Consider the following 111,237-nt stretch of genomic DNA (forward strand, 5'->3'; position numbering starts at 1 on the left):
AATGGGTGGATCTATTAATGTTTTAATTATGAACTATGTGAGTGAAGACCTACAGAGCAGCTTTACGCTTGTTACATATAAATACATAATTCATAATTGCTGTAAGATGTTTTTTTTTTCTTATATATGGAACATTAAATTTTCCACAGTCAAAGTACCAGAGTAAAACAGTTACAGGAATGAGTTAAGAAGTCCAAAAGCTGACTAAGGTTGGTTTCCCTCAACATGCCAAGATTTTGTCTAAATTTAAACAAAAATCAATTAAAACAGAGGACTTTTCCTTTAATTACCCCCCTGAAAATGATGTTCATGTTGTCTTCTAAAGTGAAAGGTACCAGTAGAATTAAATAAACTCTTTTTCAACATATCAGAGTTTCCTCACTGAAACAGACATCTATCCGAGATCCCGTTCAAAACAGCAAGTTTTCCTTCAAACAAACAAAAAAAAGGTATCTAACATAAACATATATTTCCTTTTTGTCACGTGTTATAATTTTTTCTGTTTGATGTGAAAAAAAAATGACATTTTTAACTGAATGGACATAATAAGACTGTTACTTGCCTGTACACCACTTCACAGTCCAGACACAGTGACACTGTGTGGGGGAAAGAGGGATAGCAGTAAGGAATAAAACAACCACATACAAATGTTCAGTGCTCGAAAGAACCTGGAGCATCTTCAAGCCTTTGTTTTGCCAAAATTCCCTGAACATAATTATGTGTTAGACCTGAGAGGATTCAAATAGATGATTTAGACTGTTTGCATGATAAACATCAGGTAGCTGCTTTTGAGTCGTAACATAACACCACTTTCTGAAACTGACGAGTTGAAAGCAGAATGTCGTAAATAAAAATGGTGGATGGTAACAAAACCAGTGGAATTTAATCTTAAAGTGATACTCCGGGATGGAACAAGTTGGGTCCTATCACAAGGTTTAGGGCAGAAATTACCCCTACAGCAGTGTTTTTGTGCAGCAGAAGCCCAGAGCGCTCGCACCAAACACCCCCTCCCTGCTCGTCAGCCAGTTTCCTCTGCACTCAGACGGGGCCATATTTTACTTGACCAAAAACCCAAATAAACGGACTCCCACCAAAAAAATCTGATATTGGTCTGCATTCACTCTTTATTTAGAGAATTTTCAGTGCGCTACTTTCACACAAAAACACTAAATAAGGCACTAATTCTCATCTTGTCGTAAAACGGCGCTACCTCCGCTGCAGACCCAACTTGTTCCATCCTGGAGCATCACTTTAAGCTCCTTGCACGCCATTGTCCGTCATCACCAATTGCTTCAAGTGCATCTTTTTAGGTGAGGCCTTCTTCATCGAAACGGGATGATGGGTCTCTTTCAGTTTAAGGCAGAGTGACATCCTGAAAATTTAACTGTAACTAATTGTTGTAAACTTACAAGGAAATTTGAAAGGTAAAATGTTCAAAAACAGCAGTGTAAAAATTGCCCCTTAAGACAAAACAAAACAAAACAAAACAAAACAAAACAAAACAAAACAAAACAAAACAAACAAACAAAAAGAAACGATAATGTACTGGCAATCCTGCTGCCAGATTTATTTCTGGAGGTTTTTAGTGTCTTATGCCGCGGCCACACCAAACGCAAACACGCGAATTTACTCGCGCGAATGGCCTGTCACGCGCCGCGTGAACGCCCGAGTCTCGCCGCTGGACTTTTTTGACAAGCTGAGGCGCGAACATGCGAATGCGCGGTACTGCGCATGCGGAGTAGAGAGCTCGTTCATTTAAAGACCGAAAGTCCAAAAGAGCATCTGAAAAACAATGAGCTGTGGTTTCCAAAGCATGACAGGAGAGTGTGTGAAAGCTTTGGAGATCACAATCAATGCCTGCTGCCTCTCCCTGGTAATCCACCAGCCCTGCTTGGCTGTTCCCTGCGATCTCATCCCCGATCCCCCGAACCTCCGACACCCCGTACCCCCGACCACCCGAACCCCCGACCCATGTTCCCGGAGGTCTCCCTGGGGATAATGAAGGGGTGGAGGAAAGAGAGGAGCACAGAGAACTTCCATCTTTTCCCTGGCTCTGCCCCTGCTCCACTCTTTCCTCCTCTCTATCAGGCTTAAAACTCCGCTGAGGAAAACGAAGTCGGACTCAGTGATGACCTGTGCAGGCAGATCCAGCTGGGAACGAATGTTTTCAGAACTTACATTCAAAACCTGTCTCCTCAGAGACTTTCACCCAAGCCTGCTACTGTTTTTCCGGTCTCTGTAGAGTACACACGTCGTATCGTATAACTCTGGATGATGACACACCGCACAGATTGTTTTCTCCTCCATCCTCCGGCGGAGTTGGAGCTGGAGCAGGCGGCAGTTGCCCCCCAACTTCGTCAAAACAATGACGTCGTGGGGGGATATTTTGAACTCGAGCGAATTCGCGTCTACCGCCCAAACGCGTGAACGCTCCAAACGCGCCGCGCCAAACGCGCGAATCGCGCCGCCCGAGGCGAATCGGCGGCTAAACGCGTCTTTGCATTGACTTTGTATGTAATCGCGCCGCAAATTCGCGTTTGGTGTGGCCGCACCATTATAAACTTTTGGCAATCTCCCCTTTCTGTTTCTTGGCACAGACTGGCTGTCTGTGCTTCACATGGCACACATCATCTACCCAGTGATCTTGACAGAGTGTTTGTTTTGTTTGTTTGTCTTTATTTCATCATGTTTCCATAACAATATATGTACAATATAAAAATAAAATAACTATCAGTTGAATGAAAAGGAGCAGCACAGAGAAAAAAATAAATAAAATTGAGAAAAATAAACAGTTGTTGTTTAGTTTTCTTTGTTTTTTTTTCCGGTTAACTTTGAAATACCACTACTGTAGCAGTATTTTGATTGGAGCACAGAGTCACATATCCACTGCTTTCCTTCCTTACTCACAGTTACAAAATGTTATCACAACAAATTTTACTCAAGTTTAAAAAAACAGTAAAATATTTGCTGCTAGGTTGCCAGTATGTAAGTGTTATCCAACATTCATGATCTGTAATCCAAAATACAGTATTATCCTGTTGTAATAAATTACAGTACATGCAATGTAAAATAACTGGGAATTACTACTAAGTATATTACTGTCATTATACAGTTTTTTTTTTTTACAGTGTACTATCTTAGGCCACGGTTCAATGTAGTGTTTATGTCATTTTGGAGTGTTTATGGAAGGCAAATGTTTGTTTAAATCTAAACCGGGGTTAATTATTGCATGAGTGATTCTCCAAATAGCTTGAGGGAGACAAACATATTTCATCTACTTAAATCATTTCAATGGGGAAATATTTCAAACCCACAAAGATGATGCCTTTGAAGAAAGCTTAAGCACAATAAATGTCCAGTTGACTTTTTATGTTTTCTGACCCACGGCTCATTCCTCGTTATAGTCTGAGGTTCAGTCCAAGACAATCAATGTCCAAACCCTTTGGCACCCAGGTATGCAGAGCTCTTGCTGCTGTAATTGCTATGTGTTAAACTATATAGGCTGTAGAGATATGCTGTTGGCTTGAGCTCTCACTGACTGTCAAAGTCTCGTTTACCTTCTGGGCATCAGAGGGATTTTTTAGCCTGTTGTTTTAAATGAGTCTTTGTGACATAATGATCATTTTTGTAGTTTGAAGAGAACAGTCTTTGAGATGAGATAAAGTGACTGTTTTTGCTGCCAAGTTGAGATGTAACCCCCGCAAGTGGCACAACAGTTCAGTGTTTTCTTTTGGATTTGGTGACCAGGTGTCACTTCACTTTGTACAAAATTGAAGTTGTGCTCTTTCAACACATACTTCTCACAGTGCAGGGTGATTTTGTGTGGAATGAAAGGACAACACAGAGAGATGAATGAAGCTTTGAATATAGTCTGTTTCCCCCCCCCCCCCCCCCCCCCCCCCCCTTTTTTTCACTGAGTTACCTTTCACAGGCTATGTGGCTGTTCAATCAGGTGGAAGTCCTTTGGGTGGTGGGTGTGCTACAGACAGATCAGAAAGTAATGTGACCCTAGAACACTTCTGATGAAAGAAAAAAATATGTGTGATCCCCTGTGACCATGAATACTGCTAAATTGCTGACTACTTCTGCAAAAGGTTAGGAGAGTTGACACAGCTTCACCGCTAATTATCATGATCAAAGTCGTGGAGGATCATCACGTTGCTAAAGAAAGAATCCATCTCCATACATAACATTTTGTAAAGTAAAATGCAAGTTAGATGTTATTCTGTGATCATACCTTTATGTGAAAGATTAAACTCAACCCGAAGATAAATATCCTGAAAATGAAAGAAACAAACAACTCAGATGCTTCACCTTGCAGCCCTGTACAGCTTATCTAACCCAGCCTGATATATTTATATCATGCTTTTCATCTTACACTTCACTGCCTGCTGCACTGTACATGCTGCATTCACATCCTGACCATCTGCCGATAAAACGGAACTAGGTTTGCGTAGTAAAAGCATGCATGATTCTGTTTGTTTTGATGAAGGCCAATAGTTTGTGGGCATGCAATCAAAGTGTGAGCCCTGCAGTGGAAAATCCCCACAATCCCTTTTGGCTAGGTCTCTCATCTTGTCCTCATTCAGGCTTGACGGCTGAAGTCCTGGTCTGTGGTTATCTCTAGATATGCACATGGCGCTCGCAGGCATTGAACTGGATGCACAAAGTGTCTGGTCAGTTTGATTTCTAAGTTCATAAATCTCCAAATTTTACAGACAGTTTAATGTTCAACAATAACATCCTGACAACGAGGGCTCAGAGTGCAGATACAGTTTATATAAAAATTACTTTTGTGAGTGTTGAAACAAGGAGCAAACACAAGAAAATTGCGGAGTTCACGACCTGAATGCTCTGCACTTAACACTGTGCCATTTTCACTCTGTGATGATGGATATGGAATATGAATGCTCAGTGACATGATGACCCAGCAAAATGGTTTCATCAGCGTATGACCTCCTCCCACCCACTGGTGTTCACACACACACAAACACACGCAACTATCATCTACAAAGTATCAACCTACTCTGTTAACCCTTTAATCTCTAAGTTCCCCCAATTAGGGGGCTTTAAGGTCGCTCTGCAACAACAGGCTTAAAAGAATGTGTCATTACTCTGAGCCAGTTCTATGAATACAGATGCTGACACCCCTGAATAAATTTCACACATGTTCTATTTATTAGGAATGATTTAAATAAACTTTTACAATGCATAGATATACTCTTTTCATTTTTTGTATGTCATTTCTCTAGCAGAGACCCAAAAAAGAGGCCCGCGCTTAAAGGGTTAAATTTAAACGCATCTATGAAGATGTAAGAAGCTAAAGGGTGTTGTGTTTTGAGACATGCTGGAACACTAGTCTTAAAACAAGGCATTGCTAGAAATAGATGGCTTCTTTTTATTATTATTTTTGTTATTATTATTATTATTATTATTATTATTATTGTATCTGGACCAACAAAGTTTGAAGAATGATGCGAAATGATCAAAGCAAAACTTCACAGACTGATAACAATTTTTTACCTTTTTATTGAAAAGCAAACAAACTAACAAAAAAACAAAATAAAAAAAAAAAATAATAAAAATTGATCATACTGATAAAAAATGGTAACTTCTGCCTTCAGCCTCTAAGAAACTAGCGTGCAAGTGATTAAGTTGAAAGCTTCCACTGAATTAAAAGTGATTTAGGATAAGCTCAAAGTCATAAAATGTCTCTGGTGGTGCTAAAGCTTATTCTTCAGAACTCATTAATGTTGTCAGTGTTGCCAGGCGCCGCCCTGTTGGCTGTGGCTGCCTTTTGCAGCAGCTCTCTCTTCTTTGTCCATTTCTTGTAATTTTTTTCGCCTCATTTTTGTGATCTTTGTATTTGAAGTGTGTCATTACTTTGTTTTGCTCATTTGTTGGTCGTGGACACTAAACTGTTTGTGGCTTCAGTGATATTTTTACTACTTTTTTGCTCCTGTGTTTGTCTGGAGATCCTACATGTAACCATGGCTGCATTGTTTACTTTCGAACTCAGCTGTTAGCAGTCTGTAGCATGTCAATGCTAACTGGTGTAAGGCCTGATGTCTTCTCACAAGGTGAGGAGAAGGAGGTGAGGACGACATGCTGGTTCTCAGGTGTGCGCGAAGTGATGACATCGACCTGTCCTTCCATCCATCATTACTGGGAACCTGAGATCTATCTCCAATAAGACCGGAGAGCTATAGCTCTTCGGTCTTATTGGAGATAAGACTGAAGAGCTAGCCGTGCTAACCCTGCAACAGAGAGAATACCAGAGGGCAGAGTAGCATCATGCTATTCCCAGACATGGCTAACAGAGCTAACATCAGACACCAACGCCACATTGGAAGAGCTTCACCTGCTGTGAGCAGACAGGATCCAGGAGACAGAGATGGAGCATGACTGAAGAAGCTCAGTCCTGGACCCTGTGGAGGTGGAGGCTGGCTGAACTGGACAATGATGGACAAGCTGTCATCATCTATTTTCTTGTGGACCTTTTTGCTCTTTCTGTACACTTTCTTACTTTAGTTTTCTTGATTGTTGCTGTAACTTCAGTTTTGTTGTACTTGTTACAATGACAATAAAGTTCTATTCTATTTTTCTTTTCAAAGGCTTGACCAATCAGACTTTAGTTTCAAATACAGCCTGGTGGTTATAACTTGAAAAGGCTGTTTTAAATGCTTGTACAGGACTTGCAGTTGCTTAAAACCAGACTTCCAGACATTAAAACTGTAGTAGTTGATAGCGGTACAAATTTGGTGTCTTTTTACTATCTGGATGAGCTAGTGTTTTTCCAAGGATAAAGACTGTATTTCCCATGAGCAATACACTCCTGAGAGGACATGACTTTCTCTCAGGCATGAGTTTGGTTTAAAGCACAGATTGGAGACCCAATCTTTTTTTTTTTTACTCTAGTTTTCTTTGTTCAAGTCAACTTTATATTGGATACAACAGGACGAGGTAAAGTATTTATCAACAGTTAAGCAGTACTATGGTTTGAAACATCAGGCAAACTTTGTAAACTCAGTTGGTACCAAAGTTTAGTAGCTGGCTATATTTAGCTCCACTCAGGGTACAGTGCTCTCAGATCTCTCTGCATCTTAAGCTGTTAGTGAGTCCTGGTTATGTCCTGCCAGTCATCTACCAATCAGAGCTAACATAACCTCACTCTTCATTTTATTGATAGACTCTCAAGTTTGAACAGACCACTGCAGAATAACTGCTGACTGTGGGTTGGAATGAACATTAGCACAAACAGATTAGCCCCTGTGTTAGCCTTTAGCCCAGACTCCATCACTCTTCTGTTTGCCTTCCTTTTCCTCTTCTGTCCTTTTTTCTTTTTCTTTTTCCTCTCTAGTGTCCATCATCACTACAAAATCATTCCAAGAATTGTTTTTAGCAGAGAAAAATGTAGATTGTTCTCCTCCCTGCGAACTTTTACCAGCCGGAGTGATGTTATCAGTGGGACTTTACGTGCCCTAAATCAATCTGCTCCTGTTTGAACTGATCAGGAAATTAAGAAAAAACATTTATGAATAACCTTTATTAGTGCTGATAATCTCCCTTTAAATTGTGGATTATGATCAGGCATGAATCCTAGAAGGGAGACTTGTTTGAGACCACTCAGTCCCCACAGTCTCTTATTGAAGGCACAATATAAGACAAAATGTATATTTTCTTGTTGATTTTTTCACAGTTTCAGGAATATTTTAACTTACTGTTTACAGGTCCCATCCTATGCTCCACGTAGAAGTTCTCTGACCCAGAAGAGATGAGGTTGAGTAGATCAGACAGGTTTGACTGTCATTTGCATTTGAAGGCATGGTGCAGCATAACAATGTCTGCCTAAAGGCTACGAAAATACTTCCTAATAAGCTGCTCTGCCTTTGAGTACTTTTCCAGTAAAAAGTGAGCGCTTGTTAACTCTTAGTTTATGAGTCATCAAACTCACTGGTGGTTAATACTTTGCTGATAATAAAGGAATCCAGAAATAACAGGTCGGAAACGGCTTAAATTACATTGAATTATTTATAACCATCCCCCTCATTACACATAATGTTGGAATATTTAATAGTACATGTTATGTTTCAAAAGGACTACCTGGGATGTTCTGTATTTATTATTTATAAATAATGATTTGTTCATGAATGCCTGTATATAATACACAGTCCACTTTCCTTGGAAGCAGCTCTACATTGAAACAGAATGAACAGCACAAACCTGAAACATCTGAATCATTACTAATCACATGAGAATAATAAGATGAGATACACCTTTATTCATCCCACAACAGGGACATTTACAGAGTTAAAAGACCAAATTAGAAATTGTATAGTGCAAAACATCATAATGAAGGCCTATTTATGTTCAACGTTGCATGTGATTACAAGACGTAGCCTTCTGTCCCTGCTCTGAGCTGATTTTGTCCATGTTTCTTCACGGAATGAAATGAAGCTTACGGATCAAACGGAGCAGTACCACTGGAAACAATGGGGGCAGTGTTGCTGTTACTACCCAATACAAAGCTTGTAGTGAGACAGGAAGAAAAAATGACAACGGTGGAACTTTGGAATGGTCACCTGCTGCAACGCTGCCTCCGCTTTTGTCTTCTATGAAAGGTGTTAGCTGTTAATACCTCCTCTACAGTCACCATACTTGTTTTTGAGTTTTGTTGTCATAAACTTTTGACTCTGGGCTGCTCCTCCTGGTGGATGTCTTGGTTAACTGCAATGCCAACATAAAGGACGTGTGGAAGTATGTGAGCAGTATGGGTAACATCATTTGAAAGGGACGGCTACATTTCCGTATGTACAGGGAGGAGAAATGCCTTATGAACACATCAAATAGACCTTTAAAAAAATGAATAGAATAGAATAGAATAGAATAGAATAGAATGGAACTTTTTTTGTCATTGTAACAAGTACAATGAAATTGAAGTCACAGCAACAATCAAGAAAACAAAAGTAAGAAAAGTGGTCAGAAAGTGCGAAAAGCTCCACAAGAAAATAGATGCTGACAGCTTGTCAATCATTGTCCAGTTCAGCCAGTCTCCACCTCCACAGGGTCCAGGACTGAGCTTCTTCAGTCATGCTCCATCTCTGTCTCCTGGATCCTGTCTGCTCACAGCAGGTGAAGCTCTTCCAACATGGCGTTGGTGTCTGATGTTAGCTCCGTTAGCCATGTCTGGGAATAGCATGATGCTACTCTGCCCTCTGGTACTCCCTCTGTTGCTGGGTTATCACAGCTAGCTCTTCAGTCTTATTGGAGATAGATCTCATGTTCCCAATAACAATGGATGGAAGGACAGGTCCACGTCATCACCTCCCAGCTCACACCCGAGAACCAGCACGTTGTCTTCACCTCCTTCTCCTCACTTTGTGGGAAGACATCAGGCCTTACACTAGTTAGCATTGACATGCTACAGGCTGCTAACAGCTGAGTTCACATGTAAACAATGCAGCCATGGTTACATGTAGAATCTCCAGACAAACACAGGAGAAAAAGTAGTAAAAAAAAAAATTCTGAAGCCACAAAAAGTTTAGTGTCCATGACCAACAAATGAGCCATATGAAGTAATGATCCACTCCAAATACAAAGATTACAAAAAAGAGACGAAAAAATTACAAGAAACGGACAAAGAAGACAGAGCTGTTGCAACAGGCAGCTACTTGGGCAGCGCCTAGCAATGAAAGACTGAGTCAATCAGAGGCGCAGTTTAGGTGACTCAAGATCTCATGATCTGGGTGCACAAATTACCAAGACCATATGCGGAATCCTTCCTCACTTGTTTCTCTAACTGAGCATTAACAACTCCACAGGCCACTGTTCCCTCCAAATGTGTAATTGTAGCTTATTTAGAATTAAAGGCTTTATAAAACTAAGTACTTAATGTCTCATTTGTTCCCTGGCACCTGCTTGAATTGTGTCTCTCTTCTGCAAAGTGCTTACCAGAGCTTACCAGAGCTGTACCATAATGGGAAGAAAACAAAACAAAATGAAATAAAAACTTTTAAAAAACAAAAACAAGACAAGTGCTCTCTCCGATCTAACCCTGGGTGTGCAGGGGTGCAAGTAACATTTCTAAAACAGGAAAAGAATAACATCCTGGTGAGAGCCTTAGATGAGGATAGATTTGTGGATGTGTGTTGAGGAAAATGCCCTGTTGGCTGTGGCTGCCGTTTGCAGCAGCTCTCTCTTTTTTGTCCGTTTCTTATAATTTTTCCGTCTCTTTTTCATCATCTTTGTATTTGGAGTGGATCATTACTTTGTATGGTTCATTGTTGGTCATGGACACCAAACTTTTTGTGGCTTCAGTGATATTTTTACAACTTTTTTCTCCTGTGTTTGTCTGGAGATCCTACATGTAACCATGGCCACATTGTTCACATGTGAACTCAGCTGTTAACAGCCTGTAGCATGTCAATGCTAACTGGTGCAAGGCCTGATGTCTTCCCGCAAGGTAAGGAAAAAATAGGTTTGGACAACGTGCTGGTTCTCAGGTGTGAGCTAAGATATGACGACATGGACCTGCCCTTCCATCCATCGTTATTGGGAACATGAGATCTATCTCCAATAAGATGGACGAGCTAGCTGTGCTAACCCAGCAACAGAGGGAGTACCAGAGGGCAGAGTAGCATAATGCTATTCACAGACATGACTAACGGAGCTAACATCAGACACCAACGCCATGTTTGAAGAGCTTCACCTGCTGTGAGCAGACAGGATCCAGGAGACAGAGATGGAGCATGACTGAAGAAGCTCAGTCCTGGACCCTGTGGAGGTGGAGACTGGCTGAATTGGAGAATGATTGACAAGCTGTCATCATCTATTTTCTTGTGGACCTTTTTGCACTTTCTATACACTTTCTTACTTTTGTTTTCTTGATTGCTGCTGTGACTTTAATTTTGTTGTACTTGTTACAATGACAAAGTTATATCCTACTCTATCTGGCAAAAACCCGATGGCTAAGTATTAACTGCAACTTACTGGACCAGCCATGCAGCCGGACTGCAACGGAACAAATCCAGTTGGCACATCGACCTGACTGGAAACCTATCTGAACCAGCACTGTGTACGCATCTGGTGTATTATTGCATTAGGCTATGTCCATACATCACCGGGTATTTGGAAAACAGTTTTTTTTATTTTTTTTTATAAGTTCAGGCCTATAACCACAGTTTTACCTCACTAAATGAGATGTTTTCTAAAATATTCAGCCAAAGTGAAGATTTTGGAAAACTCCAGTTTCATGGTTTCATGTACACACTGGAAAACAATTTATGGTTCTGAAAGGTCTCAGCTGAATGACAGGGGCTCATTCTAATGGGCTAGCACAGGTTTCATATCTGAAAAACACTGCCATGTGTTGGTTTAACATGCTTCCAGCTGCAGTTGTCGGCAGATGTGTCAGTTACGTGTGGATGAGGGGGATATTTGTTTTTGCTGTGTACAAGGCCTCACAGACCCTTTGTTTTGACCTCTGACCCAGACTCTGACCTAACTTTGAACAAAGAGATAAGAAAACATGGACTCAGTACAATAAAATGAACTTCCTTCAGTTTGAAATCCCTGATTAAAAAACATTGTGCCAAAATTTGTGACCAGAGGTATACATCAACAGTGACAGCAATAGTTACACTGAGCCAGTGACAAACATATTGACTTTTTCATCTAACCACTCACTGGCTCTGCAAGAGCACATCTTCAAAAACAATGGTCCTGTTACAGGAGCTACACAGCATGTTTACAGTGCTCACTCAGGAAACAAGGATTCATCAAACACAAATATATACAGTTCTAATCTTAGTTTACTTCTGCTGTACACCTCGTCACCTCACATCATGAACAAATGGCTCATCTTACTGTTACTGTTTTTCTTCCTCCATTTTTTCTCCTGTTTTTTTTTATTGTCCTGCTAGGGATAAATTAATTTTGACAAAATACATCTTGATATCCCCACTAACAGGAGTGAGGTTAAGTTGTTATAGGTTGAAATCACAGACTCTATAGTTCATGAACCAAGTGTCACCTGTCTGTTTCTAAAACAGGTCTTTGAAGCAAATCTGAGGCCATATTGGAAGTGATGGGCCACGTGACCTGAGCTGTGCCTCAGACTGGGCGAGGTGGAGATCTTAATATTCTCTAAACTATCGAGTTAGAAAAAAATTTACTCCCCGTACAGTGTGTGCTGATAGTGAAATTAGTGATTCAGACAGGAGACAGTTTTTTAACCAGGCTGTAAATAGGTTAATTTCTGCTGTGAAAACAGATTTTTTGGCTTGGTGTGTATGTGACTGCTGGTACTTCCAGAGCCAGCCTGAAGCAGACACTGGAGAAACAGTAGATTTTAGCACTTCAGCACTGTCTCATATTCTTAGACTGGGGGTTGTCCCTTGGTTGATATGAATCATACCCATCACACCTGTCCATGATCCACATGTCACTCACTGTACGATGATGGTGACTTAGTTTATGCCACAAAAAAACCCCTAGCCACACGTTATCATTGCATCTAATTTCATTTGTATCCTACATTTACTTAATTACGGCTCTTCAGATGAGGCTGAACATGCAGCTTTGAGCACCCTTAAAGGGCAACTCAGGTTTTTTGACACCTGGACCTTATTTATAGGTGTGTGCATGCTCATATACTCACTCAGACAAACATCGTGCAGCTCGGAGTCCTTCAGAAGTTATTTAGATCCAACCGATTTTAGCCGCACTTAGTGGGGGCCACGGCAAAAGAGCTTCAGCGCAGGATATAATCTCTGCAAAATCGCTCATTTCAGCTATATTTTTTCATCCATCGCCAGTGTTATCACAAACACACTCCTCTTCTGTTGCCATAGGCGGACACTGTTCACAAATGCACCACCAGTTCGCATTGAGTCGTGGACGTGCTCCTGTTTGTTGTTCTCGAGCCAGCTCTTCATCTCTCTCCCTCTGCATCCTTCTTTCATGGAGCCCCTCGTCCGTGTACTCAGGCTCAAACCAGTAAGGACAACCGATAAACTCGAAGTCGTAGTCTGACTCTTCGACATCAGAAAAGTTTGTTTACCAGGTCAGCTCTGGGTCAGCTGACCCACCTGAAAACGGTAGACAAGCTGACTTTATGATAACACTGGCGATGGATGAAAAAATATAGCCGAAATTAGCGATTTTGCAGAGATTATGTCCCGCGCTGAAGCTCCCTTTTCGTGGCACTCGCTAAGTGCAGCTAAAATCGGTTGGATCTAAATAACTTCTGCAGGACTCCGAGCTGCACGATGTTTGTCTGAGTGAGTATATGAGCATGCACACACCTATAAATAAGGTCCAGGTGTCAAAAAAACGGAGTTGCCCTTTAAGCCCTGTTTCCACCAAGTGGTTCACAGTTCAGTTTGTCTCAGTACGGCACGCATTTTGTTGCATTGCCTTTGACGGAAACCGGGACAGGTCCCCAAATTACCGACCTGTACAGTCCCACTTTTTGGTACCCGTCTGTTGAGGTGCCGAGCATACAGATTCAACCCCAGAAGATGGAGCTAGAAACACTGCAGTCCATTGGTTGGTTGAAAGAGCCGTCACTTACCGTGTGACAGCAGCTGCTGTATTTCTTCTGGTGGCACACAGTCTTCTCTGTGACAAAGCTTGACTGTTCTTTGAAAGAAACAGTCATGTTGCATCATAAAGAAAACAAATTGCTAGATGTCGTGTTTTTCTTCTTCTTTGGGTTCATTGGTGGGGTACACTGTGTCATGCTACTGTGGTGTCATGCTATTACCTAACTGACATGGCATGGCATCCGGCTTACACGCCACCCACCAAAATGGGCAGGGTTGGCTGTAGAAATGCAAAAGGGATCAGGCTTAACTAAACCGACCCGTACCAACTGTACTGATCCATACCGGACCACTTGGTGGCTTTATTGGCTTGGAGGCCCTGTGCATTTGTGTAGTTTTTATATAGCAAGAAATAGCTCTGGTGTCGGCGATTTCCTCCAATTAATTCATGGATTGACTGGAGCTGTGGCTCAGTGATCAAGTTTTAGATGTCGAACATGTTAGTTTAGCTCCTCTGGATGAGATCTGCAAGCAGCACTTTGCTAAAGTCAGACAGCACATGGGGACAGTTTGTTCTGTCCAGGGACTGTGACAAAGACTCCCCAGTGGGTGTGGGGACTCTCTTGGGCTTTTCAGTTCACAACACAATTTTGTTTGCCTTTTAGACAGCATGCCTCTCTCAGCATGTGATTGTATTTCTCCTCTTTTTTCTTTTCTTGCTCCAAACTTGACAAAACTGAAATTTCACATTTTCCTCAGTTCATACCTTTTATACATTATCTTCTTTGGGTGTTTTTTCATTGAAAGAAATTGGACTCAAAAAGAGACTTAAACATTTTCTAATTTTGTTTAAGTCATTTTTGTGGGCTCACTTTTCTACAAAAGAGTATTGCAAGGCTCTGTCCAAGTTTAAAGTGATACAGATGTTTTCCTGGTGTTAAAAAATGTCTGCTTGAAATTCTCTATCATGTACATTTTATTTCTTCTTTTGAAAAAGTTGAAATGGATTCCTGAAGGTCACTAGTGAGCTGGGTCCATTCCTTTATGACTATGTTAAGTACAGCTTGAAATCTGCCTGCCTGAAGAAGTACATTACTTATTCGGAGACAGGACCTAAAAAGAGACAGAACCGTCGGAGTCAATGTCCCATGACTCTGGAACGACCTGTTTGAGGAGATCATGTGTTCTAGTTCAGTGTCTTATCAGCCCGTTCTTCTCCCTGAGGTGTCAAATACCAACACCTACCAATACCCTTAGCATATCGTACTGTCACACAATGGTAACTTTAAGCGACTGTATTGGCTGCACTGTGCTTTCAGTGACCTGGACTGTATCTCCAGTAGCTTTTCATGCACACTGACTTCACTTAGCCGTGACTATTTTTGTTTTCAGAAAATGACACGACACCTCCTAAACAGATGTGATCATTTGAGTGATAAAACACAAAAAATATGCCTGGGTGGCATGATCTAATTGAAACTTCTGGTCTTAAAATATGAAGCTGTTTGATATGATGTGTTAAAAACTGCAGTTCATTGAGCGTCCACTTGAGGCTGACTGCAAAACAACTGGAAACCACATACACACCTATTCAAAAAGATGCTGTCTTTAAATCAAACTAAATATGGTGATTGCCTGGCTCACAAAATCATTTGGTCTGAAACGCTAACTTCTCACACTGCATGGGTCAGGTGACTTGACCGACAGCTGGGAACACTGCGGCTGTCGGCAAGGACTCCTCAACTGCCCATCTGTGCTTTTTTCTAGGTTGACCAAAGTAAAGCTGTGTCTCAAATTATTTTTCTTCTTCTTCTTCTTATTATTATTATTATTGTTTTTTTTATTTACATGAAGTACACTGCATGCACTATGTACGTAGAGCTGTGCTCGAAATCTTGTAGGGTATTGTTGTCTCAAATCAAACACTGCCCCTTCGCACCTACTGGAAACGATGATCACATTCTTCAACCGTTCACAGGTGTTGATCTGCTATTTACCACATTTTCCACACTACAAGGCGCTTCAGAGTATAGGGCGCACCTTCAATGATTGGCCTGTATGAAAACTGTTTTTCATATATAGGGCGCACCACATTATAAGGCGCATAGAGGAGAAGCTATAGTAGTGGCTGGGGTTACGTTATGCATCCACTAGATAGAGCCGGGCTGAAGGGAATGTCAACAAAACAGTCAGTAAGTCAGTCAAACTCAGGCTTCATCCACGCTGAGCCACACATTTTCCTATCCGACTATTTTCTGTGCCACTTAAAGAAAAAAGTGCACTGTAAAGACAAAGCCGTTTCTGCTGTCCACAAAAGCCGTTTCCAGAGATCAGTTCAAATGCCAGACCTTTGGGGGGCGCTGTATTGCTCTAACAATAAACATGAGAAGAAGCCCGGGCCAACCTGTGGGCTAATGTTAACACTTAGCAGAATTCCTCTTTACAGGTTCTTACTGCTTACCGCTGTTACTCCGGCGACACCCCCTGATTACAGTAGCCATGATTAATCAATATTGATTCATATATAAGGCACATCGGATTATAAGGCGCACTGTCTGCTTTTGACAAAACTGAAGGCTTTTAGGTGCGCCTTGTAGTGCGGAAAATACGGTATTAACTGTGACCATTAACCATCGTTAGATCTTTTCTCACCCCTCCCGCAACGTAGCCAAGATGACGGCTCATGAATGTAAGTGCCAAAAGTCCCACACTCAACTTTTTGTTTTGACTGCAGCACTTGTGAAAACAAAGTGCACTGTTTTCATACTGTCAATGTAAAGCATTAACACTCAACTAGTAAGTTTAAGTACAGAAACATGTGATTTGAGACATGCAAAAAGTTGTTTTCACACCTCTTATATAGCAACAGCTGACAATAGGCTTCAAGAGGGTTTAAGCTCCTCTATTTTCTGAAAAATTGTTGTCTTTTCTGTATATTTTGTTTTTGCTGTACTCTTTAGTAATGTTGAACTTGCTTGCCTTCCTTCAATGTTTCTTTGTCTATGTGAAACATTTGAACCCAACTTTTTCTATGAGCTTTTATAGTCGAAACCATCACAATACAAATGTTTTAACCCTTGCAGGGCACCCATTGAAATACTTTGAAAATTTAAAATTAAACATAGAATGTTATTAGAGGCTATAACAAGACATTAAAACTATTTTGTCACTATTTTTTCAAATTTTACCCCTTTTTTGGAAATAGATTAAAATAGTCCCTTGCCCCATACTTGATTAAATTAGTTTATTGTTAATATAATTAACATACAAACTTGGTTGCGATTATTTTAGCTCTTACAAATATGTGAACTTTATATCTGTATCAAATCAGCTCTGTCTTTAGGTGCTTTTCTTATTAGCACATTCTTGGTGAGGGTAAGCAGGTGTTGCAGAAGTTTAGCTCGAAACCAAACCTCTCCACACTGATTGACAGAAACTCACATGGACACAAGCGCTATTCATTTGAATAACGATGGAACTGACAAGGCGAGATACTCCCTTTGTTTACTATCACCGCTAGACATCTAATTATCAAAGGCTCTACAGTAATCCCTCACACGTGTCTTATCAGCGACAGTGAGTGTTGTTTTTGCATTGATCTGCATAGAATGGGGTCAACAAAAGATAACATGAGCAGTGGAAAATAACTAAGCATGTGAAGAACACTTGAAAACACATTTGAGTTACTTAAAATTTACTTGATTACTTTAACTACACATTAACTCAGAGGGAAACATCCCACTACATTTATCTGACAGCACTCGCTACATTGAGAAAAATAATTGAGAGAAAAATACAAACAAGAACAGGATCATTAACAAACAGTGAAGTGTGCTACAGATTAAACTGTTTAATAGTTAAAGCTCCAAAACTGAGCCAAAAACCCTTTCATGATTTATAACTGAAGCATAACAAATGTTTGTCCAAGAATGCTGGTAGAATACTGAATAACCTGTTTATCATATAGCAGATTTCACTTTATGAACTATTCTTTTCTCAGGTTTCATCTATGGGAGATTGAGGCCACACAAAAGAAAACAAACAAACAAACTAACTAACTAACAAAGAAAAAAAGAGGGATTCAACATTAAAATTATCACAATGTAAAAATTGAGAAAATGAAAAATGTTGTAGTTGTGTGCTGGCATTGTCTTAGGAAGTAAACTTAGGAAAGCAAATGTATAAGAGAGGTGTAATTTTACACAGATACGAATCCATGAAATTAAGATCTAAACACACAAGCTTTAAAGAAGAGAAACAGCAGAAGAAGTGAACTTTTCTCATAACTGCATCTCAACTGCCTTTATTTTACTGCCCGTGTTTCATTGTCTGTGAATATACTGCAAAAAAAAAAGAAAAAAAAGGAAAAATTATCAAGTATTTTGTCTTATTTTCAGTACAAAATTTCTTTTTTAGACCTTATATGAGCCACATTCACCTGACTAGTCCAGACAAAAAAGTCTTAATTCAGTCTTTTTCAACCTTGGGGGCGCGACCCCACCTGGAATTCAAATGGGGTCGCCTGGAATTTCCAGCAATTTATTAAAAAAAAAAAAGATTAAAAAATACTAATATGTATATATATATATATATATATATATATATATATATATATATATATATATATATATATATATATATATATATATATATATAAATATAACATGAACAAAAACAATTTTTTAGCAAAAATTTGTTTGTCTGGGGTCGCCAGAAACTTGTGATGTAAGAATGGTGTCACAGCCCAAAAAAGGTTCAGAACCACTGTCTTTATTCATGGTATTTGAAAAAAATAAATAAATAAGGTCTTAATGGCTAATAACAAGTAAAAATAAAATGCCAATGGGAAAGAAAAAAATATTTTGCATTGAGGCATAATTTCTTATTTCAATAATTGTGACAAACACATTTTTTCACTCCACTGGCAAATAAGATATTTTCACTTGCTACAAGTAACTCAGACCTCATTTTGTCTCTTAATATCTTGAAATAAGACATATTCCCAGACTGTTTTCTTAACAGTGAGCAATGAAGGCCTATGTGGCTGAAACATGTTGGCATGTTTTTCATGATCCTGCAGCCCTGATGGAATAAAGGCTTTTTAATTTGTACCTCTGAGTGCCTCAGCTTTCCTTAAAGCTTGATATTTCCAGATTGTCCTGGTGAATGTGGCTCAAATTGAGTATAATATGTCAAAAACATTTGCTTAGATTCCGGTTTTTGCAGTGTACTGACTGATGTGACATCATTATTAAATCTGAAGGACTAATCCCTGATTGATGCTCAATCATTCTTTGTAAGCAGTTGTTCCAGATTGCATTATCAATCAAATGTAGCCTACACTGTTCTTAGTTGCTAAACCTGCCCAACAATCAGTGGAGCTATGTGGTCTGGTTGCTATCCACCGGCCCTTTGTCAGACACAAAAGGGATTAAAAAGAGGGAGTTGTTAAAAAACAGGCAAATCACTTGTTGAATAGAAAAAGCTAATACAGAAAAGCTTGTCATCCCATTACAATCGCCTGAACAGGCAAGGCTAATCCTGTTGTGTGTCAACAGTAATGTATTGTGGTCGTCAATAGAATACACGTATATGTAGCTTGTAAGGTAATACAGCGGCTTTTTCCATCACTTTTACTGGCAACAATGGAGCTGAAAAAACCACTCCCCCTAAGATTGACGTCCTAGCTCCCCTGAGCGTTCACAACACCTACAGCTCATGAAGTGATTTGGTTCCTGGCTGACCCCAGAGAGCGATCTTTCTGTATTCAGTGTCCTCTTTTTCATCTCTGCACCCTCTCTTCTCTCACTGAGTCACATATTTCTACATTTAAGAAATGCTTTCAAAAAGAAGTTTCATTATTGTTGTAAAATACTGTTTGTTTCATTCTAAAATTACAGCCAACATGTACCAGATATAATCTTATTGGATTTACTGACCCCTGGGATTGATGTTTCCAAGTGGGAGTTGTATTTTTCCTATAATTAGATCATATGATGATGAAAAACCTCTGTCAGGTGAGGAGAGAATGTGGAAGTTGTAACATCTTCCCAGATCATCCTCATTCCCTGCCCTTATCTGTTGACTTTTACTGCTTTTCTTGACAAAACAATGCAACAACTGGAAATGAAAGATTTCCTTGAAACAGGCTCATAAAAGCCAGAGTGCGTGTGTCTACTGCAAATAATTACCAACACAGACTGTACTTCATTGAGACGCAGAGAACCTGAACCACATAGAGACAGTACATACAGGTTTGGCTGCTTCATTGTAAACATGCAATGGCTTTTGTTTGATGTTATTGAGGGCAAGGAGCTTCAAAAATCTTTGATATAAGTGTTGTAAAATGAGGAAGAACAAAATTCTGCACAGCTTCACTGCTGAGCTGTAGTGGACTGGGAGTGTGGCAGATACAGGTCAGTTTGGCCCTTGGTGCCAGGCATCTGTGGGGTAAACAACTTATTAGAGCCAGGGGGAGTGTGTGTGTGAGTGTGTGTGTGTGAGTGTGAGTTTGTTTGGGGGCGGAGGGGCACTTGATGTGTGGGCGTAAACATCACCTGGCTGATTCCAGCACACTCCAACAGGACAGTATAAATCCACACAGGTATTGGTGAGTGGGGATCAGAAGAGGACACACCTAACCTGTCTCAGTGAGTAGTGAACAAGTTGCAGAGGGAGAAGGCCAAGCTGGAATTAATCATTCATTTGCATCTGGACCTGCAAACAAAATCTGACTTCAAACCATAGAGGTGAGTGTGGATACGAATAACGTGTTTGTTTCTGTTGAACAGTTTGTGCCTTCCAGCCCCAGCTCATTAGTGTGAGGATGGACATGATGTTAAATCTGAGTGTACCAGTACAGCCTTTGCAGAGAAAATCAAACAAACTGGTTGAGTTGAGTTTGTTCTCACTCTGTTTAATTAGTGTTTTTCTTTCATCACATTGACTGAAGAAATAATTTGCAACAAATGCAAAAAAAAAAAAAAAGATAAATAAAAAATGCGGGCATATGTGTATGTGTGCAAGAACACCTATGTGTATAAATGGGCATACATATGTATTTATTTTTATGTTTATCTAAATTAGTAAAAGCTAACAAGCTATGCTTCTGTTCACTCCTTTTCAAATATGCATTTCCCTTTTTTTTTTCCCCTTTGTTTCATCAGTATTTGGCTTCCTTAAATTTTTCTTTATATACTACGTTGTGCAAAAAAAAAAAAAGTTGTAACTGGGAAATTCTGTACTATTGCATAGTTTATAAATAAATAAATAAATAAAACATTATTATTCAAATAATAAATCCTATCATTTCAAGTCATTTAAAACTCTGATGTTCCTTAAAGAAGTAACGGTTGCTGGGGGTCGATATCAATTGTGGAGAATTGAAGAATTCTGAATGAATGTCCAGAATGCACAGCCAAAGACCAGCACTCCGACATATTTAAGAGACAAGCTTACACATACAAAAAGAAAAGAGAGATTAAAACAAGAGCCCTTGTAAAAGTTGAAACTGCTTACCACAGAAGTTTTGTAATAAATATACAGTGTATAATAGTATCTTTTAAGTGCTTATCACTTATTTTGGTACTTACTGCTGCTTTATCAATTATTCTATTTTACAACCCTTTTTACACCTTTTTTACCAACTGCTGTGCTAAATGAAGAGCAATGGTAATACCAAATTTTCCTGATGTGATTCTGTTTCTGATTAATACTCAGGTTGCTTTGACTAAGAAACAGCAGCTCATTCAGCCTCTTCATATTTAAAGCTTAGTGTCCACTTTGTTTCACCTTCTCCTTAAGAGATAACTTGTATCCTGATGGTCGTTTACTTGGAGGTAGCAGTTTTGTAATGCAAAGCAACAATTTAGAGTAACATGTAAGACATACAATTAGCATACCAAGCACCTGAAATCATTCTTGCACAAATCTCTTTCACCATATGGAAAAATGCTGACCTAATGATTGGCTATGGAATTACTTGGATTACTTACAAAATGGTTTGAGCCTGCAAACCAGCCACAGAGTGTTATTATCAGATTTCTCAGAGCAGAATGACTGGATGTACGCTTTGAGGGATGAAAACAAAAACAAAAACTCACTGCACCAAGCGTTTTGTACGACTTCACTCTCACTAACAAGCACGCAACGAGCCAAATGGGTAGTTTGCATGACTTGGCAAGCACAGAGGCGATACTTATTTGGAAACCTCTGTATGGCCAATATTGCCAGTTACCATCCATCAAGTGCCAGACTTATGAAAACCCAGGCATTGAATAAAGTCAAAGACTGTTATGTCCATGAGTCTTTTGGCCAGGGTTTGTGCAAATTATTTTAATACCATGTTTATTTTTGCAGCATTGATGCCAAGAAAACAGAGCTGATCCTTGTGCAGAGACACTCGCACAGGATCAAAATTCAGCTCGATTTATTTGGTTTATTCTGAGCGCTTATGTGTTGCACTTTAGTGGAAACTTTGTTCCTCATTAACTTCAGGTCTTTACTGCAGTGCTTCTCCTACCCACGGTTATAGGCTTTCAGTGAGGATTAAATCTGCAGTGAGGGAGTGAGAGCAGCTTCTTACATGGGAGACAACATAAGCACTACAAAGTGAGATTTGGCTACAGGGAAAAAGAATTTGAAAGAAAGTGAAAAGATACCCACTCCTTACAAAAACAGAACAGGTGTTTTCTAGACTTGGTGACAGAATGTGGTTTTTCCTGACACCCAGAACTCTAGTATTAGACTTATCTCTGAGTAGTTTTAAGCCTTGCAGTACATTGTATGGCACTCTTTACTCTGCAGTGCATCACATTCATTCATGCACGAAGTGACTTTCATTTCAGTTTTAGTTCATTTATCCATTCTTTTATTCATTTAATTATTTACAAATGTCCTATCAGCATCTGATAAGCAGTGTGGAGTTGAAATCTTGCTATTTCAATTTCCCAGATAACTGTTTTTTTGACTGATGACTCTTTGAAAAGTCCCTGTTGAGAGCTTCGTCAAATAACTGTTTGCATTTTTACATTTCTATTCTGAATTAATTTACTTTATTGCGCATCAGAGAGAAAATGGCATCTCTAGAATTCTGCACATACTTAATTTTGTTCTAAACTAGTATAGAAAACAGCTGAACTATGAGAGGTAAAGTTGCAAAGTATTTTCCACACAATCACTGAATAAATGTTTTGGATTTTATGGATAGTTTTTAATGAGACATTTTTCTCCTTTTACCATCCCATAGGTTGTTGAAAATGTTTGGATCTCTACAAAAAGGCATCCAGGACTGTCTGGCGGAGCGTAAAAGCCGCAGAACCAGGCTCGTGACCAAAGATGGCCGCTGCAACATTGAATACGGAAACTTCAAGTACAGCAAACACTTTGCCTTCCTGGCTGACTTCTGGACCACCTTCGTGGAGATCCGGTGGCGTTTTGTTATCTTCCTCTTCATCGCCTCCTTCACCCTCAGCTGGTTCATCTTTGGCCTGCTGTGGTACTGGATTGCTCGCAGTAATGGAGACCTGACATGGCAAAACCCATCAAATGACCACACTCCATGTGTTGAAAATGTTGTAGGACTCACCACAGCATTCCTCTACTCCCTTGAGACCCAAACAACCATTGGGTATGGTGGTCGAGCGCTGACACCTCTGTGCCCGGGTGCTGTGGCCCTGATAATCATCCAGTCTCTCCTTGGAGCCATTATCAACTGTTTTATGTGTGGAGTCATCCTGTCCAAAATCTCCTCACCAAAGAAGAGGGCGAAGACCATCACGTTTAGTGACATGGCAGTCATCAGCCCCAAAAATGGCACTCTGTGTTTGTCAATCAGAGTCGCGAACCTGCGCAAGACCCTTATGATTGGAAGCCAGATCTACGGCAAGCTGTTGAGGACAACAAACACGCCAGATGGGGAGACGATCATCATGGATCAGGTGAACATTGACTTCATGGTAGACGCTGGGAAGGACAACCTCTTCTTCATATGCCCGCTCACACTCTACCACATCATCGACAAGAGCAGCCCCTTCTTTGAGATGGCAGTTGACACGCTCAACAAACAAGAATTTGAGCTGGTTGTCTTCCTGGACGGCACCGCAGAGTCCACCAGCTCCTCCTGCCAAGTCCGGACCTCCTTTATTCCTCAGGAGATCATGTGGGGCTACAACTTCCTGCCCATCATATCCAGAAGCAAGGAGGGCAAATACCGAGTAGATTTCTCCAACTTCTCCAAGGTGGTGCCGGTGGCCACAGCACACTGTGCTTACTGCTTCCACAATATCAAGGGTCATCATCACCACTCCAGGAACGGACACGACAACCAGGGCTTTGAGGTGATTGATATCAATGATCCCCCAAATGTCACCAAGATGTGAGGAGATAGAAAGAAAATCAACAAACTGAGACTGGCAGAGGCCTTTACCTCTTATCGAAGAACTCCTCAAAAACCAGCAGCTGATGGGAGCAGCTGAGGTCACCTAATGGCAGGCAGTGCATTGTGTAGCATTTAAATACCTAAAACCTCCTTATTTGTCATTCTATTGTGTTCAACACAGATAAGAAAGACGTCTGTGGGGCAGGACAGTTATTGTGGACTATTTGTATGTCAAACCACACCTATCACTGTCTGCTGACCAAAAACCTGTTTTCAAAAGGGGAGGCCAGATCATGCCTGCTGGATAACCTACTGATCAAAATCACAAAAACAAAGTGTCCTCGATCACGTACCATGAGCTTGTGATGCAAATAAGTTTTAGTTGTTCTAATTTACCTCCGTCCTTGCACATTGACCAACTGAGTATGCAGAAAAACAAATGTATTAAACTGTGTGTATATCTTTGAGCAGAGATGAGCAGATGTCACAGTTAGAACAGGTGCTGTGCAGAAGAAGACTTTTGGGCTTGAAGCATTCAATTATACTTGATGTTCAGACACTGAGATACGAGCAAAGGGTTGGACTCAGGGCTCATACATTGAAAGAGAAGTTAATGTAGTTTTTGTTGTTTGTATGTTAATGTTTTTCTTAAATAAGGACATTGCCTAAGAACAAATATCCCAGGAAACACTTAATTTATGACTGCATAGAGTACTGTCTATTGTTTGAAAATCAGTAATGTTTGTAAAGACTCTTTTTGTATTTGATCTCAGGGCTAACTTTCACTGAAATAAAGGCTATTTTTGAAAGAAAAAGAAATATTTGTTGTCATTTTATCCTGTGTCATGCTACAACCAAAGTGTTAAATACAGGCTGTGATCAGAAAGGTCAAAACAACGTAATGCTGGGTACTTACCCCTATCAGGCTTTTTATCTATAAACAGAGTAAAGTTGTGGCAGCAAACAAGGATCCAAACACAGCTGAGAGAAAGTATCAGGGAGATGAGAGCAGCAACCGCTCAGCGTGCTGCATGCTGGTTTTGAACATGAAACCAGAACTTTAAAGGAATGACACAACAGAGGCTACTTTATGCTAACATGCTGCTACACCAGGTTTCTAATTTTTCTTCCACTATGACCCGTCTAAGGCTTAAAAATATGCCTCCATCAGAGCTCAAAATAACTGACATAAAACACTTGTTAAAAAAATGATACATTACTTTGCTCAGCTACTCGCTGCTCAAACTAACACTGCTACTTAGCTGTTTGGTGTTAGCATCACTCTCTTATCTTTAGCATCTTCAGCGCAACAATATCAAAGGATTCTGATGCACTCAGCTATTTTTTTTTTCTCAGTGAACTATCCAAAGTCACAGACAACGTGATCAAGGTCAGAGAGTCTTTTAAAGCATTACCTCCAGCAGTGGTCTGCACACAGGGATGCTCCTGTAGTGGAGGACTGAGAAGTACAAGGACAAAGTGTGAAATATTTTGATCATACAGTGAATGAAGTAAACACACAGCAGACAGAAAAATGTGCGACACAACCCCAACTATCTGCTGTCTTTTTCTCTCTTTACTTGTCTGTTATCCACACAGCTCATACACACTAATACAGCGATTTGCAAAACTAAAGCCGTCACCTGACACCAACTGTACAAACCAGTTGTTAAATTACAGACACCCATCATTTAAAGATGTGTTCATAGAGAGCATTACATGACACAAGACTAAACGGAGACCAAGAGGAGACATTAAAATAGATTCACACTTTTAAACCATGCTCTTGCTGCCAGTGTGTGGCTCTGAATAATTCAGTGATAGTAAAGTTAATAGAACTTGAACAAGAGTAGAAAAAGTTGAGCAAAACTTATGGTCATAATAAAAAAGGCTTTACCTCCAGCAGAGGGGGTATGAGGGATGTGGGTGCTGTAGCCTTCCTCTGTTTGTATCAGACACAAATCAGACACAGTGGTTTATGAGTTGTTAGCAAGAGCTAACATAACCACGGCTATCCTACAATTAATTGGTGTTCATTTAATATCTAAAATACCGTTAAGTGTAAAGCATTACATATTATTATAACCCCATTTAACCTCCTATAACCTGTGTACACACATGTGGACATTACAGTTCAGCCTCTCCGACCCATGATACTCCATTTTTTTAAACTTTGACCCATTAGCCCGTTTAGGGACATTGCTTATGCCATTTTTTGGTGACAATATGGCATTAAACCCATTTCAGTGATTTTAAAACAAACAGTGTATTTAAGTACAATACACTAATAACAAATAACTAATACGGAACTCATAACACAGATAATTAAATTTTCTGTACAATGACCAAGTCGGGGTGTTATGCTTAATATAGATCTTACTCATCCCAAATAACAAAGAGAGATAAAATGTAGACCAGACAAAAGCTGGAGTTTCAGGAGGTTTAAAAACCCCATTATGTTCTGTTTTCATGAGGACAACTCAAAGGACAATATATATAAATATATATGTTATATGTAAATATATATATATATATATATATATATATATATATATATATATATAATGTTACTCTCGTTGCTAGGCGCTGCCTACATGTGAAATTAGCTGTTAGCAGCCTGTAGCATGTCAATGCTAACTAGTGTAAGGCTTGATGATTTCCCTTAAGGTGAGGAGGAGGAGGTGAGGATGTCGTGCTGGTTCTCAGGTGTGAGCTGGGAGGTGACGACGTGGACCTGTCCTTCCATCCATCGTTGTTGGGAACGTAAGATCTATCTCCGGTGGGATGGACGAGCTAGCCATGCTAGCCCAGCAACAGAGGGGCTGCCAGAGGGCAGAGTGGCATCGTGATGTTCACGGACGTGGCTGACGGAGCTGACATCAGACGCCGGCGCCACTTTGGAAGTGTTTCGCCTGCTTTGGGCAGACAGGATCCAGGAGACAGAGACTGAACACACTGCTGGGGAGGCTCAGTCCTGGACCCTGTGGAGGTGGAGACTGGCTGAACTGGAGAGTGGTGGACGGGCTGTCGTCATCTATTTTCTTACGGACCTTTTTGCACTTTCTATACTCTTTCTTACTTTTGTTTTGCTGCTGTGACTCCTGAATTTCCCCCGGGGATAAATAAAGTATTTTCTATTATATATATATATATATATATATATATATATATATATATATATATATATATATATATATATATATATATATATATATATATATGGTGGGATACTGTTAGTGTCTTGTCATGGAAAAATTTAATTACATCAAGGCCAGATAGCAAGCCTGTCTTGGATCAAGATTACATCTTTGCCTGTAGTACTCTACAAACTGTAACAGTCACTTTAACTTTCAATCAAAGGAAAAGGAAACATCTCAGAGCAAGAAAACTGTCAAGTACTGTTTTCTTTTTTTCAATTACTGCCTTTGTGTGTTTTGATGAAGATATAAAGCAAATAGAATTTAAACAGAGGAATTTCATCTGTAGATACTGTGATAGCAGACTCTGCTCCTGGGTATTAAATATTCACAGGTCAGTCAACCAGATTTGTAAATCAACATGTATATATCTGATAGAAATGTTAAGTAAATACTGACTAATTTGTCCCAAACGATGAATCAAGTGTTTCATTTATCTAGGAGCTCCAACGAAGCCATGAGCCAGCATTAAAACAAGACTTGAGAGGTAAAAACATTTATTTTGTCACATTTTCCTATACAAAAGCCCTTTTCCAAAGGTAATACTTCTTACATTGCAGAAATGACAATAAAAATAATACATTGGTTAATTGTAAAATTATACACATATATTTATATATACTTTTTGATATCCAAAATACATTGCATATACGAAGTAGCACGAATCCCCTTCATTTGATAATGATTGTGAAAGATGAAAGCTTCGGGTTCATTAGAATAATTTCTTTATGCTACAAACAACATTTCCCTTTTCTTTGTTCTCTTAAAGTCATGGAATTCTCTGGAGGAGCTGGTTGTGAGTAGCATTAATGTTTGTATTATTTGCATAGAATACCTGATATTTTTGAATAAGCAGGAGAAGCCACCCAGGGCTATTTGGCATAAAAAATGGATTCATAATGGAAAAGATCCATCATGAATACACATTGAATACAGAGTAAAGGAACTCCTGGCTATAGGATACTGAGTTAAACAGGCTATTGTGTGGTTGGAAATACAAGAAAACACCCACAGTGCATATAGCCACTGAGGAAGTCAGAACTAAATTTCAGAACAATTACAAAAACAAAATTGGTAACATGTATTGCCCAAATGTACAGATATAAAAACGCTTACAATGCTGAACACACTACTTAGCAGAAATGGACTTTAAAGGTTTGCATTTTTGACCGAGGTCAACTCGTATTAATTCTCTTGACTTTTTATACTGTGTCACATATGAAAATAACTCTGCATAATTTATACAGTAAGTTGCTTTAATGCCTAGTTGTCTGATGCTTATAAAATAGTAAAAAATAGGTCTGACAAACGCACAGCGTTTGCGAATCTGAGGATTTTTTTCATTCTTTGTTTAATCTTGTCATACTTTGATGGTTTTGTCCGATAAACTACTTAGTCCTAAGTAATTCATTGATAAAAAGAAAACATTTGCAGCCAAGAACACCTGAAGATGGATATGTTGTGACATGATAAAATCCTGACTTGAGATTCATGTGCATTTGGCTGGGCTTTAGATCAGTGAGACACTAACATTCAAACACATATGCTTCTTGCAAACTAGGATCCAGCCCTGGTAAAATGCGACTTAACCATCCATCGACATGATTTACTGCCAAGCCTCTTCTTCTGCACTGACCTACGGTCCCGACTGGCCAAAAGAGGAAAGAGACAGTGTGGCAGCCAATACTTTCAGGATGCACTTCAAAATCAAAAAATGTCAGATTTCCTAGCAAGACAAGAAGAAGATGATAGTTTAATTATGGATTTTAGACTTGATAAGGCTGTGTCTTAAGAGTAGAAAGCATACAATACAAAACAGCAGTTAAGGCACTGTGATAGATATGTTTGTCATTATATCACATAATAAAACATGATGTGTTCTTTGCACTGTAAGGCACTTAAGATAAGAAAACATCCAAACAGCACATCGCCTTATTCTTTAGATAACATCTACATGATCACATCTGTAAAAAAAGCCCTTTATCGTTTCAGATTACGATGTGTACAGCAATCAGGGCTGTGGAAATCAAGACTTTTTACTATCAAACAAAATGAAAACATCTGACAAATTTTGATTTTGCTGCAGGGTATCCCTTTTACATGTGTTTCACAAACCAGAGACATTCACATTAATACTGACATGGTCGAGCAACAACACATCTGGAAATAGCATGGCTAAAAGGCAACAACATGGCAAACATTTAATAGCCTAGTGTGTGGCCCCCTGAAAACATCTGACCTGGGTTGAATTATTGTTGCAAATTACTTCAATTACATCTTCCTTCAGCTTCCCCTGCACAGTGGAGTCAACTGTGCGCCTCAGCCAATCTCGAACTGCACACAACACACAGAGAGCATTTTTCACGTTGACCCAGGTCAGCAAAACATACAGCGCTTCCTTCACTGGCGTTTCACTCTTCTCTAGCCTTCCAGTTTGGAGGATAAATTAAATGTGAATGGCATATTCCAGTTGCCAAATTTCATTCAGTGCTGAGAAAAGTCCATCTTTTCGAGAGCTTCTTCTTGTCCAGCGCATTGCAGAAGACTCTCGACACACACATAAAGAGATGCAGATGGACAGACAAGCAGACAGAGACAGTGGAAACAGGAGGATGGAAGTGGTGGGAATAAGAAATCCCTACAAGGCTGTTGAAGAGTGGAAAAGACAGATGCTTTAAAGCATAATGTACATAATGTAATGAGGATGTAGATTGAGACCCATTAACATTAGGTCCATGTCTGGTACTGTAGGAATGCAAGGAGGCAGACAGACTTCAGTTGTTCACTCTGACCATAGGCTTTGGTTGGACAGGTTTTGGATATGAGCACCTAAAGGTGCATTTCTCTGGTGAACATGGAGAAGAAGGCACAGGAAACTCAAATGCATATTTAAAAAATATATAAACAAACAGTCACTAGTCTTGTAAAAGTAAGTAGTATTCCATTTTGGACCATAGCATCCAGTTGTTCAAAGATCTTTACAAAAAAAAAAATCTCCTTCATTTTAACCATTCTTCATTCAGGAGCAAAATGTCAGAGGACCAATGCCTCTTTCAACAAAGTCTTCACTGGTTCAGCATCACGGGGAGTGCAGGTCAGCAAATGTGGACTTTGTTGGAGGAAAAGAAAGGTTAACAAAGGTGGTGAGGGTCAGACCGGGAAGTTTAGTAGTAACTACCCAGGTGGGACGGAACATGGGTGTTGGGGTGGCGCGGCACGTTGGGGTTGGGGTAGATGCCAGCAGTGGGCGAGCTCCAGTAAGGAGCAGTGGGTCCAAAGAAGTTGGAGGAAGTGACGGGCATGGATGGAGGGTGTGGGGATACAAAGTTGACCTTCTGCTGGTGGGCGTGGTAGGAAGGCACATAAGCTAGGTCCGAGGGGTACTTGTACATGGAGGACTCAGTTGGGTGCGGCTGCAGTGCTTGAGCGATGCCGTGGAAATCAAACTTGTAGGCGTATCGCTTGCCGTGCACCTTGGTCATGATATTTTTGTCGTAGTAGTAGCGCAGCGCGCGGCTCAGCTTGTCGTAGTTCATGTTGGGCTTGCTCTTACGCTCACCCCAGCGCCTCGCCACCTCATCTGGGTCCGTCATCTTAAACTCGCCGTTGGTTCCCTCCCAGGTGATGCAGCCAGCATTGGCGCTGTCTGACAGGAGCTCCAGGAGAAACTGCCACAGCTGGATCTGACCTGAGCCTGAGGGTGGACACAGACACAAAGAATCATCACCATGGAGCACAAAAACCTACAGGCATTTACCATTTACAGCTCCACATCCCATTATTTCTTTAAGACATGAAAGAAAGCACTTCTACAGCAACTACAAAGACTTCATCCTGCCCTGAATCTTACCTGGATTGGCGAGGCGGCTACTGGTTGGACCCAGAATCTGGTAAGGATCTGTGAACAAAAGGAGAGCCTGTTAGCTCACAGACCGGTTTCTACTGTGACAGAATGGAATGCTGAGAATACTTGACGGTATGAAGGCCTGACAATATGAACTGTGTCCAAGCAACAGCTGACGTGTTATCAAAATTTACCTTTGAGGTCATATTTCAAAGACTCAGAAGGGAAATGCTCAGTAAGAAAAAAATCCATCACATACTCCACCCTTGGAGACAGATGTCCAAAAGGCTGTTATAAATTCAGTTTCACACTTCTAGAAGATATATTTTTTGCCATCCAATGTTTGCTTTGCTTTTTACTTTAAATCACAAACCACTGACAGTAAAAACGTTCAACTAAAAAGAGATGAAAATATTAATTGTTGATGAGCTGTTGCCACTCCATTGATAAGTCTCTCTTCATTCATGTTGGGCTGTAAAACTCAAACCTGTTGATTCCTGGTCTGGCTCAGCTCATCATGCCCATTCATAGTTGTAGTTACATATGAACTGGTTTTGACACAGTTTGTTTTATTTTGAAAATCAATGGGTGTTTTTGGGTAGTTTCTGGTCACAACTTCCTGTTCTGCTCAATCTCCCCCACCATGAATTTGTCAGTCACAGCTCTGGCAAAAACAGGATGGCTGTGTATTACCTGCGACCTGCTGGACCGCAACAGAGAGGATCCAGCGCAAGTTGACACATGGGGCTCTAATTTCGTAGACCAGGGGCAAGCGCAGGCACACCTGAAGGCGCAGAGAGGCGCAGAGAGGCGCAGAGAGGCGCCGAGAGGCGCGCGTCCACGCCTCCCTCCGCGCAAATGGCAGAGAGGGAGGAGAAAAGCCGTGAGTGGGTTTAACACAGCCGAGCGCTGTTTTCACCAATCAAATGAGCGCCTCTCCTCGCCTTTAAATGCGCTGCGGCCGAGGCACGGTGTCTGATTGGTCTGTCTGATCACACAGCTGGCTTATCCATTCAGAATATATTTGATCCACCTGCACTCCTGGTTTGTCATTGCCAAATAGCAGAACCTTTGGTGATACACTGTATACTCTCCCGGTGTCTCCACCTCATCCTCCTTACAATAATGTACTCCATCTTTTTAGATCACGTTAAAAATAAAGACTCAAACAGAGAAATATGGGAAATCACAGGTAAATCCTGAGTGACATACATTCATTTTGTCTCTTTTTTCTTTGTCTTTTCTCTCCCTCTTTTCTTTGAATGAAATGAAATGAGAGAAGCCAGATATATACTCAGTATCAGATGTTAAGGCTGTTTATTGTTTAATTGTAAGATGTGCATCAAACTTCCAGCTGCCGTCAGGTTAACTTTCCATTATGACAAACGGCTTTAATCTGACATCAGATGTGACGGGACAGTTAATATAGATATAAATGTATATGCTGGTTCAGACAGTTTCATTAAATAGCGATTGCTGTGTTTGTTTATTGCATTAAAATGTGCCTGACACTCTGGAAACCTGCTTCTGAGGCTTTGTTGACATGTGCGCACATGTGTGCCCGTCACCAAATTCCAGCTGCGGAGGGTGCACTTTGCTTTGCGCCGAGAATAGACCAGGTTGGAGCTGGTGAGCTTTCAGCGCACTTTCTGCACTGTTTTTGGCACGAAATTGTCAATGCGCCAACATGAATCTCCCGACACTTCCCCCTAGCGCGCCGTCACACCCATCTCTGCGCAGACGGTCTTCCAATTTGTCAAATTGGCAGCGCACGGCGATGTGCCGCACAAAATTAGCACTGTGCAGGGTCCCCCTGTGCTGCGCCACGAAATTAGAGCCCATTGAGTTGAATGGAAACCTATTTGATCAGGTGTTGTGACAGGGAGGAGACGGTGTGGAGACACATGTGGTGTATTTTAGCTGAAAGATTAGCTTTGTTTGGTACCCAGGGACCATGTGAAAAGTTAATCAATAAAGTCTCTCTGTGGTTCTGTACCTGGCTGAGCTCTGGGCTGCTCTGCGGTCTTAGTCACATTCTGGGTAACCACTGGTGAGCCTGCAAGACAGACAGAGAGAGAGAGAGAGAGATAAAAGGGAGTGTCAACATCAGTAGGGTGGCCACAGATAACCACCCTTCACAGCATGAATACACGTCCAAAGCAAACAAGGCGGTAGTTGGTGGCTGGACTGACTTCTTTGGACTGTCTGTTAACGTCCTGACAACACAGGCTGTAATCTCCTGAGTCTTAAGCACATGTCTAGACTCTGTTAATGTAGGAAATGCCTCTGGTGTGATGCAGACTGTAGATGTTGATCAGCTTATACAAATGATATGGCTGCTGCACAGAATGCACAATCAGTCAAATGCTGCTTGCCTCACCTTTGCCACTGTGCATGTTGTTTGACCACCCTGTCCGCCGTACAGCATCATACGAAGGGTCTGACAAAGAAAGAGAACAGAAGACTTTCTTAAACAGTTTCTTTAGGTAATTCAGGCATCGCAATATCACATTTCAGAATGTTTCATTTTTTGCTGTGCTGACCTATAAGTGGCCGCAACTGCCACAGCAAAAACCTTGGAGACCAGTGCCAAATGGCATCGATAAATCTATCCGAAAATGGTACAAGGTGCTCTTCACAGGATATCTGGGCATTGTGACATGGTTTTTGTTTGGCACACTGTGATGGTTCAAGTGCTGATGGCACAATCATTGACAGAGTACAGTTGGTTAAGCAGCTTGCAACACTCTGACCGCAAATGAAAGGACTTGTGCAAATTAACGTCCAACCGGGACACACATATACACAACGCATGCATGTGCTATTCTCCCTCATCTCCCCTCATCCCTCTCCACGCACAAGCTGCTTTCATAAAACCTTGACGAGCAGCCAGACTGGCCCAGTTTGCATGAGCGCTACCTGCTGTGTGTCTGTGGTTCAGACCTGGCTGAGTGTGAAGCTGGAGCGCTTCCAGTGACAATCAATCACTCTGACACAAGTAGATAAAACAGAGGATGTACCGTTCCCCTGGCTCAGTCTCAAAAACACCCTGGTATACTGACTGTGCACCTGGCCAGTGCCCTTGATGGTTTCTATTATTACAGGCTAAAACAGTATTAACTGTCGCCAGAATACAGGGAAACATGATGCGCACTGTGGCCAGATATGCTTCATTCTCTGTGTTGTGTGCAACATGTTATTCACAGGGTTATCATGATCTGGAAATCTTTTTGTCAGCGGTGTGTCTCCCACGGGGCAGCAAATAGAGACGATGTAATGGTGATGACAGAGGCTGTTGCTGAGATAAGCAAGCTGTTAGAAGGTCAAGAGGCAATCCTGGTTCCCATCAGTGTAGGCAGGGCTTTGGAGAGGCAGGCTTACTGACAATCAAAGTTGACAGTTTCAATACCAAGGTTTGAAAATATCAACAAAGAAAGCCTCACAATTTCTGTAACAAAGCAGACATTGACGCGTTTCATTTTAATCATGTAACTGGTGTGTGTAAGGTGTTAAATGACATATGAAGCAGCACATCAGGTCAAACATCAAGTCATGAACAAGCCTTGACAATCAGAAAATCATACAGTTTTGCTTTTTTGTTCTTTTCTCCAAATAAATTACCTTCATAAATCATTTGAATGATGTCTTTTTGCTGTTTCAGAATGTTTCAGATCCTATAGAACAGATGTAATGTGTGTGTAGGTGTTAGTTCTTCCAGACATGACTATTCATCTGTTTTTAAATTATTCCAAACTTTGTTTTAACAGATGTATTTATGTAAACTGCAAGCAAATAATCATTGAACCAGAAAATTGACGGTAAATTTCTTGTCTCAACCCTGTGGCTGTATCTCATGTTGATTAATGGAATAGTTTATCCTAAAAAGAGCTTCAGAGTGAAAGGATTTTCAGCCAGAACAAGTAAAGTCACAAGTCCTCGAAAATTTATTTCAGCTGTGTTGACTGGATCTGGTCTAACAGAGCTCAGAGTGAGGGTGAGTCCATACATTTAGTATTCATATATAGAAAAAATGTGAGTAAAGGTAACCATCTAAACACACAGGTTTCAAACTTTGATATTCATTCTATCATTCAGTTTTCATAGTGCCATTGGAATTAGCTATAGTCAGGTCTTCTTTGATGTAAATAATCTGTTGAAACACTATAAAACTTAAAGGGGACATATCATGCTTGTTTCTCCTTTTCACTATGCCAGACTAGGATGCCTGTAAAGCATTTCTGCCCTCAGTACAAGTCATTTAGTTCCTTCATTGCCCCACAATAGTTCTCAATATCCTCAGTTTAGGCCATTCTGAAGATCTCGTTAAAACGCTCCATTTGGAGAATGACCTCCAGTAACCTCGCAACGTCACAGCCCTTTGTGCTCTGATTGGTCAGTTCTATCAGAGGGGTGGAGGGGGTAGAGCCAGGGGGCAGTTTTTGCAGCCTGGCAGTATTTACAAAATCACCACATTGGGTGGGGCAGACCGAGCGAGTTTGCTGTTTGCCAAAACTTCACCGTGAGGTATTGATAGAACTAATCAAATGGCAGAGTGTAGGATACGTCCTTTTGTATTGGACCCCGAGTCAGACCTGGACGGTTCTGCAGCTCTTCAGGACGCTTCAGTGTGGTGAGTCAGACCGGTACTGTAACATGTATAGTTTATACTTTTATACTCGGCTCTTGGTGGGTGTATCCCTCGGTGGCGGTTGTGTGACTAACTGACATCACAGAGGAGGAGCTGCTTTATCAGATTACTCCAATAAAAAGAAAGGATCCTTGTGTCTTCACGACGGTCGAAATCTCGCAGCCAACTGGCAATGACCTATTTTCAGAGGCATCAAATCTCGTTCTAGGATATCAGAAAAAATACAATATCTCATTTTTTGAAAAGTCAGGGGGTGTAAGGTCTTGTTTTCAAGTTTATTATATTATATGTAAGTATTAAATCAGGGATCAGCATGATATGTCCCCTTCAAAATCCAACCAAGTGTTTATGTCTTCTTCTTGACAAAAAAAAAAAAAAGTCCGCTGGACTCAATATGATCCACATTCATTGACAAGTCCAGAAAAAAAAAGTCTTATTCCAAAATGTTATGAGAAAAATATGCTGCCCGAGTTGCCTGGAAAGTGAAAAAAAAGCCAATAAGGTAAGAAAAAAAAAATGCTTGTTCAAGGTGCTGTGATGAGTTTCTAATTGGTCCTGAAAAAGTCTCCTCTCTAGATACATGCCTGATAGTAATCCACACATTAAAATGAGATTATCAGCACCAATGTAGGTTATTCCTAAATGTTACTTCTTAGTTACATAATTTTGTAGTGATGGGGAACACAGGAGCCTGACTGTCAGACAGAGAAAGGACAGAAGAGCAGAAGAAAGATAAACAGGAGAGAGATAGAGCACCAGCTAAAGGCTAAAACCTAAGCTAAAAGGCTAAAGGGGCTGAACTGTTTGTGCTAATGTTCATTCCAACCCCCAGTCAGCAGTTATTCTGCAGTGGTCTGTTCAAACTTGAGTCTATCAATAAAATGAAGAGTGAGGTTACGTTAGCTCTGATTCGTAGATGACTGGCAGGACATAACCAGGATTTACTAATGTTACACAGACATGTCTTAAAGCACCAGGCTGCCAGCTGCGCTAACTATAGGCAGCAACTTAACTGCGGAACGAACCGACAAAGTTAGCCTGTTTTCAGTCACGTTTCAAATCATAGTGCTGCATTCTCCTGGCGTTGTATATGGTAAGAAATTGTCTTGTACAAAGAAAAGAAGTGTTTAAAAGAAGATCTGATCTCTATTCATTTCTGCCTTGTTGAGAGTCACCTCTTCATGACAGTTTGCATGAGACTCTGGGCCTAAAGGAGGTTTTCGTTTTGTGATATCTCGCAATAAGACTTTTTTCTGGGCTCTTTTTCTAAAAACGAATCATAAACACTTGCTTTCATCCCAGATTTCCTCTGTGTATGGATCATAGCATTTCTATGACTACATGTGACCAAAACATAGACGACTGTTTTGAGTTTCAGTCCTCAGCTCAGAGTATCAGGGGACATGTGGAGGACTTTGAAGGGAACTCCGGGTACTTTGGGATTTTAATTAATAACTAGATGAATTTTTACACTGTGCATAATTTGTTGCGCCTGCAGAAACAGTTTCCGTCTTATGTTGACAGGTCCCTCTGGATTTTCTTGGACTGAGTCTGTTTTAACTTCAGCTTTAATCTGCTGTTTTGGGAATCCTTTCATCAAGGCCAAAAAATGCCCAAGCAGAGAAAACTGGCAGCAAACTATCAAGGGTAAGTCAGAGGATGCTGTCTGACTTATTTCACACAGGTGTATGGATGATGGCTGAAGTTATTCTGTTATTCATGTCCCACCACGAGCACTCACAGTTTTAGAGTTTGTTTGACACAGATTCCCCTGCCTGCTAAGACTGACGGCAACAACACTCTTAAGTATTTGTTTTGATTTTCATATTATTTTCCTCATGCTCAGGGAGCAGTTTTAAAGCCATATGGCTGCTTAAATGAGTGATTTGCACAGGTGAGGTTAGGAGGTGGCAACTTGAGCTTAAGCTTCTTCTTTTTTTCAGAAAAGCCCCAAATACGGATTTACTTTTGCAGAGAGGAAAACAAACCTGGAAGTGACGTGCAATGCTAGCCTGCATACTGCGTCTGCCTGAGCCGCTAGCATGGGTATGATGTAAACGTAGATATTAATTTTTTTTTTTTTTTTTTGACAAAAAGTACCGTGAAAAAATGACAACACCTGCTGTGATGAAACGGCGGATGATTCAGGTTTGTGAATCTTATTTGAAAAGTGTTTGAGGTTAACTCTGCTGGTTTGCTAAATGTTAGCTATGTTAGCTTACTACCAGTAAAGTTATAGGAAAAAGTAAGTGAAGAATAGCAAGAAAATGTAATGTACGTGTTTACATGGGTAGTAGGGTAGCTGGTAAACGTTATACAGTCCAAGTTAGAAGCGCCCTTCTTTTTTTTTTTATTATTATTTTTTGCTGTTAGTGGATGTGAGGTGTAGTCATAGACTGTATAAAACATGGACGTAGTCTCGCCGTCGTCACCCGTCTGTTTCTGAAATGGAAAATGAGGCACATCGGCTATAGCAGCCATATTGGTAGTGGCAAGGGCTTCACCTGCAGCCATAGGGCGCCGGCTGTCACGTGACCCTCAGGTGTGCCTCTCATTGGTGGAGCTTGTGATCTTAATAATTTCCGAATGGCCGTGTTAGAAAAAAATTCACCCCCTGTACAGTGGGTGCTGGTAGTAAAATTAGCGACTTAGTCAGGAGACGTTTTTTGAACCAGGCTGTAAATACGTTAATTTCTGCTTTGAGAGTGGCCAGAGCCAGCCTCAAGCGAACACTCGAGAAACAGCAGATTTTAGCACTTCCGCATTGTCTCATATTCCCAGACCGGTGGTTGCCGCTTGGGTGTATTCCCCAGAACAGTGATCTGAGGTGACTTCAATCAGCAGCTGGCTATGAGTGACATTGTTAATTGATGGTGTTATTTTGCTTAATTGAAGCACATAATGTAAACCATGCTGTTTGTCTGCTTTAAGGTAGTCAGAATTTGGAAGATGAAAGCATCATTAAAAAAAAACATCTTTTTTTGTCATAGGCTTAAAAATCCATCACTCGAGGCTAAGTCCCAGATCTTCTTCAATTCTAAATCCACCCCTGGTGATTTATAGAGTTTTCAAACATCTACAGCTGGCAGCGGTCTGAATTACAGTATCAACATTTCTGAAGTCACAGGATGGGATCACTATGCAATATACCTCTTTTCCATCACCTTTCCTTAAAATCTCCCTCACTAATATGAAATGCAAATGCTGCAAATGCTGCAAATGCTACAGACAGTTAGACACCAGTGACCCTAGTGACTGAGCTATAAAGCTAAAAGTTGCAGCGTTGACCTATTAACCTCCAACAACCACTACAGAGGAGAATTCAGTGCTCTCAGCTTCCACTGCACACACAGCCTCCTTCAATCACTGTACAATACTGCCCTCCTGTGGATCACAACATGTTGACATCCTGATTTTTCTGCAATGCAGTTAGTAAGTCTACCAAAGTAAGCTGTGCCTCCCTGTGGAGAAACTTAACTCTGGATCAAACTGTTAACAGACACACAAACAGAGACTGTGTGATAATTCAACAAACAAAACCTACATTGTTTTATCCATTTCTGAATTTGCAGATGGAAAAGTCAAAAATATTCAAATCAAGTTATGAGTCTTGAGCTACGATCAAAGACTGTTTTGTTGCTTGTTTTCTCATTTTAAAGAACTTCATCCATGAATGCAAACACTTCCTGCTGCTCAGAGACCTCCTGATCTCTGCTTTCATCTCCAGCTTCTCAACTTTTCACCCCTGACTTTCTAGCAAAGCACTGGTAGCTTTAGAGGGGAAAAGCAAGATGGTGAACGTGAAAGTGCAAAAAACACACCGTAAAAGTTGTGAAAGGGGTAAGACTGCAGAAAAGAATCAGGGGAATGTTTGTGAATGTGATCAAACAAATGAAAGAAGGACACAGCGATAAGAAGCGGGACAAAAAGAGGAAGAAAGGGGACAAATAACAAGCGGGTTGCCGTGGCTCAGCAGTGCTGTCAGGTTCAATCTGGAGTGGGCCGGCAGGATAGCCAAGGAGCAGCGACTGGGGGAGAGTCCTGGGAGACTCGCGTTTCCTGCCTGCCTCGCTTGCAGACAACCTCTCTTTGTTTTACTGGCCCTTTTTTCCCCTCTTCTCACCGCCAGCCCAACCTCCCCCTCATTCACTCCACACCACCCCAAAAAACACATCAGGGCTACCTCCATTTTTTCTAAAGTGGGGGTTAACAAACAGGAGAGGAGCGGGGATGATGGAGGAGAATCAAAGAGGAGTGACAGAATGTGAAGGAGGCACAGTCAGAGAAAGGGATTTTTATTGAGGAGGGAAAAAGATGGAGGCAGAGTGACTGGATGTGTTAAAAGGACTGAAAAAGGGAGAGAAGAAGAAGAAAGGGGGAAGGAAAAAAAAGCAGTCAGACGAAACACAACATTGGAATGTGAAAAGAAAATAATGGCATCAAACTCTGCTACCGTCTGGTATGGGCTGGATGAGATGCCCAGTAAAACAGACTTCTCTACCTTTTAAGATACCTGTGGTGTAGTTATGAGCAGTATACGCCTGTTACTGCAGACACAACAGCATGCAAGCAAAAAAAGACACAATAAAAATCTTTTTACCAATGTCATCGCTCAGTTTGAGGCTCAGCGCAGAAAGAGAAATTGCAGGAAAGTTTTTGAGAAGGTGCAGGGTGAAGAAGAAGCAGCAGAGGTAAAATGTACAAAGCCCAAGTGGTCGGGGGCTCTTGGGGCAAACCAGTCACACAAACACAGACACAGACCCGAATGTGCACACACACACACACATACACACAGAGCTGCCTCTTCCCCACCTCCCCCCCTCCTTCATTTTTCCAGGCCTCGCTCTGACTGCGACTTGAGCCAGTTTCCACTCTGGTCTGGGGTGTGGTGCATGCTCCTGGGAGACTTTGACTGCAGGACCAGTTAGTCAAAACAAGGCCTGAGCGCTAGACAGAGAGGGAAAGAGAGGCAGAGAGACACAGGCAGTGAAAGAGAGCGCTAGATAGAGTGGGAGAGAAAGAACAACTGAGCGCAGAGGGTGGCTGGAGAGAGGGGAGGCGATTATCGAGTCATGTACTGTTTTTAACCTGGAGTCTGAGCCAAGCAGAGAGACCCAGACAGAGCAAACTTTTTAATACCCGTAATGCAGGTGCCTTAAGAGCCATCTGTGTGAGGAAGTAGCCAGAGGAGAAGAAGAAACACAGTGAAAAAAAACAAAACAGCTTGTCTAAAAATGGGGGTGCACCTGAATAACCCCTGCAGGACAAGTGGACACAAGGACAAAGCTGCACGTGCCCATTGATTTATTCCTTCATACATTCCTTCAAGCTATGGGAAGTGAAATCAAACATTGTTTTTATCATAAAGAGAATATTCCAGCTTTTCTTATCATTATATTTTACTATGTAAAATATCTAAATATCTCAATGTGACGCCGCTTTAACGAATCACACCAGAAAAAATAAACTCTTATCAAGTGTTTTTGTCCTGTTTTCAGTGGGAAATTCCTTGTTAGACTCAATATAAGCCACATTCACCCAACTAGTCTAGAAAAAATGTAGTATTTCTAGTCATTTAGAGAAAAAAAAAAAGGTCTGAATTGCTTGCAACAAGTAAAAAAAGACCTGCCACTGGAACAAGAGAAAAGTTACTTGTATTGTGACATTACCTCAGTTCCAAGTAAATTGCTTTTGTTCCATTGGCAGATTTTTTTTTACTTGTTATAAGAAATTCAGACCTAATTTTTGTCTTTAAACAACTTAAAACGTCAAAGATATATATATATATATATATATATATATATATATATATATATATATATATATATATATATATATATATATATATATATATATATATATATAATCATTATTTTTATACGAATATCATTATTATGTATTATTATTGTGATATACTCAGGGGCATATTTAGTCATTTGGGGGCCCAAGGCAAACCCAGTCAATGGGGCCCTCCATGTCCTTGTAACTCATCTTCCTCAGAGCTAGACTGGCCTTCCCTGGGTCCACTGTCTCTTTCCCAGAATCAAGGCATGAGACAGTGCTTATTTTTTACATGGTAACTTAACACAACTAAATGCATTTCCTCAAGTTCTGTACTTTAGTTTGATTTTGAAAAAGTGAACACATAATTTAGTCCACTTTGTCCTGGATTTGAAATCTTTTATGGTCAATTGACAGCTTATTTGTCCCACAGTGGGGAATTTACAGAGTAACAGTAACAAACAAGAAAGTATGAAGTGAAAAACATTACAATAGGTAAATATTAAAAAAATAATTTAGTAAAGAAAAAAATATGTAAATATCAAGCACAACATAAAACTGGAAAAAAAAATCTACTGAAAGAGGTGATATTAACAGTTACTATTCTTTTTAGTACTTTTATTTTAAAAGTTAATGTATTTTTATTTGACCCCCTGTCCAGTGAGTTATGTATCCAAAAAAGAGATTTTGTACAATAATGTTTATCACCAACTCAAAAAGCTTGATTTTGATAAAATGATCCTGTTTCCTGGGCTAGATAAAGTCCTTAAAATCCTGAAAGTCTTATATGTTTATCTCAGATCTCAGAGCAACATTGTTTTTATTTCCAACTTGGTTGAAAATAAGAAAAAATGGGAAAGAAGTGTTTTTTACCACTTTCTTCCTGAATCAAATTTTCAGATGTGTTGTAACATGGAATAGCCCATTAAATAAGAAGGGAGGGGGAGTACCCACGATCATTAAAGATTAAGCCTTTTGATGTATTTTGAAGCATGTGAAGTAAGATTTAGAAGAAGAAATGCTTTCAATTGAAGAGAACTTCATAAATCAGTTTTTAAGAGATGCTTTGGGGGCCCCTGGGAATCTTTGGGCCCCGGGCAACTGCCTGTGTTTGCCTAATTGTAGCTACGCCCCTGGATATACTCTGTTTAATGATACATAAAAGATGGAAATACACGTTTTGAACGTAAACCCAATTTAAGGATGTATATGGACAGTTGTTGCCAAGTATGTACAATGAATTTGGAATTACATTATTAATCCATCATTGTGATATTATGATCCTATGAGTATCAGATGGTATGGTATGTATCTGTCTGGGTGGTGGGCACAAAAAAGGAGGGGGAAAATGTGTCAATATTGTCTGAAACATTAAGACATGTATCATTGTGTTAATGACACCTACTGACAGAATAAAGTATCAAAAAAAAGAAAAACAAAAACAACTTAAAACACGACAATTTTCTGGACTGACCAGTTGAATGAAGCTCATATAAAGTAAAACAAGACAATTTCTACTTAAAATAAGACGAAAACACTTGAAGATTTCAGGTTTCTGCGTTGCAGGCTGAGTTTGATGGGGCAGTTAAATAAATAAATAAATTTAGAGGTGAATCATCGTCATCGTCTTTCTCATTCAAAGAGAGAGAGAAAAAAACAGCAGCGGAGAATATGAGTGTCTTCGCTTCGAATTAAAAAGAAAAAAAATCTAAAATGTCATAGCAGGAACACCAACAGAAGCTTGGACTCGAGGAAGGTACAGAAAAAAATTACCAAGGAAAAAATCGGGTGATAAACAAACATCCACACCTAACACAGAAAAACAAACTCTACACGCAGCTTACTCTCAAAATTTAAATTCAAAGGGTAACAGATGCTACGCTGTGGTATTCAGGATTCCACCTACACACATGCCTATCCACAGGCATAACAGACTTTAGACACACACAGAGGCACACACACACACACACACACACACACACACACACACACACACACTGCCTTTCATAGCTGCTGCATTCCGTGTTTTATATGCTCTCTTTTATTCATAACATTGCATTTTACACCACCGAGTCTGGAGCAGATTAAGGGTTGTCTCCTGCTGCATGCTCGTGCTTACTCTACCCCAAAGAGCCTGAATGGTATTTGACTGTTCTCTAAAGGCAATAAGAAGTTGAACATCTGGCAATGTTGCTCTGGGAAAAGGTCGATAAAGGATTCTCCTGCAGCAAGACTTCTTTTATTGTTGAACTAAAAACCCAGACTGACCAAAAGCTCCGGTCAAACTCTGAAAAACATATTTGTTGCAAAATCTGGTTAAAAAAGCATCATAGTTTAAAGTAATGAACTCAGGGTCAAAGGTCAATTTAACAATCTATTTTTCATCAATCAAATAACTTTGAAGTCAAAATTGAGAGTCTGTCAGAAACTCAGGGCGCTCTGAACCAGAGGCTGCAGATCAGCTGGGCTCACTGGACGCTCAGTGTGACCGAAGCCCATAATAGAAGTCACCTCTTGTGAAAGGGAAATGCTGTTGAAGGGAGTGACCCTCTGTTCCTGCCAGTCTAAATACCTGGTTCTGAGAACCAGGAAGACCGGGGTCGAGGGTGACTGAGCAGAGTCTTATCTGGCCTGCCCATTACTCAATTGGTATTGAAGCGGGGCGAGAACAAGTACACAGCCTGCTAATGCTCACCACTGGGGCCGATAGTGAGAGGCAGAGGGCATTCTTGGACACTTATCAGACCTAGTGTTTCCTCTCAGCCTGCCTTGATAGGGCCCCTCATCCTGTGAGCTAGGCTATCACTGTTTTTGCAGTCCTCTGGCTCGTCTCTGGTGGTGACACCTTATAGCCGATGTAAAGGATGTGTAGCTTTTAATCAAGATACGCCGAGCAGCATTCAGCGAGTCGAGGTTGTGTCAGCAAAAACAATGTTTGTAGAGTGAAAAGGTATCCAGAGGAAAAAGACAATCATCCTGAGCTGCTGTGGGCGTTGTTCTTAGAAACTCAGCTCAGTGCTTCCAACAAAACAGCAGTCCTCATTTGACTGTTGCATCTCTTTCACTTCAGATTTCTCAGTATGAAAACTTTCAAGAGAAGAAGCTTTTGTTCAGCAAAAACACCCAGCTGCTCACATTAATGAGTGAGATAATCATAACTTTTACTCTAATATTCAACAAAAAAAGTACTTGGCATTAAGTTTGATGATTACTGAACTTTTCTTCCACTATACAGCTATGAAAATTCAACTAAACAGTATATGCTTGTATTACAACTGAAATGTGTCTCATGTAAATGGGATTATCAACATTAATAAAATAATAAGCCTTCTTTTTGGGTAAAGACAAAAAATTAAAGCTGTATTTAAAATGTTTAATGCCTTGATGTTAGGCTTTTCTCCCAATTCCATTCTTTTTATGATTTTTGGTGCGCTGCTTCCGTTCAAACTGTGATTTTGCATTATTTGATTTTTGCAATTTTAAGGTTGTTTTTTTTTTATCAGCAGACAACATGAAAAAGATAAATGATGATGACCATGATGTCTACAGGCTATATCAGGAGACGCATTTTCTAGGGGTGGAAGAAAAAATTCAATGTACCGAAGTATCAAGATATTTGTTGACAAATCTTATTTTTCCAAATTTCAACCCTTTATTTAAGTTTTTGTTTATAAGCTGGGTTGGAAAAAAAGTTGACATCAGATCCCCTGAATAAATCCTGAAGACTGACTTTGTAGACATCATCATCAATCAACTTTTTCACTTGTTCCAGTGTTAAAAAAGCAAACTAAAAATCACAAAAAAACAGAACTATATAAGGATCACGATTTAAACTGAATAAGCCCCCCAAAAATCATAGAAGAATGAGATTGTGAGAAAAGCATTTTGTCATGGTTTTAATATTTTCCTGACATCACATTACTACATAGTCAAAGAAAAACATTTTATTCTCTGTTGGAGAAAAGCTGTCACTTTAAAAAAAAATCTTGCTTACAAAGGTTAGAATGAAGGACTTAAATTTTGAACCAAACTAAAAAGAAAAAGAAAAGACTTTTGGACAAAAAATTCTCTGTTTTAAAGTTATAAAAATGTTCCCAACCTCACGTAAACATTTTTTTTTCAGGAATAATTCTGCTCAATTGTGAGGCTTGGCAGGCTTCTATGTGTGTAAGTGTCAGTGTCTGCCTCAACCCCCTGCTCTGCCTGTATGTTGACGTTTTGGTTGTATTGGGACATTTCTGGGCAGAGAGTAGGCATGGTTACATCAGCCAATCACAGCATGCCCAGAGGGCACATGACTGTGTGTGTTGATTAACAAGTGGAAGAAGCTGTCCTGAGTGGCTAGGATAGTGGATGTAGCATGGAGGAAGAAAAACACAACCAAAGTGAAGCAAAACACTAAACAGATAAAAGTTTTTACTAAATGAGGGTGAAGCTTGGCTCCACTTTCATTGCCTTTTGGGAAATTGGAGAGCAGCACTGGACGAAAAGCGACATAAGTTAGTTTTCTGGCAACCAGGTATGTGTCAAATATCTGTGATTAGCTTGTGCTAACATGCCAAGTCAGATGCATGGCTCTCAAGTCTCTCCCACGCAGAAACGTGGTGCTTCAGGTGGTTGCTGGGCTAGTGAGTGTGTTCATGTAGTCACGCTCTGAGGCTGTATGTGTGCGCTGCCGCTGGCACTGATCCAAGGGGGAGGAGCCCAGTCTGAATGTTGTGTATACCAACAAGTAACAAAAACTCCTAAGAGTAAATCTTTCAAACCAGCCAAACACTTTTTGCAAAATGTATAAAAGTGCCACATGCATACACTCTTTTAAACTCCAGTCTGGCCTGAAAAATGTCACTCCACACCTTCTGCCATATTTGCCGTGCACAATGTGTCTTCAGCACCTGTCTACCATGTTTCTCTTTCTAACAAACAAACCCATTCACAGGTCCTACGCCCTGCTTCCCTTCCACATCACCACATTAACCGTCTGCTCTTGCTCCTGCTGCTGCTGAAAGATCTGATCAACACACTGCTTTTGTCTTCTTGTTAATATGTTTTTGCTCTAAGAACACTTTGGGGCTTTTATGTACGCTCACAGGCAGCAGATCTGAGAACAAAAAACCCTGCATGGCTCATATTGTTTTTGGAATCATAAAAGGTGCACCTGCACTGAGCGTTGTCAGGGGCATCAGTGCTTGTGGTTTGGATTTGGGTGTGTGTGTGTGTGTGTTTGCAGGTTGTGTGTCTGTCTGTATCTGCCTGTTGCTTGAAAGTGCAGCGAATTAGACTGAACATTTTTATGGTTTATCACAAATTCATACTCTTTTTCTCTGTTTGTCTTTCATTCTCCACTTTATCTTATGAGGCCTAAAACCTCACCTCACCTCTTTATATAAAAACAGTTACAACAGCGCAAAACATACACACACAGATTACAGGATATCACTCAAAACATTTCAATACAACGTGTCCTTACCTTCTTTGGCGGCCAGGCGTGGGGATGGGTCTGTGTGAGATGGTGTGTTGTAGGATAATGATGAGCTACCTGTAAACAACAAGACAAAAGAAAGCATGGTGAGAAAAACACAACACAATCCTAAATACATTCAACATGTGGCTGATCCTAAACAAGAAACTGGTTCAGAAATGTGCCTTTTACATAAACCTGAAAACTGTACCAACAGTAAGTTTGATGCTTTTAATGAAGGGTGGCATGTGTGATTGTTTTTAAATTTCCTGTAAAGCACTTTGGGTTACATATTTTGTATGGAAAGTGCTTTATAAATAAAGTTTGATTGATTGATTGATAATGTGGGCTGGAATGAGACAGATAACTGTTCACTATTGTTCATTTACTGCAAACGCAAGAGTAATACTGTGTCTACAAAAAAAAAAAAAAAAAAAAATTCATAGGAGCAAAATATCCAGCAGGTGGCAGTAGAAGGTTCAGCTCATTCAGGATCATGCAGTGGCCTACCATAGTGCTCTTTTCATTGAATTCTTGAATTGTGCTCCTGCTTTTACCCAAAAATATAGTCTCAGCACTAAAATAACTCATGTCACACAGATTTAGTTCCAAATAAAGTAAATCCAGAGCACAGTTAGTCTTTCAAATGCAGGAAAAACCTTGGAGCCTGTCAGTGTTTTAACTGCAATCCTTCCTCCTGAATAATAAAGCCGGGGAGGCAAGAGTCTGCATATGGTTGCCTATTCATTTCACCTTATGGAGCAGAACTCGGCACTGCATTCCTGCACTTACACAGGCACCCTGGGCGGCACCAAAATGCTCTCTTAATTTTAGCTGCCCCCAGGCATAAATCAGCGAGTGGAAAAACAGAGCCAAAAATGCACAGAGAAAACACAAGAGCAGCTACTACGTGGGGAGTGTGAAGATTTAGCACTGCGATGGCCACGGAAAGTTGCTGAGTCGGGCAGATATATTTTCTGAATGGGATCATATGAAAAAAGGATAAAAAATGTCAAAAGCAGAGTTATATTTGTGAAGTGCTTTGCTCTGGATTGGACTGTGCTGCTGTAAGGACAGGGGGTAAGGGGCCCATGGTGGCAGACTAGGGGTCTGTTTTTTTAGGGGCTGGCGGGAGAGGGGGGAAAAGAGGTGCTCCACAAATGTATTCTAACCTCCCAACACCCCACCCCTTCCAGTCCTACCTACTCCACGGCACCCCCAAGGCTCTGGGTCTAGTTTAGAAACCTGGGGGCCTCTGAACAGGGGAGCCATTGTATGAAGTCGGGTCCCTGCGCAGCAATCAAACGCAGCTCCCCGTACAAAAATAATTCCACACGCAGAGTGTAAGCGCACGGGGGCAAACGAGCCACCAAAGCGCCATCTTTGGAATGAAGCAGAAAGTGTAAGAGAAAGATGAACAGACAGGAGGAGGGGAGGGAGAGAAGGGAGGAGGAGGAGGAGGAGGAAGGGGCCATTAACCCTTTTCCTACTGTGTGCCACATATGTGGGCTGACCCAGACAGGCAAACAGGCAGCATTGCTGAGAAAACCTCAAACCACCCCGCAGAGAAATTCAGGACTGCTGTACGGGAGGGAAGGAGTCTGAGACGGAGACGGAGAGACACAGCTGACTGTTTGGTGGAGGGGGTCCCGGTCGTGCTGCCGATTTATTTGGACGGCTTCTTCCTTCACTCAGAAAACAAACATGTCCCAGTAATCTGACAGCACGGTGGGAGCACTGGCCAGTGTTCTGCCTCCAAGACCCTCACTCTCTCTTTCCCTCCACAGTCACATCTGCTCACAGTCTGCTTGATTACATAACATTCACAAACAATTTTCTTTTCTCTCTCTCTTATGACTGATGGGTCTTTCAGAAAAAGCCCTGTCCTTCACTTTGGCACCCCCATAATATTGACAGAGATCCCGGACAGCTTGTTCAGCATTGTGATTGACCTCCATCAGGCCTCTCTTGTTTATTCTGTAAAGCTATGTGATACTGTTGCCTCAAACATGTGGTCTGAGCTTTGTCAACAAACTGAGGGTTCCAGTCACCCTGTTTTTGGGCATCTTGCCACCTGGAGAAAGCCAGATGGGCTCCAGCCAACAGTAAGCCATCATTCCAGCTCTATAGGATAACGCAGGAATGTGTCACTAATTTCATATCAGCCTAGAACAGTGCATTACAGAAATTTCCATCAAGCTTAAAGGACATTTAAGCTGTGGCTTCCAAATCTTCTGATGCCCAACTCCTCAGTGTACACCATTACTGAACATTCTTACAATTTTTTACCAATCAAGCTACAATGTCAGAGCAAAACCAGTGTTGAAATCTCACATTTCTACAATTTTATTTCCATTTTTTCAACAATCTGACACTGATGTTGGATTCTACCATGTTTCAGCTGTGAGCTCCATCCTCCTCCATCAGCCAATGCTCTGTTCAAACTTACACATTACCACATGAGGAGAGGCTCTTCTTACACAAAAACAAACACTAAGATCCACAACGTCCAAAGTGATGGACAACACTGAGCAATCAGGATATGGTGCCTTGCTCAAGGGCATTTTGATAGTTCTCAGGAAATTATGCCAACAGCTCTCCAGCTATCAGCCCAATACCCAATCTTGCTTAATGTCAGGACTTGAAACAGCAACCCTTTGGTTACAAAGCCAAGTCCCTATGGACGGAGCTACTTCCCCCCATATTTATACATATAGTGAAAGCCATAAAGAAGTCTCAGCCATACAGTTTTATTCACCCAGAAAGATTTAGTTAGTACACCCAAGTTGTTTAGCTATGCAGGTTCAATCTTAAAAAAAACATGGCTACCTTCAACCAGGACCCTGTGGTTAATGAATATATGCTCACATCAGTCGCTAATATCAGCAGGTTGGCTATGTAGACAACTTTAACATCAAAGAGGTTACTTCCAGGGATCTTATTTTTCCTGTTTAAGAAAAGGAAAACAGCAACCACGCCGAGCTAACATGTTAAGTTGGTCCTGGTTTTACTGTGACTGTCTTGTTTTCAAACCCCATCCACCAAGTCCCAACAAATATCACAAATTTGTCAATGTGTGGCGTTTGTTTGCACAGTGATGCTTATAATACTGACAGAACCTGATGCAAAAGTCAGGCAGATAAGATGTCAACCAAAGCATTTTTCATGAGCCTCAGAACAAGAGATGCTGGTTTAAAAAGGTTTAATTTTAACCAAACAATCACATTATTGGGGGCAAGCAGTGGCGTGCCCCTCCTCATGGCCCAATTGTTAAGAAGTGCTACAGTGCCCTCTAGGGTGACAAAACACTTATGAAAGTGCCCTCTTCAGAAGCCAAAACGCGTGCTACATGGCTAACTCTTGAGCCAACACATGCACTGAAGTGCACTCTTATGTGCCAAAACACATGCTGAAGTGCCCACTTGAGTCAAATACGTGCTATAATGCCCTCTTGGAAGCCAAATGTGCATAAAAGAGCCCTTTTTAGTCAAAACATGTGCTACAGTAAACTCTTGAGCCAACACACATGCTAAAGTGAACTCTTATGAGCCAAAATCTGTGCTAAAGTGCCCTCCTGGAAGCCAACACATGTGCTAAAGTGCCCTCGTGAGGTGCCAGAACATACGCTGAAGTGCCATTTTGGGAGCAAAAAAGTATACAAAGCGCCTCCATGACTCAAAACATTTGCTAACATGCCCTCTTATGAGCCAAAACGTGTGCTAAGGTGCCCTCCTGGAAGCCAAAACATATGCTGAAGTGCCATTATAGGAGCAAAAAAGTACATAAAGTGCCACCATGAGTAAAAACATGTGCCAAAATGCCCTCTTTTGAGCAAAAACCTGTAATACTGTGGCCTCTCAGAAGCCAAATGTGTGCTGAATTGCCCTCTCAGAAGCCAAATGTGTGCTGAATTGCCCTCTTGGACGCCAAATGTGCACAAAAGAGCCCTTTGTAGTCAAACTATGTGCTACAGTGAACTCTTGAGCCAACACACATGCTAAAGTGAACTCTTATGAGCCAAAATCTGTGCTTAAGTGCCCTCCTGAAAGCCAACACATGCGCTTAAGTGCCCTCGTGAGTCCAAAGATGTGCCAAAGTGCCAAAACATACACAGAAGTGCCATTATAGGAGCAAAAAGTACATTAAGCGCCTCCATGAGTCAATACATGTGCTAAGAAGCCCTTTTATGAGCCAAAATATGTGCTAAAGTGCCCTCCTGGAAGCCAACACATGTGCTAAAGTGCCCTCATGAGTCCAAAGATGTGCCAAAGTGCCAAAACATACACAGACGTGCCATTATAGGAGCAAAAAGTACATAAAGCGTCTCCATGAGTCAAAACATGTGCTAAAGTGCCCTCTTATGAGCCAAAACCTGTGCTAAAGTGCCCTCTTATGAGCCAAAACCTGTGCTACAGTGCCCTCTTATGAGCCAAAACCTGTGCTTAAGTGCCCTCTCAGAAGCCAAATGTGTGTTTAATTGCCCTCTTGAGTCAAAACATGTGCCAAAGTGCCAGAACATGCGCTTAAATGCAATTTGTGAGTGAAAAAGTACATAAAGCGCCTCCTTGAGTCAAAATGCCCACCAAAGTGCTCTTGTAGGAGCCAAATGTGAACTCTAGATTGCGCTCTTCGGGGTCATATAGTGCGCCTAGCTTCCCTGGGAAACACACTAAATTTTGTGCCCTCTTTACTTGTGAGAAAGCGCTGTATGTGTCTTTTTTTTTTCTTTCACCCCTGCTCTTCAAAAAGCCTGTGAACGCCACTGGGTTCAAGCATGTGTCATGAACTTCTGTTGGGCTGTAAGGACACCTGAACAAAGCCGCAGCTCGTTGTCCTCAATAGATAATTTTAATGTGACTTTCTTTTTGGATTCAGAAAAAAAAGAAGTATCAGTGACAGAATTTCAGGGTTTTGCAGTTGACCCAAATCATCATTCTTTACTGGGAACTAGGCTTTAAGTAAGAGCATAATGGAGCTCTAAGCAGCTAGCTTAAATTACAGCTGAGCTCATCTCAGTGTTTACATAAATAGCAACTGCTTATTATCCACCTCCACTTATGCTAATGTGATACGTACATAAATTCTTGTAGTGCAAAGTGTCTGCACCCCAGCAGTCAAGTGAGCAGCCACAAACTGCTCTGTAATGGTGGCTAACAGCAGACAGCTAACAGCAAAGGGCGCTCGGCCAGACTGCTGAGCCCCTCTGCACCAGTGATAATCTGCCAATAGAACGAACTAATGCAAGGGGAGCTCAATAAAAATGTTGTGAGGGGAGAAGGAGGAGAGAGAGGGAGAGGCAGGGCTCTCCAGACCTCCTTTTTCCCTACTCAGCCTTCCAGCCCAGATGTTTATGGTCTGTATAAACTATTGAGGGCTCGAGAATGTCCCCCACTCCGAGGCGAGCTGCAGCGGCGCAGGAGCCCAGACTTATCACTCTCCTTCTCTCTCTCTGTGTCTCGACTCCCTCGCTGTAAATCCATCCAGACACACAAGCAACGACGACAGCTGGGAAACAGAACTATTGCTGTTCTCCAGCAGCACTCAATCATGACCACCTTGGACAATTTCCCTGCGATTCTTAAAAAATAGTCAACCCCCTAACTTCAGCTTCATTTTTCTTGCTCACACTCGGCTACTTTAACTGTTCACCCTGTCTTCAAAGTCCCTTAATAGCTACTGTAAAACGTCTCCGTCAAGATCATCAACTTTATCCAATTTCTGCAGGTTTTGTTTTTTGATCCTCTGTGTATTTATTCTGAAGTGTCCCCGGTCTGACTCACATGCCCTCCTCCCCCTTTCTCTTCTTGCATCCCTCTGTGTCAGAGGATACAGACTTTCGTTGTCTGAGGTTTTGCTCTGCTCCTTTTCCAGCACATGTGGTATCAAACCGACCTACATGGGTGCGATAAAGCAAACAGTCCGCGGTCCCTCCTTGACAGACTAATTTGAACAAATTCTCAAATTGCATTCCAAATTGAAAGCACATTGGGGTGCGGGCAGCCATTACTTATAAAAATCTGGATAAGTGACCAACAATGAGGCCAAAATAATGCATGGGCAACTACCCTTGTTACTGCAAGCAGCTGAGAAGCCAGACAGATGTTCAGATTGTGCCAGCGGTTGCACCAGTGTGGGTGTCTGCGTGATATTTCTGCACATGACGTGGCAGGAATGTTTTGTTATCGTATGGTCGTAGGGTGGGGAAGCGTGTCCTTGCCCCGTGCCGTGTACATACAGGGCTTAATGACTTAGAGGAATGTTAATCAAAGGTTCAATAAACAGAAAAAAGGCACACATGATGCACACAGATGTGCTGCTTTACCCCCGTGAACTATTCCGTTTTTGAAGGAGGATTGAGGGGTAAAGTGTGAAAGATTGGCGAGTGAGATCAGAGGAGGACATCACACGACCTGGGATCGCTAACACTTCCAGGGCTTGGCTCAGCCTTTCCCTTTTTCTGAATTCTGGAAGCTCGGCAGAGCTCCAGCTCTCGTGAGTGAAGCCAGAGGTCTATTTTCTGGACGGGGTTACTCCTTGTCTGTGATTGTGTTTGTTTGTGCTGCGGGGGGAAAAGAGAACGGTTTCAGTTTCCAAATCGTCAGCCCTGCAGGGTCTACACTGAGCCCCCACCCTCCTCCTCCTCCTCCTCTTCCTCCTCCCTCTCAGTCTTCCTCAGACGTTCATTTACTAACATGGTTCCTCTTGCCCTTAGGCTCCCAATGTCAATAATACACACTGCCTGCTTCTCAGAGAGCTGCCCTAAAACAGGTCAGTCAGTCCAGGCACGGGACGGGAGCATTCATCTTTTTGATTGTCGGGAAGTGATCCAAAGCAATTTCAACTGGCAAGTGGAGAGGATTCCCGAGACATCTCTTCTGTCTCCAAAACACACAAGGTCTAAATCAAAAAAAGAGCAGCGTTGGGCAGAGTCGCGGTGTAGCACGCCTAAGCCGCGGCTAAGTCCCGCAGCCAGTGGCCGTAATGAAAACTGCTCTGCGGAGTGTGCCCAGTGGCGGTCAGACAGATCCACCCGCTGCAGCGCTGCACAATGAGGCTGTTATACTCATGACAAGCATCTCTCTTTGCCCAGACGCTGTGCATAGAGAAAACTGTTGACACCCACAAAATACAGTTCCCATTACATCACGCTGAGGCCCATCGCAGTTTTTTGGGAGTAATGTTAAATTTAGTTGAGCCATCAGTCACTCCACCCAACGTGGTGTCATGATATCCTGCAGCCACAGCAGAAGCAGCTCTTGCTGTTTTCAAGCACAGAATGTGAAGAATCCAACAAACTATTGTTCTTTTACCTCAGACAGTGACAATATTTATGATCTTTTTGTTAAAGAAAACAGCGTGTAGCTGTTGGAGAAACTAGACATCTCTGTGTATTCAAACCAACAGTCACGCCAGATGTTACATCTTACATCGTAACATCATTTGCATACTGCCTCAGAAAACGGCTCAGTTCCCCCGCCAGAACATATGAACCAGGATTGCATCGAGGAACTCTTCAAAGGTTAGAGCTTCAAATTTAGTTGCCTCCATTGCAAATTGCAGCTCAACTTTCTCTGCCGTGCTGAAGACAAAAGGCCTAGCGTGATTCCCGAGGCGATGCACCTGGCCTTCATCTCTCTGGACCATGTGGTATAAGGCGCTGCAAAGTCAAGTGGGGGATGCAATTGATGGTTATCTTTAGACTGGAAAGAACCTTCTTGGTTTCCATAGCCGTCTTAATACTAGGCTGCCATTATGGAGAAATGAGTTTCCAGTCAAAGCAATATAACTGTTAAATGATGGAAATATGAGTTAGTGTGGTGACAACGAAGTGTCACTGCTTTGGTTTGGCTTTTTTTGTTCACTTTTCATCCAGAATAAAAAAAAGCAGGCCTGTTTGAAAGGAGGCATGTGCTCTCATTGTTAATTTTAATTTCCATTCTTTGGCGACACAGATTCCAAAGAAAACTTTACTTCCAGCTCAAAGACACAAGACGTAAAGCAGGAATGCCAAAACTACTGCCATATCACCTCCTTATGTTGGAAAAAATACATCTGAAGTGTTCTCTCCTATCTTTTCCTTCAATTTTTCTTTCTGATTATTATTGTTATTATCATTAACTTGAGAAACCTTGCCAAAATTAAATCCATTCTAAGTTTCAAGGACACTGAGATTGTAACAGTCTTTTCACCTGCCTGAGCCACAGAGACATCAATCATCAGTTCAAAACTCTGCTGCCAGGATTTTAACCAGAACCAGGAGATGTGAGCACATCACATCCAATTTTATCCTCCTTACACTGGCTCCCTGTATGTTTTAGAACTGATTTTAGGATTTCACTGACTAATTTTAAAGCTCGTCATGGTCTCAAACCTCCCTTCATTTTAGACTTTTTAACACCTTATGAGCCTATGCGTCCATTGAGCTCTTTAAATGTGCCAGTGACCTGACTTAAAACCAGAGGAAACATGCATTTGCAGTCCATGCTCAAAATCTTATCAAGTGTTTCTTTCTTGTTTCCAGGAAAAAAAAAAAAGTTTTATGCACTTAATATGAGCAGGGGTGTATTTAGTCATTTGGGGGCCCAAGGCAAACCCAGTCAATGGGGCCCTCCATGTCCTTGTAACTCATCTTCCTCAGAGCTAAACTGGCCTTCCCTGGGTCCACTGTCTCTTTCCCAGAATCAAGGGGTGAGACAGTGCTAATCTTGTACATGGTAACTTAACACAACTTAATGCATTTCCTCAAGTTCTGTTCTTTAGTTTGATTTTGAAAAAAGTGAATACATCATGTAGTCCACTTTGTCCTGGATTTGAAATCTTTTATGGTCAATTGACAGCTTATTTGTCCCACAGTGGGGAATTTACAGAGTAACAGTAACAAACCAGAAAGTATGAAGTGAAAAACATTACAATAGGTAAATATTGAAAAAAATAATTTAGTAAAGAAAAAATATGTAAATATCAAGCACAACATAAAACTGGAAAAAAATCTACTGAAAAAAGAGGTGATATTTACAGTTACCATACTTTTTGGTACTATTATTTTAAAGTTAATGTATTTTTATTTGACCCCCCTGTCCAGTGAGTTATGTATCCAAAAAAGAGATTTTGTTCAATAATGTTTATTACCAACTCATGAAAGCTTGATTTTGAGAAAATTATCCTGTTTCCTGGGCTAGATAAAGTCCTTAAAATCCTAAAAGTCTTATAAGTTTATCTCAGATCTCAGAGCAACATTGATTTTTATTTCCGACTTGGTTGGAAATTAGGAAAAAATGGGGAAAAAGTGTTTTTTTACCACTTTCTTTCTGAATCAAATGTTCAGATGTGTTGTAACATGGAATAGCCTGTTGAATAAGAAGGGAGGGGGAGAACCCAAACCATCATTAAAGATTAAGCCTTTTGATGTATTTTGAAGCATGTGAAGTAAGATTTAGAAAAAAGAAATGCTTTCAATTGAAGAGAACTTCATAAATCAGTTTTTAAGAGATGCTTTGAGGGCCCCTGGGAATCTGGGGACCCCAGGCAACTGCCTGTGTTAGCCTAACTGTAGCTATGCCACTGAATATGAACCACATTTAACTGATGTGTCCAGAAACATGTCTTGTTTCAAGATATTCAGAACCAAAAAATGAGGTCTGAATGACTTGTAACAAGCAAAAAAAAAAAAAAAAAAAACATCTGCCCATGACACAAGAGAAAAGTTTCTTGCATTAAGAGATTATTCTAATTTCAAGAAACTTGACAGGCAAACCTTTTCTATTTCACTGGCAGATGTTTTTTTTAATTGTTACAAGCAATTAAGACCTCATTTTTATATTTGAAAATTGAAATAAGACAAGTTCCTGGACCTGTCGGTAAAATGTGGCTCATATTAAGTGCATAAGACAATTTTTACTGGAAACAAGACAAAAACACTTGATAAGAAGTTCAGTTTTTTTGCAGTATGTCTGAACAAATCAGGTGTACTGACTCAGTAGCCTCTTTTTTTTTTCCAAGTTGTTAAAAGACAAAAATGAGGTCTGAATTGCTGGTAACAAGTAAGAAAATCTGCTTGAAATTGAAATTTGCTTGAAACTAGAATGATGTCCTATAACACAACTTTATCTTTCTCTTGTTCGATTGTCATATTTTTTTTTACTTGTTACTAGCAATTCAGACCTCATTTTTTTCTTTAAATTATAAAAAAGACATTTTTTTCTGGGCTGGTCGGATGAATAAGGCTCATATTTTCTCTAAAAAGACATTTTGTACTGAAAATCACTCTAAACACTTGATTAGAGTTCAGTTTTTTGCAGTGTAAACCATCATTCTATCAGAGAGCCTTCACTGGTTTTACTCAAGTTTTTATTTTCCTTTTTTTTTACCTCTGTTCTTCCTTGCTTTATGATTTTCTATCCATATTTCTTTCTTTATACCTGATCTTCTTTGCTGCCCAATTTTACTGGAATATTATTGGCTTTTTGGTTTGAGCTGCCTGTAAAGCACTTTGTAACTTTTTTTTTTAAACTGTGTAAATGAAGCTCATACTATTACTACTACTACTACTACTAACGATTATATTGACGATAATAATAATGAACAAGAGTCCTTGATTTCATTGATATCATATCATGACACAACGTTGTGGATGGTACTTACTTTCCCTGAGGTAATTGAGATGAGAGAGAAGCACTTCGGCGTTGTACATGGTGGTGAGCCGCAGGAAGTCGTCCTTGCCCATCTTGCAGAGCTCTTTGCCGTCCGTGTTCTGAAACATGGCCGTATCAATCTCTAACAGGCCGTACTCTTTGATTGCCCACTCAAGCCACTGGCGCACGTGGTCCTGGGACCACAAAGATGGGTCTGCAGGTAGACAGAGGGGGAAGACAGATAGTTTGACTCTATTACTCAGTTGTTTCTGGACAGAGCTGAAGCCTCGTCTCTGGAAAGGTAAGTCCAGGGAAGCAATGAACAAATTGGAAACAGGTTTTTATATCAGTAGCAGACCTTGTTCAGATGGTTGTAAATATTCTTTGTTTTATTTTTATCACATGGATAGGGTTAGCATGTGGGAGATGAGTCACATAAGGTTCCAAGGGAATATCTTCCACAGAGTAGTCCTGACTCCAACATTCCCTCCTGTTGTTTTCAACAACTTTCCAACACATATGAAACCAGCCTCATGTATGAATCAACAAAAACATATTATTTGTGAGTACCGGGCCTAATTCTGATACACTGTGCAGCCAATTTGGAAACCAAACCCCAAACTTACCACTTGTGGTTAAGGAGTGGCGTCCATGTTTAGCTACTATTAGGTTAGTGGATGAGTGGCCGTTTGCCTCAGTTTAGCAATAACATTTCAATAGGCTTTTTAAATGGAAAATGCACCAAGGCTGCATTTCATTTCAGACATCACATGTGCTTAACCATGGGAAAATACAGCGATCCTCTCTGGCTCTCTGACTTGAGTCAAACAACATAATCGACTGCGACATTTGGATGTGTCTTTTTAAGGCTGTAACAGAGAAACTGCACTTGTCACATCTGCACTGACTGGTTTTACGTACTGGACGAGCAGTAAAAATCATATATGAGGCTGGAAAACAAGCACACCTCCCTACCTGAACACACTCATTTGAGCTCCCACGGGCCACACAAACCACTGGAACAATGGCTCAGCCAATGAACCAGCTGTATAGAAATGGGACCCGTAAAAACTTTACAGCTTTCCAAAATTACACCCAAAAGTAGAGTAACAATATCTCTAATCACAAAGGCAGGAATGGAAAACAAGTATGGTTTTTATCTCTGGATGTAATGAAAAATGCTTTTGTGAGTTAAAACACACGAGTCATGTTTATCTTATAACAGATTTAATTCCTTCTGGTCATGTAAAAGTGTGCATCATGGTTGGAAAGTTCTTCTTACCTGCAGGTACGATGACTCTCCGCTCGTTGGTGGTCATGTTTGGGGGAGGGGCATTTTTCTCGTCCATGTAGTTTCCATAGTTCATCTGAGATGAAGTGTCGTTACTCCCCACCAGCTTATTACATTTACCCACGCTGCAGTCGACTGGAGACTCCCTGCTACACAGATACACACAAAGAAGACAGGTGTAGGAAAACTGTCAGCAGATGAATTTGGTTTTATTTCATCTTCTTCAGACACTGACTCGACAAACTTCCCATGGCCAAGAAGATTAAGGCCAGAATATGATAAGAAATGACACACAGCAGCTTATAGTGATGAACATTGTCAGACTAAGACACGCTCAGTTAACACTTGAAGCCCAGAACATATAAGTGACAGGATGTGGTTGTCATTCCATACCTGGATCCATTCATGTGCTCATATTCTCGCTTGACGTTGACCCGCACCGGCTGGTTGATCCACTCCTGCTGTGGAGGTAAGGGGTTGATTTTGTGGGTCTGGCCGTAGTCCTGTGTGCCAGATGCAGTCATGTCTGTTTTGGGGAGAGGGGCAGCAGCAGCGTACGGAGGCTCAAATAAGGACTGGTCTTCACTTACCACTGAAAGCGCCTCCTGTAGATGGAAGAGACCAACATTTGGTTTGTATTTCTTGACTCAGTGCAGGGAAACAATCAAAAATGTATACGATACACTGCAAAAGATAGAAATCTTTTCAAGTGTATTTGTCTTATTTCACTTGATATGAGCTACATTCAATTTATCAGTCTAGAAAAAAAGGTTTTGTTTGTTATTAAAAGACAAAAATGAGGTCTGAATTGCTTGAAACAATTAAAAAAAATCTGCCAATGGAACAAGAAAAGTTTTCTTTAATATTTGCCTAAATTTAGAAAAATGTCCTAATGCAAGTAACTTTTCTCTTGTTCTGTTGGCAGATTTTTTTTACTTGTACAAGCAATTCTGACCTCATTTTTGTTTTTAAATTATTTGAAATATGAGATTTTTGGACTGTTAAGGTGAATGTAGCTCATATTAAGTCTAAAAAGACCATTTTTACTGAAAATAAGATTAAAACACTTGATAAGAGTTCAGTTTTTTTCAGTGTAGTGTTTCGCTTGGTAGAACACTGCAAAAAACTGATATCAAGTGATTTTGTCTTATTTTTAAGTAAAAGTTGTCTTGTTATACTTGATATGAGCAACATTCACCTGACCAGTCCAGAAAAACATCTTGTTTCAAGTTACTTAAAGACAAAAATGAGATCTAAATAGCTAGTAACAAGTAAAAAAAAATGATGGAATAAGAAAAATTTGCTAGAAAATGTGCTTTAAACTAGAACAATGTTGTAATACAAGTAACTTTTCTCTTGCTTCATTGGCAGATCATCATTTTTTTTTTTTACTTTTTACAAGCAATTCAGACCTCATTTTGTCCTAAAATAACTTGAAATTAGACATTTCTCTGGACTAATAAGTTTAAAGTGGCTCATATTGAGTATAATTAAACCGTTTTTACTTAAAATAAGACAAAACACTTGATATGGTTTAGGTTTTTTGTAGTAAAGTGCTTTGAATAACTTAAGAGAAAGCACTGTTTTTTTTTTTTCTTCTAGAAATGAAACTACAAATAGCTAGCTTAATTTAGCTAAGCATTAAGCTTGGAAGAATAATAAAACTTGCTGCGTTCCTCCTTATGGCTCTAAAAAGGTACATCAACAAACATCTTTTAAACAGGGGCGTATTTAGTGGTTTCGGGGCCCAAGGCAAACCCAGTCAATGGGGCCCTCCATGTCCTTGTACCTCATCTTCCTCAGAGCTAGACTGGCCTTCCCTGGGTCCACTGTCTCTTTCTGAGAATCAAGGCATGAGACAGTGCTAATCTTGTACATGGTAACTTAACACAACTAAATGCATTTCCTCAAGTTCTGTACTTTAGTTTGATTTTGAAAAAAAGTGAATACATAATTTAGTCCACTTTGTCCTGGATTTGAAATCTTTTATGGTCAATTGACAGCTTATTTGTCCCACAGTGGGGAATTTACAGAGTAACAGTAACAAACAAGAAAGTATGAAGTGAAAAACATTACAATAGGTAAATATTGAAAAAAATAATTTAGTAAAGAAAAAATATGTAAATATCAAGCACAACATAAAACTGGAAAAAAAAAATCTACTGAAAGAGGTGATATTTACAGTTACCATACTTTTTGGTACTATTATTCTAAAGTAAATGTTTTTTTTTTTATTTGACCCCCTGTCCAGTGAGTTATGTATCCAAAAAAAAGATTTTGTAAAGTAATGTTTATCACCAACTCAAAAAGTTTGATTTTAAGAAAATTATCATTTTTCCTGGGCTAGATAAAGTCCTTAAAATCCTAAAAGTCTGATATGTTTATCTCAGATCTCAGAGCAACATTGTTTTTATTTCCCACTTGGTTGAAAATAAGAAAAAAAATGGGAAAAAAGTGTTTTTTACCACTTTCTTCCTGAATCAAATTTTCAGATGTGTTGTAACATGGAATAGCCCATTGAATAAGAAGGGGGGGGGGGGGGGGGGGGGTACCCAAAATCACCATTAAAGATTAAGCCTTGTGATGGATTTTGAGGCATGTGAAGTAAGATTAATTTTTTATTTAGAATCTGGGGGCCCCAGGCAACTGCCCCTGTTTGCCTAATTGTAGTTACGCCCCTGCTTTTAAACCTACCAAGGCTTTCTCTTCACAGGAAGACTAACTATGTGTTTGCTTTCCTGGGACTTAACGTTACATTTCGTTTGTACATATCCAAGACACAATGAACAGTTGCAGGCTGCATCACCCGCCCTCCCAACGCTATGCTAACCTGTAGTTCCATATGTAACCAGCAGATAAAAGACTGGAAGAAATCTTCTCATCTCTGCCTAAGTGAGTAAACAGGTCTCTCATTTAGCACAACCCATAAACTTGTCATATCAAATTTTAATTCTCCTGTGTATTTTTGTTTACAGCAATTACGTGCAGTTATTGGTCATATCGCAGTCTGGCATCCTCAGTAGTTTGTGTATACAGCCCACGTAGCAATTGTAGCTTCCTGTTGATGTTAGGACAACTTCAATCAAGCCCAAAGTGGAGTAAGACAGAGTTAGAAGCTCGGGCATTACTGACGGTGTAAGTTCATACATTCAGATATTCTCTCAGTGAGCATCTCTGCGCTCACACAAAACAAGACGACAGGATTTCAGGATTCACAGATTCCTGGTTTCATTCAAACTTTCTGTCTCCTCACTCATCCAAACAGTATTGTCTTGAATCCAAATCTCTGTCAAGCCCTGACGTGACTGTCTTGAGCAGCCAAAGTCTTGACAGAAGCCGAGGGAGGGGGCTTGTTACAGCCAAACTGACCCCTCTGCTGTGGCTCAGCTGGAGCAATGTCACTTTATTAAAGCAAACAAACGCATGAAACTCTGGGCTGGCCAAATTATTACGTGGCTTCAGATATGCTTGTGTAACGTCTTGGGAGTAATGCACTGATTATTCACTTTTTAACATGCAGATGTCACAGTTTACAGTTTGACAGGAAACAGAGCCACGCAGTGTCACCATCCCAGACTGTGCCAGGCGTTTTCATCTGGCACTGAGGAGATACAGCGTGATGATAACTCGATGACAGGGCCTTAGTAGCAATAACACCATCCATCATTCTTTAAAATGTCTTCCAGAAAACAAACACAGAGAAACTATAAGTCAGAAAGTCAAGTGAAGTCACCAGAGTCATATGGTTCTGCTGAGGATTAGGCTCGGGTCTGATGCACATCTGGATCTGATGGCACAGCTTAGACCGAGACGTGTCTAATTCCAGAGGACTGAATTATTTCATTCCAAATGCCACATATCTGCTTGAGGGAGAAAATGCTACTTGATATTCACTGATCAATATTTCCAACACGTAGCTTTTTGCGTTCTCGAAAATGAAAAGCAAAATGAAAAGTGAAATCCTCATGATCCCACTGAACTTCAATATCATTCCATTCTAAGACATTTCATGCGAGTATAAATTTTTCACTATCCGTATACTGATTATGAATGCTGCTTTTTGAAGCACATATTGTCACTATTAGGAGGAGAGGTCCACATTAGCATGTCAGTCTCTAAACATACACTAAGACACATCACTGACTGTGGCACTGCTGAGCTCTCACTACTCAGATTTAATGCTGGATTAAAAAGAATATATTTCTTAACTACAAAACCACAACATGTTTTCTGGTATTACAAGCAGCTGCTGTAAAGTAATTAAAGCCATGTACGATGACTATTATTGTAATTTTAACTTGTACATAAAAAAGGAAACAGATGCTGTGGGATTCTGAGATCTGAGTTCTGAAACTATAAAAAACTAGAGGTGTGATATATATTGATATGGCAGTATATTGCCATACTTTGACATGTGATAAAATATTGGTATTTCAACTCTTAATGTGAATATTTTTGTTTGAATACAAAGTCACATCTTAGGTGAGTTGGAAGTACAATACATCTTCTGCACCTCCACTGTGGTAGATGGCGCCAAAGAGCTACTCCCCTGTTTGTTTCCCATAAACTGTTTAATGAATATTAGCTGTGTCCCATTTCAGGGGCTACAGCCTGTCCCAATATGGAGGCTCCTCCAAATGCGGCTGACGAATCCGTCCTCCGTTTCGGGGGCCGCAAAGGACGGGTTCGGTGAATCCTTCATAGCCTCACATATCCCAAGATTCATTGCGCATGAACACCAAACATGATGCCGAACGGCAAAAGGAGTCTTGTTTAATCCAGATATGAAGGATTTCTGGCAACAACTACGTGATTGTGTTTCTAGGACATAAAAGAATATTTTGTTTTTCTGTGTGAAAATGTGTTGTTTGGGCTCTTTTCAAGTAATAAACTGAGGAAAAACAGTTCTTTATAAGTCTTCTCATTATGTTATAAAAATATTTTCATAAGTGTAAAAAACTTACTAGGTGTTTTTTTTTTTTTTTTTTTTTTTTTTTTTTTTTTTTTTTTCACAGGGAATTCAAAAAAGACATTAAATCATTTCAGCAGCTTGTATTGTATACTTTTTAAAAAAAAATTATCATCCCCCAGCACTTGATCAAATGTTGAAAATGTACGTTGTTGCCTTCCTCTCATGTAAATGGTGGTTCTATACTCTATCAATAAGGATAGAAATAATAACAATAATAATAATAATAATAATGATAATAATAATAATAATAATAATAATGATAATAATAGTAATAATAATAATAATAATAATAATAATAATAATAATAATAATAATAATAATGCAAAGTAATAAAAAGATAGTAGACACATCCTGTTTTAAATGTCAGGTTTTGGTTTACGTGTGTTTAAAAGTAATGTAACCCTGACAGGTGAGGGCGGCGCTGTGTAACGTCGAGGGTGACAAACAGGAAATGCTTCGTAGACCAGACCGTCTCAATTCAGTTCGGCCTTTGCTTTGTTTGGTCTACACAGGCTACAAAGGCCGGGTCCTCCAAAGGCTACGGAGGCTGCAGCCCCTGAATTGAGACACAGCTATAATCTCACAGTATATTCAAAACAATTTATTCCTAAACTTGATGATGTGAGTTTTGATGCCATAAACATCAATGTTTTCTTTTGTTCTTGCGTCAGTTAGTTTATAATCATTCAACATTTAATTTTTACAGTGTAGAAGACTGATAAATAATAATCACAGTCATGTTTTGCTCAGTATTAGATGTTTTATGAGTAACACTGGTTACACCAAGTGACATTTATCAGTTTCACTAACTGACCACGTATTTCACCCAATCATTTTTTTTTTTACATTACTTTAATGTTACAGTATTTTAAGTGACAAACTTGACACACTTAATGTTTTCATGTTCAGTGTTTGTATGAAACACTGTATCTAACTTTCATATTTCAAACACAATTAAGTAGAAAATTTGTTTGCAATCAAATATTTAACTTTAACAATATTGCAATATATCAAAATATTCTGATATCGTTTCATGGCCCAAGTATTGTGATGCGTATCATATCCTGAGGTTCTTGCCAATATTCAACCTTAAAAAAACAAGGATGAATTTTTAGATTTGAGATTTGGATTGTAAACACAGCTACCAAAAACCGAGCTCCTGCTGCCATTACTTGGTTTCATGTTTTCCTTGCATGTTGCTTTACTTCTCTTCAGTCTTATGTGAGTTTACTTAGCATTAGAGACCAACTAGCTACTTGAAGACTAACACAATAAAACAAAGCGTCTAGGCTTGCACTCTGTGTTGTGTATTGTTCTCTCTTTCATGACAAATCAAGTATGACTTATAACAAGTTTCAAATACAAAAAAAGTTTGTTCCCCTGCAATTAACTGCTATGATTCGGGGTGATAGGTGGATGAAAACTGAACCTTTCAAACACATTTAACCATCTCGCCAAAGTTAGATTTTCCAATGATTTCATCAGTGGATCCATCACAGTCTGAGCCCTGGCAGCGTGGCTCTATCTGAGCCCAGCACAGCAGCCAGTCTGCGGATGATAAAGCGTGGAAGAGTGAGTGAATGTCTCATTACAACCTGATAAGAGCGGAGTTCACTATTAGGACTGTTGCACGTTATATTTGCACTGACATATCAGCCTGGACAATTGAACCCATGATTGGCAAGTGGTGGGAGCTCATCAAGATTATAAAGGCTTTTTAAAAATAGGACACACCACAGTGGTGAAAAGACACTGAAAGGATGTCAGACTGGTGCCAGACCAGTGCTTCTGTTTTCTTTCCAGTATCTACAGGGAACACACACACACACACACACACACACACACACACACACACACTGCCAGAAAGAGCAAGCAGTTACACTATTTCTCCTCTCTGTCTCAGAATGGGCACAGGTAATCTCAGTGGCTCTTGTAGGGATCACATCTGAACATCTTGATTCTGATAATCCAAAAAATGAACATCCTGTCTTTTATCAAAACACTTCCAAGATTGGTATCGCTTTTCATTAAGGTTTTGTAATAAGCATTAAGACCTTTGTTAGCAGTTATAAGATACTTATTCGAATTATTATTTGTTAATAAGACTGAATAACTACTTAATAAGTGTTTAAGAAGGTCATTGTAAGGGTTAAGCCCCACAGGTTAGGTTTAGGCATGGGGCCCTGAATGGTTAGGTTTAGGCATGGGGCCCTGAATGGTTAGGTTTAGGCATGGGGCCCTAAATGGTTAGGTTTAGGCATGGGGTCCTGAATGGTTAGGTTTAGGGGAAGGGCTGGGGTAGGGCTCATGAGAGACAAAAGCAGAGGACAAAAAACAAAGAGGGTTAGGGTTATGGTTAGGTTCCATATACCTTATAGATTAATATGTCTTGTAGTAACTATTACATTGACCTTATTAAACACTTATTAAGCAGTTATATAGTCTAATAAACAAATAATGTTTTAAGTATCTTATAAGTACTCACAAAGGTCTTATTAATGCTTATTACAGGACCTTAACATAAAGTGTTACCCTAAGATTTACTTTTTATCTTAAAAACAAACAGTAGTTTGCAAAAGAGTGAGAAGTCATGGGTCAGATGTTCCACTGCAAGCACCATCACAAGCATTGTGTGAGTGTGACACCTGCTGGGAGCCACCTCTGCTCTGTTTACATCAGCACAGCCCATCTCCCCAAATGCGTCACGACGCGTCTGGAGTGGGTCTATGCAAGAGCTTCACATCCAGACTACACGTGTGATTGTTTGACGTTCACACACAGCCATCTAACAGGAGCCACCCAAGGGGGGCATTCCTGCCCTTTGTTTAAGGAGGAAGAGGAAACCTGTCAGGAAAAGATTGTGTAGAACAGGAAGCTCTCATGGCTAGAGAGCCCTTCCTCTCTTTTAGCGAGCATGAATGCAGCTAGCAGCCAGTCATTTATACCCGAGGATTCAATTATGATTACATTAATTGTAACAGCCTCTTGCTTTGTTTCAGACATCCAGGCTGAAATATGGATGTCCCCGCTGCTGCCCAGCCTTCAGCTCTGCTACACCGATACAAGAAAACAAGCTCAGGCCCTGTGAGCGGTAAATGACGGGATTTCAGTGACGATACAGCCTGAGATTCTTGTCTGGCCAACGTTTACACTCTTCCAAAACTCACACCACACCCAGCCGCCGCAAAGCCGCTACTTTAAATTTCCAGCTGAAAACAAGTCACATCACTTTTCAGCAACATGAGAGTAAATGCAGATGCTGCAGTCCTCCGAGCCCCCCTTGCTTGTGAAGTGGAGGACACAGGCTGAAGCATCGCAGAGCGAACTTAATCGGGACTTGCCATTCAACATCTGGTGACCGCAGCCATAATGCATCTGGAATTTGACTGTCGGGGGCCAGTAGTCAGTGTTCGAGCACAAGCAGAGCTCTCGACTACCAGCATACCATTTCAAAATAGTTGTGTAACTATACGAGGAGCAAGCCAGGGTATCATTGTGAAGACCTGCGGTTTTTAAGTTTTGCAAACTGAGCAGTTACCCTGTGAAGTTACCAAATGACAGCTTTCATTTCACTTCAACAAAACTGTGAGTGCAGCGGAGGAAGAGACAACCAGCAGCAACAAGGACACTGCGATGATTTATCTACCAAACACTAAACTATCATAGTTTTTTGACCCATGACAGGATCTTCTGCCCGAGCCGGGCGACGTGCCACACCGCCGTTGCGCAGCTCTACACATCGTATCCAGCGGTACATCCAGTCATGGCTATTGCTCAATCCCCGCTGACCAGACTGAAATAAATCTTTAAACTCGAGGAGAAGTTATACTCACATGAAAGAAAGCCTACAACGTGTTCCCTGAACACACAGACACTCATTTTCATCCTTCCAGACGTGCGTAATTGTGCGCTTGGTCCCCAAATCCAAAGCGTGGTTCTGATCTAAATCAACACCGTAGCGTTTCCTCATAACCAGCCAGAAATTAAAAAAAGAAGAGTCGATACTTTCACAGGATGACAGAAAATAAAGGAACTTGATTACCGCGATTAGACTGAGAGAAAAAAGCCGCTCATCGTCGTTGGCTCGGAGGTCCCAGCTCACAGACCAGCACACAGGGGCATTTCAACCCATTGCTTAAAAAAAGGAGGCGCAACTCCGAAAAAGCAGTCTCCCACAAACTCATACACCCCGTTCTCCACCCTTACCTTAATAGTTCCGTCCATTTTGCGCAATTTTCAGCGGACCCCGACAATATCCCGAACATGACACGCTCCTGTATTAATTCCAGCCCCCGGTATGTGGCGGAGAGAAAGAGACACTTTTGACTTTTTTCTCTCCCTCTAAATTTGGGAAGTGAAGTCACCACTGTTGAGAAGGTTGAGGAAGCTGTGTGTCACCGAAAGCCCTGCCTTCAAAAAAGCAGGATACTGTCCCAGAGAGATAAGCAGGGAAAACAATTGAGTGTTCACTCCGCTGTTATGTTTTTCTGCTCGGAAACATTTACAGGATGACTGCCTGCGTTGTGCACAGCCATTGCTGTGTGTAGCCTCTTGTAAAAAGGGCTGTGTGTTGTTTGCTTCCCAGTAATGTCACAGATAGTGTGTACGCGTTTATTATTTATCCGACTTACGGAGTATTTCTGCGCACATTCAGCGGAGGCTTTAGGGAGTGCGTTTAACTTTCGCAGGTTATTTGATCTGGTGTTGTAGGACTATTTCGGTTCACGCCTACACTTCAGACTTGCATCTGGCCATGCCTCCAGCCTTCTGTAAATCAGCCCATTCTCTGTTTTATACTGTATTTCACAGTGAAAGTGATACATTAAATAGACTTTATCTCCGATTTCGGGCAGATGTTTCTCAGACAAGCTGCCGAAGGAGCTCTAAATCAAGACAGGAGAGAAACCTGAACACCTTCAAGAGTTGTAGCAACCTTGTCTCCTCTTTCCCCTCCTTTCAGCTCTCTGGGAAGCTTCTGTGAAGTTTTCCTGAGACACCATTAATAAAATCCAAGCATTCAACTCCTAACCGCACTACAGTCTGCGGGTCTGTGCTACACGTGTGAGTCTGCTGTTCAGCACAGGACTTGAATAAACTTCAGCCTGCATCAGCAAGAACGCACCTACAACGGAGGCAGTGTGGATTGTTATTAATTGGAGCATATTTTTAAGTTATCTATTGATATTTAATGGTTCCTCGCCAGTCTCCTGCTCTGAAGGAGAAAAATAACCCCCTCCCCCAGGTATTTTCTCCCTCTCGTCTGCCCTATGAAATTGCCCTCATCAATTCAAGCATAATTTTGGAGCAGATGTGAGACATGGAGCCGGGTATGAACGTGACCAGAGCAAAAACACTGCAAGAAGAGTCTGGTTATTTTTCCACAGACCTGCTGTCACATTCACCCTTTCAGAATCTTTTTTTTTTTCTTTACATTTGTGGAAACACATTTGTCTCACATATACAGCTCAAAAACAGAAAGTAAGATTAAAAGTGTTAAAAAAAAACTTAACTTTTTTTTTTTTTTTTTTTTGTAACAAGAGAAAAACTTTCCCCTCAATCTTCCGTCCACTAACACAACAAACAGTTGAAGAAATAAATAAACAGCCAAAACAACTTTATTCGGATGAAAGTGAACGCATCACACTCTCAGTGTGTAGTGGTGAAAATGATGCTGGTGAACACTTTTTGCAGTGTAGGGCTCCTGCCTTGGGGAGCTGCTTCTGAGTGGCCAAGCAGAGAGCGCGCCGCCGCAGCGACTGACAGCAGGGCCGGCCTGTCTGCTCTCGACTTGGGGGTCTGGTGGTGGGGCTGAGGGCCCCCACCCTTGGGACCACCACATCTGGATCCCGCTAAGGGTCAAGGCTTCTCCTGCCTGAGGCCAGTTTAGACTCGTGTAATTAAGGGAGACACCTTGTTTAACTCTTTGCTGACTGGTTTGGTTTCTGTATTATTATTTTTTTCTTCCTTTACCAAAAAAAAAAAAAAAAAAATACTTATTTTATTTTGCTTTGTTTTTCTATGCAGTCTGGACTCTCTTGGGGTTTCCCCCAGCCGTTGGATTATGGGAAGGTTTATCATAAGAGGGAGCTGCATCAGATGAGCAAACTTTTTGACACCAGATAGAAATATTTTCCCTAAAAAATACTTTTTCTTTCAGTTTTCCCTGAAATGTGCATCCAAAGGGCTGTTTTTCAATTCAAACAGAGAAATGTTATTTTCTTGTCTGCTTTATACAGTCTGCAAGTAGTTGAAGTCATCTAACAGATCAGACTTAAGTGTGTCAAAATGACCAATCAGCGATGCAATGTGAGTCAAAACAACTCTCAGAAACCTGATTGTCTAATTGAACTTTACTCATGCACTCTGAGTCCTCCCTCTCCTCATCCAAATACCTGACACCCCTACCACAGTAATCTGGAAGATGACTGGGGGTCCAGACCCAAGCCCATAATGGATACAGCGGTAACAAACATTTTGGAAGGCCAATAAACAGATACAAGTTGGTTTACACAGGGAACCACAGAACATCTGGCTCAACGCTGGGACTAGACAGCCAGACATTTCTCCCTTACACCACCAGCGAGTGGCTCCTCTTTCTCTCCACTGCACGGGGCAACCAGCCAGAGGTGGGCGGACACTATGCAGACTTTAAGTTAAGCAGTGCTTCAATTGTTTGGCTCATCTTTTCCTCTCCAGCTTACAGGAAGAAGCGTGAAGATTTGGAGAATGGAGGGTTTTGTAAATGAGGGACAGTGCAAACAGAGGCTTTAATGTGGCTTAGGCCTCAGTGAGGATGAAAAGTTGGAATAAACTTATTGAAGTTTTCATAAAGAATGTGTACTCAGAGAAGGTGTTTCCTTAAACAAACTGAGCAAACCTAAACAAATGTTTTTATTGTTTTAGTCCAATGTCACTTTTTTTTTTTACAGTGTGCGGGTTTCAGGTATAAGGGGTCCTCAGTCCCGCAGCTCTAAGGTAAGGAGTCACCAGCATAATGACTTTTATGGGAAACTATTTGAGTGTTATTCTGCCCAAGTAATAGTCCCAGTCAGTGCGAGCCTGCGAAGTTTGCTGTTTATTAGACTGCAGACTTCTACTCAGATCATTCCTCCTCCCGGGCTCAGAGGCAGCCCGAGTCAAAATACTGAGGGCAAAACGTGGAGTCTGCAGCACACATAAGCACGAACTGTCTGGCCCCTCGCTCGAGGCCATAATTAATTTGAGATTTATTTTTATTGGAGAGTTCCAGTCTCGCCTGGCCTTAACCAAACAAAACCAAATGCTGGGCCCAGGATTCGCTTGAATGGGGGAATATTTCTTTAAATTCTGTATTGAGGCGTGCCACATTCTGACCAATATCTCCTGAATGTGAGGGATCCAGTGAGGGAGGCACTTGCACGCAAAAACTACACGCAAACTCTGGGCCCGGATAGAGAAGAAAAATAACATTATTGGAGTCAAATCAAACATAAACAATCGAGGCTGCATTTCCAGAGCTGAGGAAAGAATATCTGATCTGCAACTGAGAGATCAGTCCTAAAAAGGAGTTAAAATCCCAAACCTCAACTTCTTGTTTTGTTTTGTCCCACGATGACCTCCTGTCTTTCTAGGACAGACTCATTTAAAAGCACTTTTATTCCCCAAAAAACGCCTTAAGATGTTCACCTTTCTCAAAACAAATCAGGAATTGTTCTGAATCCTGCAACGCGGAGTTTCCCAGCGGTGGCACAAACGCTGAAGCTGGATGAAAAGAGTCCTTATTCAAAGGGGGATAAGTCTTCAAAACACTAACAAGTCTCCCTTAGCAAAATACCTTGATTATGAAGATATTACCAAAGCATGCCTCTGCACAATGGCCCATTTTAATGAGGCACAATCCGAGCAGTCACCCTCGGCAATGTTATGATGGATGTGAGCAAACGCCAAGCAGCCAGCCAAATTAACCGACACAGGCGCGGGCAAAGTGCGCACTGGGCCCGGGATTAAACGGACATTATATGGTCAAAGACGATTATGTATATATTTAAACATATAGATGACTATTTCTTAATGGCTCCAGTGTCTCAGGTATGCAGCAGTGGCAGGTATTGACGCGCCATATGAGGCCATGTATTTGTTATGTGAAAACCAGATGTGCGCTGTTTGCTTTATTTACACTGTCAGGAGTGTGGCGGAGAGAGGAGGAGGAAGACGAGGTGGTGATGTCAAGCTTTATAATGTGGCTTAACACAACTTTTGGACAGAGGACGAAATTTACAGATGACAAACTTTACCAGCACAGGAAGTGAAATTCATTTAAATATTTTTTTGGCCATTTTTGCGTAAACAGAGGATTTTGAAGCTAAGTCTTCAGAAAGATATTGCTGGCCATCACAGCCTGTGTGCGCTAGGATTAAAAAGAGAAGACCCCCACCGTGTCCCTTCAACTTTACCTGGTCGTAGTGACGGTGGAGTCTTACCTTGACGTAAGACGACGTGTCAGGGACAGTCTGAAACATGTCTACTCGACAGACAGGCCCAGGGGTGCTGAGTGTCCTGGGAAGAGAGAACAGAACTGTTTGAACCATCATCATCTTTTTTTGAATTCTTATGATTTAAGAAAAAGTTAGATGAAAAAAATAGTTTTTAATGCTTCGTCTCTTCAGCAAACATCCACTGAGTTCCGCGGGTTGTGTGAACTTCCACGCAGGGCACTCATGGGTTACCACTTCCAGCAAAATAAAGGGAAGTCAAATTTGCTTAATGGCCCCCTGTATGTCTGACTGCACACATAATCCCCTGATTCATTCCGGGAGGACGTTTTTCTCTTTTTTTCCCCCTGCATGGTCAGAGGTATTAGATACGGCTACGTTTTAATTACATCTACTCTACATTAACAACACCAACAGATGGAAATTACACCACTGAACTACTGCTAGCATGGATGAATTACTCCAATAGGAGCTGGGCAGTAAGAAGAAGAAGAGGGCCCCATCCCAACCCCCATCACGTTTTCCCCTCAAGCTTACCACATATTGAAACACTTTTCGCTTTAATAAGTGCAGCTTACAAAGTCTAGGGTGAAAGGGCACTTAGAGGACGGTGTCTTCAGCCCTTCCCTCCGTGTGCAATTATTAGGACTGCAGTGGCACATACCGTCTCAGATGGCTGTTATATGGACTGTGTGATTAAGCACATTGATATGTATAAAGCTCTATATTAGCACCAGGACGCGCTGTTAAAGTTCCCCGTGTCTTCACAGGGCCACTGGGACGCCCTTCTCCTGTTCAGTAGCCTGTTCAGCTCTCTGCCCTGTCAGGATTATGTATATGCTGCGTTTTAGTCCAATTATTGGGGGATGCAGATTAAGGGCCCTGTGATCTCAGGCCAATGCCTGACAGGGTGATTCAACAAAAGGAAGGAACGAAAAATGTATCAATAAAACCACGCAGAGAAAAAATAGCTCTCCACACGACACCAGAGGTTAATGAGACTACACAATTTCTCTTTCTACAGCACAATTTCGCTTTTTGAGGGAATGCTTGTCTCCTGATAGATCAGCAGAGGAAGGGGGCACAGTTTGAATACATTCATGAGACCAATGTTGTCTTCTTCTTTTTTTTGTCCTGTCGACTTCTGCAGGCAAACGCAGGGCTTCGCCTCATAAAGTTCTCCAAATGCATCCAATTTCTGCGCGGTAAAAAGAGCATAGGGTACCGCATCTGCAGCCAATTAGACAGAGGAGGACTGGTGAATAACGGCGTGAACCTCCCTCCGAGACAGCCCCGTGGGCTGGGACCCCTCTAGTGTTACATTTTAAGCATCTTACCTTGCTGTTATCCATCATAAAGGAGCGCAAACTGATTTTCGGCTAATGCGCATTCACTGTTTTTCTTTTCCTTACGCACAGACTTTGGAGAGCCTGCGACTACACAGTATCAATATTTTTTTGACCAAACTCAAAAGCAGCTCATGTTTTGAATAAAGAAACAATATTTTAAAAATATTTAAAGCTGAACGACAAAATCATCAACAACGATATTAGAACAGACGTTCGTTTTCAGAGTCATTCCGGAATCTCCACCTCTTTTTACCGATAGTTTGTGCACCTTCTGATATCAATAACATAAATAAAACGAGAGAAAAATATTCCCTCATTTCATGCATGCACACCTTAGCAGCAAAGTTTGTCAAGCACGACTGCAACGAACGCGAATCAACTTTCTATGAGGCATGATCTCCTCTCACCTGTCGCTTCTGTCGCTCGCTGGCTCTTTTGTTTTTCGATCTGATCCGTCCTCCGCCGATTTTGACTAATTAGTCCCGTCCTGGCAAAAAAGTCTTTTCCCCCAATGCTGATGACAGTGAGTTATTTAGAAAGGGGCTGAAAAGGAGCGCAGGGTGCATGAATGGAAATGTTGCTGCGATGGGAAAGCCGCGACCAATGAGCAGCGAGAGAAAACCTCCCCTCGCCTGCCGTGTGAGGCCACTGAACCATGAAATAAGGGAAAAGCAGAGAGAAAAGGGCGTCATAAATCTGCTTTATAAAGCCCTTTAGTGAAGGTAAATCTCAAAGAGGATATTATCTTTAATTGATCCGAGATTCAAGAATCACAAGTATTGTTTTGTGGGGAGATGAAGACGCAGCACTTCACGTATGAGAGCAGCGGTGAAACTCTGAAACAGCTTGACCAAAAATCATTATATAAAACATTTTTTTCTCTTTGAAAAAAACATTTCTTTTTTTTTTTGTTTCTTGTAAACTTTCCTTTTTGGGATGTTAATGAGTCGTTGAAGCAAGTCCCGGAAGGACTAACAGACAAACGCAGCACTAAATGACATCTTTTTTTTCATCTAGATTTTTTTTCCCAAACTAAAATAAAAAAATCCAGATCAAGCCTTGTGAGAAATTTTTGTGTTAAAAAGAGAATGAATGAATGTTTAAATTTCCAACCTCCCCCCTTTTTTTCGTGGGGAACCCTTTGATATAAACACTGAATCTGATTCGTTTTAATGATCAACCACAAGCAGCACCTTCTGCGTTATTTGTGTTTAGATCCTCTTACATGTCCCCGTCTGTCCTCGTAGTGACAGTTCCCGCAGGAATACACCCACAGCACGAGTTCCTCTGCTGTGGGTTTGTCTTTTCCTGCCCAGTTGACCCCACTCACTTCACTGACTTCATTTCCTTCGCCCTCATCTTCGACCAAGAGTTCCCCCAAAGGATGTGGGGCAATTCACGGTGAGGAAAGTCGCCCAACCGTGGCATTTTATAGCCTCATCAAGGTCGCTATTTCACGCAGGGCAGCCAAAGTGAAAAGGGAGAGGAAACCTGGAACTTTTTTTTTTTGCACTGGATCAAACGTGCTGTCAAAGATGAATCTTATTCAGATCCGTTAAAAACATAATTACGCATACATCTTCATTAGAAAGGCAACCACTTTTCCGCGTCATGTGAGGCAAAGACCTCAATCTGTCTCATGTCATATAGTTTATTTACCACTGAAGATGTAGCTGTCAGTGGAGGGACAGAGAGAAATACAAATAAAATCACACACTCAAATCACGCAAAATGACCACACAAAGCAACCACAGAATATTAAAGTCTTCAATTTTTCAATCTCTCTTGGACTTTTATTTTTCTGCCGTGCTGGGGTCATCTGGTAAAAAGGTCGCCTTTCATCACCGAGCAGACCATCTGTTTGTTGCACCGTTTCCTAATGCAATGATTAAAAACAACAACATCGATAATAGTGTTCCCAGCACGAAACAATGGACGGAAATCCCAACATCCGTTTGACTGAAAAAATGGCATTCATGTGCCTGCTGTGTTGGCTTCCTCAGGATACAGTAGAAGAAGTTTTCTAACACATTCGAACAGAAACTAATTTCTGGAAAACAGGGGAAAATAACAGAGTTAGAGGATATGCTTTACTAGTTTTGTAAATGATAATAAGATGATTTTAGCAACACTGAGGATTGAGCATGATTCAACCTGTTAGGAAAAAAAGTTGTCTCTTTGCAAAACAAAAACGCTTTAGCTGGAAAACTTTGAAACTATTATGAAACAATCACATTAAAAGTTACAACCTATTTAATTAGATAGCAGATAATTTGAGCAAACAGAGAGGCAGGTGGGAAAGGGATCAGTACCATGGTATGATGGCTTTAAACTGAAAATCTTCAATATATTATTGACCTTTTGTTCACCCCAGAAATGAATACACTGTAACAAATTAGTATACATTTAGGGCAAATAACAAGGGTAAAAGCCTTTTATGTTTAAACACAGCACTGTAAAAAAAAAAAAAAAAAAATCCCTTTACAAAGTATTTTTTTGATGGTGTTTCCTATCCATGAGTGAGAAGGGAACACAGTGGATATGAGACTCTGCTGTATAGTGAGCTGTTACGCTGAGGCCGCGCAGGCTGTCTGTGCTCTACATGGCGTGGACAGACTGTCTGTGCTCCACATGGCATGGACAGACTATCTGTGCTCCCCATAGAGTGAACAGACTGTTTGTGCTGCACATGGCGTGGACATAGTGTCTGTGCTCCAAATGGCACAGACAGAATGTGCTCTACATGGCATGGATAGGCTGTCTGTGCTCCACACGGCATGGACAGGCTGTCTGTGCTCCACATGGCACAGACAGACTGTGCTCCATGTGGCGTGGACAGACTGTCTGTGCTCCACTTGGCACAGACCTACTGTGCTCCACATGGCACAGACCGTGTACCTGTTGGTTTTTACAGTGTGTTGGTCAATTTTGAAATAGAGTGAATGAAAAACTGATTTTTTTTCTTTCTTTCTTTTTTTTTTTTAAAGATAACTTTGAAACACCACTTCTGAGACAGTCTGCACATGCTGCAGAGCACAGGCAGCCTGAGCCAAAGTACAGCAGGGTCTTATATCCACTGTTTTTCCTCCTTTTTTCCTCCTCATGCACGGTTACAAAACACCATCACAACAAAACACTTTACTGTAAAATACTGGCAGCAAAGTTGCCTGTACTTCACCTTTTTTTTACATTTATATACAGTAATCAAATATACAGTATTATACTGTAAAAATAAACTACAGCACATGCACTGTAAAATAACTGGAAATTCACAGCCTTTTCTGCTGCCAGTATTTTACAATGAATGTTTTTCAAGTGTACATTTCAAACTCCAAATTGCACTTGTTAATAAAAAATGATTGGTTTTCTTTCTTGTTTCTTGCACCATTCATAACGCCTCGTTCTTGCCATTAGATTCTCAGTGAATGGTGATCACACCTCTGGTCGATGGCTTTAAGTCTTATGTGCTTCTTTAATTTATAAAAATAATCAAACATGCTTTTTTGAAATTATTAAATACACTTAAAGACTCTTCTATACTTTTTGTAGTAAATCTGAAACAACTGCAGTACGGCTGAACAATCTGCCATCCACATATTCCACAGCTCTGTGCCAGTCTGTCCTCGCTGGTATGTTAACATTTCAGAGGTCCTTCTCTTGGGATTCCACTAAAAACACTTGTATTGGAGATGATGTGGGCAACCTACAGACATCTGTGATTACATCTCTTAGAGTAAATGAAGCTCCTTACTCTGAACTGTAATGACTTATTTATTTAGTTGAAGGGGCTACCCAGAGATGATCTGGAGATGGAAATCGGTCCCATTCCAGGCCTTTTCTTTCACTCCTCGGGGAGAGGGGAAAATGGCAGTGTGGCACCAGGGAAGGCAGGGAGGAATATCAAATCTTTTCACGCAAGCTTCACAGGCAGTCATGGGCCAGACGTGGAGCAGCGTGAGAGAACAGGGCTCATGTTCAAAAGGAGGGAAGCTTTCTGTCTCTACTTTTTAAAAATGAGTGTTAGATTACAGTTTGAAAGATATGCAAAAACCTCACAAACAGATTCAACGTATTGCCTAACAGATATTGTGCTTGACTGTAATGATGCTAAGGGGAGGCTGTAACCCTGTTTACACTTCTGAATCAAAAAGTGTGGATCAAAATGAGGCAAAATCGTATTTGGATGCCAGAAAAAACATTGTTTAAGAGTAAAAAAAAACTTTATCATTCTATGAAACTCACCATAACTTAGAGCAGGAAACAATAACATCTAAAGTTTATCAAAACTCTTATGCTGCATATCCAGTGAAGCCAGCTCCCACAGAGCGCAGACAGCAGCCCTCTCGTGTGTGCAGTGATAATTAGCCAGGGGAAGTATTAAATTAAAGCAAGGCATTCATTTTATGAGGCAAGCATTTATGAAGGTAATAGCATCCCTATAAATTAACGACCTCCCAATGCCTCCTGATGTGTCGCCACTCACCAGGTCTGCAGCGAAACGCTGATGCGTCCACTATGTGACCTCAGCTGTTCAGTCTTGGTATTCTTGCCCCCGGGGTTATGCTGAGACGAGAGCTTCAGAGGGTGGATGTTTGTGCAGGACATATGGTGTCGAGACCAAATGCATGTTGTCATTACACACAATATGTTTTGGTATGTGCTTAATCAAAAGAGAAGAGAAGAGAAGAGAGTGTATGTGGGGCAAACGTCTGCCGTGTTTCTGAGTGTGCACATAGTATCAGTTTTCAAAAGCACTAAATACAGTGATTTTTTTTTTTTCTGAGGGTAAATACATGGATTTCCCAGACCACTTATCTTATGTCAATTCAGCTGCAAGTGTGGACACACCCTGCCTGGAGTCCAGACTGGGCATGGGAAACAAGCAGCTCACTTTACATTTTAAATCAATCCTGTTTGCCAGGAGGGAATCATCCCTACATGAACATATTAGGTTGAAATAAAGCCCCTGAAAATAACTGCTCTCTTGGAAAAAAAGCAGAACAAGTAAGAGCAGGAGGAAAGCAGCACCATTAGAAGGCCTAAATCATCCCCTGGACTATAAATCCACTGACCACTCATCATTCAGCAGCATTTTAAAAAGCCCTTAAAGAAAAACACAGAGTGAAATGAATATGCTGTCACCTCTCATTTGGGTCTGGCCTGCTGGCTCAATAAGAAAAGTGTTGTTCCCTGGAAGGCTGCTGGCCTGAGCTGAGCTCTCAGGTTTAGGGTTTACCCCTGTCCCGCATTCTCAAGGCTTTTACTTTGAGGCCCGCGTCTCTCTTTCCTCCCCCACGTCCCCCCAGACATGTCTGACAGGCTGAACTCGATGTGGGCTGCTCACCAGACTACAAAAATCATTCATCTGTGCCTTCAGACGGTCAAATCTGGATCTAATAAAGGGAGGTTGCCTATTGATCCTATTCATGAGGAAAGCTATGCTGTGTCCGGCCACTAGAGGGCTCCCTGGCTCAAGCTTGGAGGGCCTCACTGAGGACTATGGTGGCATTTTTGTTCAGAATTGGAGACATATTTCAGAAACATTAATCTTCCTGTTTCCCTTTCTTAAAGTGACATCTGATTTATTCAATAAATGTAGAATTTCACATTTTTCATGTATTGAGTAAATTCAATCTATTTCACACAACGTATTATATGCAAATGCAAGCTACAGAGACTGACATCTGCAAGCACAGATGTTTTTCATCTTCTAAATGACCTGAACGATTTTTTTTTTTTTTTAATAATAAAATGTGATGGGATCACTAAAGCCAAAGTCAACAACAACACCTTTCATTCTCCACCTGTGGCCAAAACACAAACACGCAAACATGTGAAACAGGAAAAACACTGCTCCACACTTTCACAGCACCTGCTCGATGAAGACAGGGCATTGTTTTCTTTTAATAATCTAGTGAAGCTAATCAAGCTAGCTCCAAAACAACACAGGAGACATCCTCCAGGACAGGCACCAAAGACTTCTGGAGGAGAAGGAGCTTTAAGGAGAGTGAGTCACAGCTACTTTAAGGGTTGTGTTTATGTGTGGGTGAGGGCACTACCCCAAACGCCTAGGCAAACCACAGCATTCCACGCCAGGTCTTAAAGAGACAGAACGACGCTGTCATCATGCGTATTTGGGGAGTAAAGTGTTAACATATGGTGAGGGCTATTTGAGATGGCTGGTGAGACGCACAGAAGCCGGTAGGTGGCCGTGCCAGCTCTCTGATTGCATTCTGACAGAGGGCCTCATCAGCTTAGACTGTTTCTTTAACCTAATACAAAATCAAAGTAACTAAGGAGAAATTTTTAAAAAACTTAAAATGATGTTTAAAAAAGATTGATCTTATTTACTTCTTTTATTTTCTACAACAGTAAAAGTTTCTGAACCCAAGCAGACATGCTGCCTTGCCTTCATGTCCCACTACAGCTGAGGATGACAGTTCAACAAGTACTGTAACTACACTGTAGCAGTGATAGAGGGCAGAGTTGAGCTGTGAAACAAGTGTGATAGCAGCAGAGTGATATGACAAGAAAAGTGACAGAAACTTTTGTCCCAACTGTTACAGACTTTGTTTTTTCTACACAAAAATAAGTTGAACCATTTGGCCAAATCTGTGAATGTTATGCCCAAATATCACAAGCATGACTCCAATCTGATTAACTTAAAGCACAATACTGTAAGTCTGATTCAGTGTAATCACTTAAATCACAGTGTAACAAATCTCTGAACAAAAACACAATCATCAAGGTGTTTCCAGTGACTCACACAGGTGTAAAAAGATACTGAGTGTTCTGTTTCACTGCATTTGCTAAGCTTTTAGGATCACAATGTGCACATATTTAGGGGAGACTGGGGACAGTTGCAACAAGGGACGGTTGCAACAAGCCTTATTTCTCCAATCAGAAACATGCTAGAGTGATGACACTCACACTGCACATGCTCAGTTAGACCCTCTACCCACCAAGAAGAGAGAGGCCATATTGAGCATCTGGTCCTGCGTCTATCAAGTAAAGTTGTTTTGGAGGTATGAAAGTAGCTTTTTTCATGAGCTGTTTTTTTGTCATACTGCCCTGACCTTATGTATGAATGAATCCAAACCTATCTAGTTTGAATCACTGTTTGTTTACTATCAAATGACATGGTGAGCATGTGTCAGTGTCAATGTGGCGAGCTAGCACATGGCGTTTTGTCATGACTGGTACCATGGGGACAGTTGCAACTGTTGCAACTGTCCCCATGCTATTAGATTAGTCATATTAGAAGAGACCACACAACCATATTTTTTAAGATTTTTAGTTCAAAATAGGCAAAATTAATATATTTTATTGCTTATGATGAACAGAACAGGCAATCATATAGATAAACAAACGCTAATGAAAAAAAGAATAATTTTCCAAATAACTTGTTAAGCAAAAATTAGCAATTAGTTATTGTTGTATGTTGTATGTGTCATATAAACTTGTCATATAGAGAATGTATCATCTAAATAGAGAAATTTTAAAAAAAGAAATTATTCCATTCTTTTTGTCCCAAAATGCAATATTGAGTTTATAGCTTCAGTAACATCTGCACATTGACTCAAGGTAGGCCCATGTTTAAACAAAACAAAACTAATTAAATACCTTAAAGCTGTACAGAAAAGAAAATTGAATTTGAGCCTACTCTGGGTCACAACATTAGTATTTTTCCTATTTACACAAAACACTGAGGATAGTTAGTGAAAAATTAATGTGTTTTTTTTATATATGTTGCAATCGTCCCTGATCTGTGTTGCAACTGTCCCCAAGTTTAGGGTCAGTTGCAACGTCTGAATTCCTCTGTTCAAATGAATATTATGATAAATATGTTATATGTAGCCATCTTTAAATGGTATGGGCATTTAGCAGACAGATGTAGGTTTAATCTGTAAAGATTTGGTGAGACTAGTCCAAATATTCTCTGAGTAACTGAGAATATTGTAAAAAGTGTTACAACCCCAGTCTTCCCTATTTCATTACCCTTTGAATCTGTTTACTGATTTTCTTTGAAGTGATTTTGTTGTAATTACACTGATGAAATAAATGAGTTCTGCTTCATTTCCTACAATAGGTAAACATTATCATGTACCAGGCTAATGTAGACACTGTTTTGGGACATTAATACCTTATTTTCACAAAACTGTTTCCTTTCAAATATGTAATAGCGTCTCATATAGTCAAAACATACATAAAGACTGATGGTATGAATTCATAACCATCAGTGTTTAACTGTCTGATGCTGTTTGGTGGAGGGAACCAGTTCTGAAACCAGAGGTAACCTGGTTTTGAGTGCTCTTTCATTTTTCATGAAATCAGAATAGTTTTGACAAGGTGGTTAACTCCTTTCAGTTTGTGTTTAGACTTCTGAGAATTGGGCCACGGTTTCTGAAAATGTGCTTTTAAGCATTTGGGAAAGTTCTTTTAAGTTGTGAGGCTGCGAGGTGTTAAATGCTGAAAATTTAAATCAGCAATTGTTTTTACTGTAAAACTTATCAAAGTCTTTACATGGACTGTAATTTTTACCTTCCAAATATGACTAAATAGATTACACATTTTAACCTAGATATATGAAATATGTTCTCTTAGATTCTTTTATCAAACACATGATTGCATAATGCTGTAATATATATATATATATATATATATATATATATATATATATATAAAGATATCATTGTTATCCCTATGGGATATATTAAGACCATGTTGGCTGATGCACATATAGATGAATATATATACACATATAAATGTGTGTATACTGCTCAGAGTTTTAAAGATTCTACAAGAGGCCTAGTAACACGACATAATGAGGTTTCATGTAAATGTCTTGTCTCCCATCTGAGCAGTCTGAGAAGTGAGAGGCCCATACGTATGCAGTGTGAAAAGGAAAAGGAAATAAAGTTCAGAGCTTAGAAGTGGAGAGAAAGAGAGTGAAGAAATGAGAGGACTGTGTAGATGTGAGGCGGGAGCTGAGAGCACGGCGGTTGTGTTGTGTTGTGTTAACAATTTGGTGGTTAGAGAGACTGACACTTGTGTATGGGAGAAAGAGAAAGTGTACTGGTGAAGGGGTGCTTTGGTGAAAGGGCTCTGGAAAGGAAAGAGAGGATACAGAGAAGGAAATGAAATGGAGGTTAGGGGGCACAAGAAAGAAGAAGCCTGTTTCCTCCCTGAAAATCCATGGCACAATGTGGACTTAACATCCTTAAAACATCAACCCGGCTCTAAAAATAACCCGTTTCTGCACAGTAAGAGGTGGGAGTGCAGCGGGGAGGGAGATGTTGGTGAGTGGGGGCTGGTGGTGGTCGAAAATGGGAATCAGAGCAAGAGATGAGATTTGAGAAGTTGGAGAAACAAAGAAACTCAACTCTGCTCGTGTGATAAGAGATGGGCCAGAAATTGCCTTGCTTTTGATGAATGAGTGTGTGTGTGTGTGTGTGTGGGTACCTCCACTTTAGCAGTTTGTAGTTTTCAGTTAAAAAAGGTTGGTTTTTTTTTTCCCCATTAGATCATGAAGTAAAAACAAAAGTGGATTACAAGTTCAACATTTTCCTTTAAAAGTTGAATGAACTTCTCAGTGATGTACTATCTAAAAGCACCAAATGCTCTCAGCTTCATTTTTTCCTGCTCTCTTCATCAGAGGTGATATGACTTGAAAACAAGAACAAACATTTCAGGTTATTTCCCATCAAACAGCTTCATCATGGTTCCAGGCAAGTCCCAGCTCACACCTTTAAAAGCACCTTATGACCTAACAGTGTCAACCCACTCAGTCAACAGGCATTACCAGGACATATAAGGCTCACCGATATCAGACTTGGAAAATGGGCATGGCACAAGAAATTTGTAATCCCCAGTGTTGCCTTTTACTGAATCACACCAGGGTGTGATTTTTTGGAAGGATTTTCTGATCTCCAACAGTAAGACATGAAAGTTAGCTTGCTGACTGCCCAGTGGACACCTCCTGTAATGTGTCGGTACTTGCATCCACCAATATATCCACTATGAGCGACACCCTGCTCCTACAGTGCATCATATTCACTGTGGTTGCACATGCCCTACCCAGACAACAGTATCATTCTGGCACACAATCTGTAAAGTTTAAAATGATGCAACTGTTGCTGGCTGATATAGATGCCTACAGGAAACACTTTGAGCTGTGTTGTTGTCAAGAACTTGTTGGACTGTATTCTATTTCATCTACTGATATCTGTTGTAACCTTACCCTGAATCTACAAGGGGTGGGAGAAATAGTGTTAGACCATGGTATTGGGATTTTGTGTTTAATGATTTTAAATTGTGAGTTTTTTTTATTACTATAACTATTAATAAAATCCAACATTTAAGTTATTTATAAGCTGGATTGGAAAGAAGTCGAGATGTCAGATCCCCTAAATAAATCTTAAAAACTGACTGCATGATGTACATTTTTAAAGAAAAAAATACAGTGGGGACAATAAGTATTGAACGCGTCAACTTTTTTCTCATCACATTTATCTCCAAAGTTGCAATTCAGACAAAATTTCTACCAGACATTGGTATTAACTCAAAAAACCCACACATGAAAAGAAATCACAACATTCTTGTCCATAAATAATGATAATGTGGAATTAAGTACGATAACACAAGAAAAAAGTATTGAACACGCTAACTGAGACTCATCTAATACTTATTGGAGAAGCCTTTGTTTTCAATGACAGCTTCCAGAAGCTTCTTGTATGTTTGAACTAATCGCCCACACTGCTCAGGTGTGATTTTGGCCCATTCCTCTGCACAGATTGTCTTTAATCTGGAATATTCTTTGCTGCCCTCTGGTGAACCCTTTTCTTTAGTTCTTTCCACAAATGTTCAGTTGGATTGAAGTCAGGTGATTGACTAGGCCGTTCTAACAGATTGATTTTCTTCTTTTGAAACCATTTGAGAGTCAACTTTGCCGTGTGCTTTGGATCGTTGTCCTGCTGGAAGGTCCAGCCACGTCTCATCTTCAATATCCTGGTGGATGGCAGCAGATTCATATTAAGAATTTCCCCATACATGGCTCCATTCATTGCTCCGTCAATTATATGAAGTTTACCAATACCATGAGATGAGAAACAACCCCATGCCATAATGCTTTCACCTCCAAACTTCACTGTTGGTGTAGTGTTTTTTTGGGTGATGTGCAGTGCCATTTCTCCTCCAAACATGGTATGTAGTATGACAGCCCAAAAGTTCAGTTTTAGTCTCATCTGACCAGACAACATTCTCCCAGTATTCTACAGGCTTGTCTAGATGCTATTGAGCAAACTTTCAAGGAGCTTCAACATGCCTTTTCTTGAGGAATGGAGTCTTTCTGGCTGAGCGTCCATAGAGGCCATGGCGGTGGAGTGCATTGCCTGTTGTTTTCTCTGTAACAGTTGTACCTGCTGCCTCCAAGTCTTTCTGGAGCACTTTCAGGGTAGTCCTTGGCTCGTTGAGTACTCTTCTGACTATCTTTCTGACTCCCTGGTCAGAAATATTGCAAGGAGCTCCTGTGTCTGGCCTGCTGATGGCAAGGTGGTGCTTCTTCCACTTGCGAATAATGGCCCCAACGTCCCTGCTGTAGTATTTACCTGACCCTGGGTAAAATACTAGACTAGACCAGATTTTCCCAGTTATCTGCCTTAGTTAGTGCCCATGAGAGCCTTACACTCCATACCCTGCTATCAGTGCGTGAATGTGTTGGGAATGAGTGAATAACAACATAAATGTGCTTTAAGAGGTCAGGTGACAAGACAAAGTGCTATATAAACACAGTCCATTCACCAATTTACAGCTCCACCTTCGCAGACAATCTTCAAACATTCATGTTATCCTGGTTACCTGGTCTTTGAAACTGCTGTCTAACTACTATGATCTTAGACATTGCTACTTAATGGAATACTGCTCAGCAGGATCCAGGTAAGACCAGAAGGACAGGCCAATCACTTCCTGTTGGCGCCGAATAAATTCAGCCTACAGAGTGATAGTGGAAGATGCCTTCTTCTGAGGGTCAACAAAAGCAGAGTGAGTAATCTGGATTGCACATCATATACAGTTGACTACAGCCAGATCATACACAAACACATGATGCAACAGAAGCTAACAGCTTCCTCTTATACTGTTGAGAGAAAGACCTAGGAAGGAAATGGAAAGGATGCATATTCTTCACATGGTGACATGAAAAATAGTACCATACATGAGGAGCATAAAAGATATCCATCCATTAATCCCTTCGTTATCTTTACCATTCATTCCAATTAGGGTAAGGAGCTGGAGCCTATGCTAGCTGTCTCTGGGTGAGGGGTGGGGTACACCCTGAACAGGTCATCAGTCTATTGCAGGGCCAGCACATAGAGACAAACTACCTTTTATGCATGCACTCACGCTAACAGGCAATTAGAGTGCCCAAAGAGAACTCCAAGCATGCGAAGAACATGCTAACACAGAAGGTCCATCTCCACCAGGCAGTCTGGTATGGATCTGTACAGTTTGGTACGGGTTGGATTGGTAAAGCCTGATTCTGTTTGCATTTCCACAGCCAACCGTGCCCCCTTGGTATGTAAAAGCACAACACCACAGTAGCGTGACACGGTGTATCCTGCTAATAAACAAAACAAAGAAGACATCCAGTGGTTTTCCTTCTTTGTGATTGACATGTGGCTTTTTGTTACAAAGAACAATCGAGGTTTGTTGCTGAAAAGGTTGTGTGCAGAAATACAGTGGCGAATCTTTCATCCAAACAACAGTCTGCAGTGTTTCTAGCTCCCACCCTCTGGGGTTGGGTCGGTACGTCTGGCATCCCAACACAAGGGTACCAAAGAGTGGGACGGTACAGGCTGGTAATCTGGGGGACCTGTCTCTGGGATCAGCCAATTGAAAAGCCACAAAATGCATGCCGTATTGAGACAAACCGCTTGGTAGAAATGGGGCTTTAAGGTGCCGAAAGACAAGCCAGGTGTGCATGCCAAGAAGATGTAGACACAGAGTTACACCACAACAAGGATCCTTGAGCGAATAACTTGTCTAAAGTATTGAAGAGGCTACTGTTTTGCTAATTTGTATGAAAGAAAAAAGAAGAGAAAAAATATCTTATGGCTCTGCCTCCAGCTGGGTAATTTCACAACCTTCTTCAATCGTTACTTTCAGGCTGCATGTCAAGGGACACCAGAAGCAAAAGGCCCTAGAAACAGTTTTAAAATAACAAGGGGGGAAATCTGTTGCACTAGTAGTACTTCCCAACACTCTACCCTCTTATCATGTGTATTTGATTGCCACTCTCAGGCAAAACCACTCTAGGGTATTGGGATGTTCTAGATATTAAAACTCTCTCAGCATATGGAAGACATGATAAAGATTTTAGTCGAGGGGCCTCGATTGAAATCCATGAAACACTGATATGGCAAGAATTGAGTATAGTTTACAGAGCACATTATAAAATCAGCATCAATCCAAACTAAATAATTATGTAGAGCGCATTGTGCAAATATTGCAATCTACCTTGTTGCTAACTGCAATACAGGTAATATGATTCTGTTAACACTGAAATAAACTTGGAATGAAAATAATTAGAGTAGAATAGAATAGAATAGAATAGAATAGAATAAAATAGAATAGAAAATAATAGAATGTACTTTATTAATCCCTGAAGGGAAATTCAGACAACAATGCAAGCAATTCAACAGCAATACAATAAAGTATATGGTGCAAAACACACACAAGTACATAAATAGAATAACATGATAAGTGTCGACTAGAAAAAAAAGTTGATTAGACCCGACAGCTTGTCCATCATTCTCCAGTCAGCCTCCACCTCCACAAGGCTTAGGACTGAGCTGGACTTCTTCACCAGACTGTTTAGTCTCTCCTGTCCAATCACGGCAGGTGAAATCCTTCCAAGGTGGCCTTCCTGTCCAGAGTTAGTTTGGTTGGCCATGAAGCATGATGCTACTCTGTCCTCTGGTATTCTCTCTAGTGCAGGGTTAGCACGGTTAGCTTGTTTTATTGGGGATAGATCTCACGATCCCCCTAAGGATGGATGGAAGGTCGATGTTGTCTCTTTCTAGCTCACTCTGCAGCACCAGCACATTGTCCTCACCTCCCTTCCTCAGCTTGTAGAGAACACCAGTCCCAGCACTGGTTAGCATCAATATGCTGTGTGCTGCTAACAGCTGAAATCTCTTGCGTAAGCAATGCAACACATATGCTCTGGACACACACGAGCAAAAGAAGTGAAATAACAGCTGCAAATGCAACCAGTTTGGTATCAATGACCAACAAATGGGATATTAAAAGTAAAGACAGGCTCCAAAATTAAACAGAACTCAAAAGATAAGAAAAAAAATTATAAACCAACAACTAAGAGAGAGCTGCTGCAATAAGCAACTACTCAGGCAGTGGCAAGCAATGGCTTATGTTGAAATCCCCTTTTTTTTAATGAAAGTATCTTACCCTCACAAAGTCTGACAAAAAAAAAACATTGGACAAACGTAGCTGATGACACCTGACATTGATTTGAAGACTGGCACACTTCACAAACAGCAAGTGAAAGATACAGGACTTTAATGAGGACCTTTGTGAAACACAGGCTGTAAACATTCTATTAATTTGATTTTACATTTCCAGTCTTTAAAAAGAGAAGAGTAACCCTTTCACTACTGCTGTCAGTCAAAATTAAGACACTTCTTGACTTACACCTGATCTTGTTAGTTTTGTACTTCCCAGAGATGTCTTCAGTAGAGGCTGACTTTTAGTTTCCTGGAAGCAGAGTAGACCACTGGTCCAGGTTTACAGAACGCCAAGTTTTCCCTCTAAACTAGTCTGCAGTCAGTCAGTTTCAGAGCATCACATATTTATTGAAATTGATCTTAACTGTCCATTTATCTTCTCACACAGCAGTATGCATGAAGATTCAACATGACAAGCTTCTTCTAAGCAAATGCCACAAGGATGTCAGACTGAAGGTAGCAGGTTCAGCTAGGACTGAAAATGTTGAGTGTTTTCATCAGCTGAGACCGACAGTAATCTATGTGTTTCAGTCAAAAGAAGGTAATTTAATGCAACATAAGTGCCATTTAGTGAAATAAAAAAAGAAGCTAGGAAAAGAGACACTTCCATGGCCATGTTCAGAAAGTTTTGAAGAAACTTCCCCTGATAGGGATGTCGCTAACACGTCAGACTGGTAGCCACATAACAGTAGTTAACAAAGATGTATCCAACAAATCTTCCACTTGGTACATTCTTATCTTTAGTTTGTTGATACAAGTTGCACTGATGTGATACAGGAAGAGAAACAGGACACGGGACACAAGACAGATTTTGCTGAGAACCAGTCATTGACAGGCAGCCCCGTCTTCCCTCTCATCACCCTGATAAGGCCTCCTCTGCAGCCTGGGCCCGGCACCTCATCACACGTTGGATGATCTGAACAGAGCTGACAGGATTACTAGCAGCACTGATTCAGTGTGAACACAATTAGGCTGAAGTGGAGCTGATGATACCCACTTTCTCTCAGCAAGTAACCAAAAGAATACTGAAATGCTACAAGAGCTTAACAAGCCATTTAATCCTACACGGTGTTGTGTGTCAAACAGTAGTATGAGTGGATGAACACTGAGGGGAGTAGTTAGAAAAAGACCCCCAGAGTTAGGCCAGAAATAACTGACTCATGAACTTAAAATTGATTTGTCCAATCCCTTTAGGAAAATTATCTGTAGTGATCTTCCCTATCTTTAGTCACTTGTCTCTCTAATCATCACATTTAATCCCGATGTGTCTTCAAAAAAAAAACAAGCAAAGTTTCCGCTGAATGCCTGCAGCAGGATTTACAAATGTTAATGAGCATACCCATGAACTCAGGTAAGTCATTAAAATGTTGTCAGGAACAAGACCAGCACCAATTTGAGGCACCGGTATAGTGGAATATAACCCCCACCCCCTTAAGACATAAGTTCCTATTTTTCTTGTTGTTATCCCTGAACCGCTGTCTCACTCTTTCCCTGTCTCACTCTCTGATTGCTCCCCCTGTCTGTGCCTCCTAGGCCTGCCTCCACCTCTCGCCCCAGCCTTCTCTCACTCCTCTAATGAGAGTGTGTGTTACACAGGCATTCAGAAAACCTCCTCAGCTAATTACATGACAAGCATCTCGTTCTGGGACTCTAATGAAGAGGAATAGTGAGCGGCAGACGCCACTGGAGTGCTGGGTGTGTGTGTGTGCGTGTGTGTGTGTGCGTGTGTGTGTGTCTAAGGGGTAGCAGTGATGTTAGAGGGGTCAAGCTGGCAACTGGGTGGGGTGTTTATGTGTATGTTTGAGTACACATGTGTGTGTATCAGGGAGGGAGTTCTGGCGCCAGTCCAGCAGCTTATCAACCGGGGCATGTTGGACTCAGCATCTTGTTCACTCCCTCCCGCTAGCTTTTGCTTTTTCCTTTCATCTTACTGCACTCGTCTCTTTCTTCCCATAAAAGAGAGGCGTAAGGGTGTTATTTAGCTGAGCAAAGTTAGCTTTGCACTTATTAACATGAGATCAGGTCTGAAAGGACTCTTGATCTCTAAGTCTTTGAAGTATCACACTAAATATTTACGAATCCATGTTCTTTCATTGCGGTGAGAGCAGGACAGGCTTTTTTGTAGAAATTGATAAGTGTAGCATTTTAGCTTCAACAACCAAATGGATAAAATAAAAACTGACTGACCAGATCTGCAGCCTTCATAACCTACACTGTAACAAAGTACTGTTATAATATGACAAAATTTCAACAGAAAAATCCTGTTTTGCTAACTGTAAAAAAAATCTGTAAAATAGCAGTTAAATACTGGCAGCAGGGTTGCCTGTATTTTACCATTTACAGCCAAGTAATTTTTGCTGTGATGCCGTTTTGAAACCGTGAGTGAGGAGAGAACACAGTGGATATGAGACCCTGCTGTACATTGAAATGTTACACTGCAGGGGCACAGGCTGCCTGTGCTCCACATGGCATGGACCATGTATTTGTGTTCCACATGACATCCAGGCTGTCTGTGCTCCACTTGCCTTTGACCAGCTGTCTATGATCCACACAACACGTACTGGCTGTCTGTACTCCAAATGACACGCATCAGCTGTCTGTGCTCCACATGGTGTGGATGGCTGTCTGTGCCCCTCATGGCACCGACCTTCTGTCTATGTTCCCCATGATTTCTCGGTTGTCTGTTCTACATGGCATACTGTCTATCTGAGTTCCACACAACGCACACTGACTGTCTGTGCCCCGCATGGCAAGGACCACCCATCTGTGCTCCAATCAACACTCAGTGCCTGTCTGTGATTCACATGTCATGCACCAGCTGTCTGTGCTTCATATGGCATGGATCAGCTGTCTGTGCTCCTAAAGGTATCAACTTGCTGTCTGTGCTCTGCATGGCATGGACCATGTTTTTGTGTTCCACATGACATCCAGGCTGTCTGTTCTCCACATGCCCTTGACCAGCTGTCTGTGCTCCACACAACACACATCAGCAGTCTGTGCTCCACACAACACGCATCAGCTGTCTGTGCTCCACATGGCATGGACCAGCTGTCTGTGCCCCACATAGTGTGGATGGCTGTCTGTGCCCCTCATGGCACGGACCTTCTGTCTGAGTTCCTCATGATTCACCTGCTGTCTGTTCTAAATGGCATATTGTCTGTCGCTGCTTCACACAACACACACTGATTGTCTGTGCCCCGCATGGCAAGGACCACTCATCTGTGCTTCCCAAACACACACTGCCTGTCTGTGATTCACATGTCATGCACCATCTGTCTGTGCTTCATTTGGCATGGACCAGCTGTCTGTGCTCCTTAAGGTACCAACTTGCTGTCTGTGCTCCGCATGGCTCAGTGTAACATTTCATCGTACAGCAGGGTCTTACATCCACCCTCCTCACTCATGATTACGAAAAGACATCTCATCAAAAATGACTTTGCTGTAAAATAACGGTAAAATACTGGCAGTAGGGTTGCCAGTATTTTGAATAAATGAAATAACTGGAAATTACTGGCCATTTCTGCTGCCAGCCCTTTACCGTTGTTTTAAAGTGACATTTTTTACAGTGTAGTGATAAACCCGCACACTGGGACAGCAGAAAAGAAAATGAGGAGAGAGAGAGCGACCTAGGCACGAATCCAACGACTCAGCATGTGCTTTGCAGGAACTCGTTCTGTCAAGAGGCACACTCGGACAGAAGATCACTGTCCAGTACCATCCCTTGTGAAACACTCGAGAAACACAAACCATCTGGAGGCTATAGTGCACACTCTCGACCCATCAAATATTGAGGATGTTTGTCTGATTTACAGGGCCTATTTGGGACTGTTTGGACAACTTGGCTGAGGGATTCGTGCTTTAATTAAAGATAATATCAAGAGCTAATATTGCCCCCAAGACCTTTGCCTCCCAGTCAATAGTGCAACAAAGTCACAGTTCTGTGGATGAGGGTGAGAATTTTAGCCACTAAGACTTCTGGATGAAGCTGGTCGGGCCTGAAACGAAGGTTTCTCCATGTTCTTTGTTTCGCTGAGGTTACTGCCCCACATTCCCCTCTCTTTCTCTCTGCCGCTGCCAATAGCAACTTGAGCTTTTTCAGGCCCGAGCACACCGCGGTGATGGCATATTGATACTGTCATAAAATATTACATCCTTACTTTATTCATTAGTGCTGGGCTTTAATCTAAAAATATCTCGGGCAGGGAATAAAACAGAGTTTTCAGCGGCAGAAAGATTAGGCCTGTGTTTCACTCGCTGAGCGCCACAGCTCGGAAACACAGAGGCCCAAAATAGATGTTCTCCTCATAAAGGGCTCCTTCTTTGTAGTCAGCATACAGCAACAACATCTGCAGGGCAGTTTCTATGGGGGGAACAGATTCGGGCAGGCTATCAAAGAGAGAGGCGATCTCCTGTGAGAAGCGGTGGGCGGAGAACTTCCATATTCTCCTTCTCCATTTCTTTTTTTCCTCTCCTCTGTCCTGCTCTTTCCTTCTATCCTTTGCTTCCAAAAATCTGTAGCAATCAGGATGATGCTAATAAAAGACCATTAATATCACCTGTCAGCGCTATCTTTGGAAGATCCAAAATGAGAAAATGAGACAAAAGGATTCTCAGTCTGGAGCTGCTCAGAGAGAACCAGGGGAGGACATGCTGTATAGCAGAGTAGGTGTGCTGATTTAAATAGAGCATTCGATGATAGAAATCCATCAGTGGAGATGAAACGTGTCAAATCATTTGAAACATGTTTGGATGTTTTGGTCGGACTTGAAACAAACTACAGTTCTCTGCTCAGTCATCTCAAATCAGCCTTTGTGGAGAGATGCTTCTGGTTTCACTAAGAGCTGTGTTGCATGGTGGGGTTGTCGCTTCTGAACAGATGGTGAGGATAAAAGCAAAGAATATGACCCAGTCATGACCCAGATACTGTGTCTTTAAAAGGGCTGTGAGGACTTTTTAAGTGATCCTGAAAAAGTCCCCTTTTCTAGATATATGCCTTATCGTAACCCACACTTTAAAATGAGAAGAGCAGTGCCAATAGCTTCCTGATCAGGTCAAACAGGACCAAACTGTTTTACAGCACGTTGAAGTCTCTGACAACACCACAGCACCACCACAGTTTAGTAGAACAGAGATCCGTCATTTTCTCTACTGAAAATGATTTCTGTGATTAATTTTGTAGTGATGGTGGACACTGGAGCCTAAGTGTTAAACAGAAAAAGAACAGAAGAGGAGAAGAAAGAGAAACAGGAGAGAGACTGAGCCAAGCTAACAGCTAAAACACGAGCTAAAGGCTAAACATGAGCTAAAGGCTAACACAAGGGCTAAACTGTTTGTGCTAATGTCCACTCCAACCCACATGCAGCAGTTATTCTGCAGTGGTCTGTTCAAACTTGAGAGTCTATCAGTAAAATGAAGAGTGAGGTTACGTCAGCTCTGATTGGTAGATGACTGACAGGACATAACCAGGATTCACTAACGTTACACATTACAAACATGTCTTAGAGCACTGAGTTGCCAGCTGTGCTAAATATAGCTGGCTACTAAACTACTTACAAACTGACAGTTTGCTTGATGTCACGTTTCAAATAACAGCGCTACGTAACTGTTGATAAATACCTTACCTTGTGGGGTTGTATCTAGTAAAAGTTGCCTTGAACAAAGAAAATTAGACTCACCAGCACGGGAGGCAGTCTCCCTGACGTCACCCATCTGTCTCTGAATCAAGGGGCAACATCCAGTTTAGAAAAATGAAGCATATGAAGAAGTTGGATCTAAAATGTTAGTTTCTCTGTCAGCACCCACTGTACAGGGGTGAATTTTCTTCCAACTCTGCTGTTTGGAAGATATTAGGATCATTTACGCTTTAGCTGTTGCAAGTAAGCTCAAAGCCTGCATCACATCCAACATGGCAGCATCCATGGATTGGCTTCTTTTCACTGTTTCAGGAACAGACAGGTGACGTCACAGGGACTTCATCCATGTTTTATACAATCTATGTTCTGAAATGGATTTTTGAAGCAGATTGGCTGTTGCTGCCATATTGGAAGGGATGTGGGTTTCAAGTCTTCTCACGAACAGCTACAGGGCTCCTGTTAGTCATGTGAGCTGAGCTGTGCCTTTGAGTGGGTGAACTCCCAATCCTAATATCATCTAAACTGCCAAGTTAGAAAAAAAAATTCACATCCGGTACAATGTGTGCCGAAAGTGAAATAGGCAATTCATACAGGGGATGTTTTTCTTAACCAGGTTGTAAATATGTTTTAATTCTGCTGCAAATACTTTTTATTTATTTTTATTTTATTTTATTTTATTTTATTTTATTTTATTTCATCTTATTTTATTTTTATTATTTATTTATTTATTTATTCATTTATTTATTTATTTATTTGTTTATTTATTTATTTATTTTTTGGGGGGGGGGGGGACTTTTGGTTCTTCCAGAGCCAGCCTCAAGAAACAGCAGGTTTTTTTTGTTTGTTTGTTTAAATTTTATGACACAAACAATACAACAAAAACACATGATACACCCCACTCACCCTCACCTCCACACATAACTGCACATAGTACAACAACAACAACAACAACAACAAAAAGTATGTATAAAGACCAGTTCAATTTACAGAAACAGCAGGTTTTAGTACTTCAGCATAGTTTCATATTTTTAGACCAGAGTTTTCCGCTTGTTTCAAAGGTAGAGAATAAACCTGTCTTAGAAAACTTCTTTTCACATATTTAAATCTAAGAGCACAAGATTTTTGTGGTCTTTTGTGGTTTTAGTTAAGGAATGTAACATCAAGCAAGACAATTTATTTCAAATCTAGCAGTTTCTAAAGATTTTAGATAGTCAAGTAAAAATGGACCTGTATCACTTTAACTTGAGCTGATGTATATGTACTGTGAGAGGGTCGTAAGCCTGTGATAGTAAGGGCCATAAAGCCCTGCAGGTCTTTTGACTGATAGCTTTTATGTGCGGTGATGGCAGGGCGTTCACTATCTGTTTAATGCAAAACATAAGCACAGCCTGCACAGAGATGGAGGCTCTGATCAGAAAAAGGTGGCACCAGAATGGAGAGGTGAAAGGCAGAGGGCAACGTGATGATAGTGGCTTCATGCGGAGCAGAAGTGCATCAAGGGCCTCGCCTTTGAACTGGTGAGCCGGCTAATTGAAACAGCATTGCCGGGGCATCGGCTGAAGATCTGGATCGCGTTCATCCTCGCTTATATTCAATTTTGGTCTCATCACACGGGGGCACATCCTAGGCTTTTCTCTCCACATGGCAATAAGTCATACCCTCGCCTTTTGCCCTCGACGTGTTGCCCATCTGTGTCCCCTGAGGGCCCGGAGTGCTGAGGCCCATGAAACATGGAGGGGCTTCAGACAGGGTCTTGAGAAAATGCAGGCTCCCTGCCACTGAGCCCCTCATGGTACTTCTTCACGCCTCTCACCTTGGACTTGACCCCCCCTTCCCCACCAACCCATCAGGTCCTCTCTCTCTCTCTTACACACACACACACACACATACACACACACACAGACACACACCTCCTCGTCTGAGACTTTTAAGATTTACTGTTAAGAGCAGCGGCTGTCAGAGGGTCTGAACCGTGCACTTTCTAATTCAAACAAATGCTGCGCCAGGGTCATGGAATTATCATGGAGTCACAAGGTGTTTCAGATGACTCGCAAGTGTTGAGTGTTAAGCTGATAGAGAGAGGTGGAGGGAGAGGTTCAGAGGGAGACTGTGCACTTTACGCCGCTCAGCTCCAACGCTGGTGGAAAGCTTGAGGTTTTGCAGCGTGCAAAAAAAAAAAGTCAACACCCAAAGCGTAAAATAAGCTAACAGATAAAGCTTCACCTGTACCTGGTTATCACTCACTGCTATCAGAGCAGGAGGATGGAGATCTGGAGTTACAGAGACTTCTCATTTCGCAGAAGAGAGATCAACGTCTCTGTCGTTGCTTTAATCAGTGCCTCACATGCATCTTCGCCTGGAGTTGGAGGCAACTGGAGGACGGAAATGACAGGCAGTGATGTACAATAACAAACACTCAACAAGCAAACATTTCTGTGCTTTCTGCAAAGAATGGAAATAAACTGATTTCACAATTACAGCTCTTTGGCTTGTTTTAGACTCTTGAACATTTCAAGTTTTTGTAAGGAGACTGAATGCTAGTGTAACTCTGCAATGTGTTTTTTAAAAGATGACAGATGCATGATCTTGCTCTTTCTTGTAGTATTTATTCTGTACGACACACAAAGAGTCTCTGTAACTTTTTTTTTTTCACAGAAACAGTGCAGCCCACCTCCACCCCTGCACAGATAAATGCACATCTAAGCTAGCTTATACTGCGTTCCAGGCAACCTGTAACAAATGTTTTTCCCATCTGTAACTCATGAAATTGCACTGGAACGGCAGTCCAACTCATAACTTCTCGCCCATGAACTCCAGAACCAGATCGATGTACTGCCTAACTATATAGTAGTTTAATATCATACCAATATTCTAGTGTAATAGCTCTGGCGTAATTTAGTCTTCAGTGCATTAATCAATAAACAATATGTTTCAATATAACAACAAATGTCGTAAAATATAAACTATAAACTTATATTACCATACAGGGGCGTATTTAGTGGTTTGGGGGCCCAAGGCAAACCCAGTCAATGGGGCCCTCCATGTCCTTGTAACTCATCTTCCTCAGAGCTAGACTGGCCTTCCCTGGGTCCACTGTCTCTTTACCAGAATCAAGGCATGAGACAGTGCTAATCTTGTACATGGTAACTTAACGCAACTAAATGCATTTCCTCAAGTTCTGTACTTTAGTTTGATTTTGAAAAAAGTGAATACATCATTTAGTCCACTTTGTCCTGGATTTGAAATCTTTTATGGTCAATTGACAGCTTATTTGTCCCACAGTGGGGAATTTACAGAGTAACAGGAACAAACAAGAAAGTATGAAGTGAAAAACATTACAATAGGTAAATATTGAAAAAAAATAATTTAGCAAAGAGAAAATATGTAAATATCAAGCACAACATAAAACTGGAAAAAAATCTACTGAAAGAGGTGATATTTACATTTAGCATACTTTTTGGTACTATTATTTTAAAGTCAATGTATTTTTTATTTGACCCCCTGTCCAGTGAGTTATGTATCCAAAAAAGAGATTTTGTACAATAATGTTTATCACCAACTCAAAAAGTTTGATTTTGAGAAAATTATCCTGTTTCCTGGGCTAGATAAAGACCTTAAAATCCTAAAAGTCTTATATGTTTATCTCAGATCTCAGAGCAACTTGGTTGAAAATAAGAAAAAAATGGGGAAAAAAAGTGTTTTTTACCACTTTCTTCCTGAATCAAATTTTCAGATGTGTTGTAACATGGAAGAGTCCATTGAATAAGAAGGGAGGGGGAGTACCCAAAACCATCATTAAAGATTAAGCCTTTTGATGTATTTTGAAGCATGCGAAGTAAGAAATAGAAAAAATAAATGTTTTCAATTGAAGAGAACTTCATAAATCAGTTTTTAAGAGATGATTTGGGGGCCCCTGGGAATCTTGGGGCCCCAGGCAACTGCCTGTGTTTGCCTAATTGTGGCTACGCCCCTGATATGTGCCCTTTCTCCTCCTCCTCTCCTCCTTCACTCAAATGAGCAAGTTGCGGCTCCTTTGGTGATTGAAATGATTAAGAATTATGCTTCTTATGTCTGCCATGTTGGTTTGTTTTTGTACTGGGAGTCATTGCGCTCAAACCAAAGTCGTAAGAGGTTGCCTGGAACGCATCACTGAACTGCAGGCAAGCCAGTACAAAACAAGTGGACATGAGCTAGACTGAATAAATACAAAAACAATAATAATAATAATAATAATAATAATAATAATAATAATAATAATAATAATTAGATGCAGTAGAGGAACAAAATAATAATAAAAAAAAATCCACACAGCAAAACACATTAAATGCATTATAAGCCAAAGGAGCACATAGAATTAGAAGACATTAGAGAAAAAATAAAATCAATCAATAAATAAAATAAAATAAAATAAAACAAATACTAAAAAAAATATATATAAATAAATCTTACAATGTACACAATTGCATAGAGGTTTTTTTTTATAATTATATAAAAAGAATAATTAATAGAATATTTTTTCACCCTGTTACATTATAGGAAAAAAAGTGTTACCTACATCATTAAGAACTGTCAAACTGTCAGCACCTGATGTACACTTGTCTGTTAACCATCACTGAAATATCATTGTCCTTTTCTTCACTCTCCATCCACGTGAGTTTTTTCCACAGTGAGACTTTTGAGTGTGTGTTGGAGGAAAACAAAGACAAAAACACATGAGGAGAATGAACATCTGGATGATGTAAGCAATGACTCTGAAGTTTTATAACATCACCTTCTAGATGAGTTGGGATGTGATCAATGACGAGATCAAAAACGAGATGAGAGGGCTGTAACTTTGGAAGTGAGGTCAACAAAACCAAACCACCAGAAGCTTTCTGCAGGTTTTACACCTGAGCTGTGTCTGCAGTGTGGAGCACATCTGTAAGGCTATATCCAGAGGATTTGGAGAGGATCACCGTATGACTGAGGGAGGGACTAAAAGTGTGCATATTATTCCTTCCTCTGCTCTGTGGGACTCGCAGCGAGCAGGTAGAGCATCTCTCTGCAGTCCAGCACCGCACAGCTGTCACACTCAGCTGCCCAGCGCTTCCACTTTAGGGCGAACTTCACACTCCACAGCCGGTGAGTGCAAAGTTTTATTCAACTATTAGTGAAGGGATAGGGAGGCAGGGGGTGATAGATTGGTGTTACACGTCGTTTCCGTGATCCGTTCGTGTTAAGGTATTGGTTTTAAAGTTTGACTAGTTTTTCCCGTCAGGAATCCTCACGCAGCGCGCAGCGCGCTCTGTTAATTGAGATGCGCTGCGCCGACCTGCTCCATTCCGGCTCATTTTGAGCACGAAACGTGGAACTTTAAAGAGGATTTTAGATGCTTTTCTCTGCATGAAATTAACTTTACAGCAACATTTTTTCATTTTCCTTCACTTTTTCTTTGAATAGAACACACTGTATGTTCCTCGCAGCCTATAAGTTGGTTTGTAAGTGCGTTAATTGGAGCTGAATGACAGACAGCTCCATTATTCTCATTACTAGTATTTTACAAATGACAGTTAAGGAAGTGAAAGGTGGTGAGCATGAATAACAGCCCTGATTTGCGCATTATACCCTCGGTGCATGAGTATTTTTCCTGAAACAAGAGCATGTGAGTCTTTTTATAGTTGGAGAACATCTGCACGCATTGAGCGCCGCCGCATCTCCCCTCACTCCGTCAGCAGCTGCCACAAACTAGATCTGCCAAGCTGCTTATCATATGAATGTGAGGATGTTGGGACCTGTCACTGCCCCATGTACAATATTCCTCATCTTATGTAACCTTTCAGTTCGCTCGCAGCCTCTTTTGTTGATGTTGCTTTAAAGTAAGTAATGCTGAGAGTGAGGAGGATGGGAGGGAAGGTTTAGGAAGAGGAAGGAAAAGTGGAGGAGGAGGAGAAAGAGGAGGAGGTAGATGAAAGGAGGAGGCTGCTCTGCATAAGGAGAAGGGAGTGATACAGTGAGAGAGCAGTGATGGAAATGTTAGCCTGACATCCATCTGGATTGAGGGATTTTCCTCAGATGAAATCTTGCATTCTGTGAGCAAACCAGCAGACAGGAATAAATTAACAGCCCTCCTGTAAGCTCTGTAATTTAAACCAAACAAACTCTAAATGGTGACAACATCATAAAACACCCAAACCTACAGTTTTCACTTTCCTAAACTGTGAAGCTGTTGATGCAGGTGACTGAAACGCAGCTAAAATTTCTCCCCTTCTCTCTTTTTTTTGTTTGATCCCCCCTCTCCCTCCTTCCCTCTCTCTTCTCTCACACACCTACACACACGCCCACACACATCGTGCATACCACACACTTGCACACAAAGTGTAAACAGCGTGTGATAGATAGGTCACTCCACCCTGCCTCGTCTGTTTGCGTGTTAATCCCTTCAGCAGGCCCTGCTTCTCCTGTCCACAGCGTTTGGGATGAGTTACTACGTGGATCCAGTTTCTTCCTACCCGGCCCTTCACCCCTGTGACCGTCTGGGCACGATGGTAAGACCTCTCTCATAAATTACCCCCCGCCTTGAGGCTGCCACAGCTACCTGCCACACAGCCGGCCAAGAGTGTGAGGCAACGAATGCATGTGTGTTAGCTGCTCAGCCGCACGGTGGTGCAGGAATGTGTGCAGGAGCTGGAGATTCAGATTGGTGTTAGTAAGTTAGGATACCATCACCTCACAGGGACACATCTGAACGCTTTTCTCCTGAGCCTTGTCTGTAGATGTTGAACCAACTAAGCCTGCTGTACATGCTGTTCCCCATGATTTCATCAAAAGTTGGGACACAGAGCCGTTGAACAAGATGATTCTCTACATGGCTGCGAAATCGACCTTGTGACCTGCTCTGTGTTGCACAACTCACCCAGCCAAAGATGCTCTTCTCTCTTGGAAAGTAACATAGTAAATCTGAGACATGTGAGCCTCCAACCCTGCCTCTAACCAATCAAATTGAAGTCTGACCAGCCCTCCACTTTTGTCCTGCTGAACCACCCGCACGGTGCTTTGCAGCAGCCTGTTTGCAAGAACACCGAGGCTTTTTTTTTGTCCAAATGAGAGAGCTGAATACAGAGTCAGAGACAGTGCGAGCTGGGAACATTGGGATTCCTGTCAGATGAACATTTGAAGGGTGAAGGCCAAGGAGCGGCAAAATAAATGCCTCCATTTGTATGCAGAGCGCCGGCACATTAGGATAAGATACTGAGGTTATATGCAAATGGCAACCTCAGCAGGCCTGATAGGAAACACAGAAGGATACTGCTCCCTGGCTCCTAATTGGCCCAGGTGGTGGGGCTTGCCTTAGAAATTGAGACTACTGTATACCAGGGCAGACCTGGTCAAAAGGTGACCTCGGGTCACTTCAGTAGCTCTATTCTTCTGAATTTACATGAATTATCAGCCAAAAGCAGCAGTGCCTGGTCTATTTTACTGTTTTTTTGTGTTTACACACTGATTCTCAGTGTCTCATATGCTCTACAAAATTCTGTATGCATAGAATAACAAAGAGGACAAAGAATCAGTGCAGGCTAACAGCTTGAAATCTCTTCGCTTTAAAGTGATACTCCGGGATGGAACAAGTTGGGTCCTATCACAAGGTTTAGGGCAGAAATTACCCCTACAGCAGTGTTTTTGTGCAGCAGAAGCCCAGAGCGCTCGCACCAAACACCCCCTCCCTGCTCCTCTGCCGGTTTCCTCTGCACTCAGACGGGGCCATATTTTACTTGACCAAAAACATAAATAAACGGACTCCCACCAAAAAAGTCTGATATCGGTCTGCATTCATTTAGAGAATTTTCAGCGAGTTACCTTCACACAAAAACACCGCTAAATAAGGCTCTAGTTCTCATCATGTCTCTTCGTCCTGGCAGTGTTTTTGGTCAAGTAAAATATGGCTCCGTCTGAGTGCAGAGGAAACCGGCAGAGGAGCAGGGAGGGGGTGTTTGGTGCGGGCGCTCTGGGCTTCTGCTGCACAAAAACACTGCTGTAGGGGTAATTTCTGCCCTAAACCTTGTGATAGGACCCAACTTGTTCCATCCCGGAGTATCACTTTAAAGATAACTTCAGTTAAAATGAAAGTACACACTCCAGTCTCTGGTTTTCTTTAAAGGACATTAAACCTACATGATTACTTCATTTGAAATGATGGGTTGTTGACTTTCTGTTTTTGTCCTCTTTACAAAATGAATAAAACTTCAAATATTTGAATGTCTTTCTGCAGTAATTTAAGAGGAAGTTGGAAGTGTTTAGCATGACGAACAGGGCAGAAGTGGGTGGCAAATATAGCAAATGATCAATACTACAGGAAAGCAAAGGTGTCACGAACATCACTTACAAATTCAGTTCCAAATAGATGTTGGATCAGCTTTATGAGTCAAAAAGCAGTCATCACTCCCACACGTCTTCGAAAGAACGGACTCATTTGTGCAGTGGTGTAGTGCATTCACTCGAAAATAAAAAAAATATCCTGTTTTCACGAAATAACTACCTCTTTAAAAATATAAAATCATTTATTTTTGATTTAATGTTTTTTTTACGAGATACAGTCTCTTGAAAACTGGATTTACAATCTACGTCATCATAAATATGTGCATAAATTTGAACAATGGAAGTGGCATTTAGCTCCATTTATTCAAGAGTGACCATAACTGGTGGCTGTAAGGTGAACGTGTCAGTGATTGTGGGCCGAGAGTCACCAGTTAATGGGGTCACACTTTGCACTGAAACATCAGTGACGTCTGCATCTGTTGTTAAATGTGTCTTCTCTATTCAACCTCAGGTCACCAGGTTTGACCACAAATAAGCAACATTAACTGCTGATATTCTAAGTCCAGTTTTTACTTTATGTATATATAAAAGATGGTTTCAGGTGGTGGTTATGGTGGTTAACACCATCCTGTTGCTTGACCAACAATGTAAAGCTTTTCAGAACTTTCATTACTTTTAAAATTCCTGCTTCCATGAGATGGTGTCTCATAAAAACAGGAAATTCTAAAATAAATGAAGAGATCCTGTTTATATTAGATTTTATTTTCATAAAAACCAGATGATTTATTGATTGATTGATTTTTGTTTTTCAAGTGAATGCAATACACCATCATACAGTTATCTACAGCAGTGTTTCTCAATTTTTTTAAGATCAAGGACCACTTATCCCCCCAGAAAAATCTTGCGGACCACCACAAGCTCCATAGTCCCAGAGAACAAAGTGATGTACTATAAACTCGAATCATACATGTTACAACTTGCTAGGGCTGCAACTGACGATTATTTTTGAAAAAAGATGAATAATCCAATTAGTTTTATAATTAGAACTATATGTTTTATTTCTTCAATTCCCTTTATCCAGAACAAGTATTTTTTGCAATAACAGTGACTAGAATAAAATAGTGCACTCAGTCCCTCATGGTTTGATGTTTTTTTTTTTTTGTTTTTTTTTCAAGAATGAGTGAAATAGACCAGAAAATCTGAGTAAAACTACATTACTTATATATTATTCCATAACACTTAAGATTTCCCGTATTTAAATGCTAATGTACTTACATTACATTAAATAACTCATCATACTCTGTCTAAATGCATAATTCTGCCTCACTCCTTGCATATATCACATGTCAGTGCACTGGGATTGAAATTTGATGTCAACGCTTTTATGAACCAATTTTTTGTAGATTTTATCAATTTGTGTAGCAGCCAAACAACTCGCATCCCAAACCCCCTCTTTTTTTCCTCGAATGTTCCATAAAAAAAGCCTAATTTCCTCACGGTCGTTGCGAACCACTTGGGGATGCTGGTGGATCACTAGTGGTCCGCAGACCACAATTTAAGAAACACTGGTCTACAGCTTTATTCCGAAAACTGTTGGTTGAAGTTTTAAGATAGAACCACTAGAGGGCAGATGACCTTACTGACAATAAATGCATGAAGATCAGTTTTATTAACTGTTATGTTCTAGTTTTTATTTTCATGTGACAAGATGTGAATTGGAGTCACAGAAACTATCAATAACTATAAATATCAATTTAAATGCCGACTGATTCACAAGTGTTTTATGACAATAAGCAAATATTGCTAAACCCAATTCCAAGAACACATATTTTTAAAGGAATGGTTAAATTTCTCTGTCCAAAAACTTTAAACTGTATCAGAGATTGTTTAACTGAGACTTCATGGACTTTATTGAGATGGAAACATGCACTTGCATTCTTGGTGCCTTCTAGTCGTGTTTGTGTAAATGTGTTTGTTTTACTCTGAGGTGAAGTTTTTACTGTTCTTGTCACAAAGCCACTGAAAACAAAAATGAACAAGAAAAAGCCACAAAACCAATTAGAAACTTGATTTTATTTGCATGCAAACTTTACATATGGTAATATGAAATGTAGAAGGTTTGCTACATAGCGTCTTTAAAAACTGTCAGTTAGTTCCGTTTGGTTGGGTAATGCCTCAGAGGATTCTGGAGGAGCCTCGTTACCCTTTCATCCCCGTCTGAGTCTGCCTTCTGCATTGAAAGTTGTTTTACTTGTGAACTGATAAATCAGCATTACGGTGTTGATGTTATCTTCTCCGTTATCTCTGTCAGTCTAACTGCCTGTCCACAAACCGTCCTCGTGGCTCCTTTAAGGCCTATCTAACTTTCCCCTCGTTGCTGACAGGACTGATAGAAAGCAGCGTTCCACACAGACCTGTAAAAACCTCTTCAATTTGCCTCTCTGATCCCCAGGTCATGTTTGCCATCTATAGAGCTGGCTTCTACTGATAAATGCTGCTTATCAGATCCACAGCCACTTGTCAAGCAGTCTGTCAGTTCAAAAATGTGATATATAACATATAGCAATCTGAACTCACTCAAAGACCGACAGCCATATTGAATCAAATGAGAAATGGAAAGATTTTTTTTTTTTTTTACCCCAAAGCAGAAGATAAAGTACACACATGACAAAAAGTTTATGACAGTGACAATTAGGGGATGATATGATGCTTCAAATTTGTTAAAACAGCTTGTCAAATGTTTGTTTACATGTGTATTTTATATTAAATGTATACCTTTTTCAACCAATTAAAGAATCAGTCTATGAAATTGGTCAAATGGTGTAACAACACCGTAACAAATTACTGTGAATTTATGAGAAAATTTCAACGGTGAAATCCTGTTCTGTTTAAATACAACACTGTAAAAAAATGCCCCCTGTAAAGTACAGGCAACCTGCTGCCAGAACTTTACTGTTATTATCAAAGTAATTTCTGATGTGATGGTGTAGAGAAAGTGTGTCTGAGGAGGGAACTCAGTGGATATGAGACCCTACTGAATACTGATACTCCACACTGGTTGGGCACAGGCTGTCTGTGCTCCACATGGCGTGGACCATGTACCTGATGATTTTTGCAGCGTGTTGGAAAATTTAAAAATAGATCTTAAAAAAAAAAAAATGTTATCTTGTACCACCACTGGGATAGTAGTTTTATTTGGAGCACAGACAGCCTATGGCCTCCACACAACATCTCAATGTACAGCATGGTCTAATATCCATTGTGTCCCCTCCTCACTCGGGGTCATGAAACACCATCACAACAAAGAATACTTCGCTGTATATATATATATATATATATATATATATATATATATATATATATATATATATATATATATATATATATATATATATATATATATATGTATGTATATAACTTACCATGCCCTTCATTCACAAAACACTGTTTAAGGCTTTGACACTCTACTACATTACGTAAAGAAAAAACAGAGGAACTAGTTTGGCATATTTTTGAGAAAATGTCAATACCTCTTCAACACAGAATGGTCCAGAAATTTCCACTGAAGTTTTCGTTTGTTACCCAGTTGAAATGCTAAAAATGGCCGACTGCTATCATCTTCCCAAATACATGTATCTTATGTCCACATTGAATCCTGTATCTTTCCAAGTTCTCCCGTCATATGTTGACCCTAGATTTCCTCCTTGGTGCAGCCCTTAAGGGAAACTTTTCTGTGATAAGCACAATAAAACAACAACAGCAGAGATAAAGTGAATTAGTCAAATTCAGCTGAATGGATTATCTCCACAGGAAAACAAAGAGAGAAAAACAGTTTTTTTCCCCACTTCAAGATAACACTGAACATAGTGAAAGCAACGTGAGAGTTTGTTCAGTTTATGTCAGCACAAAAATACATGATTTTATAAAAAATTGTGAAAAGAAAAAAAAACAACTCACTTTCTTGTATTAGCTTGTTTCAGCTGTTTTCAACTTAAACAAAAAAACGTAACCCCTTGAGATGTGAGAGATCTACTACTCGTAATTTTTCTATAGCCTGTTGTCTGTACATCAAACATTGTCCTGCTGAACACAAACCAAACTGCTGATACAAAGTCCTCATCATTTGGATATTGACCTCGTTCTTTTTAACTCATTCGGTTAATATTATTAGCTTTAGTTCATGAGGTGTGTAGACTTTCTTGTTAATTAGACCTGTTTGCATCAAAAAGGATGTAAAAAGGAGTCAGTGAGCAGCAGAATCAAACTTAAGCCCTTGTGAAATACTAATTGTGCCTTTTGACTGTATTTTCTTTTGTTTTCAGAGGCAGAGTGGGGGAGTGGCAGTGGGCCCACACCCCCCGTTTCCCAGCGTGGTTCACCCCCAGCAGCAATGCTACCCATCACAGCCCCTTTACTTCCAAGACATCCCCCTGCAGGAGGTCCCCAACGGTCACGACCTGTGCCACACAGGTAAGAAACAGACCCCAACATGGCATCACATCTCTTACCAGTGTTCACATGTACACTGTATTTATTTGTAAACTTAAAGATAGGCTTTAGCAGGAGTCTTCGTTAATTGTTAGTAAACACAAAATTTAAACTGGGCCCCTCCTCCTTGGCTCAGTGCCAGCAGCAGCACACACCTACAGCCTGTGACCATGACTATGTGCTCACTCTAGCTAGCCCAGCAACCACATGTAGCCTCACAATTTCTACATGGGAGAGACTTGAGAGCAATTCACCTGACTTGGCATGTTAGCACAAGCTAATCACAGGTATTTGACACATACCTGGATAGCGGGAAGTCAACTCATGTCCTCCTGAGCTGCTCTCCAAGTGTCCGAATGAAAGCTGAGCGAGGTTCACCCACATCAAGTAAAAGCTTCATCTATTTGGCGTTTCGTTTCACTTTGGTTGTGTTTTTCTTCCTCTGTGCTATGTCTACCATTGTAGCTGCTCAGGTTAGCTTCCTCCACTCCCACTTATCAACACTCAAAGTCACTTGCGCTGTGATTGGCTGAGGTAGTCATATCCACTCTTTCCCCAGAAACATCCTAAAACAAACAAATTATCAACACACAGGCAGAGGAGGGGGTTGAGGCAGACACTGACACACATGTAAAGAGGCCCAGAGAAGATGATTGAGCAGGATTACATCATTCAAGCATAAGCATCACCAGATTTTATTTAACACCCTTCCAATGATGTAAACAATTTCTCCAACTCATAGTGAACATTTATGAATGCAGTCAATATACAAAAAATTAACACTGAACAGCCCTGTGTTCAGAGAAACAGGTTCCCATAATTGACACCTAATTCTTCAGCCTAAATGTGTGTGTGTGTGTGTGTGTGTGTGTGTGTGTGTGTGTGTGTGTGTGTGTGTGTGTGTGTGTGTGTGTGTGTGTGTGTGTGTGTGTGTGTGTGTGTGGATGTGTGGATGTGTGGATGTGTGTGTCTGCATGGATGTTTTCCCATCTAATGGATGAACATAATCTAGTATTACCCATTCATTTTCTATGCCGGTCATTTTTGACCGGGGACACCAAAGGTGTTTCAAAGTTGATTGGACCAGTCAAAATTCAAAGAAAGTGGTTATCAGCAATTTTATATGTTCAAATGCCTGGTGTGGAGGATATCATAAGACCTTGAGGCGATCAGAGGAAAAATCAATTTTTTATGTTTGAATGAAGTTGTAAATCCATCTGATTTGACCCGAACATCATAGAAGGGTTAAGAAGGTTTTGGCATCAAGTGGTATTTTTGGAGGTGCCAGACCTCTCTAAGTGATTGATTATTATGTGTATTAAGGAATAAGTTGCTTTAATGCTCATAGTGTTACTGCTCATGAAAAAAAAAAAAAATCTGATTTGTGAACAAACAACTTAGAGCAAATAAAAGACCTTGTACAAACTGGAATGCTAAATAAGTAATCAGTCACACTCGAGCATTCACATCTGCAATCTTGACACCCATAAATTATACTCCCTATTTCAGACACAAACACAGTCTCAACTTGGCCTGTTGTTCAGTGTCTGCTGCTGCTGCTGTTTGTTGGATGATGTCGACCCTGAGGGCAATGCCTTTACCAGATACCCCCTCTGCCCTATTTTTGCTCTTTCCCTCAATTGTTTCTCCTTTTACTTCTGCTGACAAATAAATGGCCCTCAGCTTTCTCTTTTTTTCTCTTTTCTTTCCATCGTTTATTTATTTATTTTCCTCAATAAGGGTTATTTTAAACTGAAACATTCCGTTCAGAGCATTTGCCTGTATTTCTAGCAGCCTCTCGCTCTTAAACAGTGATTGATGCTGGGGGGGCTGTAACGCACGCCACAGGAGTAGGGTAGTGGTGCTACAGGGGCACAAGCTTTCTTCCGTCACCTCCCTGAGCTGGACGCAAGGGGCAAGACATGGGGCCAAAGGGCGGCCATCCTTTTCCCAAGCCCCTGGTTTGGTCCCTGGAGAGTTGGGAGGTGGGGTTGAGTGTGCATGTGTGTTGGTGTGTGTGTGAGAGAGGGGGAGTCAGGATTTGATGGGATTTGCTGATGTTTGTTGTCAGAGACACACTCCTTTGGAGAGCTGACTTCATTGCTCCCAGCGCTAAAACCGTTGACATAAACATTGGGGAGTGGAAAAAAATGGCCGAGCATTGACCTTTTTTTGTGTGTGTGTCTGCTCCTAAATCCTACACTATGCAGAACATGGGACCGTCTGAATCACCTGGTGTTACAGTCATTCAGCCCTCGTTGGTGGTGTTAGTCTTGCTGGCTACCAGCACATGGTGTTATGAGTCAATGCTAACCTCAAGCGCATCTCAACGACCTCTGACACAGTCTGTACACCCTGCAGCCGTTGCTTTTACTCATTTCTTCTCAACTGTACAATGACTCCTTTGAATATTTTCCCTTTCAATTTCAGAAACCTTTAAGCTTAATTTGTAATTTTCCTCTTGATTCTTGCTTTGTTACTGATCGAGCACTTTTTAGATTTGTACTTAAACCTCAGATTTTGTATATCAGTCATCTTTAACCCACTGACTTGGAGGAATTATGGTGATGGTTTTGTCTGACTATTTAAAGGTGATGAGTAACGTGTATTTGACAGAGATTCATGCTTCATGCATGCGATTCAGTCAGAAACACCAAAATGACCTTTACACCAACATCTATCAGAATGATCATTTTTGTTATACATCAGTTATACTGAAACTGTAGGAGCAGGCACATGCACTCTGTTTAATTTCTCTGTGAGAAATGATTTATAACTACTTCCTTCATGTTATGTTGAAACCTTCATGGTGATACCACACAGCTAACGAAGGGCTGTGGCTATTTTCATGTTTAAAAGATACACTGGGTAGGAATCATGAAACTTCATTGAACCAAATCTAAGCTTCCAATTTGTTAGAGAAATAATGTCACAGTGTTATTTTTCTGCTCCTTTTTTTTTTTTTTTTTTTTTTTTTTTTACCCCTTGTGACATGCTAATAACGCAAAGTATTTTTCTCTTGTGGTGATGTTGTAACTAATTCCTCCTTATTTATTCTTTTTTTTTTAATTTGTTTATATTTCTTCTCAAATCCACATTTTTCCTCTTGAAACTCACCTGGTGCTCATAGGCCAGAATCATTTTGTAGTTTGATTGTGCAAACTTGTTGGGTTTTAATACCTATATTACACCCAAAAAGTAAGGGACATTAGCTGGGCTTGGTTTCTGTCTACTTTGTACTTTGTAGATCTTAAGTAAGCACAATTTCATTTCAGTCAACTCCAGAAAGACATTATTTGTCTGTTTAACCCTCTGATGGACCAAACATGTTGGGAGTGTTTTTTTTTTCTTCTTTTTCTCTCATTTTTCTTCTCAAAATAGATTAAATAATCACATTAGATATTTAAAAAAAAAAAAAAAAAAAAAATATATATATATATATATATATATATATATATATATATATATATATATATATATATATATATATATATATTTTTTTTTTTTTTTTTTTTAGGTGCATTTCCTTGAGGCAACATTCTACCATAATGATCAGCAATAAAAAAGTGTTATTTATTTATGAGAGAAAGAATTTTACACTGCATGCCACAAAAAGTGTAAAAAACCTAAAAAATAAAAAATAAAAAAAAATATATAAGATTTCATGCCTAAGGCAACACTCTACTATTGTAGAACACTGTATCGAAATTATTGTGTCAAGGAGGAAAGCTCCTGTAAGTTTTACTCTGCAGTTCCTCTGCCCTTTATGTGATTCTAGAGGAGGAACTGAAAAACAGACTAAAGTACTCAGCAAGCTGTGAAAATGTTTCAGAAAATGGAATAATTATCAAAACATTTCACATACTATCTTATACCACTTATACTAGTTATACCTGTCCTTATTCTGGTAGTACCTGTCTGCACTTTCACCCTCACTGTCGTCATCCTCATCCTCACAGTCACTCTCTTCTTGCACCGTTGCCTACAGCTCATTGCATTCATCACAACTTAGTTTTACTTCATCATTCAGCCACAGAGTGACGTTACATCCTGTAAATGAAGGAAAATGTGGAAGATATGAGCCTGTGCTCTAAAAGAAGGCCCACCGAGTTCACTGTAACAGTAGAGCAGAGCCTGCAGCGTGTAGTGATAGACTGAACTTTACTAAACAACAACATCAGATTTATCTTTCGGTTATGAACTGTATAAACAGTACATTTTAATAACTGGTTTGTTTTTGAATAGTATGTAGACCCAAAGACACAACACCAAACTGATGTCATGGTACATGTTTCCATCAATTCATCAGCAAATAAAGAAGATTTCAATAACCTAAATCTACCATCAATCTGACAAATATGTTGGTATTTTTATTCAGGTTTTATTGTGGAAAAATGATTGGATTTTACAGCAAAGCCATTACTCACTGAATAAATAGGGTGTTGTTAAAATGGGCCGTTCTGCTGTGAGAAAGAAGGAGTACAGAGCAGATGTGAGGCGGAGATGTTGGATGTTAAAGGCTCATCGCATGTTTGGCCCTGAGCCCAATGTCACACACATTGCTTCCTGACAACAGCCATGCCATGGTGATGTTTACACTAACCCGGCTCGACTCGTTACTATCCAGCACTCACAGCACAGGGCCTGTAAACTCCCATGGTGGAAATTTACTATGTGAGCGTGTGAGTGTACGTGTGTGTGTGTGTGTGTGTGTGTGTGTGTGTGTGTGTGTGTGTGT

General features: G+C 40.7%; 2 protein-coding genes and 1 long non-coding RNA gene across 7 annotated transcripts; 2 read left to right on the forward strand and 1 right to left on the reverse strand.

The window, feature by feature from the left end:
• The first annotated feature begins 22,801 nt into the window (after positions 1–22,801).
• On the forward strand, positions 22,802–23,956 carry LOC141798276 (ATP-sensitive inward rectifier potassium channel 1-like). The gene has a single exon (XM_074680142.1). It carries the CDS (start codon positions 22,802–22,804, stop codon positions 23,921–23,923), a length of 1,122 nt encoding a protein of 373 aa, XP_074536243.1. The 3' UTR covers positions 23,924–23,956.
• Positions 23,957–27,632: 3,676 nt separating this feature from the next.
• On the reverse strand, positions 27,633–74,149 carry fli1 (Fli-1 proto-oncogene, ETS transcription factor). 5 transcript variants are annotated; one of them, XM_074680107.1, is made up of 10 exons: positions 73,975–74,149; positions 72,207–72,282; positions 59,169–59,380; positions 58,767–58,921; positions 57,495–57,698; positions 46,863–46,931; positions 33,344–33,403; positions 32,960–33,019; positions 30,970–31,017; positions 27,633–30,813 (listed from the first exon to the last, which is right to left on the reverse strand). In XM_074680107.1, the coding sequence occupies exons 2-10, from the start codon at positions 72,243–72,245 to the stop codon at positions 30,284–30,286; spliced, it is 1,377 nt and encodes a 458-aa protein (XP_074536208.1). In that variant the 5' UTR covers positions 72,246–72,282; positions 73,975–74,149; the 3' UTR covers positions 27,633–30,283. The 5 variants fall into 5 exon arrangements, with proteins under 5 accessions (XP_074536208.1, XP_074536207.1, XP_074536211.1 ...); XM_074680106.1 differs by having other exon boundaries at positions 58,767–58,924; positions 73,975–74,148; XM_074680110.1 differs by lacking the exons at positions 72,207–72,282; positions 73,975–74,149 and adding an exon at positions 67,954–68,106.
• A 24,597-nt stretch (positions 74,150–98,746) lies between these two features.
• Positions 98,747–106,467, forward strand: LOC141798155 (uncharacterized). The gene is made up of 3 exons (XR_012599133.1): positions 98,747–98,840; positions 100,075–100,243; positions 106,334–106,467. It is a non-coding gene; the product is annotated as an uncharacterized LOC141798155 (long non-coding RNA).
• Positions 106,468–111,237: the final 4,770 nt, after the last annotated feature.

Source organism: Halichoeres trimaculatus, unplaced genomic scaffold, assembly GCF_033239565.1.
Source record: "Halichoeres trimaculatus isolate MK-OKI-2021-1 unplaced genomic scaffold, fHalTri1.1 fHalTri1_scaffold_9, whole genome shotgun sequence".
Lineage (NCBI taxonomy): Eukaryota > Metazoa > Chordata > Actinopteri > Labriformes > Labridae > Halichoeres > Halichoeres trimaculatus.

What these genes read in the sequence shown, in the direction of transcription:
- LOC141798276 (XM_074680142.1), top strand. Translation starts at nt 22,802, where the DNA reads ATGTTTGGATCTCTACAAAAAGGCATCCAGGACTGTCTGGCGGAGCGT.
- fli1 (XM_074680106.1), bottom strand. Translation starts at nt 72,245, where the DNA reads ATGTTTCAGACTGTCCCTGACACGTCGTCTTACGTCAAG. An exon ending in ACACGTCGTCTTACGTCAAG is followed by an intron (nt 59,381 to 72,206) that starts GTAAGACTCCAC and finishes TTCCATCTACAG; the next exon opens with GAGGCGCTTTCAGTGGTAAG. An exon ending in TCTCAATTACCTCAGGGAAA is followed by an intron (nt 46,932 to 57,494) that starts GTAAGTACCATC and finishes TGTTGTTTACAG; the next exon opens with GTAGCTCATCATTATCCTAC.